Source organism: Ceratotherium simum, chromosome 9 (genome assembly GCF_057802395.1).
Source record: "Ceratotherium simum simum isolate JZ-2026a chromosome 9, ASM5780239v1, whole genome shotgun sequence".
Classification (NCBI taxonomy): domain Eukaryota; kingdom Metazoa; phylum Chordata; class Mammalia; order Perissodactyla; family Rhinocerotidae; genus Ceratotherium; species Ceratotherium simum.
This window is the reverse complement of record NC_141908.1, coordinates 67,109,277-67,236,663: the sequence shown is the minus strand read 5'-3', so window position 1 is coordinate 67,236,663 and position 127,387 is coordinate 67,109,277. Positions and strand designations below refer to the sequence as shown.

General features: G+C 37.3%; 4 protein-coding genes across 6 annotated transcripts; 1 reads left to right on the top strand and 3 right to left on the bottom strand.

Annotated features, from left to right (window-relative positions):
* The first annotated feature begins 7,011 nt into the window (after positions 1 to 7,011).
* Positions 7,012 to 40,400, top strand: OSGEPL1 (O-sialoglycoprotein endopeptidase like 1). Of its 2 annotated transcripts, XM_087435486.1 has the most exons (10): positions 7,012 to 7,176; positions 7,968 to 8,208; positions 12,279 to 12,666; positions 13,452 to 13,656; positions 13,733 to 13,881; positions 14,704 to 14,834; positions 14,954 to 15,025; positions 16,519 to 16,624; positions 38,319 to 38,382; positions 39,914 to 40,400. In XM_087435486.1, exons 2-8 carry the CDS (start codon positions 7,988 to 7,990, stop codon positions 16,595 to 16,597), a joined length of 1,245 nt encoding a protein of 414 aa, XP_087291612.1. In that variant the 5' UTR covers positions 7,012 to 7,176; positions 7,968 to 7,987; the 3' UTR covers positions 16,598 to 16,624; positions 38,319 to 38,382; positions 39,914 to 40,400. The 2 variants fall into 2 exon arrangements, with proteins under 2 accessions (XP_087291612.1, XP_087291611.1); XM_087435485.1 differs by lacking the exon at positions 7,012 to 7,176 and having other exon boundaries at positions 7,712 to 8,208.
* Positions 20,270 to 90,127, bottom strand: ANKAR (ankyrin and armadillo repeat containing). 2 transcript variants are annotated; one of them, XM_014784680.2, is made up of 23 exons: positions 89,496 to 90,127; positions 80,350 to 80,787; positions 78,360 to 78,523; positions 77,616 to 77,719; positions 72,668 to 72,848; positions 71,119 to 71,338; positions 67,994 to 68,029; positions 63,735 to 63,936; positions 60,937 to 61,145; positions 57,938 to 58,042; positions 56,294 to 56,535; positions 51,645 to 51,813; positions 46,521 to 46,762; positions 46,213 to 46,366; positions 45,964 to 46,125; positions 40,554 to 40,660; positions 38,702 to 38,824; positions 35,605 to 35,763; positions 34,788 to 34,905; positions 32,505 to 32,614; positions 24,547 to 24,743; positions 21,830 to 21,876; positions 20,270 to 20,517 (listed from the first exon to the last, which is right to left on the bottom strand). In XM_014784680.2, exons 1-23 carry the CDS (start codon positions 90,094 to 90,096, stop codon positions 20,270 to 20,272), a joined length of 4,338 nt encoding a protein of 1,445 aa, XP_014640166.1. In that variant the 5' UTR covers positions 90,097 to 90,127. The 2 variants fall into 2 exon arrangements, with proteins under 2 accessions (XP_014640166.1, XP_087291603.1); XM_087435477.1 differs by lacking the exon at positions 67,994 to 68,029.
* Positions 90,128 to 95,619: 5,492 nt separating this feature from the next.
* Positions 95,620 to 100,178, bottom strand: ASNSD1 (asparagine synthetase domain containing 1). The gene is made up of 3 exons (XM_014784678.2): positions 98,718 to 100,178; positions 97,978 to 98,159; positions 95,620 to 95,979 (listed from the first exon to the last, which is right to left on the bottom strand). The coding sequence occupies exons 1-3, from the start codon at positions 100,176 to 100,178 to the stop codon at positions 95,694 to 95,696; spliced, it is 1,929 nt and encodes a 642-aa protein (XP_014640164.1). The 3' UTR covers positions 95,620 to 95,693.
* ASDURF (ASNSD1 upstream open reading frame) lies at positions 100,127 to 103,997 on the bottom strand. The gene is made up of 4 exons (XM_004426726.2): positions 103,823 to 103,997; positions 102,212 to 102,265; positions 100,891 to 100,966; positions 100,127 to 100,270 (listed from the first exon to the last, which is right to left on the bottom strand). Exons 1-4 carry the CDS (start codon positions 103,910 to 103,912, stop codon positions 100,200 to 100,202), a joined length of 291 nt encoding a protein of 96 aa, XP_004426783.2. The 5' UTR covers positions 103,913 to 103,997; the 3' UTR covers positions 100,127 to 100,199.
* Positions 103,998 to 127,387: the final 23,390 nt, after the last annotated feature.

The following is a 127,387-nucleotide window of genomic DNA, read 5'->3' as shown; positions in this document are numbered from 1 at the left end:
TAGTTGTATGTCATAGTTGCACATCCTTCTAGTTGCTGTATGTGGGACTCAGCCTCAGCATGGCTGGAGAAGCGGTGCATCGGTGCATGCCCAGAGTCCGAACCCAGGCCGCCAGTAGCGGAGTGCGCGCACTTAACTGCTAAGCCACGGGGCTGGCCCATCTGTTTTTTTTTTTTTAAAGGTTACCAGCTAATGTGGAGAACAAACTGTAAGGAAATAGGAAGCAGGAAGAATAACTGGGAAGCAACTACAGGCAAGAAGTAGCTCAGACTAGGGAAATAGCTGATGAAGTGGTCAGATGTGGGATATACTTTACACATACAGCTCACAAGACACTGATGTTTTGAATGTGGGATGGGAGCAGGGAACTAAAATGACTCCTAGTTTTTTGGCCTTAACATCTAGGTGAATGGTTGTGTTAAATATGGAAACTGTTCCCAGTTTCACAAATTTGTACAGTTTAAATTAAAAAAAAAAAACCTGTGTTTTTTTTAAAACAAATTCTATAATGATTATTATTTGGAACAAAATCAGTTGCTATGCTATAATTGCTCCTAATTTCAAGGCAGGACACATAATGGCAATTTCTAAAATAGGCATGAGCTCAGAAATCTCATTAATTTTAACTTTCATTGGTGAATCTTTCCTGCAGCAGTTATTACTGTGGATTTCCAATGGTCGTTTTCTATTTCCCTCATTCCTTCTACATTTATTTATAGGAATTCTTCTGTAAAGAAGGTTTTTCCCTTTTCCTCAATTTATTTATTCAATCTTTGCATTATTATGGACTAATGGATATTTTATTCTTTGGTTTATAATCCATTATTATTAATATGTTGCTCCAATTGTCCTCCAGCTTTGGCTATTAGAAGCCAAAGTTCCCAATGGAACTTTCCAAGTTGACTCCTGTGTTCTTTGACCTGCCCCATCCTTGGTTTTTTTAAGCATAGAACTGTATCTTTTAGGTTTATGGCACTATTATCTATTAAACTATCAGGATCCTAAGGGGAGTAACAATATGTCCTTAACAAACTTTATCTGTGTAAATCAGCCTTATAGAGCTATATGACACTAAGAGTTGGGAAAGACCATAGAGGCTATGTAATTCAACCCCCTACCTTACCTTGAATTTTTGTTAACCACCATTCCTCCATTCAGTTCTGTGTTAGCTCCAATAAAGGATACAAATACAACTTACAAGGCTGCACTTTTGTAATGGAATTTATAACTTGTTTTACATTGAGCCAAAATCTAATCCTTATTCTATATAACTCTTCAACTATTTAAAGATAAGTTTTAAACTGTTATTAATAGCACTGAATAAACATTACCAGAGGCTTCACCATTTTCCATATGATACGGTTTCAAATTTCTCCCACTATCCTGGTAATTCTGCTCTCAACATAGCATGAGAGCTAACTACAAGAGGTGATGAGATGTAATGTCACTACAACAGTCCTACTTCCCTTGTCCTGAATACTTTTTTTTAATGCAAACTAATATCATTTTAGCTATTTTTGTGTGTGTCAGGAAGATTAGCCCTGAGCTAACATCCGTTGCCAATCCTTCTCTTTTTTGCTGAGGGACATTGGCCCTGGGCTAACATCCATGCCCGTCTTCCTCTACTTTATATGGGATGCTGCCACAGCATGGCTTGACAAGCAGTGCGTCTGTCCATGCCTGGGATCCAAACCTGCGAACCCTGGGCCACCGGAAGCAGAGCGCTTGAACTTAACCGCTACGCCACCAGGCCGGCCCCCATTTTAGCTATTTTTGACAACCACATATCACTGATTCACTTTATGCTCACTAAAACCTCAAGTCTTCATCATGTAGTGCTGTTAAATGATGGCTTTCCCTTCATATACTTATTTAATGAATTTATTAAACCAAAGTCTAAGAATTCTTATTTTTCCTATAGAACCCCATCTTGTTAGATTTTAGCCTATTGATTCATCTTGTCTACCTGAAGTTGAATCTTAATTGTCATGCAATATATTTCTCCTATATTATGTCTCCCATATTAATATATGTCACCAGTAAATATGACCCCAAAATACCCTCATGCTAATCCTGAAGAAGACAAATGCAGCAACCCAGTGTAGACCAATGCAGTTTAATAATCTTTCTAACAGGACAGATAGAAAACAGTAATTCCCAAAACAGTTCCATGGTTATTACATATTGGTGTGGGAAATGTAAACAGGTTCAGGTACTGGGGAGACGGGTCTAGGTAAAATAACTCTAAAAGGAAGTTTGGAGTAGCACTGGGAAGGAAGGTAAGAGAATAGCAAAGATCAACTCTCATTCATTTTGCTTGATGTCAAAAAGAAAAGTAGTGAAATGTCTCAGGTTTTTATTTTACTCCCTAATTTCAGTTCCAATTAAAAATGATTCGGCAGATAGTTTGTTATATGAAGTTTAAAATTTGAACACATGAGAACTATAGACATAAAATTTAGAATACTGAATATCTTGGGTATACAGTACACAAAAGGCTTCAGCTGTACTGGATGATGTTTACCTCTTAAATTGGGTGTTGGGTTCACAGAAGTTGATTATATTATTCTTGATACCTTTTCATAATCTGAAATATTTCATAATTAAAAAATAGTTCAGTAAAAATACATTTAGATTTTTATGTTCAGCGTAGTAGTGTAATTTATTCCATTTCTTGACTCATTCAAGCCCTGTATAAAAAACTAATGGTTATGGAAGTGACTCAACCTGTTGCTCTAAAATTAAGTTTAGCAGATAAGCAAAGTTTATCACTATGTCCTTTCACTCTAACTGCATAATTATGTTGATAAAAATACATTCTTCTCAAATATAAGAACTATAGTAAAGAAATTACATCATTAATACTGTAAAATGAACTCTATTTTTAAAATATAAAATATGAGAGGAATTTTATATAAATTTTCTGACTTTCCAATTATGTAGTTATAAATTTTTATTGACACTTTTTTGAAAAAGTTCGATTTTGCAAAAATTCTATGTTTATGTTGACCATATTGTCAAGAAGATGAGCATGCATTATTTTCTTCATTTTATAATTGTTTAAGTGGGAACAGAGAAGCCAAATGATTTGTTGGCTGTTGCCTGGGAAAATTACAATATACCACCTACTACATGAAGACGTGACACAGTGATCCTGCTTTGAAACTTTTGTCCCTCCTATGAATTATCAAACTGTATGGTTCCATCATGGCACTTAACAGTCATAGGGAGTATATGGGAGCAGTAGAGAGATTCATCTTCTCCCTCCCCTGCCCAAAACACACATAGATCCCATATACTTGAAAAATAAGATCATCTGAGTATGACAATTACTCAAAAAATTAAACAGAATTACCATATGATCCAGCAATTCCACCCATGGGTATATACCCAAAAGAAGTGAAAGCAGGGACTTGAAAAGATATTTGTACAACCCATGTTTACAGCAATATTATTCACAATAGTCAGAAGGTGGAAGCAACCCAAGTGTCCATTGTTGGATGAATGGATAAACAAAATGTGGTATATACACACAATGGAATATTATTCAGCTTTAAAAGGAAGGAAATTCTGACACATGCTACGACATTGGATGAACATTGACATTAATGCTAAGTGAAATAAGCCAGTCACAAGAGGGCAAATATTGTATGATCCCACTTATATGAGGTACCTAGGGTAGTCAAAGTCATCAAGACAGAAAGAATGGTGGTGGCTAGGGGCTAGGGGGAAGGGGAAATGGGGAGTTGGTGTTTAATGGATACAGAGTTTCAGTTGGGGAAGATGAAAAAATTTTGGAGATGGATGGTAGTGATGGTTGCACAACGATGTGAATGTACTTAATGCCAGTGAACTGTATGCCTAAAAATGGTTAAAATGATTATTTTGGTACGTATATTTTACCACAGTAAAAAAAAATCATCTGAGAGTAAATTTGTAAAATAAGTATAATGGCTCAGCAAACAAAATATAAGGCAAAATATCTTCCAAAGATGAGACCTGATCAACAGCATTACCATTGATGAAAGAATGTTCCACATCAAAAGAGATGTTTGTCAGCAAAGAAACTTAAAAAGGAGAAACACAAATCACAGTGTATTTTTACCACAATCCAACCTATGAAGAGCATAAGACAGGTATATGACTCAAGTGGAAAGGAGTGAATCAGGCTTAAAACCTTAGCCATTAAATGCACCAAACTCATTTCTAATGCTTCCATTCCATATATACCAAACAGTCTTCTGATTATAATAATTTGGATCTGGCTTTCATTGTAATTTCGTCAACACAGAGAAGGTGAGGACCAGCAAGCCCAGCTGGCCTAGCTCCTTCATCGTTGCATTTCTCATTTGTATTATGGTTTTTACATAGCCGTTTCTTAGCAAATTGAGTGTGTGACTCAGGACTCACAGAGTCCAGTCACTTCCAGATCTGATAAACCAATTTCAAGCCTAGAAAAGAATCAGATGTTGAAACCCAGAAATCACACCAGGGTCCTGTTAGGCTGTGGATACATCTGTGGCAAGCCTATACCGCCTTCCCCAAGCAACTTCGCTCGCTCAATGCACACTTTCTATAATGCTGTATTGTAATTGCCTATATTAGATTCAGTTCCTTGAAGATAGGGAATGGATGTTACCTTTTATCCTTAACAACTAATAAAGTTCCCAGCACAAAGCAAAGAACCTAATAAATATGTGATAAAATAAAATTCAATTTAGTAAGACATAATTAGGGAATGAGTATTGTAAAGATTCTTCTGTATATAATTTTTCTCTAAAGTTTACAAATAGAAAGTTAGGCAATAGAGATAAAATTAGCGTAGATTCATTTGAAACTCTCAATTCAAGTTGAAGTTACAGTGGTTAGGCCATATTTCGTTAAGAATGCCTGAGTGGCATTCAAACCATACTATGTGATCTCCATGAAAGCCCGGACAGGCCCCAGAGAGCATACATGCCTTTCCCTCAATAACTTCTCCTCTAGTACAATAAAGAACATGGAAGATGTGTACCTTCACTTGCCAAATGTGTAGGACTGGTCTAAGTGTCATTTCTTTCTACTACTCAGAGGCACTCAGTCAGAGGAAGAATAAAATTCCTTCCTAATGTGTCCTAGAGTTCTGCTGTTGCACATAATGCAGCATTCAGATTCAACTCCAGCCAAGAGTGCCTAGATGAGGAATCTACTGATGATACTAACACAACAGGGATAACTCTTGACAGCAAAGGAGAGCATTGGGACACACCTGCTGAACAACTCACATTGCAAGATGACAATGCCAGATGTGGAAGGTTTTATGTCCAGATTAGATTCCAGTGTATAACAGAAAATAACCTCTGACATCTCATGCAATCAGACAGGATGACTAATTTTTCTTAACCTTGAGGTCTTAATTTTTCTCTTTTCCTCTTGTGAGTCAACAACACATCCTAGGGAAAATATGAGTTATTTTATCTTCTGGCAGTTAAAAAAACAGATTCCAGAGCCAGATGGCCTGACTTCTAATCCTAGCTCTGCACTTACTGCATGACTTCCAAATCACCCAAACTCTGTGGCCCAGTTGCCTCATCTGTAAAATGAGGACAGTAACTACCTTATGGGGTTGGTGTGAGAATTAAATAAATTAATCTGCAACAGTGCCTGACACATAGTAAGTGCCACTTGATTATTAATTATGGTAATTATTGTCATGAATGAAATTTTTGAAAAACATAAATTCCACCTAAAAAACTCAATAACATTTTGTTAATTACGAATTTACATATCTGTACCTACCACTAGACTATAACTGACTTCCTAACTGTGATTTATTCATCTTTTATACCAAGAGCTTCACACCTTGCAAGGCACAGATATATACAAACCTTGCATTTGTAAGGTCCTTGCTTGGTAAAGCCTTAAAGCCTAGCACAAAAGAAGAAAGCCTCTTGGGATAAATCTATTCAAACAAATGGTGGCACGTTTACATACCAATAAAAGCAAAAAAAAAAGTGAAGGAGGTGCAAGAAGATGAGTAGATAACTATGCTGAAGGTTGCGTACACAGTAAGCAAAGGCCATATAATGCATTATGAAAATAGGATATTAAAATTTTTTAAGGGAAGTGAATATTCACCACTGCCCCCTCCCTGTATTTTTATCACAAAAAGGAGCCAGCCTCACACCTTTTACTGCAAGTGAAGAAGTGGCAGTAACGGTTTAGACTGTCCGAGCCGAAGCGCTTCTGCTTCCTCGGAACCCTGTACAAGTCCCTGGGAGCGTCCCTAGTTTGCACTCTATGTCTCTGACAGTATTAGATACCTCAGGCCACAACCTTTAGATTTGGTGATAGTTCCTCTAAAATGGAAAAACGAATAATTACCCCATCCTTTTCTCACAGTGCCGTCCAGATTCCAGCCAAAGGCAAAAAATGTGTATTTCTTTTAATGTAGCCTACTGTTTAGAACTTAATGCTGTGTGGTCAGACAAAACTGTGTTCGGCCTCCGCTAGATGAGTCATCACCCGGGTGACCTTGTAGAAGTCTTGTTACCTACAAACCTGGGGGAAATGCATGAGCGCACGCACGGCGTCTCGAGCAAAGACGGCCTTCTTGCTTATATTGACTCTGATTTGAGTGACGCGCGCTAGGGCAATAGCAGCTAGCGCTGGCGACGGGACGCTGGCACCGTGTTGATGACGTCACTTCCAGGGCGCCAGCTTGGGGCTTTCCTGCGCCTCAGGACGCGCAGTGGATCGTCTTTGCTGGGTAAAGGAGACGAGTACTAGATACTGTTGTTCACGAGGAAGGTGGGTGGAATTGCTCGCCTGTCTCCCCGCTGAGGTTTTCGCGCGCCTAGGAAAGCGGTTCCAGTCCGAGCCGTTTGCCTTCTTAGAGCAGTCACAGAGCAGCGCTGGCTAAGTTCCCTGCATTCACTTGGGAACCTTCTTGGCCCAAAAGAGAAGTACTTCGCACAAGCTGCCTTGCCTGGATCTAGTGACTGCAAATCTAATTTCTCAGGGTGTGTCTGTCTGGGCTGCACGCCGCGCAGCTGTCCTCTGCGTCTCTAATCCCTGGATGCCCTCCGCCCCACTGGAACAATAAAAGTTCCAATATATATTCGCTCTTTTTTCTATTTTGTCCATTAGTGTGTTCGGGAAAGGCCCTACTTAAACATCCAGAAAGTTCTAGAACAGGTGAGTTAGGAGCATGAAAATTCTAGAACAGGTGAGTTGGGGCATGAAACTAGATACTTGGCAGAGTGAAAATACCAGGGTGCTTTAATGAGGGCCTGCTATTTTGGGGGAAAAAGGATTTGGGGAGATCCCTGTTATGATAAACCTGCAGCAAAAATGAGACTTAATTGGAAAAATTGTAATTAATGGATAAAATAAGTATTAGGTTGCAGTCATTTTAGTCTAGATGTGATTCTTTTAAGATGAGCTTTATGAGAACACTTGTTACTAAATTAGAAGACTAAATCTTGGGTGTGTTTTATGTGAATTCTTGTTTTTGAACCAGATGACTAAATTTTAGTTTGAAAGATATTTCCAGGAAATAGGAATGCATATATTTTATCTGTTCTGTTTTGCCTTTATCGTTTGATTTTTTAAAACCATATTTTGTCTTAATTTTAGGTATGGAAAAATAAATAGCACTTTCCATGGAACTATTTCTGCAACTATTGTAATATTAGCTGTTTTATAAAGAATAATGAATAGTTTGGTAAGAACAGCATAAAAGTAATAGTCATACTGAAAAATTTTATATTTGACTTCCCTGTTTTCCACTCTAAAGAGCAATATATTCATTCATGCTGTTATTTATATTAACAGGTTGCTACAGCCTTTAAAAATTTTGTTCTTCCTATAATTTTATAAAAATATATATTGAAAAATAAACCAAGGTTTCAGAATTTTGCTTAGCTGAATGGGTTAGTGGCTAATGTCAGTTCCAAATAATGTTTGCTTCTTTAATTCTTCTCCAGGAATTATCTATAGAGTGAGTATGCTAATATTGAATAAGACAGCAGGAGTGTTTTCTAAACCATCAAAAAGGAAAATTTATGAGTTTTTAAGAAGTTTTAATTTTCATCCTGGAAAACAATTTCTTCATAAACTAGTTTTGGGAATTGAAACCAGTTGTGATGATACAGCAGCTGCCGTGGTGGATGAAACTGGAAATGTTTTGGGAGAAGCAATACACTCCCAAACTGAAGTTCATTTAAAGTAAGTAGACATTCTCTTGGTAGTTTTCACTTTTTTGAAAAAAGTAAAATGAAATAATTCTTTTGATTTATCATATATAAAACTTAAATTTTAGGAGTTAACTTCTGCTTTTGTGCAAAAGCTTCTAACAACTGCTATAGAAAACCATAAACCACTCAACCTGGCTTTTAAGGCTCTCAGCAATAAGGTCCCAATCTTAGCTAATCCTGTTGCCAAAAAGAAACTCAGCTCATTCCCAACTCCAATATTTATCCATGATTTCCTCAGTAATGCCTTTTCTTCTTTTGTCCACCTGTATGTTTCGTGGTCTCAACTGAAGTCCTAGGAAAGCATGACTTGACCTCTAGCCTGTGTTAATCACTGAAAAAAAATCCTATTCATATGTTGGTATTTAAACAAATAATAATATACTGTTGTATTAAAGCACAGAATGGTGCAAGGTTTATAAACTCAGATGTTTCCAGAGGACCACCAGGCAGGTTACATAAATAAGTCATCTGGATATGAAGTGGAAAATATCTGGAGGAGGTCACTACTCAGCTCCTGCCCATTGTTGCCATGCAGGGTAGGCCTTGTGTTGTTTGATCATCAGAATTTTCAAGAGAAAATGGAAGTCTAGAATGTTACTGTAATGTCTCCAGATTTTTTAAATTAGTACTAATTCAAAATATATTACTACTGTACAGATCAAATATGCCTTTAAGCCATCACTTTACAACATCTGAATAGTGAAAAAGTTGGTATTTTGAGATCACAGACGTGTATCTGAATCATGAATTAGGCACTTGGTATTGGCTCTGACTTTAAGCAAGTTCCTTATCCTCTCTGATTCTATTTTCACATCTGTAAAATGGGAAAGATAATACCTGCCTTACAGGATTGTGGGGAGGATAACAGAAATAATATATGTGAAGAGGGAAAATAGGCCTCTAATGGTTACATACTGTGTGGAAGGGACTGTGGTAGGTGTTAGTAAGGCACAGTGAAGTACTAGAAAGTCCTTGCCTTCAAGAAGCCTAACCTAATCTCTGGACACGATACATAGACCTGCAGGAAAAGTTAACAGTGCAAGGCAGCATAAAGGGAGCATCAACAAGTGGTGCCAACAATAACTATTATTATTACCATGCCTCAGGTCCACAGTCCTTTCAGTATTTCTGAGTGTATTGGATGTTTGAACATGTAAATGTTAACTGCACAGAAAGGCCTACCCTGACCACTTTATCTAAAGTAGGTACTCCCACCCTGTTTATTCTGTATCACCATACTCTGCATATTTTCTTCATAATCCTTTTCGTAATTTATATGTTTGTTTACCTGTGTATAATCTTTCCCCAATAGACTGTAGGCTCCACGGTGACAGGGACTATGTCCATATTAATCACTGTACTATCCCTACCACCCAGCACAGCATCTGACACGTTGCAGGTGCTCAGTGGCCTTGAAAGATAGTTCAGCCTTCAGTGAATGGAGATGGAAAGGATATTGTAGCCTGAGTGAGCATCATCAGCAAAGGCAAAGAAATGAGAAAGTACTGGACATTCAGTTTAGCTAGCACATAGGTCACTTGAGAGGAATGCACAGGCAAATAGGCTGTGTGGTGCCATCTATGCAGCTCATCTCAGCATTTTCTGAATACCTTCAATTGCCAGGCAACATTTGAGGCACTGTAGGTTCAAATATGACTAGGATATATGATCCTTGCCTCTGAGCAGCTTACTATATAATGTGGTTTAGAGTGTAGGTTTACATTCTGGTTCAGCCACTTACTAGCTTTGAGACCTTGCCCAGTTTTCTGTGCCTCAATTTCCTTATCTGTGAAATGGGGATAAAAATGACAACTAGCTCATAATATTGTTGTGAAGATTAAATGTGAATTCTTTTTTTTAATAATTTTATTTATTTATTTTCCCCCAAAGCCCCAGTAGATAGTTGTATGTCATAGTTGCACATTCTTCTAGTTGCTGTATGTGGGACGCGGCCTCAGCAGGGCCAGAGAAGTGGTGCGTCAGTGCACCCCTGGGATCCGAACCCGGGCTGCCAGCAGCGGAGCGTGAGCACTTAACCGCTAAGCCACGGGGCCGGCCCTAAATGTGAATTCTTTTAAAGCATTTAGTGTGGGTAATGGACAAATTGCAAGGGCTCAATAAAAGCTACCTATTATTGGTAACAATAGTACTTCTTTTACTACTATAAATGAAGATGACAGGTAAACAGGTCATTGTAAAACAATGGAAAGTGCAACAATAGAGGATTGCTTGGGAGGGGGCTCCTTTCTTCCAAGCCAGAAACCTGAAGGGCAATCTTGACATCTCCCTCACCACTCTATCCAAATCAGTCCTCCGGTTATAGTAAATATACCTCCCCAATTTTTCTTGAAACTTTCCTCTCCCTTTCCATTGATTTAGTTCAAGCCCTCATTGTTTCTTGCCTGTACTCTTGGCTCCAGCCTTGAGGCTAAATGGCTTCCCTGCCTCTTTATTAGCCTTGTTCCCTAATCATCCACTCTCTGTACTGTCTACAAAGTAAGTAAGACAAGAGTATATGCTCATTATTAATTCTTTGAGATTAAAGCCATGGTCTTACTCATCATTTTTGTCTCTGGTGCTTAGCATAATCCTTGGAAGGTAACATACATAGAAGAGGCACAGAAAGGAAAGGGGGAGGTAGGCAATTGAGAGAAGGAAAAAATAAGTGGGAGGGAGAGCATTTGGATTTAAAATCTCCCAAATTCCAAGAAAGTAAAGGCTTTTGAGTTGAAGAGTGATGGGGTCAGCAGTGTGTTTTATTTTGTAGCAACACAATGTAGAATGGACTCCACGGATCAGAGGATATGTCTAGGGAAATGCAGTTAGAAGGCTTTGAATAGACTGAGATAATGAGGGCTTTTTGAACTTGCTGGTGGCAGTGGGAATGGTCATAAACATAATTAAATGTGGAAGGTGAGGGAAGGAACGGAGATAAAGATGAATCTTGAAACCCAAGTGATTAGGAGGTTATTGATGCCATTAGCAGAATTGAGGAATATAAGAGAAAAATAGCTTTGAAGAATTAAGGAAAATGGTATTACAAGGTGGATATGTTGAAATATGATGATTTCTTTTAATATCTCCCATTGCCTGACACAATACATATTTTAACTATTAAATAAATATTCATTGAATGCTCCTACCAAGGATTTTCATTTCTGTGTATAGACCTAGCAGATCTTGCAACATCAAATATTTGAAGATTTTTTTTTTGAGATGAGAGGTGCATCTTGCAGACCCTGTATTTTATTACTCTTCTGGCAAATTTTTTGCTAGCAACTTTGCCTCCTAATTCTTGATATTTGGGGTGGTGATCTCCTGCTTGTCCTACATGAACCAAAAATCAAAATTACCAACTCTGAGCACTGGATTCCCAAACTTTATTACAGGACTACAAGCTGTCTACTGTCCTGCCATGACCTCAAGTGCAGTGTGTTTAAAAATAAACTCATCTTCACAAAACTGTCTTCATGTTTCTCTCTATTAGTATTTCTTTTCTTCCAGTCATTCCAGCTCAGTATCTGTGTCATCTTTGATGCCTTGATCTCCCTTCCCCTTGTATCCAATTATTATACTGTTCAAGGCTCTCTGTCCCTTTCTTCCCATTCCCATGATCACCCAGTTTAAGAAGTAATCACCTTACACAAATATTTTTGCAATAACCTCTTAAAAAATCTCCCTGTCTGCAGAAAGATTAATTTTCCTAAAATCCTATTTTATCCTGTCCTAAGGTCAAGACTTCTTCCTTAGAATGCTTCTCAAGATTATTTTGGTGATTTCATTCATCAACAAACAAATCCATGGGACTTTGTTGTGCACAATTTTCAAAAGTTAGAAACATTACCCTTAATCACTGCATATTGAGTTCTTATAGTGTGCTGCATTATGCAGCACACATATTTGCAAATACTTGACTTACTAATGTTTTTAGCTATATAATGATTACTTTGAAAATATGCCTTTTGCTATAATATCTAATTTTTCTTCCTCTATTTTTACGATCTTAAAATTATAAAAAGCTGTTTTTTTTATTTCTTTCAGAACAGGTGGGATTATTCCTCCAGTAGCTCAACAGCTTCACAGAGAAAATATTCAACGAATAGTGCAAGAAGCTCTCTTTGCCAGTAAAGTCTCTCCAAGTGAACTCTCAGCAATTGCAACTACCATAAAACCAGGACTTGCCCTAAGCTTGGGAGTAGGCTTATCATTTAGCTTACAACTGGTAGACCAGTTAAAAAAGCCCTTCATTCCCATTCATCATATGGAGGCTCATGCACTTACCATTAGGTTGACAAATAAAGTAGAATTTCCTTTTTTAGTTCTTTTGATTTCTGGAGGTCATTGTCTATTGGCATTAGTTAGAGGAGTTTCAGATTTTCTGCTTCTTGGAAAGTCTTTGGATATAGCACCAGGTGACATGCTTGACAAGGTAATTATTTAAGAATTAATTTCTCCATTCTTTTTTGTTAAGGCATCTGTTTGAGTTAAATAGTGATAGGTGCACTACTATCATTCATCTAAATATTTCTGAATAATATCATATTAGACTGAAAAAAAATTTTCAGTAAGTAAAATAGAAAGAGAGTAGTACATATTATAAAAGATTCTTTCTTACCCATTCCAAATAAGATGGTAAATGGTTTACATGAGTGCATAAAGGCTCAAATAGTATGCAGATGCAGTTATATTTTTAATCAAAAGAAGGTGCTTTGTAAAGTGTAAAGTACTGTAAAAATGTGAAATAAGAGGATATATAAAGATAACATAAGGACATTAAAGATGTCCAAGTTCTATGATTAAATGTCACAATTGCTGATACCATCGACAAGCAGATTTCTTTTTCCTTTGTTTTAAAATCCTGTAGAGCCTACTGCTATACACAAAAAAACCTGCTGCCAACAGTTGCAATGATTGGAAGAAATAAGACAGGTTCTTATTTTTGAAGTTCATCATTCAGCAGTCATCCACTTCAAACCTAGTCGCCGTCCCCGGTAGGAGAGCAGAAGTAGATAGGGAGGCAGTGACTGGCCAGCTTGTCAGGAGCGAGACTGTCCGTCTTTACTGACCACCAGCTGTAGTCCATGTTTGTAAAAGTATAGCGTGTCTTACTCATCCAGGTTGTTTTTTTTTAGTAAAATTCATTTCTTTTGTATCTTGATTTCAAAATGTGCGATTTTCTGACTCATTACAAAAATTTTTGTTTGTTTTTAATAGGTAGCAAGAAGACTTTCTTTAATAAAACATCCAGAGTGCTGCACCATGAGTGGTGGGAAGGCTATAGAACATTTGGCCAAACAAGGAAATAAATTGCATTTTGATTTAAAACCTCCCATGCAACGTGCTAAAAATTGTGATTTTTCTTTCTCTGGACTTCAACACATTCTTGATAGGATAATAATGCAAAAGGAAAAAGAGGAAGGTATATTTTTAATTAGTGAAGTTGGACAAATAAGTAATCCTGGATTGTGTCTAAAAATACCCACTCATTTCCACAGGTATTGAGAAGGGGCAGATCCTGTCTTCAGCTGCAGACATTGCTGCTGCAGTACAGCACACAACAGCATGCCACATTGCAAAAAGAACACATCGTGCTATTCTGTTTTGCAAGCAGAGAGGCTTGTTATGTCAAAGTAATGCAGTACTGGTAAGTTTTGTCATCTCACCTTAGAATGGTAGTAACACTTTATAGTATGTTACTTTTCTTCCAAGAGCTTAATTGACCCTGTCCGTAGGATGAAAAGGTCTTTAGATGCCATATGCTAGCCCTGACAGTATGAAATTATGGAGATTAAAGACTAACAGCCATTTCTTGTACATATATGGCAGCTTAATGTGACGTGTACAGCCTGTGTGGCATAAATGTCCAAGACTGCATCTTCTCATTGAATTTAAAAGAAAGTTTATAATAAGAAATGAAATGCAGTAATGTCTGTCATTATTTTTAGAAAAATAGGCTGATTTCCTTCAAATTTATGTTCCTTTGATGAAATCCCTTTAAATGTGCTTAAAAGCCTTGATAGACTTCCTGTTTAACTGTATCTTAAAGTTCATTCTTTTGATAATTATGAAGTGAGAAAATATTTAAATGATGGTAGATTCACAAAATGGAATATTACATGAATATCAAAGATAGTTTTTTAAGAATTATATAAAATAAAAAGTGCTTATAAGTAAAAAAACTTCAGGGTCTAAAATATTGTTGTACTATGATTGTAAATTGCAAAAAGATTAGAAGAAAATGTAAAAAAACGATAATAGTGATTGTATGCTGATATTGAAATTGTTGGTGATTTTTTTTTCTTCTCCAGATTTGTATTATACAGACATATTACTTGCTCATTACCCATCTATCAAAATGTGATATTTTCTGATTGTATAACACTGGTATTTTCCCCAGGTTTAGCTCATAGCTTGGCTCATATTTGTATGTGATATTTGTTAATTTTGGTCTTCTCAATTCCTGCAGGTTGTATCTGGAGGCGTTGCAAGTAACTTATATATTCGAAAAGCTCTGGAAATTGTAACAAATGCAACACAATGCACTTTGTTGTGTCCTCCTCCCAAACTGTGTACTGACAACGGCATTATGATTGCATGGTAAGCCATGGGATATGTGTGCTTCACTCAAAAATTTGTAAATATTAGTTGCCATTTCATCATGCTAAATCTTCCTTTAAATTTTGCACTATTTTTTTATTTTTATGATTCTTATTTAGGAATGGTATTGAAAGATTGCGTGCTGGCTTGGGCATTTTACACGACACAGAAGGCATTCGCTATGAACCAAAGTATGTGGTACCATTCCTAATCTTTATGCAAGTTGCACTATAAAAGTCAAAGCCTGGATTTTGTTTTTTATATGAAGTTTTCATTGATATTCTGGTGGTACTTGAAGAAAGGTTACATTAATTTCTTTCATGAACCTAGGAGGTAGATACCTTATAAGGAATATTTTTGCTAAGTATCAAATTATAAAAATTTTGACAAATCATAGGTTAGAAACAGGCAGTGGGTAAGGGTGATGAATTCTCTCATTTGGGACCAGAACAGAAACCATATTCATGGCCTGGACTTTTGCAATGTCAAGACCATCTCAGGACCAGCTGGTATGAAGGGAATTAAGGAAGAAGTACAAAAAGCATTCAGATGTGAGACTGGGTTGTGAGTATACTCCTCCATAGGCAGCTGAGAAATGGCCAAAAGATAAGCTGTTTTCTACTAGCTTTATTTCCTCTCCCAAATCAAAGTTCCAAGGAATAGCACAGTTTTTCAATTTGTTATCAAGTTCTGGTCTAAGTTAATTCTAGAATAGTAAAAATAGTAAAGGATGATTATGTTTCATAATCTGACATAATTCTACTTTTAACATTGTTTCATCTAATGTTTTAAAACTTTACAGCAATTTTAGTCCATAACTATAGCTACATGAACCGTAGACAATTAAGGCTGATCATAAATGAACAGAGTTTAGTTAGTAGTGGCAGAAGGAATCCCCTATGTCGATGGCCTAGCCTCAGGTAAAATATATTGTCTGACCCAGTGGTACCTTCTTGTGGCAGTGTTGAGGCTAGAAATGATGGCTTTTTCAGGTTGGGATCCAGTTGAAGCCTTATATTGGGCAACATTGTAAGAAAGCAGAAATCTGAGGCCAAAGTATTTACTGAGAAGGAACAGAAAAAGGGTAGGATCTAAGGCCTCTCCTGCCAATAATGACACAGGAAGGTAGAAAAAGAGCAAGCCAGTTTTTTAAACCTCAGAAAAGAATCGATAGAAACCTGGGGAATTTCTAAAGTAGGAATGTATGCAGGTTTGACTTTAGCTTTATGGTAAACTGCTTTTACTCTTTTAGCTTTGTAGAGAATTATAAGGCATTTTTTTGTTATTTTTTTATTTCATTTTAAGTTTTTATTTATTTACAGTATTTGAGAGCAATAGAACTATTTCTTTCAAAAACATCTCATCGAGATGTATACATTAAACTCATCGAGCTGTATACATTAAATATGTATAGCTTTTTACATGTCAGTTATACCTCAAAGTGGTTAAAAAAACATCTCCAAATTTGGATTTCTTATTAATGGAACTGGCCTTCCTTCACCCATTATTCTGGTTTGAGGAACCACTGTATTTGTATGTATTCAAGAGCCATCACCACATATGATTAATTATACATTAGACATGTATAGCGTTTGTCAGAATTCTAAGCAAATAGTCTGCAGAACTGGAGACAGATCAGGAAGCAAATATGTGAAATAATGTGATTTGTCTGATTATGACGCAGATGTCCTCTTGGAGTAGATATATCAAAAGAAGTTGGAGAAGCTGCCATCAAAGTACCACGACTAAAAATGAAGATTTGATTTTTGCTTTTCATAAAACCCCTAAAGGTAGTATTTCAACATTAAGTTTTGATTTTTTGTATATCAAATTGTAGAAGATATATATAATAGTAATTGTTTATCAAGACTTCAATATTCTTTTTCTCATGTTTGATATTTAAGCTGCTTTTCTGAGAGACTGTAATAATATGTTATAGTCTTACAAGGGAGTATAGATTTTTTTATTATCAAAAACCAAAGTAAAACACTTGTGGGGAAAAGAATGTACTGATATTGGCGGGTAGAAAGAAAAACCTTGGAAGAAAGTAATTCTGCTAAATCCTGGACCCATATTTTACAGGCCTAGATCTTTCTCCCCCTTTTTCTTATCAAGAGAGTAGAAGCTATTTTTTGGCTCCTGCTGAAACATTAGTCTGACTTTTCTAACGAGAGAGCAGTTTTAGAAAGGTAGCCAGGTCAGTCATGTCAAATCAGAGAATTCTAAATCAAGACAAAAGATGACTTTTTCTAACAGAATGTATGTTATTAATTATAAAAATGTATGTTATTAGGTATCTTCTCTGAAGCAAATGAGATGTCTATACATTTCTTAAAATCTAAGATTTTAAGAAATACGACATGCAAATAATTCCTCAAGTGTGTATTGTACTTGTTAGTTGACCACATATATTCATAAGCTTTATTTTGAAACTGTATTTAATCGATGAAAATATATGAGATGAAAAGGATTTTTTTTGATAATTTCCTTTGTTTCAAATTTCCTACAAATTTGAAACTTTGTACTGCAGGTATAATGGCAGTTTATCACTTTTTTCTGCCTAGATTAAAGTAACTGAATGTACTGTCCTTTGAATATGAGGCCAGTGCTACTGACTGTTTAATGTCGTTGGAGAGATTTTACCAGTAGGAATTTATATTACATCATCCATACTGGACCAACTTGTTAACTTTCTAATCAGTGACTTGCTTTATTGAGAAACTAGGGAGTAAGGATAAAAATACAGAATGAAAAGATTTCTTATTTTAATCCTACTTTAAGGTGACCTCCCTTTTGGGAAATTCCATAAGTAATTCTTTTTTTTAGAATTTTGATCATAGAGTATTGCTTTATCATCATCCATTTTATCCTGGAAATAGAAAATATAATTTATTTGAGGGGCACATATGGAAACAGCCAATATTTATAAAGCTTTGCATTCTTTGATGTCGAAGTATAGGTGTGATAGAATTGGTTTGTAAATATCATTTAAAGAAACTATTTGTGAGCCAGCCCTGATGGCCTAGTGGTTAAAGTTTGGCACACTCTGCTTCGGTGGCCCAGGTTCAGTTCCCAGTCGTGGAACCACACCACTCGTCTGTCAGTAGCCATGCTGTGGCAGAGGCTCACATAGAAGAACTAGAAGGACTTACAACTAGAATATACAACTACGTACTGGGGCTTTGGGGAGAAAAAAAAAGAGAGGAAGGCTGGCAATAGATGTTAGCTCAGGGCAAATCCTTCCCAGGAAAAAAGAAAGATGATGAAGTGTTTATTAAAAAAAAACTTTTTTTTTTTTTATTATATTCATATTTTACATTTGTATCTATGTTCTGTATCATGTGAATCTGAATTCACAGAGAAGTGTAATTATTTCCTGTGGCTATTACCATCAGAGTGCATATAAACTATACGAGAAAATTGACCAAAATTTCTTCTCGCTATCAGAAGTGTTATAAAATAAGGATATCTATAAACTAAGTTCTTAAAGTTTCAGTTTCAAAATTGTTCCAGGTGCTACAAGCACACATGTCAAAATTGAGTTCATGATATAAATAAGGGACCCTACAGATAAAGGAAATGAGCAGATTCTGTAAGCATTCCATATCTTTAGGCCTTTCTGTACTTAACCATAAGGAAAGAAGGAAGGAAGGGAAAAAAGAAAGAGAGAAAGATGGAAAGGAAGAGGAAGGAAGAAATGCTGAACTCTGTGTTAGCAAGCATATGTGCTTACTTTTTGCCAGGTAAGAGGCAGGCAATTTGCTGAAATCCTCTGTATCTTGAGGCCTTTCTCATCTTATATATAATTTTAAAAACAAAAATAAAAATACAATGCAGGGTAATAAAAATAACCTTTACTAGGGGTGCTGTACTTTAGGACAAATACTGTAAGTTTTAGGAGTGGTAGGATGGTCTGGCTAGGCCAAGATACTCAGGAAATGTCTATGTTATTGAATGCCAAGAAACCCTGATCCTCAACCCTGAAAATACTCTTAAAATACAGTCTTTAGCCATTTCAAAGTTTGCTGTCTGAAGGCCTTTTTTTGTGTCTACGAGGCTCAATATTTTCATTGATGTGAATTCTTATCCTTAACGGTACTGAATAAATGACACAGTTTCTTATCATTTGAATTATTTATCCCTTTCTAGTATAAAATATGCCGTTTCCCCCTGCAATTCCTATGTTTTAGTCCTTCCATCAGTTGTGACACAAAGCAATTAAGCTAATTTGGAATTGAATTGGAAAATTAAAGAGGTCTCATTGCACAGAGATTAAGAGCACAGACTTTGGACTCTGGCGCATAGAAAGGCCTAAGAACATGTAGCTACCATCTTCACTGTCATTATTCTTGTGTTAAAGCATGTTGTGGGGGGCCTGCCCGGTGACATAGTGGGTAAGTTCGCACTGCTCTGCTTTGGCAGCCTGGGGTTCGAGGATTTGGATCCCAGGTGTAGACATATGCACCACTCATCAAGCCATGCTGGTGTGGCGTCCCATATGTAAAATAGAGGAAGATGGGCACAGATGTTAGCTCAGGGCTAATCTTCCTCAGCAAAAAAAAAAAGAGGAAGACTGGCAATGGATGTTAGCTCAAGGCTGATCTTCCTCACCAAAAATAAATAAAGCATGTTGGGGAAAATAACTGCCAATTAATATATATGTTCAATGCAGCCCAGGTAGACTGTATGGAGACAATTGAGCAAAGTGGACAGAGAAAAAGGGGGGCTTTAAAGGACACAGTGAAGCCCAGCTTGCTTTTGTATCAAATGTATCTGCTGCTGAAAAATGGAAGAAGCAGACGTACATCAAAACTTGGACCTACTGGAAACAGTACTCTTGGGCAAAGACATCATGTGATTCTACACCACAAACAGTTTCAACCTTCCCAGCTGCAAACCAAAGATACACTCTATGTTTCGAGAATGGTCAACACTGGTGGTCACATTTTTTAGCCATACTTTTGTACTTGAAGGGCAATGATTTCACATTTTTTTAAAATACAGTGTTTTAAAAGTATACGTTTTGGGTTTTAGAAGCCTCATGCATTTGTAGTCTTTATCATTAAATATCTCAAGGTATTACAGTGAGTGTTAACGCATGGGCTACTTTGAGTCAGGCCTCTTTAGCCCAGCCTACCAATTTAAAAATGTTTCTAACACTTGATAAATATACTAATTATGTCCCTCGTATCAGTTGCTATATTTTAATAATTTTAAGTGCCGGCATTCTATTACAGAAAATTCTACTTATTTTTTTAAACCATAACTCTGACCTGATGTTAAATTCCAGTAGTCATGCTAAGGAAAATATGTTAACTATCAATATCAAGAACTTCCATTCAAAAAGATTATTCAGTTATGTGTATTTTATCACAATTAAAAATAAAAAATTTAAGAAGATTGCTTAGGAATCCTTTCATTCTAAAATGCTTTTATTAGCCTTCTGCGGGCTCGGGATTAGCTTTCTGTACATGTTTCCCAAGTTGGCTCAAAAACACTATTCTTGGTCTTGATACTTTTATGAAATCTGATGAAATTGCAGATGAAAAGGAAAAAATATTTTGAGAAACAGTGGTCTTTTCTGTTGTTTTGAAGAGCCCCATGAAGTTAGTTACAGGAGGTATTAAAGTCAAAGAATCTCTTGGTTGAATTTTAGGTTTTAATTTTCTTCGGTGCTCTTTTCCTGGAAATTAGAGAGCCACAATTAAATGTCTCTTTCTTAAGTGTAAGCTCTAGGTATAGTCTCATTGTTTTCAGTTCTGTATAGTTCTATTTTCTTCACATCACTAAAACATACTAAGAGAACAGATTAGTAGCTTCTGGACTTTTAGATGTCAGAGTGCAAAAATTTGTGGGGACTAATACATGGTCTCCAACTTTTTATTATGCCACGTTGGCGTTAATACAAGAACAAATGCCAACTACTTGAAACATCATTTTGTAAAAGAAGAGATATTTTAACGCCAAAAGAAAGTGTCAAAGGCATTATCCCCAAATGACAGACTTTACACGGAATAAAATTAACTTTATCAGAAAGTTGCTACATTGCCCTTATTTTTTCTTAGGTTACCACAAACCTGTGAAAACTTCATCAGACCATTACTGGTACACAGATTGTTGTTTAGAAACCAATATTAAAGTGAAGAAAGAATGGCACTGGCTTTCTTCTTTTGTATGAATTACTCTTACAGTAAAGAAGCTATACCAAAAAACAGACATGCTTCTACCCATGTATTCAGAAATCTAGCCTCCCATACATGCCTGGCTTCCTTCAGATACTCCCTGAATAAAGTTCTTTCCTCTCCTTTTATTCTCTCTCCCTATTTTCTCCCTTTCCATTTGTGAGTCTAGCAAACTGATCTTGACTTCTGAATGGTTCTATCCTTGCTTTTGACTACAGGACAATATACCAAAGTAAGACTGATTTTAGTCCTACACTAACCATACGTGAACAAGCACTAATTATATACATGAAACAAAAAGTAATTTATTTTCCCTATTATATGTCTAATAGGAATTGATGGGTAACATTATAAGATCTAGATTCTGATCTTGCAGGCCTAGGCCACCCAACCATCATCTACCAACCATGTATAAACTGTACAGAGTATCAATGGAAAAAATGTGGTCTCTGCCCTGAGAACTTATAGTAAAGTTGTACATGAAACAGAACAATAGAAAGATCACAATTTAAGTCATACTTACCTGGTGTTTCAATAATGACTTATTTCTATGCATGGCTTGTGAGAAAACACAAAGTTAGAAGGGATTTCTGTCAAGTGATGTTAGTAGGGAAGGCCTTAAAAGAATTGATTAACATGGGCTTGTAAATGAGGATATTTTAGGTATACAGAATTACAAAAGCAAAAGTTCACAGGTAAACTTTTTTTTTGGTAACCTCTATGTTTTGGATTTTTAGAAATGGAACACAGAACTAATAAATGTCAGGGCTAGAAGGTACCTCAGAGTTCAGAGATAAAAGAAAAATTAGTTACCTTTTTTAAAGACAGGAGTTATGGATGGCCCTCCATTTTTCTCTAGACTAAAACGAAAACATTTTTATTACAAAAACTACAAATATATAAGAGACTTAGTATACCCAGGTACCATGTTCAATGCCTAAACTTAATTTGTACATGTTACCTGTACTAACTATGCATGTTACCTGTAGGTATTTTATATTCAGTCACTCATTTACTCACTTATCACTCAGAACATTTGGAACATTAAATCTGCTTGAAGTGATCAGGGAAAGCTTCAGGGAAGAAGAGACACTTCAACTGGGTTTTGAAGAAAATAGGTCTTCAAATGGATGGGGGGAGGGTATTTCACACAGAGGGAATAGGATATGAAAAATTACTCTACTATAAAACAGCATGGCATGTTCAGAGGGCACTAAGTAGTCTGGTGTTAGAATTAAAGGTATCTGGAGACATGACGGAAGATAAGGTTGGAGAATAAAGATCAGGTCATTTTATGTATTAAGAATACGAGAAAATTTAAACTTTATTTTCAAAGCAGTGGGATACCAATGAACTGTTTCAAGCCAAAGAATAACAAGGTGTACCTAAGTTAATATAGTGTGTGTGTCTTTAAAAGACAGTATTTATAAAAGAAGTATTATTTCATCAACATCCTATACACGTAATATATAAATACAGTATTACAAAATTTCCGTGGTAATGAAACATAGGTCTTGATTAAAGTTAATATATTAAAGGTAGTTATCACAAATGTATTCCTGGTTAATTTGATGAGGAACATTTGCTGTTGACAGCTTTAATGTGGCTCAGGCTTCAATCTGTTCATATTGCCAACTTCATGGCTATAGGGTAACATGGATATAGGGTAAACTAGCCTAGTGTTAGGCTCAGATTACTTTTATTTTATGCAGAGTCAGTTAACACCAGTAAAATTATGTCTCTCTACATACTTCAAAATTTGCACATCCAAGGACTCTTCTAATCTGCCATTCTTGGGGCTGAATGGGGGCATGGGAATAGAGAAGTGGTATATACTCCAAAAAAAATGCTGTTATGATCCTAACCACAGTCAATATACTTTCTGTTTCCAGTAATGGTATCAAGGAATATTTTGTGGAAGGATATGGTTATCCATCCCAAAAGTTCCAAACTTGTCTTAATAATCTTTTAGTGCATTTCCCGTGGTTTCATTTAAACCAAACTCCTTCACAAGACTGTTATGACAATTAAAGGGAATAGTCCATATAATGCTCTGAAGAAAGTGCATAGCACTATTAGTTATGGGAGTAATTGTTATTTGCTTACCAGTTCCACCTCACTTGGTAACCATCCTTATAAGTTTACAGACCACTGGTCACTGCTTATAATCCTGAAAGTTGAGTGTTCACAACTCCAGGGGGTGTCATTCACTTCACAGTCATTGTAGGTTTGTATAGTTAACTACAGCCATTTTCCAGCACATGGCAGTAAAGTGTCTTGAGGAACGGGCACCTTTTTCTAATTCCCGAAAAGTTGCCATATGGGCTAGCTATGGGAGTGACTGTGTAAAATAATAGTTCCATTATTTACCCTAAATTAATTTTTTGAACCAGTAAATATTATTTTTTTAACATTGTCAATTATAGCAATTATAATTTAGATTTCCCTGGCTTATTATATAAAATTAGGTAATCTGGGGCTGGCCCAGTTGCATAGTGGTTAAGTTCACACAGTTTGCTTTGGCGGCCCAGGGTTCGCCAGTTCGGATCCTGGGCGCAGACCTACTCACCGCTCATGAAGCCATGCTGAGGTGGTGTCCCACATAGAAGAACTAGAACAACCTACAGCTAGGATATACAACTACATACTGGGGCTTTGGGGAGAAAAAAGTAAAAGAGGAAGATTGGCAACAGATGTTAGCTCAAGGCCAGTCTTCCTCAAAAAAAAAAAAATTAGGTAATCAGTCTTGGGTTTTCAGGTTTTCAAAGAATTAAAATTAAAGTGACTCTGAAGATGTACTCATTTTTCTCTATACTTAAAAGTGATTTATAGAAGCATGATACACTATTGTATCTTATTCTCTTCTGTTATCATAGAGTTAATATATCTTGAGTAGTTCTGTTTTCCTATATATAAATAGCACTATTTGCTGCAAAGACTTGTAATTCAGCTACATCTATGGAAGAAGAGAAAATATGCCCATTGTAAGGAGACTCTCTTCTCTCTTTTTTCAGAAACTTAAGTTCATGATGAAACTACAACACTGAATAAATGCCTGGCAAACTTTGCCATAACTCCAGCCACTGGGTCTGATTTAGCCATTTCCCTCCTGGGAGTTTGGCCTAGCTTTGGATCAAGTCCAAAAGTCCTATTTGATGCCAGAGTTATGGTGGTGTTCCTGGTTGGCTCAGAAATCTCAAATGTACCTCAGTCTACACCAAAATGGCTTCCTGGATCAGACTTGGAGGCAACTGGTCTCCCAAAAACTTTTCTGAAATATGAATAATCCTAGCCAGACAGGATCCCCAAGATCTGGTTGTATTCTTGTCTGCACTCACAATTCTGTTGCTGAGTTGGAATTAAAACAGGCTTTGGCAATGGACATTTAGAATTAAGTTTATCCTTTGGTATAGAAGGCATATATTCATATCATATCAAGGATAGTTCCCCTTGTTTATCTTCCTTAAACTTCCTTAAAAGTTCCTCTATCAATAATTTCACTACTGCAACTTCAAATATAGGCACAATACCTTAAAGAAGGAAGTCCCACTCTTTGTTGCATTTGAAATTCCTTTAAAAATGCTGGGTTAATACTTGCATCTCTGCTGATATTGTTTGTTATACGAAGGAACTGATTAGGCTTATTCCTGCATTCCTTTAATAGGATGCGCAAAGCATTTGCATTGTAAGTTAAGTAGCCAAGAGCACAGGAGCAAGCTGTGCGAACCTAAATGAAGAAGAAACAATTCCTCCTTAACCACTGAGAGTTGTTCTTAAAATATCTAGCCCAGTGCTCTCATTAGATATTTCATAGGAAAGTCTCTGTAGCTATGTATAGCAGATATGTATGTCAACCAATGGCAATCTATAGATGGAAACTAATAGCCATATTTTTAGAGAGGGCTGTCAATTGCCACTGAGTCCTAGTAGTTGTTCTCAGTCCTGACTGCCTTTCAGAATCGCCAGGAGTTTAAAAAAAAAAGCTCACCAACTGAATCAGATTCTCTTGGGGGTAGAATCTGGGCATTTGTATTGTTTTTGAAGTGTCACAGGTGATTTTAATGTTCAGCTAGCATGAACCATTGAGCTTGAACTATGACAGTGGGTCTCAGTCTTGACTGTGCATTGGAATCACCTGGAAAGCTATGAAAATTACTCATGCCTGGGTTCCACCCCTAGAAACTCTATTTTGGGGTGCAGCCTGGACATTGGGATTTTTCAGAATGGCTCAGGTGAGTGTAATAAGAAACTAGGTAAGAGACTATAAGATAAAAGTAAGTTAAAAATAAGCCTCTCAGGAGTGACGTCAGCATCATGGCGGAGTGAGCTTTCCCGTGAACTCTTCCCCCCACAAGATACAACAAAAGGAACAGTCACAGACCAGCAATGGAATCCCAGACGGTGAAAAGCTAGAGCAGAAAGATCCACACTGCCGCACATCTGAGAGCGGAACGTTCTGGGCCCCCGGAGGAAGTGGGGAGAGAGGACTCAAAAGAGCCACAGGGCTACCATCAACATCTGAGCACCCCAGAGAGCGGATAAAGAGGGTCAAAGGAGAAGCCTCCCATGTCAGGGACCCCGAGGGCAAAAGAGAGAGCTCCCCCCTCCCCGCAAACCGGACCCTGCAGCTCAACCGACCAGACCAGACCTAGCGATCTGCGGCAGACCAGACCAAGAGATCCGCGACAGACCAGACCAAGCGATCCGCGGCAGACCTGATCAAACGACAGGACCTGTGGATCGCAGCGGGAAAAAAAAAACAAAAAACAAAACTGCGGATCACAGCAGAAAAACCGGGGCAGAGCGCAGGGGGCTTAGACTACACAGCCCTTTACCACCAGACAGTGGCGGCAGGTGGAAATTGCAACCAGGGATTTCCAGGATGAGGAAAAACAAAACCAACACAGGAACCACAATGCAAAAATATATGAAATCACCAGACCGGAAACAAAATGACAAGCACCCAGAAACCAACCCCGAAGACACAGAAATCCATAATCTAAATGACAGAGATTTCAAAATAGCTATCATAAAAACACTCAACGAAATACGAGATAACACAGACAAACAATTCAATGAGATTAGGAGTTTCTTCACAAAAGAGATTGAAATCATAAAGAAAAACCAATCAGTGCTGATGGAGATGAAGAACACAATGGAGGAGATAAAGGAGAATCTGGAATCTTTAAAGAACAGAGCTGACAATATGGAGGAAAGAATTAGCACTTTAGAGGATAGGAATACAGATATACTCCAGATGGAAGAGGAGAGAGAACTAAGACTAAAAAGAAATGAAGAAAGACTCCGAGAAACATCTGACTCTATTAGAAAATGTAACATAAGAATTATAGGTATTCCTGAGGGAGAAGAGAGGGAAAGAGGAACAGAGAGCCTATTCAAGGAAATAATAGCTGAGAATTTCCCAAGTCTGGGGAAGGAGCAGGAAATACCAGTAAGCGAAGCCAAGAGGACACCTATATATATTAACAGACAAAGGCCTTCACCACGACACCTAGTGGTAAGGCTAGCCAGGGTCAATGACAAAGAAACAATATTAAGGGCAGCTAGACAAAAACAAAAAATAACGTACAAAGGAACTCCCATCAGGCACTCAGCGGATTTCTCAACAGAAACTTTACAGGCTAGAAGAGACTGGAATGATATATTTAAAATACTGAAAGACAAAAACTTTCAGCCAAGAATACTCTATCCAGCAAAAATATCCTTCAAATATGATGGAGAGGGCCGGCTCCGTGGCTTAGCGGTTGAGTGCGCGCGCTCTGATGCTGGCGGCCCGGGTTCGGATCCCGGGCACGCCCCAAGGCACCGCTTCTCCGTCCAACCCGGGGCCGAGTCCCACGTACAGCAACTAGAAGGATGCGAACCTATGGCATGCAGCTATCTACTGGGGCTTTGGGGGGAAAAAAATGAATAAATAAAATCTTTAAAAAAAAACAAATATGATGGAGAAATAGTAACTCTTCCAGATAAACAAAAGCTAAGGGAGTTCATGGCCACGAGACCCCCACTATAAGAAATACTCAAGAAGGCCCTCAGGCCTGAAAAAAAGAAGAGAAAGGGAACACAAAGCTTGGAGCAAGGAGAAAAGTAGGTAGACAAACTCAGAAAAATAGTAGATCTTTACCGGAATAGGTTAGCAACCACTTAAATACTAAATTCAAAGATCAAAGGAAGAAACTCACCAAAAATAAATTTAACCTCATCACTGTAAACACACAGCCACAGCACAAGATAGAATAAGGTATAACAAGAACAACTTAGAAGGGGAAGAGGAAAGTGATTGAATTGACTTAGTATAAGGAAATAGGAGGCCATCGGATAATGGACTATCTCATACACAATATTTTTTGCCCAAACCTCAAGGTAACCACTAAACAAATAATCAAAACAAAACCACATATGATAAACAAAGAGAAAACTAGAAGAGTCATAAGACAGAACAACCAAACTGAATTGGCAGTCTGAAACAAATGGGACAAGAAACAAAGGAAATGCAAAAGAACCAGAAAATAAGTGACAAAACAGCAACATTAAGCCCTCATATATCAATAATTACCCTAAATGTAAATGGATTGAACTCTCCAATCAAAAGATACAGAGTGGCAGGATGGATTAAAAAGCAAGACCCAACAATATGCTGCCTTCAGGAAACACATCTTAGCACTAAAGACAAGCACAGGCTCAGAGTGAAAGGATGGAAGACAATACTCCAAGCTAATGGCAAGTAAAAGAAAGCAGGTGTTGCCATACTCATATCAGACAAAGTAGACTTCAAGATAAAACAGGTTAAGAAAGACAAAGAAGGGAAATATATAATGATAAAAGGGACACTCCATCAAGAAGACATATCACTTATAAATATATATGCACCCAACATAGGAGCACCAATGTACATAAAGCAACTATTAACAAACCTAAAAGGAGACATCAACAACAACACAATAATAGTAGGGGATCTTAATACCCCACTTACAACAATGGATAGATTATCCAGACAAAAAATCAATAAAGAAATAGTAGACTTAAATGAAAAACTGGATGAGATGGACCTGGTAGACATATACAGAGCACGCCATCCAAAAACAGCTGACTACACATTCTTCTCAAGCGTGCATGGAACATTCTCTAGGATAGACCATATGTTGGGAAACAAAGCAAGCCTCAATAAATTTAAGAAGATTGAAATCATAACAAGCATCTTTTCAGACCTTAAGGCTATGAAACTGGAAATGAACCATGAAAAAACAACTGGGAAAGTGACAAAAATGTGGAGATTAAACAACATGCTACTGAACAACCAATGGATCATTGATGAAATTAAAGGAGAAATCAAAAACTATCTGGAAACAAACGAAAATGATAATATGCCATATCAAACCATGTGAGATGCAGCAAAAGCGGTCCTGAGAGGGAAACTCATAGCGATACAAGCCCACCTTAACAAACAAGAAAAAGCCCAAATAGGCAACCTTAAATTACACCTAACAGAACTAGAAAAAGAAGAACAAACAAAGCCCAAAGCCAGCAGAAGGAGAGAAAAAATAAAAATCAGAGCAGAAATAAATGAAATTGAGACCAAAAAAACAGTAGAAAGGATTAATGAAACAAAGAGTTGGTTCTTCGAGAAGATAAACAAAATCGACAAACCCTTAGCCAGGCTTACTAAGAAAAAAAGAGAAAAGGCTCAAGTAAATAAAATTAGAAATGAAAGAGGAGAAATTACAACGGATACCACGGAAATAGAGAGGATTATAAGAGAATACTATGAGAAATTATATGCCAACAAATTGGACAATCTAGAAGAAATGGATAAATTCTTAGACTTATACAACCTCCCAAAATTGAACCAAGAAGTAATGGAGAATCTGAATAGACCAATAACAAGTAAAGAGATTGAAATAGTAATCAAAAACCTCCCAAAAAATAAAAGTCCAGGACCAGATGGCTTCTCCAGTGAATTTTACCAAACATTCAAAGAAGATTTAATACCCATCCTTCTCAAACTATTCCAAAAAATAGAGGAAGATGGAACACTTTCTAAATCATTCTACAAGGCCAACATCACCCTGATACCAAAACCAGACAAAGACAATACAAAGAAAGAAAATTACAGGCCAATATCGCTGATGAACATTGATGCAAAAATCCTCAACAAAATATTGGCAAACCGAATACAACAATACATTAAAAAGATCATACACCATGATCAAGTGGGATTTATACCAGGGACACAGGGATGGTTCAACATCCGCAAATCAATCAACATGATACATCACATCAACAAAACAAAGAATAAAAACCACATGATCATCTCAGTAGACGCAGAGAAGGCATTTGACAAGATACAACATCCATTTATGATAAAAACTCAATAAAATGGGAAGAGAAGGAAAGTACCTCAACATAATAAAGGCCATATATGACAAACCCACAGCCAACATCATACTCAACGGGGAAAGACTGAAAGCCATTCCTCTGAGAACAGGAACGAGGCAGGGCTGCCCACTCTCACCACTCCTGTTCAACATAGTACTGGAGGTTTTGGCCAGAGCAATTAGGCAAGAAAAAGGAATACAAGGAATCCAAATAGGTAACGAAGAAGTGAAACTCTCACTATTTGCAGATGACATGATTGTGTATATAGAAAACCCTAAAGAATCTGTTGGAAAACTATTAGAAACAATCAACAACTACAGCAAAGTTGCAGGGTACAAAATCAATCTACAAAAATCAGTTGCATTTCTGTATGCTAATAATGAACTAACAGAAAGAGAGCTCAAAAAGATAATACCATTTACAATTGCATCAAAAAGAATAAAATACCTAGGAATAAATCTTACCAAGGAGGTGAAGGACCTATACAATGAGAACTACAAGACATTATTGAAAGAAACCCATGATGACATAAAGAAATGGAAAGATATCCCATGCACATGGATTGGAAGAATAAACATAGTTAAAATGTCTATATTACCTAAAGCAATCTACAGATTCAAAGCAATCCCAATCAGAATCCCAATGACATTCTTCACAGAAATAGAAAAAAGAATACTAAAATTTATATGGGGCAACAAAAGACCCCGAGTAGCTAACGAAATCCTAAGAAAAAAGAACAAAGCAGGAGGCATCACAATGCTTGACTTCAAAACATACTACAAAGCAATAGTAATCAAAACAGCATGGTACTGGTACAAAAACAGACACATAGATCAATGGAACAGAATTGAAAGCCCAGAAATAAAACCACACATATATGGACAGCTAATTTTCGACAAAGGTGCTAAGAACATGCAATGGAGAAAGGAAAGTCTCTTCAATAAATGGTGTTGGGAAAACTGGACAGCCACATGCAAAAGAATGAAAGTGGACCATGTGCTATTGCCATTCACAAAAATTAACTCAAAATGGATCAAAGACCTGAAGGTGAGACCTGAAACTATAAAACTCATAGAAGAAAATATAGGCAACACACTAGTTGACATTGGTTTTAAAGGAATCTTTTTGGATGACATGCCTACCCAGACTAGGGAAACTAAAGAAAAAATAAACAAGTGGGACTTTATCAGATTAAAGAGCTTTTATAAGACGAAACCAGAATCAAGATGAACAGACAACCAACCAGCTGGGAGAGAATATTTGCAAAACATACATCTGACAAGGGGTTGATCTCCATAATATATAAAGAACTCACACAACTGAACAACAAAAAAACAAACAACCTGATCAAAAAATGGGCAGAGGAAATAAACAGACACTTCTCCAAGGAAGATATACAGATGGCCAATAGGCACATGAAAAGATGCTCAACGTCATTAATCATCAGGGAAATGCAAATCAAAACAACACTAAGATACCACCTCACGCCCGTTAGAATGGCTATAATCACCAAGACAAAAAACAACAAATGTTGGAGAGGACATGGAGAAACAGGAACCCTCATACACAGCTGGTGGGAATGCAAATTGGTGCAGCCTCTATGGAAAACAGTATGGAGATTCCTCAAAGAATTAAAAATAGAGATGCCCTATGATCCAGCCATCCCACTACTGGGAATCTATCCAACGAACCTGAAATCAACAATCCAAAGAGGCTTATGCACCCCTATGTTCATTGCAGCATTATTCACCATAGCCAAGAAGTGGAAGCAACCTAAGTGTCCCTCAACTGACGATTGGATTAAGAAAATGTGGTATATATATACAATGGAATACTACTCAGCCATAAAAAAAGATAAAATCGTCCCATTTGCAACAACATGGATGGGCCTGGAGCGTATTATGTTAAGTGAAATAAGCCAGAAAGAGAAAGACAAACACTGTATGATCTCACTCATATGTGGAATATAAACCAACACATGGACAGAGAAAACTGGACTGTGGTTACCAGGGGCAGTGGGGGTGGGGGCTGGGCACAAGGGGTGAAGGGAGTCATATATATGGTGATGGACAAACAAAAATGTACAACCCAAAATTTCACAATGTTAGAAACCATTAAAACATCAATTAAAAAAAAAAAGCCTTTCAGACTCAGGAAAGCAACTCAATTTCCCACTGGCAAAAACAAAGAAACATACACAAGTATCAGGCCACAGGACTCCAGAAAAAGTAGTTCTTTCCTTCTCTGAAGGAAATACCCTCTGCTTGTGACCCTGAAGTAATTAGGTTGTTCATATGATTAATTAAAGGATACTCCTGGGCAGTTCTTAGGAAAATCTGTTAGTGGTGGCATAAGAAATGTCATAGAATGAACATAAACCAGGCCCATGCCGGTACCAGAGGGTTAACATATTGGTCTTTATACTGGCATCTGACTGCTGTATATGCCCATATATCTTCCATGCTTGAACAGTGGTTCTCAGTGTCTGGTCCCTGGACCAGCAGCTTTAGTTTCTGGGAACTTGTTAAAAATGCAAGAATTTTGGGCCTACAAAATTTGGGGCCTAACAGATCAGAAACTTGGGGAATGGCGCCCAGCAGTCTATGGTGTAACAGGTACTCCACGTGATTCCGGTGTACCCTAAATTAGAGGAACACTGCCTTAGACCTTGGGGAAAAGCATAGGGGAGCACTGAGAGGCAAACCTCTACTATGGCCAGCCTGGCCTTCACACAGCTGTCCAGTGGATTCCACTTTCATTCATTACAAATAATTATAGAAATGACTTAGTGAGATTACAAAAACTAACCAGTTTATATTTTATAAATATTTTAATTACAAATTTCTGTATCATCAACGTACTTATTTGTAGATTGAATCTTCAATATTGAAGTTAAAACAAATGTGCACATTTTGTGGATACCAGAATTGTGGATGGCAGATGTAGTACAAGAAAAATCATCTAATTTTGAGTTAGTCACATGAACTATTACATAACACAGTTAACCTCTGGAGAAATTAGCCCACAGAAGTGAGAGAAAGGCAAGTTATATTTTTAGAATATTCAATTTTAGAATTACTTTTGTTTTTACCTCTTCTCTTCCTGAGTACAAATGATAGCAGAGCCGTTGGATTGTCCCTAATGTAGTAAATGCTTCTGAAATACCAGCTCTAGAATGAGCCAGGCTAGCTATTAAATTCCCTAAAAATTAAACAAGAAAAAATGCTTGTGTTATTTGATATAAACTGATATACTGTTTTATTTATTTGCACATTAAAAGGTTTAAAAAGGTATTAAAAAGGTTTGAGTCACAAGACATCTCTGTTAATGAAGAAGTGCTGAGAAAAACATATATATGGTAAATGTAGAATAAACTTACCCCAAAATTATGGTTTGGTTTTCTGTCACAAATAATAAAAGTTAAATAGGTTTATTTAAGAGTGGGGAATTGTGAAAATCAGAAGGTTTCTTCCGCCTGGCTTCAGAATATATTTTGTTTTGCAGTTTTAGGGGTTTTATGACTATGAATATAATGATTGAACTACCGTGAGAAAATTTAATGTGTCCTTTTTGCAGTTCAAATGGCTTTCAGTTAAGAAGATCTTAATGGTATTTTTAAATCAAGAAATGTATTGCTTTTTGAAGTTTAAAATTATTGAAGTTCTTGCCATAAAAAGAAATGTTTTGGGATTGAAAATAATAAAGTGATCCAGTAATTAAGTAAATGTGCAGCTGCCAACTTAAAACTGTTTCATTCGCATTCATGTTTTATTTTTAGAGCTTTTATGTGATATTCTTTTACAATATTATTGCTGTATTGGAATAAGTGTAACACAGACTTTAAGATATAAATGTATTTTTATATTTGTGAGTGGATACTTTATTGAGGTATTAACTGGGTTTTTGTTCTCCTTGTATTTTTTTCTGCTCTTCATTATAAGCCCAGAAGGCCTTTGTATTTATTGCCTCAGGTTGGGGAGGTCTGGGTAGTATGACCTAGAGCAAAAATTATCTCAAGATAACCTTTCAGGCTTATATTTTTCAAAAGTCTGAGTTTATAGAAGGCATTATGCTAGGGGGAAGGGACAGAGGTGTCTTTAAAGATGGGGAGTAAGGAATGGGGAACAAATGGAGGAGGGCAGAGAATCTAAGACTAGGAAGGAGATAGTAGGAACAGGTGCTTTGAGTGGGAATGGCTAAGTGGTACACAGGAAAACTGGACACTTGGCAACAGAAATCCTAGTCTCTGCAAAACTTCTGTGTTTTTGGAGCCTCTTCGGGGAACCACGTCAACTTGGACGTTGAGCACATAATTTATTTTACATTATACCTGAGGCCTGAATATCCTGCTTTGCTTGAGATACCCCGGACATGCATAGGACTCCGATGGTGGAGTGCAGAGAAAGTCTAGTAATTTTTGAGATTCAATTCCTACCAGCCTGGGGAAATTAATATTTGAAAGCTAGTATAATATGGCATTTCTTGCACACAAGAGTTTGTGGAATAAAATTTTAACCCACTACAATTGTTTTTCGGAGTCAGAATTACTATGACATTGAATTAAGAATGTTTAGATAAAAATATAGGTAATAACTTCTTTTAAACATGTCTTTTTCCTAGCTAGTTTCCATCAGAAAGTTTTTGTTTGCTTGAATTTTCCTTTAATGCCATTTGCTTCAATTCCTTCCATTCCATTCCTTCAATTTCCTTTGCTGCCTTTAGTGATCCATTTCAGTTAAAAAACAAATACCTTATTTATTTATTTTTTGGTATTAGTCACTCCATGTGGCTGTCATTTTGATACTGTTTTATGTTGCTCTGAGAGTGATATATCAAGTTAGTTAACTTACTGATCATCTGGAGAGTCAGGTCTGGAGTAGATATAGTTACGTAATTAGCATTAAGTGTGTCAAGAACTCTGTTGGGCCATTTTGATTTGCTATATTATGTAGCAACACGGAGAACTCTTAAATATTAGCAAAATGTGCGCAATTGGTCGAAAGGAAACCAGACAGAGCTATATCAGTATAAATCTGCCACTACTATTATAAATCAGTGTGTAAATTTTGTTGTTGGTAGCTCATAGTTGAATTTTCATTATATTCTGGAAAAAATAATTAGAGGTCCAAAAAAAGTAATTAGGAAATCAAAAAGGCCGTGTTCAGAGTTAACTCTGCTCCTATTCAGGGTGCAGAGTAGACTTCCATTGTTCCATGTAGACTTACTGTGGAGTTCCCTGTAGGCTTACATGAGTTCATTCTTCAAACCGTGTGACAGAGTATCAGGCTTACTATTTTATTATTGCTCAGATTACAAAAAAATTATTTTGGAAATAGTTTTATGTGGATACAATTAGCTTCTACTTATTTCTTACCTGTCAAGACAATAGTAGCAGAATTAACTGAATACAGACTGTCAACTAAAATAGTAACGCCTCTTGCAGACAAAGTAATATGGTCCACATCTATAATGACTTTAGCTAATATAATAATCTAAAAACAAAAAAGAAGCATAGAATCATTGAATATTTTCTTAATAGTTTCTCTTATTAAGCTTTTATGTTTTTTGGGGTACGTCTAAGGAAAGTAGGAGGGGTAATGTGGTAAGATTCAACAAAAGAGAAGCCGGTGGCAGGGGAAGAGTGAGTACTTGTCCCTGACTGGTCATTGCAGTGACCGTAGTAGGCCATATTATTCTTTCCACAATGTTTACAACTTGAGGTATGGATTCATAGTAAATACTTCTCCTAAAGGTCATATGCTAGAAAAAGAAGAGAGAGAATAAGACTAAGAAGAACCCAGATACATATAGTTGTCACAGGTTGAATAATCAGTGTGATCAGCTAAAGATTTGCAGTTGGAAAACTTGTCTTGGACACTACCATGTTTCTCTATTTCCTTGTAGATGGGGGGATGAAAATACCACTATTGCCTGTCAACCTGACAGGATTGTTATGAGCATCAGATGAGGTATAAAGGCAAAAGCATCTTGTAACTTGTAAAATTCTATATGAATGAAGAAATCTTCATAGATAATAGAGTTTTTATCAGGTGGAAGGGGCTGGTGTAAAAAATACCATGAATTCTACAAATCAGTAAACATTTTTCCAGATCCAAAAATTTCTCTAATTTTCAAGTTTTCACTAAAAAGACATATTTATTGATTTGAAGTTTTAACCTCCAGTTTTATACCTGAAATGCTGCCACTGCCTTCTCAGTTTCAATTGTTGATTCAAGAAAAGGTTCAAAAATTGATATGGTCATTATTCCACTTTCCAATATTAAGAATTGTTGAAAGCGATTATTGAAGGCAAAAAGGGTTAATGCATAGCCTGCTCTTAAACAGATATCCTAGAAATAGAAGAAACATACATTATCTTTTTGGCCCTGGGCTAACATCTGTGTCCATCTTCCTCTACTTTACATGGGACACTGCCACAGCATGACTTGCCAAGTGGTATGTCGGTGCGTGCCCGGGATCCGAACCAGCGAACCCTGGGCCGCCGCAGTGGAGCGCGCACACTTAACTGCTTGCGCCACCAGGCTGGCCCCAAACATGCATTATCTTTAACTTACTTCATTTATTATGTTACTTAAGGTAATAGGTTTTGAATTCTTGCCCATTAAAATATATTGCATTCTTATCTCTGGGAGTAAAATATGACATTTTCGATGAAAACAGATAATAAAGTTACCCCAGGATGTTACTGAACAGAGAAAATAGATAATTAGGTTGTGGTATCAGGAAGAAGAAAAGAGAAAAAATTGTAATTTTTAAAGGGAATGTTAGATTACTGATTATGCAAATGAATACCTAAATGGTAACAGGAAACTCCATAATTTCATTAACCTTCAACTTTTTTGTTTCAGCATATTTTTATTTTCATTTCAACATTTCAAAGTAGAGTTGATAAATCAAAACTTCCCTTGTATAGCATGCTATCAGTATGTTGCATCTTATGCATTGTGGGATGATCTCTATCATCTCTTAAAAGAAGTTCACATGCAAAATTTTACTGTACTATATTGTAAGGGGGAATGAAAGAAAAATGATTTACTTTTAAAAATCACATTTTAACATTCTGGGACTGGGCAAATAGAGCAAAAGCCAGTTCTCCCTTAGAGTCAGTCACTTGCCAAAGATGGACAAATATGGTAGGTCTTCCAGAAAGATCCAAAAGATAGGATTATATCACTAAATCTTATTTTGAATATTTTATTTGAACAGTATAGTACAGAGTGAGCGAGAATCATTAATCTTAGTGAGTTTTCTTCTGCCACTATTAATCATTATATAAAAATGCTATATGTACATACAGAAATATTTACAGATAAAATTATATGATGCCTGAGATTTGCTTCAAAAATAATATAAGGAGAGTGAGTGGGTATATAGATGAAATAAGGTTGGCCATGAGTTGATAATTGCTGACGCTGGGTGATGGGAATATTTAAATTCATTATGCTACTCTCTAATTCTACATATGTTTGAAATTTTCCATAATAAAATTGTGTACACACAAAGTAGTCACCTGCGCATAGGAAAGAAGAAAGGTATTAGGTACAGTCAAAGGAATAGGGTCCAGAGAGTGAAGCAGATGGTAACAGGATGGGAGGAAAAGGAGAAAGATTGAATGTGGAATGGATAGTGGAAGAAAAGGGAGAAGAAGGGGTGTATCTGAAGACTAGAGTAATGAGAGTCAAGTGTGGAAGGAATGGAGTAGAGAGGGAAGAAGGGTGGCTGGGAGAGTCCGTCAGACATGAATTCAGTCTCCTCACTCTATCATTCCCCATGTTATTACAGCAGCACTTCTCCATCTTTTTGTGTACCACAGTAGAGTAAAATTCCATATTTAAAAAAAAGTAATGCAATGACTTCATTTCTCCTCTTATAACCCTCCTTTCTTCCTCCAAAATCTCCCAGAACTGAGAAAGACATAGTTGGTAATTTTCTTCCCTGATTGCTAAATGCACTGTAGACAACAAAAGCTCCTGAGTTTTTCTAGGGTTAGTGCTATTCAAAGTGTGGCCCGTGGATCAGTGACAGTCCACAAAATGGTTGACAGCACGATTACAGAAACTGAGAATCAGTGTTTAAAAGCAACAGCTCTTCTTTACAGTTAAATACCAATTAATAAATGTAGAAGGAAGAAGAAGGGAAATTTTTTAAAAATCGCCATTAGGCAAATGCCACAGTAATCATTGTTGCATCAGTGGATGCTAAAATTAGTGAGCAAAAGTATGATGCAAAACAGAATATTTGCATAATCTCAAAGTGTCTCACCTTAAGATACTTGTTAATTACAGAGAAGAAGAGTAACTTTACAGTGGAGAAATATGGCAGACACCACTTTAACCAAGTACCCAAAGTTAGCATTGCCAGTTATGAGACATATCAGCATCATGTACCCCTAGAAACGATGCACTGGGAGGGTAATTAAAGAAGACCACATCACTTCTGTGGTATTCTTGCCAAAATGCATGACCTCAATTTAATCATGAGAAAACATCAGATAACTGAAGATGAGGGACATTCTACAAAAAAACTGGCCTGGACTCATCAAAAATGTCAAAATCATGAAAAGACATGAAATCCTGAAAGACTAAGGACTGAGTTTCACAGACTGAAGGAGACTAAAGAGACATGACAACTAGATGCAATATGGGATTCTGGATTGGATTCTGGAACAGAAAAAGGACATCGGTGAGAAAATGGGCAAAATTTAAATAAGGTCTGCAGATTAGTTAATGGTCTTGTATCCATGTTAATTTCCTGGTTGACATCCAAAAACGCTGGATGAATGATATGTCAGAACACTCCGTACTATTTTTACAAATTTTTGGAAAGTCTAAAATGATTTCAAAATTTAAAGTTTGGTTTTTTAAAATTTATCTTCCCATAACAGATTGCTGGGAAAAAGCTATTCCTTCATAACAAAGAGTTTGAGAAGCACCTCTCTAGAATATTGGGTAAGAAGCGGATGACTGAGGGTTGAAAGGTCATAAAATTTGGTTAAAGTTTTGATGCATCCAGGACAGAAGACATTTAGTTTTTGGCTCTTCACCAAGCATTAAAATTGCTACATTTCAAAGATGAAATGTGACAACTATGAAAAATATGGAACAGCATTATTCCATCATTACAAACTAACAACCTACCAAGGAGATTTTACATTTCTTAAGTAATACATTTAAATGTTGCCATGAAAAAGACTTGAAGACAATTTGAGGAAGTGGTTTAAACACCATTTTCTTCTGAATGAGCTCTAACATTTTGTAAAGGTATTACCTTATCTTGTGAGTGAAGAAGATAAAGGACATCAGCATACTTAAAGCCTTCATTTTCTTGTAATTCTTTCTGTAACAGATCATTCCTTAGGACAATGCATGCCAGAGAAAATGCCACTTCAACCTAAATATGTAGTTTTCAGAAATTTAGTTTTCACTCATGGTTTATCAAAGGACATATTTTATTATACAAACATTTATATGGGATATACTAATTCAAAGATAGTAGAAAATCCATTGTTTCCAAGTCTCTGACTAATATTTAGAGAGTGGCATTTACAACTTCTGGAGGAATGTCCCTTATAATTAACATCTGGGAAAATATCCTTCCTCTGTGTACCGGAACAACCACAAAGCTCCATAAGGGCACGGGGGCGGGGGGGGGGGGGCACCCAGGGCCAGCAAGATGTGTGAGGAGGTATTATCTTAAGTGCATAGTTGTATCCCTTCCACATTTAAAGAGATTTTTTTTTTAATTTCTTGTCATGGGTTAAGAAGCTGTTTTAAACAGCTTGTTAGCTAGCCACTGACAATTGAGTTGTAAGGCTTTAATGGGACACCTATCAATTTAAGCAAAGCATTGGGGAGTAGTACTGAAGAAGAGTTTTCCTCCTCTAGGTCTGGAGTCATTGAATGCACATTCAAGCCCTTTTGGAGAATGTACACGAGCCTTGTTTATTATTGGGAGGGACTCAGATAAGTTTTTTAAGTACTATGCTATGCATTTCTATGAAAAAGGTTATGAATTTGAAAAGCATTACTGTTGCAAAAATATTTTGTTTACTATAGAATCTTATTTGAAGAAAAGTATTGAAATACATTTATGTTCTGTTTTAACAAGTTTAAGAACTCAGTGAAAATATACTGAAATATAGATGGATGCAAGTGAAGTAATCTGCTTTGCCATGAAAATGCACGTTTTAAAATAAAAATATATTTTTCTGTGGCATTTTCCATAGTCTTATGAAATTTATTTGTACTTTGGAAGTCAGTGTAGTTTTTACGTATAATTCAAGCCAAAAATTGCTAGCATATGCTTCTTCCTTTTGCTTCCTTAATCAACTGCTATAATAAAATAATCTCTTTCATAGCTAGAAAAGCCACATAACTTATGACATCTTTTATGTAACAAACACATTCCTTAAAAGAAATAATGCTATGTTTACTTACATATTTTCTTCCCATGTTATTTCTATTTTCTCATTTCCAACAGAGCCCATATTAAATTCTGAAGAGAAAATGTATTTCTTGTTGTTATAATTTCCTGCCTGGCCAACTATAGATGTCCTGAATTTCCAAAGCCTTGGTAAGAGGATTTGAATAGATGTGAATGTTGTTTTATTAAAGACATTTCACTAGAAGTAAATGGAAGAGCGAATGACTCTTCAACAACTCACAGCAATTCTTCCTAATGTCCACCCTTGACAAAACTGTTGCTGCCAGCCAGCACAGGCTGCTTGGCAGAAGGGAGGCTGTTGTAATGGTGTAGCACTGACGGATTCACTTACATTTGAGAAATTTTGCTACGTGAATCACATCCTCATTATCCCCACCCAATTTTAGCAACCAATATCTGGAAGAAATTCTGTGAATAATCAAATATCTGAGGAATAAAAGATGTGTGATAAGTAAGAACATAAGACTTTATTACTATATTTGAAGAAATCATATTTTAATAAAATTTACAATCTTTGTAGCAACTTTTTTGCTTAAAACTTCTAAGATTTTGTTAAAAATGTTAAATATTTTTTATACTTGTGAACTTGCATAAAGATACAAATTATTCTTAAAAAGTCATATTTCTGTTAATTTTTACTGTATCAGAAAAAAAACCCTTAAAACCTTACATATACCTTAATGTGAGGAGAAGGGTGATTTCTCAGTAGTTGAATAAGTACTGGAAAGGCATTTTCCTCTACAACAAGTTGTTGACTGATGGGATTGCTTGTATGGGCGACACCTATAAAAATCCACATGTTGATCAGGTAATATTTTTTTCCATCTTGGAAATGGTAAAGTCATTTTTGGTTGGTTTTGGTTGATAAAGTGTCAAGCGTAATATGGTAAATTAGTAAATTACAAAAGGAAATGCTATATCAATATTATTTTACCTGAATTAATTTTTTCAAAGGCAAAGTGAATAAACATGGAAAATTTACTATTAGAAGTGTGGATGGTTTTCTAATAGTCTCAAAACAAAGAAATTAGAAATGCTAGACTATCAAGGAATAACAATATAATAGCTATCATTTATTGAAAAATTATTATGTGCAAGATACTTAAATTTATAGTTGCTGTTGTTTTCCATAAAAAGTTTATTTTTATAAAAGTGACTAGAGTAAATCACCTAGTTAAAATTTCTGGATTCCTTAAATACACATACTAAAAAGATAATCTTACTGTCTCTTTTTATAACATACTACTTTAAATTGCAGGCCTAATCTCAATGAAGAAACGTTAACTCATCTCTTTCTAGTGGACAAGTACGAACAATTTGAATTTTAATGTTTAATTCTGTTCTTTTGCCAATAAATGTCACAACACATGTACAGTGGGTTTATATACTTAAATATAAGTACAAGATTGGGCCTCTCTATGAACAATGAAGAGAAGCCACCTACTTATGATCTGAGGAAGTTTGAAGAAACTGGGAGCAAAGAACACTTTTGTTTCCTTGTCCCCCCTCCCTTGCTGGCCACCTGAGGATGTACACAAACACTGATTACATGAATATTCTTCACTCAGCTGACAGGTATTGAATGCCTAATGCACCAGGCACTGAGGTAGGAAGTAGGGCTAAAAAGAGGAATTAGAATCTCTGCCCTCAAGTTTATATTCTTTAGGGGAAGCAATTATATAAACACACAATTTCAAAACCCTGCAATAAATGCTTTAATAGAGGTATAGAAAAGTACAATTGAAGCACAGAGGAGGGATTGCTTACTTCAGAGTAGGTGGGGAAAAAGGGAGGTAGGGAGATTTCAAAGGGTGAAGGTGCTAGAGGTGGGTGTCAAAAAAATGAGTGTTTTTTTTTTTATAATTTTATTTATTTATTTTTTTTCCCCCAAAGCCCCAGTAGATAGTTGTATGTCATAGTTGCACATCCTTCTAGTTGCTGTATGTGTGACGCGGCCTCAGCATGGCCAGAGAAGCGGTATGTCGGTGTGCGCCCGGGATCCGAACCCAGGCCGCCAGCAGCGGAGTGTGCGCATTTAACCGCTAAGCCATGGGGCCGGCCCAAAATTAGTGTTTCTAATAATAATGATGATGATAATGATGATGGTGGTGTTATAAGGAGAATACCCTCAAATCTTTGACTGAATCTTCACATGTTAATAATGGGATGAAACTCCATTAAGTTGGGAAAAGAACCACGACAAGCAGTAGGCTGAACAACTCTCAGAGCTCACACAGGGCTAGAGATGGTTTGTGTTCCTATTGGCCTTCTAATACAAGGGGCTATACAAGGGATTGAGTCCTGGGAAAGGTATCATCTTTTAGTAGAGATTTAGTGCCAGAGTAAAGGCTGCTCTAGATCTGTCCTACCAAAGCTCAAAAGCTAGCTGCAGAAGGATCAAACTGATCCCAAGTAGCATAACTCCATGTCAGAACAGAGCCTAACTCTCTCTCGAGGGAAATAAGATCCAGCATCTGTAGAATTAAAACTCACAATGTCCAGCATTTCATCAAAACTTCTTATGCATGATTTTAAAATATGAAATACCTAAGACAAAATTGACAAAATATGTGCAAAAATTGCATATTAGAAACTGTAAAACATTGCTGAGAGATATTAAAGAAGACCTAAATAAATGGAGAGATATAACATGTTTATGGATTGGAAGACTTGATATTATTGGGATGTCTGTTCTCCCCAAATTTAGTTATAGATTTCATGCAATTCCAATCAAAATAACAGAAGATCATTTTCAGAAATTGACAGGTTAATTTTAAAAATGATATGGAAAAACAAAGGGCCTGGAATAGCCAAAACAACTTCAAAGAAGAACAGTAAGGTTGAAGGACTTATACTACCTGCTTTCAAGATTTACTGTACATCTATAGTAATTAAGACAGTGAGTATAGCATAAACATAGACAAATAGGTAAATAAAATAGTAAAGAGTCCAAAAAGAGACTCACAAATATCTAGTCAATTGATTTCGACAAAAATGCCTAGGTAATTCAATGGAGGAAAAGATAATCTCTTTAATAAATGGTGCTGAAGTAATTGGATAGCCATATGCAAAAAAAATGAATTTTAGCCATATGCAAAAATTAACTCAAAATGGATCATATATCTAAATATAAAGGAAAACTGAAAACCTTCATGATCTGGGGGTTTGGCAGAGGTTTCTTAAAGAGGACACAAAACCAAAAAACTAAAAAATTTAAAAATCAATAAATTGGACTTCATCAAAATTAAAAACGTTTGCTCTTCAAAAGACCCTGTTACAGAAATGGAAAGACATACCATAGACTAGGAGAAAATATTTGCAAAACATATATCTAACAAAAGACTTGTATCTAAATATATAAAGAATGCTTACAACTCAGTAAGACTAGACAATTTAAAAAATAGGCAAAATATTTGAACGTTTTACCAAAGAAGACATACAAATGACAAAGAAGCACATGAAAAGATGCACTGCATCATTAGTCATTAGGAAAATATAAATTAAAACCACAATGACATTTACTATACAACCACTAGAATGGCTAAAATTCCCGTAGTAAGTGTTGGTGAGGATGTGAAGCCACTGGAACTCTCATACACTGGTGGTAGGAATGCAAAGTGGTACCACTCACTACTTTGAAAAACAGTCTGGCAGTTTCTTTAAAAGTTAAACATACATCTACCACATGACCCAGCAATCCTACTTCTAGGTATTTACCCAAGAGAAATAAAAACGTGTATATACAAGGATTTGTACTCAAATGTTCATAACAGTTTTATTTATAATAGCAAGAAACTGGAAACAATCTAAATGTCCATCAATGGGTGCACGGATAAACAAATCATATATATCCATATGTCTTAGGGTTTTCCAGAGAAACAGAACCAACAGGATACCTATGTATGTATGTATGTATGTATGTATGTATGTATATTATAAGGCATAAAATTAACCATCACACCATACAATGGAATACTATTCAGCATTTAAAAAAGGAGGGAACTTGGGGCTGGCCCAGTGGCGTGGTGGTTAAGTTCGCGCGTTCCACTTCAGCGGCCTGGGGTTTGCAGGTTCCTATCCACCGCTTATCAAGCCATGCTGTGGCAGGCATCCCACATATAAAGTAGAGGAAGATGGGCACGGATGTTAGCCCAGGGCCAATCTTCCTCAGCAAGAAGAGGAGGATTGGCAACAGATATTAGCTCAGGGCTAATGTTCCTCGGCAAAAAACAAAAAGTGAACTATTGATACACACAATAATATGGATGAATATCAAAATAACTATGCTGAGTGACAGAAGAAAAATAGTACATTGGTATAATTCCATTTACTTAAAATTCTAGAAAATGCAGGTAATCTATAGTGATGGAAAACATCAGTGGTTATCTGGGGATGGGGGTGCAAAGAAGGAGGGATTACAAAAGGACACAATGAAACTTTTGGGGGTGATAATTATATTCATTTTTTTATTGTGATTATGGTGTCACAGCTGAATACATATGTCAAAACTCATCAAATTTACACTTTGTATTTTTATATTTTATTCTATTGTATATTTTATTTAAATATTTTATTGTTTGTAAATTATATTTCAATAAAATGAAAAAAAATACCCCACATTTAAAAAATTCTAGGCATGCAAAGAAGCAGAAAATATGGTTAATAATCAGGAAAAGAAACAACCAATAGAAAGAGACCCAGAAATGACAGACGTGGTGGAACTAGCTACAGGAATGGTAAAACAGCTATTTTAAATATGCTCATATGTTCAAGGATGCAGATGAAAACATGAACATGATGGGGAAGAAAAAGGAAGAGGTATGTGTTTGTGCAGCGAGTCTAAGCTGGTGAGTTTGAAAGCAAGAGTTTTCTTCTGTAGCTCTACCAGAGAACCCCTTGTCTGTGGCAAATGTGGACAGCTTTGAGTGAACTAATGAGAAGAAATTGAATACACACACACACATACACACATATATCAGGTATCTTTGTATATATGTTATCATTTACTAGAATTATAGAAATACCTAAAATTTATACCATAATCTCTGGCTTAAAAAAAGAAACATTATCTTGTCTGTCTGATTGCCTTGGAGCAGTTAATGAATTTCTGCAAAGTAGCTTTTTCAAGCAAGGAGGAAAAAAAATTTTTTTGGAACAAATTCCTACATTCTTCATCCAGCTAGACTGTTTTTTGAGAAAATATAATGAGCTAGAAATAAAGATTTTTTTTTTTCTCTTGTCTGTAAGAAGCAGTCCACAATCAGCCCTATACATTCATGAAGGTCAGCAAAGAACACACACTTTTATTTTTGGTAAGTCAATCACTGACAATTCCACATTTTTCAGATATCCCAAAATGTTAATTCCTTTACAATGAAAGGAACAACTAGACCTAGTGGTCACTTTATAAACAAAGAATCATTATGGAAAGAAACTGGAGTGAAAAAAAAGTCCCCCAGCATTAGAAACTCTTCTACATGTTCAACAACATACCATTCTTGAGATTTAAAAGAAATATTTTTTCTCTTAAACTTAAAAAATGAGATTTTAAGTAAAATCCTTTACGTAAAAATAGCCAAGGCTCATTGTCCTTTAAGTAAAAATAGCCAAGGCTCATTTCTCTTTCTAACTAGAGTTCAAGAGGAAGACTGATACAAAATTCTTTTTCTTTTTTGTGAGGAAGATTGACCCTGGGCTAACATCTGTTGCCAATCTCCCTCTTTTTTCTCTTTTCTCCCCAAAGCCCCAGTACATAGTTGTATATCATAGTTGTAGAGTTGTAGCTCTTCTATATGGGACGACGCCTCAGCATGGCTTGATGAGTGGTGAGTGGGTCTGTGCACAAGATCCAAACCAGTGAGCCCTGGGCTGCCAAAGCGGAACGTGCAAACTTAACTGCTACGCTACTGGGCCGGCCCCTGATATAAAATTCTTAATTACACCACTTTTACTCATTAAGGTCTTGGAGAAATAAAAAAAATTATTATCACCTTTATAGATTAAATATGGTTTAGGGCTCTAACAGTACAGATAGGAAGAGAAATATCTTATTGATATTTTAAAAAATTGAGAATAAATTTACAAACCAATACAAATGGATCCCACTGCTCTGATGACACTCAGAAGTGTGCCTTCAGCTATCTTACTCATCCTTAGTAAGCGAACCAATGGTGCAATTCCATTCCCTTCACATATTTGATTTTGATGCATCCTGCTGTCCTTACTTAGAGCTATGACTGCTTCACCCCCTGGTAAAGAAAAGCAAGAAACTAGTCTGATACTCCGATGTCCTGTTCTACATTTCTGTGCAGATTTATGCATAGAAAATAACTTACCAACATACTGCATTTTAGCTGATGGTGACAAAAGCATATTTATTATAAAGTTGTATCCAATCTGTTCTGCCATATACTTTTGTTGTTTCAGTGTTTGTCCTGCCAAGGCCCAAAGTGCTACAGCTCCTTGTTCCTTCACATCTATTTGAAATGCCTATTTAAGAAATATATCCCATTCATTCAATGAGTGTTTATTGAACACTGTGGAATGTATGTTTTATAAAATTTTTAGTTTTCTTTTCACTTAACTAAATTCAATATTGAATACCTTGTGTAAGAAAAATGGCAAGTAACCATAACATTCCTACCTTGAGGAGTTTTAAAAGATATTTACATAATGATTTTTCCAGAAATGCTCTCTGGATAGAAGGGTTGCGACTTGCCAGTGATTCCACAGCCATTGCACCCTTCATTTGGACACTAAGTTGTTTCCCTTTGAAAAGAGCCACCAGAGGAGGAATGGCTCCTTCGGCAGCCATAGCATCCTGCACATCCTTATTGTCACGTGCAACCTCAGCAATTGTAGCAGAAGATACAGCCTTCAGCACATCTTCAAATGAATTCAAGAACCAGTTAAATACATCTTTAAAAAGTAAGACTATAAAAATGCAGCATATCATTAGTTTCCCATATTATAAAATCAAATTTACAGTTTATAGAAAATTTAGAAAATATGGAAAAAAGAAATGAAATTGTCCAGATCTCACCACTCAAACACAATCAAACATTTCATTTAATCTCACCCACTATTTTTTATGAATATAGATAGATTTAGATAATGTTATAGACATATTTAGTATAGTACTATAAACACAATATCCTGCATTTCAATTTACCTGTAAAACACTTTCCCATTTTTTATGAACATCACTGTCTCCTAAGTATTCCATTAAAGGGTGTATCACATTTTCTTAGCCATTCACATTTTTAAAAATATATGTTGTTTCTGAACTTTTCACTGTTTTAAACAATGCTTAGGAGAAATCTTGGCACATAAGGTGATTTCCTTCCTGTCTGTATTTTTTTTTCCCTTAGTATAGAGTCCCAGGAATTACTGGAATAACAATACATCCCAGTAAATTGCATTTCAAAAATGACAATAGCATCTTACCCTTCCATAATCAGAGTATGAGAGGTATCAGTGTTACTGTATCTTTTTAAGTATAAATATTTTCATTAAGAATAAATACATAAATAAATTTTGCTAATTTGATAGGCAAAAAGGGCTGTCTCATTTTATTTTGTATTTTGGGTTACTGGTGAGTCTAAACATTTTCATATATGCTTATTAACGAGTTGCATTTGTTCTCCTTAAAACTTACAGAAAAGTTGCAAAAATAAGTTAGAGAACTTCTCTAAGATTTATCAACAATTGATGATTTTTGCTCTAACCAATCTTTACTATGATGTTTGCAAAATATTAATTTTCCTAATCTACCACTCCCTTCACATTTATCAGTTGGCATTCTACTATAAAGAAGAGCTCTCCCTACTTCCCTATTTATTTATTTTCTTGTTTATCCAATTATCATCAAGATGAGCTCTTGGATTTCTATTTTGTTCAATGAGTTATAATCCATTAATTTCCTTATTTGTGTTGATACTCAAATTGTCCAAGATTTGGCAATTGTCCAAGACTGTCCAACTTGAAGGGCCAGTGGGAGCCCCTTCAAGTTGGCCCCTGTGTCCTTTAGATATACCTCCATAAGGTTTTTTTTTAGCATTTCCTTACTTTCTGTCACAATATGATGTTTCAGACTCACCAGACCTGCTTTGCCCAGCTCTGGAATCAACCATTTCTCCAAGAAGCTCTGGTTCCTTTTAATGAGGAATGGTATTTAGAAATTGTGACTTGGATACTACGTATGTTCAGTGCTACTGGAGTGGAGTATCATTGCTTCTAGACTCTCTTAACAGACAAGACTAGGAAAATATATATATTTCCAATTTTCCAATTCCAGTCCAACCCCACAGGATTCTTGATTGCCTTCCCACATTCTGTGTATTTCTTTTCACAGTGAGAACCCAATAATATCAACACATTGTTTATTTGTTCAGTCCTGTAATACTTATAAAACAGGTTTAGAGCTGTTTCACCCATATCACTATGAAATACAAATCCACTAAGAAGAATTCAAGATATGTTTGCAGTTTTTTTCCTCCCCTAGACCGAGGCTACATAGTAAAGCACTGTGTTCAAAAGATACTTGTATTCATTTTTTTAAAAATCTAGTTAGTAAGGCATTTGAAATACAATTGGGTTTATTTGTTTCTGTTTGTATTTTTTAATATCCCCCTTGTACCTTGCAGATTTAATTAATTTCTTTTTTAATATGTAAGACGGCAATATGTTTCCAAAAGTCAAAACTGTGCAAAAAGGTGTTTTTAGATTCAAGCAGCCAGACTCTCTAAATCTAGCATTTGTTTTTTCATAGACTATCTATCCAGGTTAATTATCTCTCTGTTAAGGCCTTATTGTTCATACCAATCCATATACACTTTATATTAAATATATTAACTTTTTTGTTGTGAATATTATCCTCATTCAATCATTTATTTATTCAGCAAACATTTTATTGAGTAGCTACTACATGCCAGGCACTGTCGTAGGCACTGAGAAAGAGTGATGAACCAACAAAACAAAGTTCTTGACCTTGTGGAACAAGCTCAAAGGCCAGAAGTACGAAATAGCAATAAGTTCAGTGTTACCTGAGAGTAAAATGAGAGAGGAAGGGAGTGATAGGACGTGATAGGAAGGTCATTTCCTTTTGCGGTATGAAGGTTAGCAGCGCTTATAGGCTATGATAGAAATATGAACTTTATCCTAGGGGACAAAGAGCCACTGAATAATTTAAAGGAGGGGAAAGATATGGTCAACTTTGCATTTTAGATTGATCACTCTAGTAATACTGGGAATGCTGTTAAGCACAATAGGTTAACAAAATTAAGAGTGTTGCGGGAGCCGTTCTTTCTTTTACCCCATATTCCTGCATCAGTCCAAAAAGTAGCAATTCCTGCTCTCATCTCCCACTCAGGAATGTTATTCATTCTTCCCATAAAAGGAATAGTGAGTTACATAATTTCTTAGTTTGAAGAGTGAGGCTGCAAATGCATAGTTTAGGTTCTTTTTGGCACTATCTTTTTGCTGTTTTCTTAAACCAAGCTTTCCAGCAATAAAGCTGAAGTTTCAACCTCTATTTGATTTCTGTGTCTATTTATCAATTGGATCTAAATTCTAAAGGGAGAGGGCTGCCTTCACAGTACCTCAATAATCCAAACTAGTGCTAAAGCTCAGAGGAGAGGTCAGGGATTTGGAGAGAGAGCTGGGAAGAATAGATTACAAGCATAACAAAGTTCTCAAGAGTAAATAAGACTGCTTAAGTAGAGCGTGCTGTGTCAAAAACAAGCAGCAGACCGAGAATAGAAGCTCAAGGAGCTCCAACTTGAAGAGTTGGAGAGAATAAGCCTAATGATGGAGGTAGTCTTTAGTCTAAAACTCTTGGGATCAGAATTCCAAAGTTTTCAGATTTTAGAAGGTAATGCGTACATATACTGTATATTACACAACATCCCAGGGAGTCTGGGGAAAACACATTTCTTCAGTGAAATGTGTGAATAATCATTCTAAGAAGGATGACGTGCTTTTTAAGTTTTGCTCAGTTTGGAGCTGAAAAGCATTTTGTATGCTTTCTGTTACATATTTGAATTTCCATAGTGATGTCATATAAACTTTTGTTAATAACACAAACCAGGACAATTGTGTGCCGTAGAAAAAGATGAAATCAGAAGCACTGTAGGAATGAAAACATGCATGCATGGGCATACATTTGTAGAAGAGTATAAAACAGGCAGCTAAAGATGGATGAAGCAAAGGCCTAAAACCAACCAAACACAGCAAAGGTTGAGGAACCCCTGGAGACAGAGGTTAAGACTGAGATGTTAACAAATCTATAGTCTCAAGAAACTACATGTGAATCTACTTTGGGGCCATTTTACCTTAATGTATAAAATCTTATAGAATGGTTAGGAAGATGTTGGAATAAATAAAATTCCTTTGTGATGCTCTACAACTTAAAAGCCCAGCTAACATCCATGAGAATTATTTGTTAAAGCACTAAAATTATAAATGTAGCATTTATAAATTATAAATGGAGAGAAAAAATAATTAAAATTTTTTTGAAAATTAAGTTCTTTATCTTCCTTGGAGTAAGGAGATGATATAGATTACAATATAGGATAAATCACTTTAATGTAGGTTTCAGATAAGGCAAGAGCCCAAAAAAGAAATGATTCCAATAATTTATTTCTGTAGCTTTCTTTCATGAATTCATTTATTGTTTATTTATTCGAATTGCCTCTATAATTTGTGCTCTGTTCAAGCATCTGAGGTTGGGAGGATGACAAATAGACCTAGTCCCTGTCTTTTTAAATTTTAATTAAGAAGATAAAACACAAAGAATAAAGAACAACTGTAAATAAGTAAAAATTCTATGGTTAAAATATGCATACAAGTTGGCTCTCTCTAATGCTGTTCTTAAATGATCAAGGTAGAGCAGAGTTAGTGATGGAGGGAAACTTAGACCAGATGACCTTAGGAATTTGTAATGAAGGGAAAGGACTTTCAAATGATTTCACTACATGATAGAGGTTCTTAGAAAATGCTTAAATTTGAAGTTCTACAGTAAAAGAATGCCCTCTGCAACAATCTCTTATCCATAACCTTGTCTTAGATTTTAACCAACATGTTTATTCTGTATATATTCCTAGAGAATTAGAACAGAAAAACAGATGATAAACTGAGCAGGAAGAAAAACAGACAAGCTTTTCTCCAATTTTTTATCTCCCCCAAATTTGGGGAAAACCATAGATTTGAAGCTTACATTGTTATGTGTACACTCCCTGGAATGAGATAATTCTTACAGAACCTAACAGACCATTTGCAGTGGCTGCAGAAACTACCTCAGAGCTTCTGGTGTGCTTGGTACTGATATGCACTTCAGAGTCTGATAATTACCCTAATGACCTGATGACCTTGAATTTTGGTATCAAATATCTAACAGCAAATCTGAAGTCAATGCTGTAACTTGAAAAATAACTTCCAATGATCAATATGTGTTTTATTCACACAAGGAGACATCTACTTGAGTCCCTGGGCATATTGACTGCGTTATTTTCATTATTCATGCCAATATTTCCATTATAAAAATGTCTAATTAAACATTCTTCAAAAACTAGGGCTTTGAGCGTCGATTCCTTTTATAAACCCAGCAGTTTAAATTTAAGTATTCCAGGTTTTTAGGTTATATTACATGTGTCTAGATCCGTTCTAAGATAAATCCAGGACATCTGTTCATCTAGGATGAGTCCAAACCTGTGTTTGCTTCACTTAATATATCTGGTCACTTTAAACTAATATAGAAACAGAGCCTCACCTGAATCAGAACTGAGAAATGTGATAAGATATTGGATGCCTTTATGGTCTCTCACTGCTCTTTGATTGCTTTCATTTCCCATACATAATACTCGTATACAGTTCATTACATTGACTAGCACATTTTCTATGTTTAACTGTAAGAGATTTATTAGAGCTGGGATTCCATTCTAAAAATAAACAAAAAAATCAATTACAATTGAATTTATTTAAGATGTATGCAATTATTTTTAAAAACACAAGTCTGTAATCTTTCTTACTGTAAATATCTGCTTATTTAGGAGAGAATGATTGCCCACAAACAAATGTGTCTACTGATATGGCACATTAAATGACAGCTAATACAACTTTGAGCATATCTTATGCTTTAATATTAAAGTAAGTATCCTATAAATATATTTTAAAATAGCCTCTTCTATACCAAAATAAATTGAGGCTGCAAGTTCATTGTAACATTTAATAAATACCTAAAAAGGGAAGCAGCTGAGTAAGATCAATTGAACACAGTGCCCACTTGGAAATATTTGCCATTGTAGACATTGCAGTGGTAATTGGTAATTATATTTGTGCAACACAAAATATTATTTTTAAATGTGAATATAATTTCCAGCCAACCCTGGTGGTCTAGAGGTTAAGATTCAGTGCTGTTACTGCCTCGGCCCGGGTTCATTTCCTGGGCAGGAAACCACATCATCAGTCTGTGTGTTGTCACACTGTGGCAGCTGTGTGTTGCTGTGATGCTGAAAGCTGTGCCACCAGTATGTCAAATACCAGCAGGGTCACCCGTGGTGGACAGGTTTCAGCAGAACTTCCAGACTCAGACAGACTAGGAAGAGGGATCTGGTCACCCATTTCTGAAAAAACTGGCCATGAAAACGCTGTGAATAGCAGCAGAGCATTGTCTGATATAGCGCCAGAAGGGGAAAGGATGGCGCAAAAGACAGGGCAGGGTTCCGCTCCATTGTACGCAGGGTCACTAGGAGTCAGAATCCACTCCATGGCACTAACAACAAATAATTTTGTAATTTTAAATAGAGCAAAGATGACATTTCTCCCTACTAACAGAAATAATGCAAGAGTATTAAGGAAGATAAGAAACAGAAACAGAAATGTAACCTTATTTTCAATAAAGCTAGGAGACATCTGTAATGTTGAACCGTAATAAAGGTGTATGAGTTTCAAGCAGAGATGAGAGAGATCTCCCATGGCCACTGGCCACAGGAAATGCTGGCAGAGCACAGTTTTCCAAAATAAGTGGCTCCACCTTGAGGAGCGGAAAAAGAAACACACAATTCCCTGTCTGGAACAATAGAAATGGGTACGCAGGATGGCAGCAGGCTGTTTCCTGGACCAATCTGGCATAAATTTCAAAAGTTAAGGAAGGCAAAGATGAATAAGGAATCATACCAACAAGATATGTTTGGAAGAAGTAGTCTATTCGTGAGGTAAAAAGGAAGACATGGGCTTCACACTGTGGAGGAAATAGAATCTACACTGTGAGGTACTATGCACCAGTCTCTGTTGGCTAGGGAAAAGTAAAGCTGAAAGGACCTATACATACAACCATGTGGCATAAGTCGTATTCTTGCTAGCTCAGAACATGGATCTGGGCCCCTTCCCACATACACTTCCTACAAATAGCTGGACCAGAAAGAACTCCCCTAATTCAAAGATGAATAATGGTCAAAAAGGAACTAAAGTAGGATCTATCCAAATATATTATAAGAAAAAAAATAGGAAAAACTTATGACAAATGACATATGCTCATCAGAAAAACACTGCCACAAAGTAGGTGAAAATTGTAACCAAAAGAGGTATATTATTATCAATGAAAAAAATTAATGAAGTAATCACCTCTATAAAACAAGAGAGCACAGGAGAGACACCAGCGCTCAGGGAATATTTTTTGAGACGAGGGAGGATAAAACAAGTGCGAGAAAAGCTCAGGAAAAATGTGGAGAGATACAAAAGCCAAATTGTAATCCACACAAAAATAAACAATGCTAAAAAATGTAGCAAGGGACAAGGAGGAGGGGATTGAGAAAAAGTGAAATAAAGTGAACCAATGAGTGGAAAAGGACTAGAGAGAAAATGATAGATAGATGAGAAAGGAAAAGGTGATACAATACACAAATAATTGGCATTCCTAAAGAGAAGTGGTCACTGATCACTGAATTCAATGGTCAATAAATTCAGTGGTCAATTTTTGACTTTGATCTTACAATAGCATTTGACACTATTCTCCTCTTTGATCGTTCTCTCCTCTTTGAAACACTTTCTTCATTAGGCTGATAGCACAACAGATTCTTAAGGTTTCCTCCTACCTCACTGGCCATTCCTTCTTAGTCTCCTTTGAGTTCCCTCCAGATCTTTCAACTTTCCCACAGATTCTGGTGGCTCAATTTTCAAAAAGTAATACAGAATATGATCACTTCTCACCACTTCCACTATTGCCACCCTGGTTCAAGACACCACTGTCTGTCACCTGGATTATTGCATTAGCTTCTTTATTGGTCTCGCTGCATCCACCCTTGCCTGCCTATTTCAACATAGAAGGTAGAGTGATGTAAATTTCTTCATGGAACTTCCTAGAACAAAATCATTCACTAGCTTAACATACTCAAAGTAAAAGCCAAGGTGTCTAACAATTGCTCACATGGCTCTACATGATGTGGTCCACCATTACTCAGCTAGAAATGTTTCCTGTTTCTCTCTTCTTAGCTACCTTTGCTTTCTTGCTATTCCTTGAACATGCCAGGCACACTCCCACTACATTTACTTTTTTACTTTCATTTACTTCATTTTGTCTGCCTAGAATGCTCTTTGAAACAGAAGAACATGGCACACTTCCTCATCTACTTTAGGTCTCTACTCAAATGCCAACTTCTTAGTGAAATATTTTTCACCAAGCTCCCCCTCTCCCCTTTCCCTGCTTTATTATCCTCCCTAACACCTATTCGCATCTAACCTACTATATACTTGGCTTATTTGCCTTGTTTATTGTCTTGTTATCCCTAACTAGAATAAAACCTCCATGAAGGCTGGGATTTGGGCTGTTTTGTTCACTGCTATAACCCCAGAATCTAGAATAGTACCTGCCATATGATAAACTCTCAAAAAGTACTGGTATGAATGAACTGAAAGAATACTAGAGAAAAAAATATTTAAAGATATGAATTCAAGAAAACATTCCAAAAATAAAAGAAGATGAATGTGCATGTTGAAAAGTTACACCAGTTCTCAGGAAAAATAGGTAAATAACATTGATGTGTAAGTCCCAGACTTTAAAGATAAAGAAAAAAAGAGAAAGAAAACACTGATCATACAGTAGAAGATCAAGTAAATATTAAATAAATAAATATGACAGAACTAGGATTAAACATGTCACATCAATAAAGGTCAATGAACTATACTCAATGAAAAGTGAATGACAAAGCAAAACCTAAATATACTGCATACAAGGGACACATTTATCCTAACTCAGGGTAATTATCAGAATCATTGGAGATTATAAGGTCTAAATGACTTAGACTAACTAACTCTGGAGGTGGGCCTGGGGGTGTCTATATTTCTAATATAGTTTCCAAATGTTGACCCACCAACAAGAAATAAAATGACTCAGAAAAGTTAAAAAGAAAAGGATGGGCAAAGCCAAATTAAACATGATAGCACAAAGGAAACAGAGATCACAAACATAATTTTGGACAAGCTAGAATTCAGGGCAAACGTATTACACTTGACAAAAACGGTACATTTTATCGGGCTAAATGACTCAATCCATAATGAAGAAGTGTCACCTGAAGAAGACTATAAAAATAATCTTACCTATAAAATATATTAAAAGATCTTAAATATAAAACATTAGCAGACATAATAAGGTGGGTTTTATGTGAGGAAATACAGCATAGCAAAGATTTCTTAGTGTTCACAAAAAATAATTTTCTTCTAATTCTTTCTGCTACACAATTAGACGACATTTCCCAGCCAGAAGGGAAATAGCCAAAATGGTAGGGTTTCTTGTACTTTCTTCTCCTAAATAGCAAGAAGCAACCACATCCTCTAGAGCTAAGTGGGCACTTGGCCTGCCTTCCACGTTATCCCAGGTGACAGTTTTACCAGATATTTTTGTTGAGAAACAGTCCTCCCTGGGTCTCTTGCACTCCTACCTGTACTGTGAGTGCATCAAGATTGTAACAACTCGTTCACCTGAGCCATTCCTCAGGATTTTTATGTAGCTAGCAATCTTGAGAGGTGTGGTTACGTCTCCTTCCAGACAAAGAACAGGCTTGCTTACTGGTTGCTACCAAAGTAATAGGTTTCTTAAGCTCAAGGTTCCTCAGATATGACACAAACCCAGTGTGCAAGTAGCATCCATCTGGGCCCACTGTGTCACTTGTGAGACTTGGGGATGGGGAGCTGGAAACTCTGCTGAAGCTCACGCCTTTGCTGTGCTTGCTCTGTATTGTCTTGCTCTTGTTTACTTTTAGCACTTATGGGATTGTGGCAGGTTTGCTCTTTGCCATCCTCATTGAGATTGGAGTTCTTCTCTGAGAGTTTTGCCACTGCATAATAACATGGGTATGTATCTTTCTAGCTTCTATATAAGGGAATGACTGTCAGTCAAAATGATGTTCTTTGAAAAGAACTTACATATTTGGCAATAACATCCTTGTTTTCAAGTTGAGCAATATCATATAGAATGACAGCACAGCGAGAGTGAAGTTCAGGTTCATCAGAAACCAGTAGGTTGATCAGAACTGGAATGCCTCCTGCCTCTACTACAGCATGCACTACACTCACATGGGTTGAGATATTACTCAATAACCCAACTGTTTTGCACTGTAATTCTATTTCGGAACCTTTTAATAGATTGATTAAAGCAGGAATGGTGCCTGCAGTGAAGAAACCAAGAAAATGCATGAATTATTTGTAACATTTGTAGTCAATTTATCATGATAAAATTTAAATAATGTTCATGGGCAGTGCCATATAAACAATTAGCAAATGATTCTATAAAATATTTATAAAATTATCATTTGAAACTACATGAATGCACTTTTCTGTCTTGTCTACAGTATAGGCAGCTCTCATTGTTCACTCATTTGATTTTCACACAACACACATTCATACATTTCATATTGCTAACACTAAGGCACCTTTGAAAACACTGAATTTTGGCTTAACATCATTGATAAATAAATTCTTTGAGCAACCATATGGTCGAGTTCAGTTTTGGTTATTGCATCAAATTTGTGTGGCAGTGTTTGTGAAATTATTTGAACATTTTCTAATATTTTACCCATATTTTATACAAGCAACTGAAAAACAAAAAGTGCTGATTCTTGTAAAAAGCAATCTTCGCCTCATTAATTACAATTGATTCAAAGATGGAAATCATTGGGCATGGTGAAAATAGAAAATCTGGCTTCAGCTGGATGCTTGTTACACTTACATCAGTTCAATGTGAAAGAAAAGAGCACAATATAGAGCACACACAAAATGCTGGGAAATGTTATGGGTATAATTAGGGAGGGAGGGAGGTATGTATGTATGTATATATGTATGTATGTAGCTACCCGGAATGAAACCTTCCTCATGACTTGTTTGGTTCACTTTTTGGACAAAGAGCTTTCGTACGTGTTTTTAAGAACACCTTAGGGGACTACCTATAATAATTTTTTCATTCATTCATCTATTCATTCAACAAATATTTATGAAGCATCTCATATGTGCCCAATATTCACATTAGAGTAGTGGCTACCATAATGGACAGTGCAGACAGAACATTTCCATCATTTCAGAAAGTTATATTGGACGGTGCTGTTCTCAAAACAACCCTATGAGGTAGGAACCATTTTATTAATGAGAAAGTTAGGCTTACAGAGGGTAAGCAATCAGCCTAAGTTCTAAATACAGAGCTAGTTACAAGCCCAGGCCTGACACTGTAACTGCTATCGTTAATAAATTAAATTGTGCAAATACAGAATAGGGATAATTTCTAAGTAAAAGTAAATATAAGAGGTAGTATGGCAAAGTAATTTAGTATCATCTTTAAGTTTGCAAACTTTTAGAGAAATGGGATTTAGTTTTTTGATGTGTAGCTTTCATATGGAAAATAAAATATAAGGTTGACAGGTAAAGGAAGTGATCTTAGAAAAATGAAAACTAGAAACTTAAAATCAACTAGAAAGTGTCCTTCACAATTAAAAATACATTTTAAAGTGATTGACTGAATATAATATAGCTCTATATAAAACAGTATAAGCAAAAGATAGTTAATAGATTTTACATCACCAGCATCCAAAATATATTTCCAGTATCCATCGTTTGCTAAGCAAATTACTTCTAAGGACATGACAGCCATCATCCTTCGTTTATAGCTTTCGCACTGCAACATTTCTGGTAAGTATTCAACAGAAAAATACATGTAATTTCACAAGAGGAAATGGAATGATTGATTCTCTTTCTGTACAAGCCAAGCGAAGCCATGAGTTGAATCACCACCATCACCACAAACCACATTCATTAAATTCCCCTCTGTGCATGTGAGGGGCTTGAAAAGATTGCATACACCCATGATTTTGAGGTTTATAATCTATATAATGAGTATAAAAAATCCTGAAATTCTTTATCTTTGATCTGAATGACTTAGATTGCCTGGTTACATGGTTCAAATTCTCTTGGAAAATGGTACACCTCTCTCTTGCCTGAAATCAGTTGTTGAACAAAATTTGAATATGAGTTTTCAAGGATGGCAAAGTAAACTACATTATTGTCAATAAAAAGTTAATATCCATTAAATCATATATGAGGCTTTATACGTTTCCTGCGTGTGAAGAGGATACTTTTTAAAAAATCTTGAATGAACTTATACTCCAGACAGGAGACAATACAAATATATCTGCTTCTAAACAATGTCTATGGTGCAAGAAAAACCATGTAGAAGTAGCCTTTCCTCATCTTTTTTCACCCAGCCCCTATAATAACAAATCTGGTTCTAACTCCAACCTTGGCTAGATCACTCCATGGTGCTCTCTCTTAAAATTCAACTTCCACTCCAAGAGCTAATCCTACAGACTTCTAATAAATTCTAATTCTTCTTTTGCTCATGGTGGAAATGGGCAGTGTGAGGAGGGAGAGCTATTCCAGGGCCCAAAGCAAAGAAGCAGTGGCCAGATGCTCACTGGTCATTGCTGTGTTGTGTCGTTATCAGGACTTCCCAACAATGGCTGTAGGAAGGAGTGGCTGTCAGGAATTTTTTGTGCCATTAGGCTATTCCCGTTAGAGGGTGGAGCTTCCTATTATTAAGGTATTTCACATATGTTACTCCATTAAAACTAACAGGATGGTCGTCTTAGTTCCTCCTAAAAAGACTAAGATATAATGATATATATGTACACAAATAAACATTGAAAACACTTTCCAGTATCTCTTAGGGCTGATGTTCTGGGAATGTGTTCCTGGTACCCTGATGTTCTGGGAATCAGTTACTGAGCCAGTTTTGAAACCAGTTATTCAGACTTCTTGAATCAGTAGACCATTCTACTTTGAAAATCTTAAATATATCTTATTCCATCCCAAATGAGTTGTTGGGAAAAATATCAGTTCTCATTCTCCAATTTGTTTCCTTTTTTGCTTTAGTTTTTATTTCATTAAAGTAGTACATGGTCATGATTCAGAGTTAAATGTTACTAAAAGGCCTACAGCAAAATATAGTGATTCTTTGCCCCATCCTCTCCACTTTTCTGATTCCTCTCTCCAGGTATAACCACTTTGGACTCCTTCCCTAGACCTTCTGTGATTTACATATCTCCATATTTCTCAATATTTATATACCGTTACCTTTTGCTATATCGCTTTTAGACATCATCGATTATGACTTCATGTTGTGCTAAATGAGAAAGTAGCTCTTTCAACACTGCTCTGCCATTTTCTCTGCTTCCCCTTCCCCATATTTATAGTTTTTAGTTAACTGAATATTCAATACTTAATTACAATGCCTATACAGATATTATTCACAGCTAAGCACTGTAGTGTACTATAGTTGCATCTCCTTTCTTTGTTTTTCCTGGAGGCAATAATTGCCTCATTTTATTTCATTTGCTTAGTTTTCTTTGTACCTATGGGTAATTCCTCCCATATTTTCCCTTTGGCCTGGGTACACAGTTTCTGTTCTGGGGCTTCCCTTTGCTATCATCTTTGAAATTCCCTTTGCTTTTCTCTTGGGTCAGACTCCCAGTTTGCTGTTTTGTTGGGGAGAATTCTCCCGTTAGCATCTTCAAGTCCTTCCTGGTTAGCCTCTGCAGAGAGTAGGCTTCACTGGCACAGCCAGTTCTTGAGTCTACTGAGGATTTATGGTGTGAGTCGGAGAGGTTCTCAGCTTTCCCACTGTTGGCTTGGAATGATTTCTCCTGTCTGCTAAGTTCTAAGACTTGCCTATCTGTTTCCAACGTTGCATCACTGTTGTATCCTTTCCTGTTTTCTCTTGAATGCTTGTTTGCTGCTGGCGTTGTTATTGTTTAATCTCTATGTAATTCTTGTGGGGTCTTGGGAGGGAGCAAAATGAGATGTGTACGTTCAATTTTCCTAGTAACCCTTACTTTTATCATATTTCTGTCTAGATTGAATACAAATTTGGAAAAAAATCTCGAAGAGAATTTTTCACAAAATATTTATCAAAATATGAGGAAAGATGTTGCTGAATCTGTCTCTAAAATTAGGAGGTGAGGAATAAATTGGAGGGAGTCTTTTCCATTCAAATTTTAATTTCCTTCTGGAGAAAGTTGGAAAATAAAAATAAATATAATTGTGTAAAATATAGTCTGTTTTGGTTATTATTCTTTTATTTTAATTTAGAAATAAAACTGTTTTTGCACACACAAAAATACTTCAGTATGATTTGCATTTCTAGTTTTAACTCAAAAATGTTTATTTCATGATTTTTAAATGTTTAAAATATATGCATGCAGGGGCCGGCCCCGTGGCTTAGCGGTTGAGTGCTCGTGCTCCGCTGCTGGCGGCCCGGGTTCGGATCCCGGGCGCGCACCGACGCACCGCTTCTCCGGCCATGCTGGGGCCGCGTCCCACATACAGCGACTGGAAGGATGTGCAGCTATGACATACAACTATCTACTGGGGCTTTGGGGTAAAAATAAATAAATAAAATTATAAAAATATATATATATATATGCATGCATTATTTTATTTGCTCTGTTTCAGAGTAAGTATCAATAATTAAACTGAATACTAATCAGATCATTTATTTATAATGAGATTATGTGTTCTATACTCACCAACCAAAGTTTTCCAAACTGGGAGTTCAGGAATATTTAACTCTATTATATGCTTGAGGACCTCTGTGTGAAAGGTTAGCACTGATAAATGAATTATATTATTTCCTTTAATGTCTGTTTTTCTCCAGTTAGCACCCAGAGAAAATAGGTACTGGATAGTGTCCAGTGCTCCTGAAGTGGCAGCGAGTAAGAGTGGAGTACACTGATTCCTAAAAATCAAGGAACATGTTATAATAAGAGCACACACATAGTGTCAGAGTTGCTTTTTGTAAAACTACCCAAATTGCTGTTGGAGGAAGTCTGATTTGTACCCTCACCTTCTCCTCCTTACGTGTTATTGTTCTGTACATTCCACATGTCAGCAGATTGGCCTCCCTTGCCTTGGCTGTCCTTACCCTCCCTCCCAACTTAATTATCATGCCTTATAATTTGTTCAGAAGTTGATAATGCACGAAGTTCTTAGAATAAGAACTCCTCTATCTCCTCTACAACTACTCTATGAGTGAAGGAAAAGGCAAGGCAAGTATTATCAGCCCATTTTACAAATGATGAAACTGAGGCTCAGGTAGTGTTCCAATCCATTTCTTTATACTTCATGTTCAGTTCTCAAATCCCAGCTTCCTTATCATGGCAGAAACTAACAGTTTTTCTCAAAAACCCACTATCTGCTTTTTAGATAGTGAAGATCTTTTGGTTGGGCACATGGCTATCCAGCCAAATATTACATTTCCCAGCTTCCCTTATAGATAGGTATGGCCACACGACTAAGTTTGGCCAATGTGATGTTAGTAGAAGTTACCTGGCAACTCCCTAAAGAGAAAAGGTGTATGCCATTACTTTTCCTCTCTCTCTCTTCTCATGGTTGGAAAGCAGGCATAATGACAGCAGGAGTTGCCATTTTGTACCAGGATATGGAAACCACGTGTGAAGAAGCAAGAAAAGGAAGTCTGGGTCCCTGATATTGTCAAGCCATTATGCCAACCCTTGACCACCAACCCAGATTTCATGAAAAATAACATGTTTATCTTCTTTAAACTGCAAATATTTGGGGGTATCTTTGTCACAGCAGCTTCACCTGTATCTTAACTAATAGATCTATTGACTAGCAATGTGACCTTAAGCAAATTGGGTTACTTTCTTCATCTGTAAAAGAATGAGGGTAACAGCAATCAGCTGACAGTGTTGGTGTAAGGGATGAATAAGGTGCTTAGCACAGTCCTGATACATAGTTCCCTCTCCTTCTCTTTTCACCATATCACATTGCCTCAAACATTACTTTTTTATCCTTATACCCACGCCTTCCTGTCTTTGTGAAACTTCTTTCTCTTGCTGCCTGTCCTTGAAGTCTCACCTCTCTCCAGCTGGCCCCAAGCCTCTCCTTTATCCCCTTTTTCCTGGGTCCTGGGGAAACTTGCCCTTTATGAGTAAACATCTCTTCACTTTCTCCCTTTTTTACTTTAACAAGACTGTTCTCCCGTTGCTTGCTTTCTCCTACTCAATGGTAGGAATAAAGATTACTTTTGCTTCTAACACCATCACTCTGATTTTCCTCATTTGAAAAATATGCTGTAAAATAAATTATATTACCCTTCCCAGCTCCATATTGCCATTGCACCCTTCCCAATTGGGTCCTTTTCCACCATCTTGGCTCATGTATCACCTCACCAACATGCCTCCCCCTATTGTCAATGACTTCAGCAGTCATGCTAATTACCGTCTGTGTTCTGATCTCTCAGTTCTTTGTGATACTTTCATTTGTGCTCCATATTCATACACACCAGCATGGTGACACTCCTCATTAGCTCCACATAGATCTCAACCTTCGTAACTGTCTTCTCCACTAATCCTTGGCTTCTTCTTTAAGTCACAGATAGCTTCTTACTTCTACCTCTGATATCTAATTGTTTGACCTTTTATAATCCACCCAGTCTTTTAGCTCCCTTCTGCTCAAAGACACATTGTCAAAATATGACAGAACCAGGAGCTGAACTCAGGTCTCCACATTCCATGACTCTTTCCAGACTCTATTAGTTTGACAATCGAGTAGCCAGAGGCCCTGGATTCCCAGAAGCTTTTTCCACACACATCTCTGCCCCAACCAAGAGGGAGGATTAATTTCTTCACTGAATAAAAAGAGACAGGTTACCTGAAGACTCAGAAATATCTGAATGAAACTATGGATAAATCAGGTTCAGATATTCAAAATAATAACCTGGTCTTTAGATTACTAGCCAAGAATGTGCCCTTGGGAGAAGTTATACCTCCACCATAAAGGTTGGTACTCATCTAAATTGTGAAACAGAAGACTTTTGGAAGTTTTCCTATTGCAAAGTTATTTTCTTCTTTTTAATGTATTTCTCTTCTGGCTACCACTAGATATTTCTCCTGTGTCTAAGGCCTATCTACTTTGGTCTGGAGTCCTTGGACTGCCTCCTGGTTGTGCAGGGTTCAATTTAGAGCAACTTTCTCCTCCCTAGTCTCAGGCTTCTTTTAGAGCACTAAGTAGTTAACCTGATAAACTAATCTGTAGAACCATATCATTGGGGAAAGTTCAGGAAAAACTTCCTAGGGCTTACTCCTTATTCTCCCAGAAAATATGCATAGGTTAATAGAAGTTCCCATTTTTATAAATTCTAAAGGTAAGTGGTAGGAGAAGAAGATAGTGACCAGAAAGGACAGCAGAGTAAGCCTTACATAGCCTTTCAAATCAATCGTCATAACCATTCCTTTTAGTATCAGTGTTTGAGGCAAGCCATAAAAGCAGAAATTTATATTTTTACGACTGCTTAATAACTTACTCAGCTGTCGCTTCAGCTTCTAGTAAACTAGGATCCTTCCTACAGAGAGCAATGATGATGCAGATATTGTCATAGAAAGCCGCAAAGTGAATTGGCATCCAGCCTCTTTTTTCTGAAAGCGTGTAATCAGCTTTGAAACAGAGTAGACAGATGGTTGTTTCCAATGAGCAAGCCTGCGCGGCCAGGTGTAGAGGTGTTGGACCTAGAATGGATGGACAATTACTTCCGTGGTCAAAGATTTAACATTCCTAAAAAACATGCCTTTTTGATATCCAACCATAGAGCTTAGTCTTGTGTGATATAAAAGCTCCAAGATAAGCACTAAAGGAATTAATTTAAGCAGTTGTGTACTACTTTAACTCAGGATGTCTGATCATTAAAAATCAATACTTCTTTATAAGAAGAATAAATAACATTGAAAATATTAAATATTTGAAAAATTAAGTCAATGTGTAAAATAGTCTTGTGATAAAATGAACTATTTCTTGTTTATTTTCCATTTTATTCAGATTTTTTGTAGTAGGAGATAAGATCCTTTGAAAGAGAAAAAAAATATGCTCACAAAAGGCCTCTATGTCTCCAAATCCAGTGGGTGTTTTTCAATTCTCATCTTACTTTTCAACAGTAACGTAACCACTTCTTCCTCTTTAAAATAGTCTCTTCCCTTGGCTTTTGTGGTATGACACCCTCCTATTTTTCTCCTACCTCTCTGGCTACTCCTTTGCAGTGTCCTTTGGGATCTTCTCATTATCCTGATGTCTAAATGAGCCTTAAGTCTCTATCCTGGGCCTTTTTATCTTCTCAATGGCTTCATTTACCATCTGTAAGTTGACGACTCCCAGGATTATGTCTCTAGATCTGATTTCTTCTCCGAGCTCCAGATCTGTATCTCCAGCATCTCACTAGGCACCTCCCCACACCACCTCAAACTTAACATATTCAAAATTGAACTCCTATCTTTCCCTCCAAACCTGGTCCTCTTTCATTGCTCCCTAAATCGGTGAAGGATATCATCATCCAGCCAGTTCTACAAACCAGAAACCTGAAAGACTCCTTGGCAACACCCTCTTATTTCATCTCCATAACCAGTCTATCACCAAGTCTAAATATCTCTAGAACCCATCTCTACTGCCACCACCACCCTACTCCAAGCCATAATCACCTCCCCACTGATATCCCCGCCTTGTTCTTGCCCTTCCCCAATCCATTTTTTCAAAATGTATATCTGATCTTTTCACCTCCTTGCTTAAAACTCTTCAGTGGCTTCTCAAGGCCATATGATCATGAGTACAAGAGAAGGATCTACTGGCTCCAACCTAACTTGAACCACCAGCTACCCACCCCTCCCCCCAAAATACCCACAATATACACACCTTGTTCTCTTCATACAGGCCTTCTTGTAGCTCCTCAAATGTAGGGTGACGACCCTCCCAGGTTGCCCAGGAAAGTACTAGTCTGTGCCTGTCGCCCCAGCATAATTATTAATAGTGCCCCTTCCATTTTCAAAACGCCCTGATTTGGATGATGAATTATCCGGTCACCCTGGGCTATTCCTGCTGTCTGAAAGCTTCCTTCTCCCAAACAATGCTTCCTGACTAGGGTCTAGCTAACTCTTATTTATTCCTCAGCCTAAATGGTATTTCCTCAGTGAAGCATTGTTTTTCTCCCAACTCAGAAACTTCCAATGGCCTCCTGCCTGCCTAAGGAGTCTAAGCTTTACACCATAGCCTTTGATAATCTATAACATCTGACCCACATCTATTTATTTAAAATTACTGCCTCGTCTTCCGGTTTCTGGTCAGGCATGTAAGGAGCTTAAAAGTCACCAATGCATCCAAACAGTAAGTAAAAAGCTGAACAAACTGAAAAATCAACACCTTTTCTCAGATCCGTTAGAGAAGTGAAATGACAGGGCAAAAAAGCTGCCCCCAAAACTGGAGAAAGAAATAGGCAGATGGAGAATCACAACTTACTGCAGCAGAAACCTCCACAGGAACCAGTGGCAGGGTGGAAAAACCTGCACTATAATTGACAAATTGCTGGAGGCTCAGTGTGGGCAAGTCTGCCAGTTAAAACTCCAGGGGGACCCAGTCACAGGAAGCCCCTGTGCTTTAGTGAGTTTTACCTCCAGGAGCTTGACCAGGTCCTCACAGTGAATACCAGAGAAAAATCCCTTTGTGCTTCCAGCAGGGGGCGGGAAAAAGGAACCATTTTGAAATACACCAGAGCATTCTGTTTGTCTTAACAAGACCTGGCCTCAGGAGAAACTATTTGACCAGAGCCTAACTTGCTGGGGTTTTATCAGAACCTAACCTACCCATCTCCAGCTCCCTCTAGCCGTCTTGACCCACCTAAGGGGCAGGGAGGGACTGAGAAGCAAGTTGAAGTTAACATTCCAGGAGCACAGGCTCCCCAAAAGACTGAGACCTAATCACAGGACTAGAGAACATGTTGGTCTATTTCAATCAATGAAAGGCAATTAGCTGCTCTCACCAGGAGAAACATCAAAATGACCTGAAGAGTTTTTTAAACCACACTGGGCTCCCCACTGACCCTCTCCTTCTCCTCTCTACCCTCCTCCAAAAAGAAAAATTTCAGCACAACACAGGGGCAGGAGTACTGTTCTTATATCCACCTCTAACTGCTTTAAAGGGTACTTAATAGAAATGCAGGATCTTGGCTCCTACCTAGGCCCTCTGAATCAGAATCTGCATTTTAACAAGATCTCTGGGTGGTTCCTATGTACTTGAAAGTTTATCCCGGGGTGGTGAGATAAAGTGCCCCCCTCCCCGCCCCTGACATTTGCAATGTCTGATGACATTTTTGGTTGTCACAACTGAAGGTGGGGGTTGCTACTGGCATTTAGTCACTGGTAGAGGCCAGGGATGCTACTAAACCTTCTACAGTGCACAGGACAGCCCCCACAACAAAGAATTGTCTAGTCCACAATGTCAGTAGTGCTGAGGCTGAGAAACACTGCCCTAAGACAGGCTAGAATCAAGGAGGTTCTGGAGGGGTTTATGTAGTCTGAAGAAACTATTCTCTGGTTGAGAACCCTGCTCTATTGGGACCTGAAAGCCATTTTTATCTTTCTTTTCTCTGAATTTCTATAGGACATTATTGCAAATTGATTATGCCAGTGACTGTCAAATGCTCGCCTGCATTCATTATCCATGCATTCATTATCCGTGCATTCATTCACAACTATTTCCTGAGCACCTACTAACACCAGGCTTCCTTCTGGGCACGAGGATACCATGGCAAAGTAAACCAAATCCTTGCCCTTTATGGAGCTTATATTCAAGTGAGGGAGACACAATAAACAAATAAATAATATTCTATAAGATAGCCATCAGTGATACTTAGAAAAAAAGCAGAGAGAGAGCAATAATGTAGGAGGCGCACTGTTGTTACTCAATTGCAAATTCCTACAGGGTAGGTGGGCGGGATAAGCATCCTTTTTCCCCTCCAGGCCCACTCACCTCCCTTCACCACCCTCCCTGCTCTCTTCCCCTGCAGATTTGGCATCCCCTGCCCTTTGGCTTCTTGTCAGTCTCTGCCAGTGGGGAACCCTGGCAGGAGATTGGAGGAGGGAGGAGAATGAGATCAAGCTACTTATCCTCTCTCAGAGGTTCCCACTCTGAGGTCATCTCAGGTGGGCTGCGTTCCTCCACCAGTGGAAGATGGCTGTTGAGTAACTACTGCCCTCCCCTTACAAAATTCAGGCCTTTGTAAATAGTTTCTTTAAAAATAAACTCTTTTTGAATTATCTTATATAGTGTATGAGGGTATAGCCTCTTAGATATATACATAGAAGGTATAGCCTCTTAAAATTTTAAAAAATTTTTCTTTTTTCTCCATATCTAATACTTATGTCAAGTCTCTTACCTCAGTCAAGAATGACTCATTCCTCAGACCTCATAGCTTGTTACTGTCACTAGGTGGCAGCATATCTAAATTATATTAACTGCTTTTTTTTTTAAGGTGTAAAAACCACTTTTGAGCCCGATTTTGTAAAAATAAAGACGACAGCAAATTCCACAGTAAAAAAAAAAAAAAGAAAAGAAAAAACCTCCCAAACTTAAGAGAAATATGACAAAATAACCATGAGTAGAAAAAATTTATACTTCAAAATGTATACAAATCTTCATTATGCAATATTCTCAAACAGAGCATTTTGCAGATTATATACTATAAGAAAGGTTTTAATACATTCAATAACCTTTTAAGATGCACCAAATATTTTATTTATGTCTCACCATTTCTTTCTTTTTTCGTGTCCATTTTGGATGACTCTGTTTTAAAGAGAATACACATAGAAGCATGATTATTAATATATAGCAGTTTCCTAAATTAGTCAAAATAGATTCATGAATAAGAACAAAATGACAATGTTTAGATACAGATGGCAGGACTACATCAAACAGGGTCGAGTGTAACTTTTGGTTAAGCCACCTGGGCATGGTGCACCTGACATTGTGTCCCAGCAGACCTGGAAATGCTGCCTTTCAGGTGGCTGGTCAAAACTCACAGTTGGGGCTGTGATGTTTGTGTCGGGTAAGTAATAACACACAGACATTGCCAATAGAGTTGTACATTTTCCATACTTCAAAATCTACCCAATTCTCAGAGAATGGAAATCCAAGTTGTCACAGTATGAAAGAGAGACTTTAATTTACCAAAGATTTTTTTCACACCAAAAAAGGCTTAAAATATAACACATCTTTAAATAATAGGCTACCCATTGCATTAATTTTTTTTCTTTAATTGTTTTTTTACTGCGGTAACATTGGTTTATAACATTATATAAATTTCAGGTGTACATCATTATACTTCTATTTCGGCATACATTACGTCATGTTCACCACCCAAAGACTAATTACAATCCCTCGCCACACACATGTGCCTAATCATCCCTTTTGCCATCCTCCCTCCCCTCTTCCCCTCTGGTAACCACCAATACAATCTCTGTCCTTATGTGTTTGTTTGTTGTTGTTTTTATTTTCTACTTATGAGTGAGATCATATGGTATTTGACCTTCTCCCTCTGACTTATTTTGCTTAGCATAATACCCTTAGTGTCCATCCATGTTGTAACAAATAGCTGGATTTCATCGTTTCTTATGGCTGAGTAGTATTCCATTGTGTATATATACCACATCTTCTTTATCCATTTGTCCCTTGATGGGCACTTAGGTTGCTTCCAGGTCTTGGCTATTGTGAATAATGCTGCAATGAACACAGGGGTGCGTGTATCTTTATGCACTTGTAACATGTGTTTTCACGTTCTTTGGATAAATACCCAGCAGTGGAATAGCTGGATCGTATGGTAGTTCTATTCTTAAAATTTTGAGGTACCTCCATACTGTTTTCCATAGTGGCTGCACCAGTTTGCACTCCCACCAGCAGTGTATCAGAGTTCCCTTCTCTCCACATCCTCTGCAACACTTGTTTCCTGTCTTGTTAACTATAGCCATTCTGACGGGCGTGAGGTGATATCTCATTGTAGTTTTGATTTGCATTTCCCTGATAGTTAATGATGTTGAACATCTTTTCATGTGCCTATTGGCCATCTGTATATCTTCTTTGGAGAAATGTCTGTTCAGGTCTTTTGCCCATTTTTTAATTGGGTTGTTAGTTTTTTTGTTGTTGAGATGTATGAGTTCTTTATATATTTTGGAGATTAACCCCTTATCAGATATATGGTTTGCAAATATCTTCTCCCAATTGTTAGGTTGTCTTTTCGTTTTGTTGATGGTTTCCTTTGCTGTGCAGAAGCCTTTTAGTTTGAGGTAGTCCCCATTGTTTATTTTTTCTATTGTTTCCCTTACCTGGTCTGACATGGTACTTGAAAATATGTTTGCTAAGACTGATGTCGAAGAGCGTACTGCCTATGTTTTCTTCTAGAAGTTTCATGGTTTCAGGTCTTACATTCAAGTCTTTAATCCATTTTGAGTTAATTTTTGTGTATGGTGTAAGACAATGGTCTACTTTCATTTTTTTGCATGTGGCTGTCTGGTTTTCCCAGCACCATTTATTGAAGAGACTTTCCTTTCTCCATTGTATGTTCTTGGCTCCCCTGTTGAAAATTAGCTGTCTACAGATGTGTGGGTTTATTTCTGGGCTCTCGATTCTGTTCCATTGATCTGTGTGTGTGCTTTTGTGCCAGTGCCATGCTGTTTTGGTTACTATAGCTTTGTAGTATATTTCGAAATCAGAGAGTGTGATACCTCCAGCTTTGTTCTTTTTTCTCAGGATTTCTTTGGCTATTCGGGGTCTTTTGTTGTTCCATATAAATTTTAGGATTCTTTGTTCTATTTCTGTGAAAAATGTTGTTGGAACTTTGATAGGGATTGTGTTGAATCTATAGATTGCTTTAGGAATTATACCCCTTGCATTTAAATTTGGCTGAATTTGTGCTCTATTTTAACAAGGTTCATTCTGTATTGAATATTTTAATTGAGTAATAGAAGTACCTTATATCAAAACACTTTAATCATACTGATACAGTACAGAATTTATTATTAGTCAATAGGATTAAAGCAGAACATTTTGTTTTGGTTTGCACAAATTTAGAACAGCTTATTAAGATAGCTGACCTAGTTAAAATATAAAATCACATTTCTCATTGCCAATATTGTTGCATCAGCCATGACTGATGTTTTATCTCTATTTCCCTCTTCAGTTATGGAGACTCTCCACTTTCATTTTCAACTTTATTATTTTTATACTACTTACATTTATTCCAATGAATATGTAAATATGGATGTCTATCTAATAATCAGAAAAAATGCCTTTTAAAGTTTAAACTAGGTTAGCCTTAAAGGGGTTATTTATCTCAAAAATTATTATTATAGAAGAATTCTTTGTTATTAAAGTTTATGTAGTGTGTAGAAACTATTCCCTGGATGAGAACCCTGGGAAAAAAAAGGGATGTTCTGCTGGGATCTCTATCTATCTCCCTTTTCTCTGAATTTCTGTGGTACCTCACTGTATATTAATTATGCGAGTGATTATCAAATGTTGTTGTGCATTCACCACCCATGCATTCATTCAACAGCTACTTCCTGAGCACCCACTAATGCCAGGCTTCCTTCTGGGCACGAGGATACCATGGTAAAGTCAACCAAATCCTCGCCCTTTATGGAGCATATATTCAAGTGAAGGAGACACAATAAACAAATAAATAACACTACGTAAGGGAGCAATATGTGATTCATAGTAAACTAAAAGAAGCCCCTCTGGGATAAATGAAACAAAAACCTCAACTTTGCTCTAGGCACCAATACCAAATTTTAACCTTGCTCTAAAATCAACATGCATTCTTAATGCTGAATAGGGGTAAGTAAAAGAGAAGCCTTTTAGATTTAAAGACTGTATCGTACCTTGGCTATACATAATAAAGCGTCTCTGGTTGATGTTGAAGTTGGCTTTGCACAGTTGGCATATAATCGCAACTCGGTTGTGTAGAGCGGCGTGATGGAAATTAGCGTAACCTGCCTCATCCGAGACGTTGATTGTCGCGCTGGAGGTTTTACGGCTAAATGTGTGGAAAACAGCAGATAATCCTCTTTCAACAGCAGACTTCAAACCAAACGGGATGCTCTAAAATCATTAAGAAGACCAGAATTAGTTTTTTCAAAATTCACCTAAAGTTTGGTTTAGGAAAAGAAAGGACAATGAAATATATTAATACAATTACATGATTGGTGCTCAATTACAGTAGAATTTTCACAAAATCCATGAGGAAAGTGGTCTCACTAGGCAATGATTAAAGTTGTTAGAGCTATAAAGAAACATTGAGAACTTTAAAAAATACTTTTTGGAAAGTTTTTTTTTTTCTTCTTTTTTTAGGGAGAAGTTGTAGATCCTTCTTTGGAGACCATTAAAACAGGGTAGACAAATATATTTCTGAAATACTTTAAAAGCAAATGGAGATCACTGGTTTCCTTTTCTTTTCTTTTTTTTTTTTTTTAAAGATTTTATTTATTTATTTATTTTTCCCCCAAAGCCCCAGTAGAGAGTTGCATGTCATAGCTGCACATCCTTCTAGTTGCTGTATGTGGGACGCCGCCTCAGTATGGCCGGAGAAGCGGTGCGTCGGTGCGTGCCCGGGATCCAAACCAGGGCCGCCAGCAGCGGAGCGCGCGCACTTAACCACTAAGCCACCGGGCCAGCCCAGTGGTTTCCTTTTCTGATTTAAGAACAATCTCATTTAGAAGTCTAGAAACTTTAAATATATAGCTATGGAAATACAGTTTGTCTCCTTTGCTCTGGGTCTCAAAATGGAGAGGTAAAAATGTCATGCTTTCTTTGCGACATTCTGAATACCTAATATTTTAAAATTCAACTAACAGGTTATTAAATTTTAAAATTTATGGACGTTAAAACAAATAAATGGTAAGTAAATACCAGTGTATCCTTTGAAATTGGTGAGCTCACCACTTAGTTTATCAGTTCCAGAACCTCAAGTCAAGGCTGTTGAAGCAATGTAGAGGTCTGACTCAGGAGGCCAGGTTTGCTCCTTAGGTTTGTTCCCAGGACTGAAGCCTGGCTCTGCTGTTTACCAGCTGTGTGGTTTGGGAAAGATCCTTAACTCACGGCACCTCAAATTTCTCATTGGTAAAACAGGAATAACAATAGTACTAATACCTTGAAAAAGTTTTTGAAAGGATTTATAATAGTGCCTGGCATACAAAATAAGCACTCAATAAATATTAGCCATTATTAAGATTAATCACAATCCAGTTCATTAACAGGTTGTTTTGTAACCCTGCCAGAAATTTATAATCTAGAACTGTATAGCTTTTCAGCTGCTCAAATGTGGGATTTTTATTTCATATTGAAGACTTTATTTAACCTATTTATCCCTAAGAAAAAAATTTGTTTGAGACATATAGTGTACACTACATTATGTGGTAACCACTGATATACCTTGCATTTCATAGCTTTTTTGAAACCAAATTTTTTCTTATATTGTTCATGTAATTGAGCATCTGTCAGTGGAAGCCTCTTCAGCCTCAGATTGTTGACTATTTCATTTATGGCTCCCCACCACTGTGTCTTATATAGTTGCTGATAGAAAGCTTCCAGTTCAAAACAAATCACATAGTAGCTATAAAAAAATAAAGAACAAAAGGTAAGTTTTTGTGACTTGGAAGTGATTTGCTACTCTTTTTCCTATGCTGGCAAAACTTTATTTTTATATAACAATTAAATACAAAAATGTAGTTTAAATTGTACTTTATTTTAAATATTTTAATAACGTGGTTATCAACTGTTATTAATCAAGTAATTGTATGAGAAGTATCTTCTCCATGTAGACCTTTCTAATTGACTCTGTCCTTCCCATGCCAGTGACCAGGGGCACTGTCTAAAAGTCACTGGAAATCCTAACTCTGGCTGAAGGATTCTAGGTTTACCTTCTAGCCATCTGCTTGCCCTCCTCTTACAAATTTATATGTTAACTCTTTTAATCTAGTTATGTCTACATTTGCTGTCTCAAGAATTTACCCTGAGTCTGACCTGGAATGATTCTTTGGGAATGATTCTTGACTTTTACTCACTGCAGCAGTGGACTAGAGAAACCCCCAACCCCCAGGTCCTTGAGACATAGGTAAACCTGACAACAGCCCGTTTCCTATCATACTGGAATGGAAAAGTGACAAAATTCTGAGTGACTCTGTTCCCTGGGATTGCTGATCATCACAGGTAAAAGAAAATGGTGGCCTTCCTCCACTTCTGCCCACGAGGTACCTTTACCCATCCCCAGATTCCAGCAGTTAAGTGCCTCAGCAGCTCACTCTACCTCTGCCAGTGGGAAGCCTCTTAATGTTACCCGGGTTTCTTCTCTAAATGCAACTATTGATTGCTGTAAATACAGTATTCTTGACAGTGGTCATCCCCTCCTACGGCTCTTCACTCTGCTGCTCAGGGACTGAGACGTTTGTTCCACTGTACTCATTTCCAGGACAGTGAGTTGGTGACTCTCTATGCTAAGGAAACTCCATGCCCAGAAGCTGAGGGGGAATCACTGGGCCCCATGGGTCATTAAAGGAAGGGAAACACTGTTATGAACTGGTCAGAGGCTAATACTGTCTCTCCCTTGACCTTTACTTCAAGCTCAGTTTCCTGAATATAATAGACCTCTGCATGGATGGAGGCGAGTTTGAGGACCTGTTCACATTTATTTGAGGTTGTATGCTTCCTATCCACCATTCTCTCCCTCCCAAAGGAAGCTAGATCCCAAGAATATAAAGTAAAGGCTGTCTTCACCCGTACCTGGCAGGTGCAGTGCCAGGCCAGGTGGTGGTTACTTTGTCCATGGGTCCTGACTTGTGGAGGTGCCACCTTCCTTACTGCAGACTTGCCTACCTTACTAGATACCAGCCTCCTAAATCAAGGAGCAGGTATTCTGAATCCTTCTCAGATTCAAAGGCTTTAAATCACAATGGTGATAGGCTCTTGGGCCTTAAGGAGCTGTATAGATCAGACCTGAATGCTTGATTTGTATTGGATAACTAAACTGAATTTCTAGAAGAATATAGCTCACCCTCCCTTGCTATTATGTACACTGATAAGAGTGGACACCACAAACAGATACTTCAAGTCCCACAAGACTCCTCCACGGGGATCACACTGAGAATGTCCTTTGATCTTTGGCTCAGCTCTATATCATCCTGCTCCAAGAGAATCTCAGTGCCAGCAACCTCTGTCTTTTCACATACTTCTCTGGGGAACTGGCCCTGGCTGTGGTAAATGGCTATGAGAACAGGAGCTGCTGACTACCTTTGGGGCCCTGGTACTCAGTGATGTCCTCTTGGATCACTGCTTAAGCAATGAAACAGACATATAAATTCACCAAATACCAAGGGAAGGTGGGCTGATTTCTTCTAAAAATTCAGTTTAGTCATCCAGTACAAATCAAGCATCAGAACCAGCAGGGGGCTGTCCTACCCTAGAAATTGGAGAAAAAAGGAGGTGCTGAAGGTCGCTGCACCCTGAGAAAGTCTCTGACCGCATGATTTTGTGACCCCCTCCTAAGGCTGGATACACAACCTGCGCATTAGGCCAACACTTGCCCACACAGAGATGATTACTGGGCACAGAAAACCCAGATGGCAGCACTACGAGGGAGCCCTCTTCCCAGTACTGCATTGTGACATATCCTGTTCTTACTCAAAACCTTAAGTGTAGTCATCAGCAGGGACTTTAGGGGAGCCCCACTTTTAAAATAACTCCCTCCATATTCTTCTGCCTGGGAATCTGCACCCAGCTTAGGGACTGTGGTGAAGAGCTTCTAACACCACACTTTCCTGACACACCACTGTCACGTTAAGTTGATTCTGGCCTGCCTCCTAACATCCACAATGGTATCATGATGCTGGAATGCTCTCCCCCAAATAGGACATTTTAGTCATGTATTTGCTCCAGTCATTGTCGTCTTAATAATTCATGAGTTCTTCTGCTTCTACCGACTGCCAATTCCTCAGTATCTGAGTGTGGCCCCTATTTTTTGATTCTGATATAGTGGGAGAACCCAACCTGAGCCAAAAATGAATCTAGGGTTTAGATGTTTCTGGGCATGCCTGGGAGGCCAGTGGAACTGGTCCTATTTTCATAAGGAACCAGGAGTCTCCTAGGAAATAAATCATTCTGAGGAAAGAGAACATCAAGATACATGGGTTCGGTCCAATAACAATGCCCTTAAAATCAAACGTGTGACTTTGAGATGGCATGTTCAATCATTCAGATTATTCTCTGGTCTAGCACCAACATGGAATGATCCCTACATTATGGAAGGAACAACTGTAAGCACAATGACTGAAAGAGCTGTTTCTGCACCAAATTTATTAGGGGTTCAAGGCAGCACTTCTTTGAAACCAATAAAATTGGGAAAGAAATTCTCCTAATTTCATTGGATTGGCTTCAATGTGTCTCACAGTTGATGCATGCTGTTTAGCAGGCATCAGGATGAGCCAGCCTCAGAGGTGACACCAGCTCCACAACCAGGAGCAGCAGTGTCAGAGACAACAATGGCGTTAGTATTGAGTTGCCTTCATGGGGCCTGTTGGGCTCCAGGGGCCCAGCTGTGGATCATTACAGGGAGCTCAGGCAGGAAAGGAGGTAACTGAAGGTATCTCATAGGACCTGAGAGTGCTGATCCATGGGCCTATGAGATTCATAGGAATAACTGTATGGGGGTGGATTTTACAGGGAACTGAATGTTCTCTAGTGATTGGTACAAGAGCCAAGAAAATACTTGTCATTATTCCACTTGTGGTTTTTACTGTTACTCTATGCTGGCTGGGTCTGGGAAACAAGCTTATGCTGGTTTTGAAAGCCTGCAAATTCAAATCCATCTATCTACAATTCACCAACACTGATGATCAAATGCTGTGTATTAGACAGAAACTAGAGAAACAATTCCTCTGTGACACCCTATTGCAACAACATGACTGGATCCCTTACAGTGCAATGGCAGTGTGCTTATGCCAGCCATACTCCTTCACCCACAACAACCTCTCACCAAGTACAGCATTCATCCCAGCTGCTTCCCTGCATTCCTAGGATCATAAGTGTCCAGCTAGACACTAGAACCTGGGAGAATAAAGCTTTATTCCAAGGTGCCTCCAGGACACTATTTAGCTTGGCAAGGATCGTACATGGAGTATGTCAACAGGTGCTGGGTCCCTGAGCAAGAGGTTCCTCCTCCAACTGTCCGTTCCAGAGGCATGAGACCTGCTGCTTAATTCTCTTCAAAATCATGGAGGTCATTAGCCACATGGTCTTTGACTTCTGCTCTAGTGTGTGCAACCAGGCAGTAGTCAGTGGAAAGATCCACCTTTCATTCTTTATCCGGCTTCTCCCTCTGCGTTATTTCTCCTATTTCCCTCACTGCTATGCATCTTGAAAGAAATTTATAATCTTTGTCTTTACTTCTTTACATTCCATGAACTCCCCAATTTACCTTTCAACTCACTACACATAGCCTTCTATAGCTGCAACTAAAATACTCTTACCAAGTCATTGCCAAATTTAGAGGGCTCTCTTCCGTCTTAAATTGACTTGGCCTTTTTCTGTAATGAATTTGATGCTTTTAACTATTTCCATATTTTTAAAATTCTCCCCATTTGGCTTCTATGCTATCATACTTTCTTGGTCCCCCTCTACCTGTATCATTCCTTCTCAGTCTCCTTTGCTCTCTCCTCTGCTCTTCCCCACCCCCTTTAAAAGCTGCTTTTCTCTAGAGTTCCAGACTTTGTCCTATCCTCTCAAATATTTACATGCCTTTAAGAAAAAACAAAACAAACACACAAAAAAACAAAAACCCCTCTTATATGCTTTTAAATCTTAAGCCTCTACCTCCAACCCAAATGCTTCCTCTGAGCTCTATTTCCCGTATTTCCAAACTTCAGTGTCCAAGATGTGAAAATCCAAGAACACAATATATAAAAGACCCTAGAAATACTGAGAGAAACATACTGCTCCAAAAGATGTCAGGCATAATGAGACCCAGCAGAGGAAGAGGATTTTAAATCATATTCCTTATGGAAACGAAGCAGTGTATGCTGAGTTCACTGCTTTTCAGTGGGCCCATAGGATTTGATCCCCACCTCCATCCCCATTTAACCACTGTGTTAATTATAAGAGCTAATTCTATCTCTAAGGATTATTATACAGAATGGATCAAAGTTCATGGAGTAATAAATATAACACTGAATACTTGGTTGAGTCCGTACGTCATTCATGGTGAGTGTTATTGTTCTAGGATCTCCATACTGAGGTTTTAAGTTGGCCTTTGCATTTCAACACTTTCCTTGTCTTCTGCTAACTTGCAACAAGTTCAGGTTACTGTGAATAATTACTGAAAGTTCCTTACCTTTTTCCATTAAATTCCATGACTGGTATTGAGTAATATTCTTTGTATCCTGAATCTTCTACAAATGTATTAGCAGCACAATCCCGTATTTTTTCTAAATTGTTCTAAAATATGAGTTATGTTACTAAAAACGTATCTTTAAACAAATCTAAACAATTATGACTTCTTTTAGATAAAATTTTAAACATATAAATGACAAATTTTTAACATAATATCCCACAAGACCCTAATAATAACTGCGTGTATCCAATCCCTACTTTGGGAGTGAGGAAAAAACACAAAAGGAAAGATATAATATAGACAACATGACAATTGAAGTGTATAATGTTTATACTAAATTCCAGATGAAGACTTATGGTTCCCAAACTCTAGAGGATCTCTGTCTAATACTAATCTTTAAGGAAATGGAAGACTACATCATGAAATGTTCGTGGATTTTACTGCACTCTCTGGTTAACTATTCTAGGGCAAATATGGTCCATTAGATGTCTGTAAATTCTGTGAGGATGATAGTTGTATCTAGCTTATTTATCATTTTATTTCTGATATCTAACATAGTACCTTAGAAATAGCTGCACTTAATCCAGGTATGTCATATAATGTATGGAAAAATTAGTGAGTTGGGAAGATAATCATTTGGAGAGCTGCCTAGTGCCTGTACCGACAGAGACACTTTCTGGATGGAGAACAGGATAAGAGAGTTGTGAGATGACAAACCATTTCAGGAACAATAATAATTCAGACCTTAAACTCTTCCAGAGCATTCTCAATTGAAGGCGTGCTGATATCAAATTCAATTCCTCCATGAACATGAAAATACTGATTCTGTTTATAGTGAAAATTCTGGCATTTAAAATCTCGTCCGTAAATGAATGGAGGCAATTCTCGCTCTGTCTTGACCTTGTCATCTCCAAAAATGAAAACAAACTTTTATTTAAAAAGTGAAAAAAGCATATCAACAATCATATTTTGGAGATCTATATTCTCATTCATGTAAACAAAGTGAAAAAATCCACATGAAATGAAAATCTTGGCAATTGCAGTCTATAAAATTATTTATGCTATGTATATTTTAAACATTAAAATATATTTATATCATACATTTTGGGTATTTCCTGTAGTTTCATTGTACAAACATTTCAAAATAGTCAAAACATTATTCTACTTATTGGTTTCTATGTGTCAGCTCAAGAAAAGATTTGAAACTCTTTGCCTTAAAGAATCTTTGGTTAAATAAACAAAAACTCTCCTGGGCTAGGTAAAAAGAGATGTTAAAAAGAAAGAGGTGGGGAGGCTGGCCCCGTGGCTTAGCAGTTAAGTGCGTGTGCTCCGCTACTGGCGGCCCGGGTTCAGATCTGGGCGCGCACCAATGCACCGCTTGTCTGGCCATGCTGAGGTGGCGTCCCACATACAGCAACTAGAAGGATGTGCAACTATGACATACAACTATCTACTGGGGCTTTGGGGAGAAAAAGGGAAAAAAAGGAGGAGGATTGGCAATAGATGTTAGCTCAGGGCCAGTCTTCCTCAGCAAAAAGAGGAGGATTGGCATGGATGTTATCTCAGGGCTGATCTTCCTCACACACACACAAAAAAAGTAGGTGGGTATCTCTCACATGACAAAAATAACCAGCCCACTTTTCTGAAAAGTAATGAAACCACACATATAACATTTATTTTAAAAATAATTTTCTAAAATCCCAGTGAGGATTAGGTTTGTTCAATATTTTGACTTGTTAGCAGAATATGGTTTCATCAATATAAAGTATATAATGTATTTTGAGAAATGTAAAAGGTATAGAAAACTACAAAGAATAATACAACACCCTAATCTCACCATCTGGAATTAACTATTAACATTTAGTCATATGTGCTTCCAATAATTTAAGTAACAAAACATTACAGATATAGCTAACATGTTCTTTAAGGAAGGCCCTCTTAGTTCCATACACGTGCCACCATGGGACAAGCATTGTCATGAGCCCATTTTTAAATAGTTCACAGATATGGATAATAATCTTCACCATCTGAATTCTCATGATACAAAATTTCATTAAACCATTTGCAAAATTTCTACTGAAAATTGCCATCTGAATAGAAAGCCCACTATAATCAGTCTACATTGGGCACCAACGAAAATATATAAATTGTGGGCTAATCTGAGTGGGAGGAATAGTTTGCACCACATTCCTGTCAAATTCCATATAAGCATGGTCCTATTTCAGCTCTCTATTCACTTACATTGGTCTATTTGTTTATTGTAGTGCCAATACATGACTAAAGTTTTAAAATATGTTTTCATCTTTTTCAGAAATGTAAGACCATATATGATCCTTTAGTGCTCTGTATTAATTTCAGAATCAATTTATAAACTTTTACGAAAAACATGACAGATTTTGAGTAGAAGTGCATTGAATTTATAGAGTAATTTGGATAAGATATGATATATTCACAGTGTTGTCCCATCATAAACATGGCATATTTCTCTATTTTCTCAGAACTTGTTTTAAGTCCTTCACAATAGCCCTTATAATGGTATAAATATATACCGAATACTATGTACATATACCAAGTATTTTTAATTACTTTGAAGACATTTAATTTTGTTTTTTTCTTTCTAACAGGCCACAGCTAGGTTACGTGCCTAGACCCACATACTAGAAACAAAATTGAATTTAAATATAAGTTGAAAATACATCTATATTTTATATTTCATTTTTGGTGATACTCTTACCTGAAAAAGGTTGAAGCAGACTACTTAAATATGGGACTTTCATCTTCTTTTTTAAACTCAGTAGAAATGGAATCAGAAAACATATTAACTTTAAGTATCCTATCCCTCTTCTGATTTCTTTTTTCTTCTCAAAATGTTTTTGAATAACCTTTTTGTGAAGATATAATCTTTGCTGTAGTCTCTGGTAGGTACAAATATCAAGATAATCCTGATTATATTTTATAGCATTAGTAAGCCAATAGGCTGTTTCAAATATAAAAACATTTTCATACTGTTGAACTTGTGTGGTACTGAACGTCAACTTTAGCAAAATATTTTCAGCATATTTCATAAACACAGCTTTTTCTTCAGGGCTATTAGGATTATATGTTGGATCTTCATTCATGTCTTCATCATAAATTCCATTAAAGTCTGGATCCTTTGTAATATCAATCAAACCTTCACAGTAAAAAACAAAAATTTTAGATAGTGAAAACTTCATATTTGGCTTCTAGGTAAATACAGCAGGTTGAACACAGGGTTTCATCCTGATATCCTACTAACACGGCAGTAAAGGAATAATGAGACACCAATAACGTTGTCAAGATGAAAAGCAGACGGATGAGTGGTAACTGAGCAGAGTAAAGACAGACGCAAGCTTGTGGAATTAAAACAAACAGATTTCCATTCTTCGGAGGAAAAAAACACAATTCCATACATTCCATCTTTAATCAAGGAAAATATGGAAAAACAAGAAAATGTGATCTTCCTTTAAGCAGAGAATCAGTTTCTTACTTGGCCTAAAAGTATAATTTGCTTTTTCAGGCCGTGTATGACACATTTCTTCTTTTTGCTGATAACAGAAGTTAAACATATACAATAAATAAAGAACTTGCCTGCTCACTAACAATGATGAAACAATAAGAAAGAAAACTTGATTTTACTCTCTTACAAATGACAAATTTCCTATGTTACATTTTCTTCCCATTTACGATAAAATTAAGGACTTTCTTGTTGACAAATTGTCTTTCTAAAGATAGTGACAATCTACAATGTTACTCTTAATCTAGGCTTGAGAAACCTGCTTGGAATCATAAAATATGACTGTAGAAACCGTGGAGTTTGTTTGCAACATATGTGCCTTAAAGTGTAAATAATACATCAATGTGCCCTTTTTCTTTTTCCTTTTTTTCTTCCTTGAATGTATTTCTTTTAAAAAGCCAGAATACTCTTGGATTTTTAAAATGACCTCTATGATTCATCTCCCTTGTGCAAAAGAGTAAGTTAAATTATTAACAGATTATAAAGAAATTAAAGTGTTTCTGACTTAAAAAAAAAAAGTCTAAATATAAGCCAGAGCATTGTTGATACCTCTAAAACTGTGGCTTGGGTGGGTGGGAGCCAATGGGTAGCAAGTCAATTCTCACCACAGAACAGCAGGAGGGCTTAGAAATTGGAAGCAGTGGAACCTCTGAAGGACAGGTCACGGCATTGGAATTCAAAAAGAAAGGATTGGTTCAAAGTCTGATAAAGGTGCAGTGAGACCCCCAGATCGCCTGCCTTCCCCAGATAGCACAGCTCCTTCCCTTCCTCACTAAACGGGCTGCGAAGCACCGCCGAGGGCCAGGAGGAGGGGTGTGCTGGGAGTCTGTGCTGAACGGGGAGACCCGCAGCCCCTTCTCTGGCCTCAGACTCATGGCCTCCTGGAGCGGGGGAGCCTGGAGGAAACAAACCAACCAAAGAGAAAAGACCTACAGATACAGCACGTGGGAGTGGCTCCCCAGAGAAAAGGCAAGGTTTCTTCTGATCACCCTGCAGTGCGGCGCTGGTCAGCAAGCCCTGCCCCCGCCTCTCTCCCCATCGAGCACAAACAGCGAGCACAAACAGCGAGGACCGCCAGGAGGTGAGGAAAGCCTCTCAGCTGAGAGACTGCGCCTGGAGAGAGGAGGGAGGGGGAGGAGGAGCAGGGGGAGGGAGGAGGGGGAGGGAGGACGAGGAGGGAGGGTGGAGAATGGGAGAACGGATTTTGGAGAGCAGTAAAGGAAAGTGCCTCGAGAAGAACCAAGGGGTTCAGACAGACTAGGAGGATGAAGGTGTCCAGACCCTTCTAAGGAAGCACTGCCTGAGAGTTCACTTTACTGAGAGGAGGTGGATATTTCTGTTCAAAAGTTTGGGGCTGAATTAGTAATAAGCACATGGGAAATGAAGCTAACTTAAAGAATGACACAATTGTTCATGTCATGAGAAATAAAAAGTTATTAAAGAAAATGTGATTGGGGCTGGCCCAGTGGTGTAGCGGGTAAGTGCACACGCTCAGCTGCTGGCGGCCAAGGTTCGGATCCGGGGGGTGCACCGACACACGACTCGTCAGGCCATGCTGTGGTGGCATCCCACATAAAGTGGAGGAAGATGGGCACGGATGTTAGCTCAGGGCCAGTCTTCCTTGGCAAAAAAAGACCAGGATTGGCATGGATGTTAGCTCAGGGCTTATCTTCCTCACAAAAAAATAAACAAATAAAAAGAAAATGTGATCATAGCATAGTATGTAAATCAGCTAGGAAGAATATGTATGAAGTCATAATAAAGTAAAAAATGAGAAAAGATTTAACCAAAAATTGGCTATAACTAAATTTGGAGAATGAGGGAAGAGAAGCACAAGATTCCATTGTTTTCACCTCTGTGCTAATTTCTTTTACTCTCATCTCCTGCCTTGCTTTTGCTCCTGAACTCCAGATTCTTTCTCCATGCCTAATAAATACCTTTACCTGAATGCCACAGAATCACTTCCAATCGAAATTCATCTTTCCTTTCCTGAAAATCTGCTTTTCTTTCATTCCCTATCACAGTTAATGGTGCTATTTATCTATCAGTTCTTCAAACCAGAAACCAGAGTCTCCTGTGATTCCCTGTCTCTTACATTTTATCTGTTATTAACCATTTACTTTCTACATGTATTGGAAGTTTACTGTGTACCAAGCACTGTACAAGGCGCTGAGAATTTAAAGACAAAAAAGACACACTTTACTGTGCTCTCCAGGAGGAGCTTAGGGTCTGACAAGGAAGACAGAGGTGAAGCCAACAATTTCAATACAGAACACAGTGTGCACAGAATAGAGGAGGCTGTGTTGAATCAAGTTTCAAAAAATGAGTATCAATAACCTGGGGAGGAATGTGAAAGAGTGGGTGAATGGCAGGGAGAAGGGCATCCAGATAAAAAATAAAAATTAAAAAATAGGGGCTGGCCTGCTGGTACAGTAGTTAAGTTTGGCACGCTCCGCTTTGGTGGCCTGGGGTTCACAGGTTCAGATCCCGGGTGTGGACCTGTACCACTCATCAAACCATGCTGTGGCGGCATCCTACATACAAAATAGAGGAAGATGGGAACAGATGTTAGCTCAGGGCCACTCTTCCTCATCAATCAATCAATCAATAAATAAAAATAACCATTTCACATTACCAGCTTGTGGTATTAAATAAGGTCATATCTTTTTTTAGTATTTCCACTAAAAGTTCCCCTCCCCCATTTTGCTATCATGAAAATATCTTTTTCTTCTTTCCTCTCATCCCCTAAACCTCATGTAATAAATCCAAGAACCCAGGAATTACTTAGATCAAGGGACTTGCCCTAATTAAAATCCCCTCTCAGAAAACTGGATATAGACAGATTTTGGTGTGCTCTATTCTGTACTGCTTTTGCTCCAGTTTTTTAAGAGTTGTGTTTGCTTTTAGCTTTGTACAGTGCAAGACTATCAGAGAGGTCAAGTGTAACTTGGCCAGACTGATTCCCAGCAGTTGGCCCTCCCAGAAAAAAGAACTGGGCTCCTGCAAATTCCTTGGAAATCCACTGTGGCACAATGTTTAAGGCAATCGCGTGGTCAGTTGCAAGACTTGAACCCAGCCTCCCAGTTCTGCCAAGAGAGTAGGTGCTGTTTCCCCAGACATGAGTAATTATATAGCGATTCTTGCTGCTAGCTTGCCACCATACAGCTGCAACTACAAGGACTACACTGGGAGGACAGGGCTGGAGGCAAGTTTCCGTGAGTCACACTGTCTATCAGATGCCTTTTGTTCCCTACCTCACTCACCCATAGACCATATTTTTCATGCTAGCTGTTGTTGCATCGGCCAGCTCCACGCAGATTAAACCTAACTGGACCTGGCCTCACATGCCCCACAGGGCTCTTATTTCGCCCTGGGGCTTCTCCGCTGCTGCTGTGCTGGACTCCTGATGCAACCCATCCAGCCTGATGCATGAACAAATCTTGAAGTGCCAGGGAGTCAACCCCCATGCAAGCTTTGACCAATTGGGGAGAGAAGCCAGTGGATACATGCTCCCTTCTTCCATCCCTCTGGCTGACAATTCTGAAGTGTATTCTGTGTGACTCCTCAGAGAGTCCCAGCAAAGCGGACCCCAACTGCCCAGCTGGTGAAAGCTCAACAGCACATCCTTGGATTGATGTTCCCTCCTTGTCTATTCACTTTTCCTGTCCCTCACTCCTGTTCCTTGGAGTCATTTCCCATAAACTACCCTGACTTAAGTCTTCAGCTCAGGCTCTAATTTGGGGCCTAATACATAGGCTAATACACATTGCTCTTGCATTGTGGCCTTGGACCCTGTGTTTCCTTAATCACGCGGCATAAAAGCTCCATGGCCTGAGTCCCTTTCCCCGGGTCTGGTGCTTGGCCCTGCAGGATTTCACAGTGATGCTCCAGGCGTGGTGCAGGATGGGGAAACTCTATCTATTCCTGCTGCTGTCTCTGTGAGTTTTCCCCCATAAACTCTGCTCTAACAGGTCTAGCATGTGTGCTGCTTGGTCATTGACCAGTGTTTGCACTACACCATTGTTACAGCACCTGAAGCATGCCGATGCTGCCGGTTCTTCAGCAGACTCCCAAAGTGCAGTGGAGGGAGAAGAAAATCTCTGCTCCCGGTATGATGCTCATCTTTGATGGCCCAGCAGGAATATTACAAAGTGTTTTAGTGTAAACTCACACAGCACTTTTCCCAAGGCACATGGTGGTAGAGTGACTGGATTTGGAAAGGTTTCCAGCTTCATTAATATACAGTGAAAAAGGGATTAGAGGCAGAGAGAGCAGTCAGAGGCAGTTGTAGCATGTAAGGCTAGAGACAAGAGTGTTCTGTATCAGTGTTGCAGTGAACATAAACCAAAATGGATGATTTTGAGATATTTTAGAGGTAGAATCACAATAGTCGAGACATGGGTTCCCAGCCGGGAAAGAATTGAGTAGAAATGTCCAGGATTGATATTTAGGTGATATGTATCAATATGGCTACATTGGTTGTTAAAATATTGAACCCTTCTATATTGTTTCATAATTTGAATTGCTAGAGCCCCAAGCTCTTTGAATGCCTCCGTCCCCTGGGATAGCCTGGAAAGCTCCATGATCCAGCAAAGGGTACATATAACAAGCAGGAGGTCTCTGAGACTGTTCCAGCATTATGGCTGATGTCTGTTCTGACTGGTCAATTGCCATGCTGTACTCGTGGTTAAGTATTTTGAGTATCACCCCTGAAAATGTAGGCAGTGGAAGACAGACAGCACTAGTTTCTGGATGCTCCCCCACTCCTCCTACATCTTGATTAGAATATTCCTATGTGTCTCTGATCCCCTCAACCAGGAGCACCACTGTGAGGGAATTCTCATAGAGGGTGGCCTCAGATATGACAGACAGCTGAGCTCAATAGACCAGAGGCTGGGCCATGAAGTTGCTTGATGTAACCGACTTTGTCATCAACTAAGCAGGAGCCCTCTATCCTTAGTTACACACCAGGACATGTGCTTCCCCCTGCCATGGCCATGTCTCTTCTTTTTATTGATGCTCTCACTGGATGATCCAAAGGCTTTTGTGACTTTAATATGTGAAAGTGTACCTCTAACCCTGATCACTCTCCAGAATTTGATTTCTATAATGGAAATTTCCACCTGGATATCTGAATCTAAAAGAGCTCATTGTTTCTTTACCAGTCAAATCTGTGCCTTGCTTGACACATGCCAGATCGAAATGATGGTTCATCAGTCCCACCTCCTCTCCAATGAGAGTCCCAAGTAAACTTTGTAAAAAGGGAAGAAAAGCAAATCCAATTTTTGTCAGGATTGTCAAGGTTTTAACATTGTTGGAAACCACTATCCACTCCTGCTGATCCTTAACCTCCATGGAGCTCAGACCTTCACAAAGCTCCTGACATCATCTCAATTAGGAAGGGCAAACCATGTAACTTAGTTTTCCAGAAACATCTTGGCCAATTCAAGTATACAGAGACATCACCTGGTTTGTGCAATGTTCCCTTCTGTCTTCCAAGGATAAGCGAATGGATTACTGCACAACTTCCAGGATAGAAGGGTCATCAACCACGCAAATGACAACTTAATTTAGTTACATTTTATTTACATGACCTGAGCTAGCCTTGGAGGTCCTAAACTACTAGCAATGATAGGACTTCTGAGCAAACTCTAACAAATGTTTTAAGACTTTGACCATGCCATATTCTCTTCAACGATGCATCTACAATGATGCCAAAGTGTCAGTGGGCTCTCAGAGGGAACATCCAGACCATTCAAGGGAATGTAGAAATTGACGGAATTCGCTAGATATTACTGGCAATATTTTGCATTTCTTCACCCTAATCACCCCCAAAGAACTGAACAACAAAAAAGGATTTATTAGGTTCCAGTTACAGCTATAATCTCTTAGAAGCCAGTGACCCTCCAATCCTATGGTACTCTGCACCCAGCCAGATGGCATTAGTGCTGATTCCACCACCACCACAGATGGAGTAATTCTCTCCCAGAGGAGGAGAGTTTCTGCCTTAAACTCACCACTCTTAGATCCTGTTCTCAACAGAAGTTGATTACTCTGCATGAGAATGAGAGCTATTAGCCATCTAAATTTTCTTTGAGACACAAAGGTACCATCTTCAAGAGACTGTACTGCTTGCTGCTACACTAAGGCTACAGAGCCTGAAACAACACATCTGGAAACCCAACCCATAGCAGGTGAGTCAGGCTGCCTTACTGTCACCAAGCAAATCTTATTCTCAGGCATTCGAACTTCATAGCAGTCCAGCCACAGGTAGAACCACAGGACCTGTGGTTCAGGTCCTAACCAAGACTCAGAAGTGTTCAGTGGTGTGTAGTGCTGAAGGTGGTGGTGGGGGAGGGACTACCCAATTGTAGCCATTGTACCTAGACACCTTTCTGATTGGACACTTGAGGACGGTCAAAACTTTGAGCATGATCTAGTCGTGACACCCTTGCTGAGGGGCTGCTCCCTCAGTTTACAATTATTAAATCCCTCTGGGACACCCATGCTAGACTTGATCTCCAACCGGATCCACTGGTAATGGTAGAAACGCTCTCAAGATGTGTGACACCCCTGCCCCATGTAATTATTCATTGATTCAATTCAATTCATTTAATACAATTTAATAAATGATGCCTACGGTGTGTCAGGCACTGTTTTAGGCACTAAACGTACCAGACAGACAAGACAGATGAGGGCCTTTTTTTCATGGAACTTACACTTAAGCTTACTGTTTACTTGTTCTTGATGTCAGATTTATTTCTGTGTCTCAGCAAGAAATAAATCTCAATGAATATATGTAAAATGAGTAAATTGATCTAGAGTCTTTTATAAACATATATTATGTGCCTGTGTGTATATAATTTTTGATTTAGCTATCAATGACAGAGAAGGAAAAAAGATAAGGAAAGAAAACTATTAAACAACTCCATGAAACTAACTTACCATATTAATGGCATTAAATATTCAAATGATCATAATCCTTCCACATTTTATTGAGAAGCTAAGAAACAACTAATTTGGTTTTCAAGGTATTTTCTTTAGTAACCAGATTTACACTGACAAACTAAAGTCTTTTTCAGAGAATTTTCTCCTCAATTACATGTCCAGTTCAGATAAACGTGGTTCATTTCCACCTGATTTACCATTAAAAGCTTCTGTTAGTAGCTCTGTTTAGCCAAGGGAAATCTGGCTAATTAGGGGAGAATATTAATCCTCTTCTGCCTTAGTAAGATTATGCAAAAGCTTCTTGCCATATTAAGATTATATATAAAATAAACTGCATAAAGATCGAAAATATTATATTTTTGAATACCGACCCCATAATGTGCAGCCAAATTCACATGCACTACATAAATCAATAGATTTGTTCTCAAAATGGCCAAGAAAGGAACCACTGGATGACATTTTATACCTGAAGGATGAGCTGTCATCCCTTTTCAGTTTCAGATACAATAAAATCTGTATAAAATCTATTATCATGCTCTCTCCTCCAGTCAAGTGAAATTCCAATATATTTTTATCAGAATTGAGGCTTATTTTTAAGCCTGTGCTCACATACTCTGGAAATCTATTTAGAAAGTGATTAGATATATTTAGTCAATGAAAGCAGTTGGAAACACTGTTTGGGGCACACATTTCCCATTTCACTCCCCATTCCACTTGGCCCGCTGCAAAGGAACTATAGGAATTTTTTTTTTTTTTAAACTCCAATAAAAAATCTACATATGCTGAAGGAGATGCACCAGGACTTAGCGGTATCTATTGTTTATATACAGGCTTTAGAGAAGTGTGGCCCTGAGGAGGGAAGAATTAAAGTTAGGTGAATCAAGAATAAGGACTTATGAAACCAAATGGTACTAAAATACCAAATCTTAGATTGCTGATGCACATCTATCCTTAACTTCAATTTTTATATCTTTCACTTCAGAGGTTTATAAAAACGGCATGTGGATGGCTAATCAATCTGGCAATCATCTGGTTTTCAAGTTTGGAGATTTTCCTCATTGCACTCCAATTCTACTCTTGGCTTTACTACTGATTTTCCTACTTAGGCCCCATACGACAAAAAGTATAAACTGAAAACTCTCCATCAGGTATCTGGAATCTTATATGTTCTGCATAAATTGGAGATTAAGATGAAAGAGGTAAGATGTTTGACTTAAAACATAATTTTTGGTGACATTGAAAAAAATTAAAGTTTTATTGAAAAGATTCTTTGGAGTTTAAAAGATCTCTTTTAAGAAATGTGGCTAAATAAATACATAAAACTGAGCCATATATAAATAACTTTTAAATGTAAAAAATGGCTTCTAGTAAAAATAAAATGTGTTAAATTCTCTTACCTGCTGAACTAAACTCTGCAAAAATATCTTTATTTGTTTGAGGCTTCCCATCTGGATCAATGTCCATGATGGTACGCCACAATTCAGAGAATCTGGCTCGTTTTTCTTTGGGCATATATATTCCATGCCATAGTGCTTTCAGCATGTAGTCAATATTGATCAGAATTTGCCCAATTCTGGTATCATAATAAGCTGGAGGTAATTGACAAGAAGAACTCTGATCATAATTAGCTTCTAAACTGATGGAAGGAATTTGATTTAAGCAATAAATTCCAACAGCCAACTCCCTGATGATCTGATGGACTTCTCTATAGTCTAAGAGGGCAGTTGGGTCCACAGGAGTCAGCAGGATTGCAGTGGAGAAGCCCACATTATTCATTTGATTCATAATTCCACATGGCACGTCAAACTGAGAGTGGACGTCGTCTTTGACAGACAACCAGCTAACTAGTACAGTAGTTAGCAACTCTTGTACTTCACTCCGATCATATTTTTCAAAAAAAGCAGAAGCATTTCTCTGTACTGTCAAATTTTCCAGGTACGTTTCTTCATCTTGAATTTGATCAAATCTAGGTAATCCTTTTTTGGGCAATCTTGACATTTCTAATTAATTCTATTGTGTACTTTTTGGAGTTTCTGCAATGAATATAAAGGAAAAGACAAGCAATAAAATTTGCCATGGTAATGAAGCTAGATTTCTCAAAAAATAAATATGTACCTTCATCTTTATTAGGTTAATTGTTTCGTGGTCAACCATTACATTTTTCAATCTTTTTTTTTAAACATTTTCTTAAATAGAGGTATAATTGACATACAACATTAGTTTCAGGTGTACAACATAATGATGAAATATTTGTATATATTTCGAAATGATCACTACAATAAGTCTAGTTAACATCTGTCACCATACATACAGAATTTTTTTCTTGTGATGGGAACTTTTAAGATGTATTCTCTTAGCAACTTGCAAATATGCATTACAGTATTATTAACTATAGTTGCCATGCTGTACGTTACATTCCCATGACTTATTTATTTTATAACTGGAAGTTTGTGCCTTTTGACTTCCTTCATCTATTTTGCCCAACCCCTACCCACTGTCTCTGGCAACCACCAATCTGTTCTCTGTATCTATGAGCTTGTTTTTTTTTTTTTTTGAGATTCCAATGTGAGATCATACAGTATTTGTCTTTCTCTGTCTGACTTATTTCACTTAGCAAAATGCCCTCAAGGTCCTTGCAATGTCAAGGTCCAATCTATGTCATTGCAAATGGCAAGATTTCATTCTTTTTTATGGCTGAATAATATTCCATTGTAAATATATACTACATTTTCTTTATTCATTCATCCATCGATGGACACTTAGGTTGTTTCCATATCTTGGCTATTGTACATAATGCTGCAGTGAACATGGGGGTGCATATATCTTTTCAAGTTAGTGTTTTTGTTTTTTAGGATAAATATTCAGAATGGGAATTGCTGAATCATATGGAAGTTCTATTACATCTTTCAATCTTAAACTAACTGCAGCATAAGAAAGTTGAAATTTGAATTAAACCAATTAAAATGGTAAAGCCTTTAACATTAATCATGTTCTGCTTTTCAAAAGTAGTCAGAAGATACTAAGAAGTATGTCAAAAAGAAATGTAAGTTTATTATGTGAGAAGCTACTGTTGCATACCTATTCTTTTTTGTAGAAGAGGCTTTCTTGCATATGTTTTTGTTTTTAGTTTTTTTAAAGCAAGAAAATAAAGACTTGCTTAAAAGAAAAGGAAAGACAAGAAGTGCCTGCTTAACTTTCCATTTCTGTGCAACTAAAATGCCTCTTTGTTCCTGGAATAATAGTAACTAGAACCACTATTTATTGAATATCTACTATTTACCTGACTCTTTATACACAATATTTTATTTATTTCATTTGGCCCCTCCTATACAGTGGTTCTCAAATTTAACCTGCATGGAAATCATCTGGGGCTTGTTAAAACAGATTGCAGAACCCTACCCTCGAGTTTCTGATTCAGTCGGTTGGAGGAAGGTCAGAGAATCTGCATTTCTGAAAAGTGAGAGGTGACGCTGATGCTGCTCGTTCTGGCTCGGCACTTTGAGAACCCAGCTCAGCGACATAGGCTTTGGTATCCGCACTTTATAGACGCAGAAATGGCGACTAGGAAGGTTACCGAACGTGCCTAAGGTTTCACACCTTCAGAATCAGAACCAACCCAAGTCTGTCCACACGCAAGTGCAAGACCTATGCCCACACGGGCATGGGAAAGGGGAAAGGACAAGGAAAGGGAAGAAACTTACTATGAAATGATAGTTTTCTTGTCCAGGAGAGGGAAGCTGCGTCCGCGCTGCTCTCCGGAGTATTCCTGGGGGCCGGGGCAGTGAGAGTGGCCAGTGGCTTCTCCCTGGGCCCGAATCCACCTGAATCCACCGTGAGGAGCCCCGCGTGGGCGAGGGGTGAGGGGAGCCGCTGTGGGGAGGGTCTGAGAGGGAGTTTCCTGAGGCGAGGGCCTGGGGCGCCTGCCCGCCCCGCGGGGCCGCCAGTCTTCCCTGCCGTCCGCGGGTCACGGGTGGGCCGGACCGCCGCCGCCCTGGCGCGGGCCGAAGCCGTTGGTCCTGGAGCCGCGGGGCGCAGGCCGCGCCACAAGGGGGCCCCTGTGCTCCCGCGGACGGTGCCTCGGATTCTTCCCGGACGGATGCCCCGCTCCTCCCCTCCCCGCGGAACTCCGGCCCGCCCCGTGCTCTGGGCGCTGTGCTCTCTCCACGTTCACTACGGGGCTCTGCGAAAACACCAAACGGAGTGGCTGAGGCGAAAGCGCCAGGCTGGGAGGCAGTCCTGAGTTGGAATCCCACCTCCATCGTCATTCTTTCATTCAACAAATACGTATGGAACGCTTATTATGATCCGGGCACTGTGCTAGGAGTTGGAGACCCTGGACAGCAGGGCAGACACAAACCCCCAAGGAGCTTATAGTTAGACAGATGATCACACAGCTACATGTAAACACTGTGGTGGATGTCAGATGTAATGGCAGCACATGAAGGAAAGCTAACCAAGACCAGGGGCTGGGAAAGGCTGCCCCGAGGAAGTGGTCTTTTAAGTTGAACCTGGAAGATGAACAAGAGCATCCAAGCAGAGTTGGAGAAGTAGCTTTCCAGGGACAGGGAACACCAGGTGATGATGAACTGAGCTGAGAAGAAAGTTGAAATTTTTGAGAAACTGAACAAAACCTTGCGTAGAGAACATGAGAGATGTGGGCACAAAATTAGGCTGTAGAGGTGGGTGAAGGCCAGATCATGCAGCCTGCTGAATTCATGATTTTGAACTTTCTTGTAAAAGTTTAGGCTGGGTCCGTGGCAGTAGAGGCTAGGTGCAGGCTGAGTGGTGGCAGTGGAGATGGAGGGCTGGGGATGGACTTGAGAAATAATGAAGTGCCCTACTGGTAAGACATTGGATGGGGGTGGAGTGTGGAAAAAGAAGGTGGTTGTCTAGGTGACACCCAAATTTCTGTCGGGAGCAAGAAGGGATCAGGGCAAGATTAAGAGTTCAGTTGTGGACCTACTGAGCCTGATGTACCTGTGAGAGAACCAAGTAGGGACGTCAGAGATGCCTTAGATACACAGGTCTGGGCAAGAATGGCAGCTTGGGTTAGATGTATAGGTTTGGGCAGGCTTAGGGTACTGAAGCCAGGGGAGTGGCTGAATCACCAAGGGAGAGAGCAGAGAAGAAGAGTTGAGAACCCAGGATGGAGACCTGAGGAATTTAATATTTAAAGGTCAAGTGGAGAGGGTGGGGTCAGTAAAGACAGAGTGAGCAGTCAGGAAGGCAGGAGGAAAACCAACATTGGTCACAGAAGCCAAGACAAGTGTCTTATGAATAAGGGAATGGCCTCCTTCACTGGATGCTGCTGCTATGTCAAGGGAGCTGAGAACTGAAACTTTCCCACTGAATTTAGCAGCCTAGAGTTGAATATAACAATAATTTTTATAATAATTGTTAAAATTAATAATTTTATTATAATAAATAGTTTAATACTAAAAACAGCTATCATTTAATACTAAAAACAGCCAGGCATTATCTGGCTAGGTAATATTAGGTTTTTGGTGATTGTTTGGGGCAGAATTTCTCTTACTCCAACCATGTCATTATTTTAGCTGCCATAGAGGTAGTGAATATTAGTAAATTAATGATCGCTGTTCCACGGCAAGGGATGTCCAAAAGTGACTGCTTTCTTTAAGAGATCTGCACGTTTGCACTTATAAAGTATGAACAATATGTGTAAATTCCTCTATTCAAAAGGTTTTTGCTCAGGTACCCAGATGGTTCTAAGTGTCTCAAATCTTGGGAAAGATTATTCCTTTGTTTAAGGATTAATGTAGAACTTTATCCCAGAGTTTATGGGATTAAGTAGCAAGAAGGTTGTAAACAGTCAGGCCCTCTGAGGACTGAAAAAAACAAAAGACCCACAAACCATGCACACACAGTATCCTGCTGGAGCAGATACCCTACAGAGGTCCAACTGATTAAATTAATACATGCAAAGCTCATAGAATGATGCCTAGCTGTTTTTAGTATCAAATGATAGCTGTTTTTAGTATTAAACTATTTATTATTATAATAAAATTATTAATTTTAACAATTATTATAAAAATTATTGTTATATTCAACTCTAGGCTGCTCAGCAAACCTTAGTTTATGTACTCCTGATATGAGCAATTCAATTTAGTGCTCAGGACCACATAGACACTTGAAGTTGTCTGCCTTCAGGTAGAGGGACGCAAGTTATTCAGGTAATATCTGAATCTGGTTTGAACATTGCATTTACCAGGGAATAAATTCAGGGCACGTGAAAGTTTTTGACAGGCTTCTGATTGTCAGTATTCTAAAATTTCTTTCCCACTATGATTAAAAGAATCAACGTATGTCCAGATCCAGAAAGGGTGTCAGCCCTAATTGGGGATAGATCCCAGAGAACTTGGTATGGTGGACACAATTGAATAATGTGGGTGGATGTCAAGTTGGAGTGGAGTAGGGTGAAAAGGTGGAGAGGAGAGTATGGATGGGAGGCAAGACGTAAGCAGAGGAAGATATAGAACCAGGGATGTGCATTTTAAATTGGTATAGACAGGAACATTTTAAATGATGATAGGAAGGATCCTACAGAGAAGAGCCCGAAGATACTGGCGAGAGGAGTATAAGGTTCCTGCAAGGCAGGAAGGGTTGGGATAGAGAACAGGTGGAGGCACAGCCGTTTGTTGGGTAGATGGACGCATTTCTCTTTCTAGTGGCGAGAAGGGAGAAAAGAATGGGTGTACCTACAGGTCTATTACAGGTTCTGGTGTTGGAAAGTGGGGGCAGTTCTTGGCCTGATGATTGTGATCCCTCCATGAAAAGCCCAGGTCATGAGCTGAGAATGGGGCAAGGAGAAGGAGGTGAGAGATTTGTGGGACAGGAGAAATGTTTAAAATAGTCTTCAGAAGTTCTCAGAGGGGCCGGCCCCATGGCTTAGTGGTTAAGTGCGCACGCTCCGCTGCTGGCGGCCAGGGTTCGGATCCCGGGCGCGCACCAACCACCGCTTCTCCGGCCACGCTGAGGCCGCGTCCCACACACAGCAACTAGAAGGATGTGCAACTATGACATACAACTATCTACTGGGGCTTTGGGGGAAAAATAAACAAATAAATAAAATTAAAAAAAAAAAAAGAAGTTCTCAGAATGGACAAATGAGCTGCCTAATGAGATGTAATAGAAGTACCAGGTATTATCGCTCAGGAGCGTGAATCTCAACTAAATCGTTTAGTTTCTCTACACCTTAGTTCTCTTATCTGTTAAAGACGGCCCTGTCTAAACCAGGCCTCTGACAACAACAAAAACAAATTGAGTTATTTCTGGATGTAGCTACCATGAAGAGCCAGTAAAAGCTGCCTTCTTTTAGTATTGCTGGTGGGACATTACCATCTAAGAGTTCAAAACAATGTTAATATTACAGTTTAAAATATCCAAGTTGTTCTTTCCAGTATAATCTCTCTTTCTCCAGAGTGTCAATTTGACTAAACTGGTTATATTAAGCTACATACTTAAGTAAAAAGTCATGTAATGAACTTTAAAACCACTACATCATACAATAATAAAGCAGCAGAGTGTTTTATTTTTATATAATCACCATTCAGTACATACTGGTACATTGTGAAATATTACATTTTAATCTCCTTTTCAATAGAAAGGTTTTCTAAGGAAATGACTTGGAGCCGTTCACATTTATCAGATGCCTTTTCATTATTCTTTTCCATTTTTGCAATTCTGGATCCAAACTGCATGGCCCGTTTTGGCAGAAGAGCAGAGGCCGTTAAACCAAGTTCTACTGCTGCAAGACGCAAAATTAATTTGTCACCAATTCCACGGGGTAAAGTCAAGTTTGCCTTTTCCCAAACTGGTAGGGAATTTAGAAAGGAGACAACATTTTCATCCAGGAAAGGAAATCTAAAATATATAGATAAATATAATCACTATAAAAAAATAAAATCAATCTGTTACGATTATTTTGCACTTTATTCAATATGTTAAAATTTATAGTATAAAATTAATTTGGGGAGCACTATTTTTCTCAATTAAAATATTCTGGGTATTTACACAATTTTACAGCTAAAGTTTAATCACATTAAAAAAGTATTTCACAAGTGACTTTTTTAATACATATGCTACAAAATAAACTTTGCCTCAATAAATAAATAAATTGGTGTCAAGAAATAATTTCAAATTGTTTCACAAGATATCTTTGGGGATGCCTTGAAAATAAGCATGGTCTTAAGTCAATTATTCAATCTCTGTCTCTTCTTTATAATGTCTAAAGAAATAGAACTTTAGGGATATGAAACCAATATAGAAGGGCTCTACAATCCTGACCTTGTGAAATATTTTCTAATGGTATCAAAATTGTTTAATTATACTTAAACATTTAAATAATGACAAATCGGTGTAACAGAACAAAGTATTAGATTAAAAAAATAACTTTCTGCCCTTTTGGCTTCCCTAATTTCTTATAAAATTCTGTTCTTTTTTCGTTTAAAATACTTTCACGCTCCCCCCCACTCCCATTCCTCAAAATGCAATACAGTTACACTAGTGTTTCTATTTTATTACATCTTCTAGCTCAAGTAGAGAGACTGGAAAGGGTAAGGGCATTTGTTAAATAGAATATTTTATAAAAATGAATTAATTGTAAAAGCAAATTAATTTACATATAAAAGAATCTAATCAATAGATTACTGTTAATATGTATGCCAAAATACATGATAAATTGATTCTTTAGATCTAGCCACTATAATGGTATTTGTTAAATCACAATTCTGTATTAGCTGTTTTAAACATTCTTCATATGCACTTTAACCTGAGGGTATCACATAGGGCCTTTAGAATTAACTGCTTTGACTAAATAAAATAAATTCCCTTTTCTCTGACCTAGCTGAAGAAACGGACTGAATTTCTCTCTCTCACACACACTCACCCTTCAAAGGGAAAGCATTTTATAGATTTTGTATTCCGGCATTATTTATCTCTTTATAATGAAATTTTGAAAATTATCATAGAATAACATAGTAGACAAAATTTTCCATGTGTCAGAACTGGTGACATGAGAATGACGACAATGTAAAGGCAGCCACGGTTCAGTGGAGAGACGGAGACAGAGACAGAGGCAGAGATGAGCAGCAGTGACGTCTCAGAGCAGGCGTAGCCTTGTAATAAACTACCACTTGCTAAATTCACCCATTTGAACAAATTTCTGCTCTTCATAAGTAAATGACACATCTTCCTTTACCCTTAATGCTGTAAAAAGTTGTATTCAGGCACTTGTTTACTACCATCAGAAATATGTTGTAGGTAAAAATAAACCTCTGAGATTCAAAAAGAATACATGTAATGAAAATGCCTTGATCTCTTTGAAGGTTAGGTAATCTGTACATATGACTAAATTGTGTTCAAAAAACACTGAACAGAGGGGAAGCCAGTACTGGAACCACCATTTAAGTCAGTATGGATCTATATATACAGAAATGTCTCTAGAGACAAAACCAGGTTTATAACACTGGAGGAGAAAGCTTGGGAGTAGGGCCTATGCCCATATTGGGAGAAAAGCAAACATTTCAAACAAAACAAAACCCTTTAAATACCCTCTCTCAGTATTTCACCTCAGTTTTATAGTCTTTTTCATGTAGTCTTAAAAGCAATCATGTCATTGTATCATCTTTGGAAATGACTGGCAAGACAGTTTTTGGAGAATGAGTTCTAGAAAACTGTTCCTCTGGCTCCTTCCCAGCTTTGCTTCTGACTGCTGTTTGTAATAAAAAGCCAAGATGTTATTGTTGCTACTGTTATTCATTTGAACAGTCTCCAAAAAAAAAGGAACCTAAAAATCTAATTTCAGAGTCTATTGTTTTTACAAAATTACCCAGCAACACTCAGATAGATACTTAGAATTACCTTGCTTCTTTTCCATGATCACCAATAACTCTGTCATCACGACCAAGATTTCTAGAAGAAATTCGACCCAGTTCCATCTCGATTTCCTTATTCAATCCTTCCAGCCCATGTGCCTGAAAGCGAACGCGATGACGAGAATAACCTGCAAGTTGCTCATCTGCACCAATTCCAGTAAGAACTACCTGTAAGGTTCAAAGAAATCCATATAAAAAACATTATCTATTACACAGTAAGGACAATAACTAAGATAAAAGCAAAGCTTAAAAAATCATAATCTCGGGGCTGGCCTGGTGGAACAGTGGTTAAGGGCGTGTGCTCTGCTTTGGGGGCCCGGGGTTCGCAGGTTCGGATTCCGGGTGTGCACGGATGCACCGCTTGTCAAGCCATGCTGTGGCGGCGTCCCATATAAAGTAGAGGAAGATGGGCACAAATGTTAGCCCAGGGCTGATCTTCCTCAGCAAAAAGAGGAGGATTGGCATCGGATGTTAGCTCAGGGCTGACCTTCCTCACCAAAAAAAAAAAAAAAAAAAAAATCATAATCTCAAAGATAATATTTTCAGAGAAAAACTACAAGGCAAAGTCATAAAATAGTAAAATATGCCCAATTTTTAAAGTCATATATATTGTTATAGTTTAAATGCAACTAAAATATGCTATATTCTTATAACTTAAATGCTAAAAGCTTTAAAGGTTAAAATTAGGTCTCAGAAATTCTTCCAAGCAGAAATACTGTGCCATACCTTTGCATTGCTCTGATATGATTTCACTTCATCCTGGGTCACTAACCAACCAACTCCTCTAGAAGCGAACCAGACTGCACAGCCAATACTATCATCCAACACCGTATCCAAGGGCTGAACTAAGTGGCATATTTGAGTTGTTCTGAGTTTTTGCAGTTCTTCCAGAGAAACGTTAATTTCAACAAAATTCCAAACCCGGGAAGGGTTAGCAGCTTGCAGTTCCTTTAGTCCCGCTCTTCCTGTGATTCGATCCGGTACACTGAATTGTCTATCAGGACTATCAGCAGCAGCAGCAACACTTTTAGAGGATTCTTCAGAAGGTATTTCACAGTGATTTTTCTTCTTTCCACTTTTCTTGTTAAAACTATTTAGTGTGGGCTTTTCTTTAGTCATGAAAGCCACATTGAGAAGATCAATTGGTTCATCTAAAGGAATATGACGGTCAGCAAGGGTTGCAATAACCATGGAATCAATACCCCCAGAAAACAGGATGGCCACATTTGCTTTTCTATCACAAGTTTTTGAAACCTCACTTGGTGTCAGGCTTCCATCTCTAGGTAAACACAACACACGTCTCTTGACTGCCATACTCAGGACATTAATGAACTGCTGAACTACTTCCTTCATGTGTCCATCGGTAAGAAAGACCTGAAGTGTCTCTCTTGTAGGTGGGACGCTGGAAATGTTACTGCAATGAATCTCAAATGGAGCTTGTGGCAACATCATATTTAAAGGAACGACAGGTTCTTTAAGATAGAGTTTGGCTTCATTTGCTACCACTGACACGAATGTTGGCAAGTTTGCTGCAATTTGAGTCAGGCTATCAACACATTCTTTGGTAACATTCTCTCTAGAAAAATATTTCCAAGGATACACTTTTAAAACCACAGATTTGGAAATGGCAGTAGACTTGAGATCAATTCTGAAAATTCCAGATGCTGGAACTTCTTGCCACTGATTGGCCACTCCAGATGTTTGGGCACCAACTGAAGAGAGGCAGAAATTCTTGCCCAAATTACTAAAATGCCAAAGCAAGCTACGGCGACCAAAAAAATCCCTACCAAACCATAAACAATGACTAGATGCTTGATAATATATAAAAGACCAAGGACCTTGGACTTCTGAGAAGAGTGACAAAATATCAGATTCATTCTTACAAGAGGTAAGATAATCAAACATTATTTGAGTATCGTTTTCCTCAGCTTCAACCTTTATTCCACTAAACACTTCTCCATTCCACAGCAACACGTTGCCTCTTTCATCTTCCACAGGCTGGGCAGTCAACACACCTCTTAAGTGAAGGACATGACCAGAAAATAAACACTGGTAGTTAATATTAGACTTTAACAACTGTTTACTACTATTGGGTCCCCGTCGTTTAAGATTATACAGCAAATCCTCTTTCCAATCTTGGCTGAAATGCTCAACAGAAAAGCATACAGAACAACAAATGCCACACATTGTTCTGTGAAAACAAGTTGACTATTTCTTGATTTTGGTCTTCTCTGAGTTTTCTATTTCTTGGTATTCTTTTTTCAGCTCATCTAATATATCTGTGAGGGGAGGGGAGAAGAAATATTAAGTAAAATAAAAATTCTTGGACCTGTACCAAGTAATTCATAGGGCAACATAGGCTATTTACCAAGAGCAAACCATTTGAGCACATGCACTGTGTTAGAGTAAATAATAATTTACAACAGGCTTCTAACGACGGATGTTTATCTTTTAGGAAAATAGTTTCCGTTTATTAAATGCTTATGTTGGCCCTGGCGCAGGGCTATGCACTTTATATATACCATCTTATTTAAATGCCACAAGACTCTGGAAGCTCAAAGTAATTCACTCAAAGTCACAAAGGTAGAAAGTGGTAGAACAGTTTTTCATAACTAGATCTGTCTAAAACTCTAAAGCACATGTTAATAATTATTGCTTTCTAATGCATCTTATGTATTTTTAATTGATTTTTACTGTAGACTCATCTTTGGAAGGCTAATTTGAAGAAAACCAAATCACCGCATTAATTTTATTAACAGGTATACCACCGTCCAATCTTTAGCTATATAGTTAAACATTCAGATATAGATAGTATAATTCATGCACTACCATAAATTTCTACAGAAAGCCTACAAAAGACTTTCTGTGTGTTTCCAAATAGCATCCCAAAGAAACTTACTTTTGCTTTCAGAAAGCATTTCTGTTCGGTCTGCAAGAAAGAATATGTTGCTGTTCTGTTGCTGCCTATATACTTTCTGCAAAACATAATTTAGGCTAATATCATGATTTGATCTAAAAAGTAGATGTCAAATCTCTGAACCCTATTATTGCTTATTCTTGAACTTTAGTAACATATACCTTAGCAAATACAAATAAACAAAAGTCACCCATTATCCTACCATCTAGAAACTGCTACCATTCACACTGAGGTGACACTTTTTTCTCTGCATATACCACAATACCATTTCTCTTTAACAAAAAAGGCTACTGTAACTACAGACTTATAATTTGCTTTTATCATGAACAATATATTGAGAACACTTTTTCTCAGTAGTAAGTGTTCTTTTACATTACTATATGAGTATAACATACTACAGTTTATTTGGTCGTCCTCAAGTTTTAGACATTTAAGTTGTCACCAACTTTTCACTATTATAAACCAATGTTGTGATGAACGTCTTTGTAACTAAATCTTTGTGCACTCCCATGATTCTTTCCTAAGTATTAATTCCTATAAATGGAACTGCTGGGTCAAAGTGTTACACAGTTTTAAGCTTCAATAAAGCAGTCTGCCAACTTGCCCTCTAGAAAGTTTGTATTAATTGTGCCTTAACTTCTAATATTCCACAAGTGACAGTATGAGAAATGTCTAACCTGTCAGTTATCAAATTATCTTTAAAATGCTGTAAAGGGCTCAAAATCATTTCTTCCTGAACTTTAAAATGTAATTTTTGATAGTATAACTACACATGAAGTAGTAGCTTGCTTGTTATGAATACATTAATGGAAATAGCATTAAATAACCATGTTAAATATTTGGAAGATCTGTGTAAAAAATTTTTGGCAGGGAGGGGAAGCATTTATCTTTTTTGTTTTTCCAACAATTATCCACATTCACTTAGAAATAGTCTCCACTCTTCTCAACATAAAATTCACTTATTTCAAAAGAAAATACCACATTCAAGTATAAAATAAATAACATTACTGATTATAGCTCCAAGATACCACACTACAATTTGTATCATTTGGTTCAAAGGTAATGTGAATTGCACATGATGGGGAAAAGATATCATCAACTATGATTAATCCATAGATATCTATATATGATATATATATAAAATCTTGGATGCTTTTCACTGTTGCAATTTAAAAAGATGCTGAAATCTTGTAAATTTTAATATAAATATAAGTCATATATGATTCTTTTAACTTCTGTATATAGTTAATAAGATACAATCAAACCCTCCCACATACTATTCAGAATTACTCCAATAACTCACCCTGTTCTTCTTCAGGTTAGAAAGTTCATCCACAACAATTTTTTGTTCTTTAATCTATTGAAATAAAGAAAAACATCTTAAATCAGAGGTTCTCAAAGTATGCTCAATGAGGGTGCTTTAAAATTAGAGAGATGGGATAGGGGCCATAACGGGCAGTCTGTGACTATGCGGACTCTTGTCAACAGCAGTCTGGGGCGAGGAGCGGGAGACAGAGTTGGAGGAGGAAACAATGATTAGACTTGCCAAGTGTTAGCCCATTGAGCCCAGCCACGGAGTTTGGTGTTGGTAACCAGCATCCAGGCAAGGGCGGTAGTTACTAAACAAGGTTTATACCTTTTAGTTACACAATATGCACACAAAGTAATACCAGTTTTTCAATGATTTATGTTTTAGCTTTAAAAAAAGAAAAAAACCCAGCAAATGGAATGAGGGGTGAGTTACTCGCCCCCCCCCAATACCAATGGTTTTCATGATTTATGTATAAATGGTGCAGCCAGACATTCAGAACAAGCAAGTGGTACTAAATGCCCTACCTGGGGCAGTAAGACCTATCACTTTCCATCTTTGCTTTATTCCTCTTTATATCTCAAAGACTAACACAATGCTGGCACTGTTGAACTAGGCCTCGAAATAGGAGAGGGCTCCACTAAGTGGAAACAAAGTTTTTTTTCTAACTCTTTTCAGTAAAAGTAGTTATTCTGTGAACATGACTGATTACATAGTATCACTATTGCCTCTAAAAGCAGGTTTTATAAAATCTTTGTCCTACCTCAGGAACCTCAGGCATCTGTCATACATCAGTATAAGTGGCTTGCTCTGGTAGTAATCAGAGTGGGCTGTATGATGTTTGAAAATTCACCCTTGGCCCGGGGGGGGGGGGGGGGGGGGGGGGTTATTAGAGACTTGCCCAAGATGTCACTGTTAGTTTGGGACAGAACCAAAGTAGAATCTAGGACATCTAACACCTGAAAAGCTATAACCATCCCCATCTCCTATATATTTTTTAAAGGTTTTGTCTGTTTATGGCAGTTAAGATATATATTATATTGCCCCCACCTCCTGCCCCCTTTTTGGATGGAGGAGTGACAATCAAATCCGTGTTTTAGGATCATTGCTCTGGCTGATGTGGAGAAGAGAATGGAAGGTAATGATGGACGAGGAGAGACCAGTTAGGAAGCCTTTGCAGGGTAGATGAAGGCGGCTGGTGATAAACGGACATATTTGAAATGAGCTTCAGAAGTAGAACTGATAGGACTTCGCGATGGACGTCAAGGATGGTTCCCGGGTTACTGGTACGGACAACTGGATGGTTGGTGGTGACATTTTCTGAGATAGAGAACAGAGGCGGCAGATCTGGGGTGGGCAGTATTTCTAAAAGTTTAAATAAAGAGAAAAAACCCCAACCAAATCTCCGCCTCACTGCCTCCTGGGTCTAATTTCGGTGCAAACTTCAGGGTCTGCCTTAACTGTAGCTGTCGAGCGCTAAGAATACAAAGAGCGAAGCAGCTGGGCTAAGCCGAGAGCGGGCCACGCGGCCGCGGCAGACCTCCCCCGGGGCTGAGCGGCGCTCCGTCCCGAGCCTGCGGGCCGCTCGCCTCGTCCCACACTCACCTTGTTGCTAAGATCCTCTTTGTGAGGGGCTGAGTCGTCGGTAGGGACCAGCCCGGCGCCGTCCTCCGGGCGTGTGCCCCGGCTAGGCATCTCCACCGAGGGAACGGTACGCGGGACGCGCAGCGCAGCTGACGCCCCAGGTGCCTCCCCAGGTGCCTCCCGCCTCCCGCCTCCAGCCCTCAGCCCCCAGCCTCCGCGCGTGCGCGCTCCCAGCGGCTCCACCCCCTCGTTTCCTTCCCCATGAGTCCTACCAATAGCTTCTGCGCACTCACTGGAACGCCTGCGCAGTCCGGGTTTGGCGTGGGAGCAGTTCCGCGCGTGCGCACAGATGCTTAGGAAGCGCGTGAGCTGAGCCTGGTTGTGAAATCGGAGAGGTTCCTGAACTGTCCGCTAGCGGATCGGCTGTGGAAACGGCCTTGTGGTCTCCACTCCCTCGCGTTCTGTAGACTGTGTTATATGCGCCCCCCAGTGGTCAATATAAAGAATAGAAGCGCAGTAGAACTAGACAATATTTATTATCTAGGCAAGGATATGAAGCTAGGCACAGATTTAAGAGACACGTTTTTGGCAACAGAACTGTACAGACTTGGTGAAGTTTTTGTTAACTTGTTATTGGAGTTAAAAGATAAATACAGAATGCCCGGTTAAATATGAATTTCAGATAAATGAATGATTTTTTAGTATAAGTATGTCCCTTGCAATATTTTCAGAATCTCGCTCCAATGAGAAAAATTATCCAAGACTTGGAAATAGGCGAGACATTACTGGGTGTTCTTTCACAGCTTTTCTGGGCTTGACCTTCTATTGACTGGGGTATTTTAACAATTCTGGAGAGGCAGAGGTAAACGTGCAGATTTTTGTCTGGCAGAGATGCAAATAATTTCTATCTGGTGGGCCAGATAACCCCACAGATTATGATTTATTGTTCTGTAATATATTAAGCAGTTTTGTATCTAACTCTGCAATCCTATCCTAACGTTTCTTTATTATATATGCCTAGCTTCTCATAAACTCTCTGAATTGGTTTTAACATCTTACCTGTTCCCTCATTAATTAACGAGCTGAATAAAACTTTGACCTATGTTCATTTTACATGTGTATGAGAGACGTGGTTTTATATTTTTGAAAATTATACTTTAACATAAGAAATCTTAAGTTTCCATGGAGATGCCCAAGTGAGCTCATGTGATGGAGCCAAACTGTATGGCTAAGGAAGTGTATGTCGTGGGTTGTTTCAGTCCAGGCATTTCTTTTATTGCCTCTTACAGTAAATCCGAAGTGGTTATAGAACTGTTTACTGTATATTTTTAATTTTTACTGATTTTTAGAAATTTTGGTTTTGTTTCTGATTTACGCATGGCTGATAAGTTATTATACATGGGTAGCAGCAGTGATTGGGAATTTGGTTTTATGGTCTAATGATTTGGTGATATCTGTTGGATGATGGAGATCTAGTCTCTATTAGAAGAGAGATGACAGTGAATCCAGTTTTTCAGTCTTTTTGTTTGTCCTTTGTGAGCTCAAGTTAATTAAGAATTTCATGCTCACTGGAAAGGAGAACAGGTTTTTGAGATCTGGGCTAGTGAGTTTTTGTGTTTACTTTCACCCTGGGATTGAGGTTGTAAAACTGAAGCTATAAGCTCTCTCTGTGTCTATAATTTAGAATAGCCTTTATATCTTGTTGTGTGAATGTAAAATGTTTTCATACTCCTGGAGGGTATTAATAAATTCCATTGTAATGTCTCTTAAATTAGAGGAACTCTGTTCTGATTGGTCTACAGACACAAATATGCATTTGTGTAAATCTCCCAATTTAAAAAAAGCCCAGAATTTCTTTTTCTTTTTCTTATTTTTTGAGGAAGATCAGCCCTGAGCTAACATCCATGCCAATCCTCCTCTTTTTGCTGAGGAAGACCAGCCCTGAGCTAACATCTATTGCCAATCTTCCTCCTTTGTTTTCCCTTTTTCTCCCCAAAGCCCCAGTAGATAGTTGTATGTCATAGTTGCACGTCCTTCTAGTTGCTGTATGTGGGGCATGGTCTCAGCATGGCCAGAGAAGCGGTGCGACAGTGCGCGCCCGGATCCAAACCCAGGCTGCCAGTAGCGGAGCACGTGCACTTAACTGCTAAGCCACCGGGCCGGCCCCCAGAATTTCTAATACTTTGAGAGCTAGACTTATAAGAAAAAAAGTCTTTCTTACAAAAGCTGCTAGCTTAGAAATATTTGAAGAATCCAAATTTATAAAATTAAGGTGAGTCTTTGGAGAAATCAGGCTAGATTAATAATTTTGGTTTAAGAAAGAAAAGGCAATTATATATCTTTTCTATATTTATCAATGTTAAGTAAAATACAGGTACTTTTTAAATGACACTTAGATTTGTTTTCTCATGAAGAGATTAGCTAATCTGAATTTCCTATGCTCTTTATGTTGGTTTACTGATTAAATAAGCTAGCATTACTGCTATGGAATATTTAAGTTTATGAAAAATGTAAATTTGTGTTCACTAAAATGAGTAATTATTCAGACAGACTTTTAAGATCAACAGTAATTATGTTTTATACCATATAAGTTTAAACATAATTCCAAAATATTTAGGTAATTAAAACTCTGAGGTAATATTAAATTGAGTTAATTAATGATTAATCATTAGATAACTAGATAATTTACTTTTAAAAGTTGAATCCTGAAACATTGATTAATAGAAGCATAATTTTAAGTTTATATACTTTTGCTTCTTGTTTTTATTTGCCATAGAATAGCTATCCTTTTGGGCCATGTTAATGGACATGTTCATTTTTCCCACTTTCAGAAGGTTTAAAGGGAGTGTGTGTGGCTGTAGACAGTTGTGTTATGTGTACTTATGAGCTTTATTTGCTAAAATGCTTGCATATGACTGTTCTCAATTATCTACCTCCAGTTCTTTCTATGAAATAGAAGTTATTAAATTGGTTAAAAGTTATAACTAATGTGAGTGGCTAAGATCACATTAGGGGCAAGAGTAACAGAGAATGCAAGGTAATGGGATGAGCCTTGTTTGCAAGGAAAAAGATAGTTCTAAAGTAAAGTATCCTTTTGTTCCAGAATATGAAAGAGCACAGTGAAAGATGAAACTTGAGGAAGTATAGCAAGTTGGAGAAGGTTTGATGAAAGCGGATTTTATTTGCCTTGATTTGTAATACCTGATCCTGAAAAGAAACTATGAAATATGTTAAAACTTTGGCAAAACGCAGTTTTGAAGCTTTATTCACAAGATAATTATTTTTTTTAAACTTTACTTCCAAATATTATATTAATTAAAAACTAAAATTTGGCATTCTTTTAACCCATCTTCTGGCTCCATTCACCAACACCTTTAGAGTTCACCACAGTTGAGCTGGTGGGAACCTATGAACACACCTCCCCTGACACATGGGAGGTCATTTTATTAGTGCTTGGAGGTAAAGGTGAGGCTTATCTGTAAAGCTGAAGAGACTGAGCTTCAAATTAGTCTCTAATATGTATGGCATATTAGTCTTCTTTGTACCCCACCTTCTATGGCAGTGGCTGGCAGAGTGGGAGCTCTGGGTAATGTTCGAATTGACTCTTTGACCCACAATCATTTCCATTTTCAGTGGCCGGAAACACTGCTGATGGGTCTACAGCTGTTCACCTTGTTCTGGGGGTGAGTTGTTGCTTATGGCTCTGCCTGGTTCTAATGTTTCTGTTTATTTACAGGGGCCACCCAAGATGACATAATACTAAACCAAGTGGTGATGGTCATATTAGTATGGTGCTAAACTGTTTTCAAAGTTCTTTGACATTTTATCTTATTTTTTCATGTTTATCCAATTGCTTCTCTTTTCCCCTTCAGCTGCTGTAATTCCTGCATTGGTTGAAGTCACGCTTTAGGGATACCTGGTATCGTTTGTCTTTTCTGGTTCAGGACTGCCCATCTGCAGCCCACTGCACAACTAACTAGGCTGTTTCCTTCTTTCATTTAAGTCCATTGTTGTCATGTATCCTACTTAATAGGATAATTTTGTGTTTATCAATGCTATTTATGCCCTTCCTCTGATGCTACATTCTTAATATATTTCATTGTGTTTAACAATACATAGTTCACTGTTGAACATTTTGTGGAAGTGATGTGTATTATTAACCTGGATTCCAAGGTTGAATGAATAGTTTCCTCAACCACTGTGTTTTTCCTTGCCTTCTCAGTATACTCTAACAGATTTATTTCTAGCCACATAAGTCTCCTTCCTGTCTCTCCCAATGAGGTGTGAAATAGTGCTGTGGTTCCCAAGTATCAGTTAGTCTGTGGGTGCCCTTCTCAGTATATCAAAGCCCCTGAAAATCTTGTTCAGATACCTATAGATTTCTCAGTCTTTTCCCCAGATTTACTGAATCAAATCTTTGGGAATGGGATGCAACTGTCTGCTGCATAACATAGTTATGCATTTAACCTATAACCAAAATGACTGGGCTTGAATTTTGGCTTCTACATTTATTACAAGTGTGACTTTGGTATCTCATTAGCCTCTCAAGCCCCAGTTTCCTAATCTGTAAAATGGGAGTAATAATAGTGCCTACCTCAAAGGGTTGTTATGGGGATTAAATGAGTTAATATTTGTAGAGTGGTTCTAACAGCTTTAGGCACATAGTAAACACAATCTGTGTGTGTTTAATAGATAAATCAGAAGCTCTGCCAGACAAATTTGACACAAGTAAGGTTTATGAACCAATGCAGTGGACAGAACCAGGCTGTGAAATGCTTGGCCCATTTCTTATTGAAGATATGTCCTCTCTTCTAGTGCTTTCAACAGGACTAGGGCTGGAGGCACTTTTGGTTGTCACAGTAATTGGATGGTTCTGTTATTTCTGATGGGGTAGGACTAACTGGGAGCCAACTGAAAGGAGACAGACTGAGCGACAGACTCTTTTAAGAATCCTAGATGAGCAGGTCAAAGGGTGGTCTCAGCAAGCAGACAGAACTGGAAATTGCATGGGGTGGGAGTTGGGATGGGCTCTAGGACCAAATAACCAGAAAGTAAAATCAAAGAGGTATTATTGTAATCTATGTAGGTGATTTGCATCATGAATTCTGTCAGAGGTGACAGGCCCGAGATATTGGACTGATGTTTATAAGCAGGGGTACTACTGAGTTCTTATCACATGGGCATTGCAGAGAGGAGGCAGAGTCTAGTAAGGAGGCACACCAGGCTGGTCTTGGTCCCTTAAGGGAAATAGCTATCCAAGCACTGGGCTGGAGATGGGTCAACTCTTTCTACCTGAGGTAAGATTGATTCTGAAGCTTAGCTTCAGCTATGGAATGTGGAGATCAGGCACCCCTGGCTCCTGCAGCCAACATCGCTTTGGAGCTCTTGTGCAGGATAGGAACTAGGGTGAGGCAAATGAGGTGCCTGGAGTGCATGATTTAAGGATGCACTCTTAGGGTCCTGTGAGTGCCTTTTTAAATTTTCCACCCTGGGTACTCATACGTCTCACTCTTGTCCCAGCCCTGCTCTTGTACCAACTGCATTTGAAGACTTCATTGTTCGTATTTCTGTCTTACAATTTAGTGGTCAGTGTGGCTTGTGAATGACACCAGTGAAAGATGATTCATATGTTGCCCATGTATCTTTACATATCTGACAGTTATGAAAATGGTTGAGTAAAATGATCTTTTCTTCTTCTATAACTTCTGTCATATTGGTGCCATAGTCCATCTCTTTCCCAAAGACTAAGGACGTGCTTAAAAAGTTTTAATCTACATTATTAACAAAGCAAAATTAAATATAGCCGTCTCTGTGAGCTAGATCACAGTGAATGGCTGAGTCAGTTAAATAACGTTATGAAATGTTTAATATCTGAAGGGTTGCAAGTAGGGATTAGGCATTTACTGTTACCAAATTTGCATGTAGATACTTTTAAAACATGTGGAAATGTGTCCATCAGAGTGAATCGACAGAGACAAAGTCCAAATGATGTATTAGTGATAAATATTTATATATTCAGATAATGTTTTTGTTTATAGAATGTCTTCATTATAATGCAGAGCTCTTCATCGCTGGGTATTTTTATCGCAGTTCTGATTGTTAGCTATTAAAATTTTAAAAAACTATTAATCAAAATCTGTTTATGGCAACAATGTAACTCTATGTTGGTGTTTTAATTTTTTTTCTTTGTGAAGCAACGAGCCAGGAAAATACTATTTGTATTATCACAGTGTAAGCAAGCAAGTTAGTTCAGTTTACCTGGGTTTGCTTGTAGGTTCTGTTGTTTTAGTGTTAAAAGCATTGCTGTGCTGTGATTATTGGCTTGCCCTAGTAAAACAAAACAAAACAACACATGGATATGTGTCTGTGGTTCCCAGGGATTTTATAGTGGAAGCTGGGTGTGCAAGACTGAGATTAAATTCTGGATGACCAAAGCCATACTTATTGCTGGTTTAATGTCTTCATCATAGGTGACATAGATGTGGCTGCCGCTACAGTTGATCCTGTGTGGTTGAGGCCTCTTGGCAGAAGGGGCACAGGATAACTTTTGCAGAAGAAAGAAGGTATATGGGGGCAGAGGAAGAGGGAGGAGGTGAAAGAGTATGAAGTTGGGCAGTCAGAACTTGGGAGACTGTTTCGTTTCAAGAACCGGGAATTATGATCATACCACTGGTACTAATATTTGAACTAATTGTGATTTTACTTAGAGTCAAGTAAATGAAGACAAAATACAACTAGGTAGAGTTCCCCGTGAATATAACTAGGCTTTCTTCTACAAGATACATGGTTTAATTCAAGTGTTTGGTTGAACTAAAGAAACTTTTATCCAAGTGTGAAAATTTCTGTCACGAGACTCACAAGACCCTGAACCATTTTTTCATTTCTTCAGTTCAGGAATTCTTTTATTAATAAATTTTGTTTCCTTGAAAAACATAAACTATTTCATGAACTTCCTAAGCATAGTAACTTAAGTATTATATCCCTTGTGATACACGAGGAAGGTTACATATTAAGGGAAGAACTAGAAAGGATCTGGTGAGAAAGGGGTATTAAATGCACCTGAAACCAGCTATCTGAAGCTGGTGTAATATTTTATAGCCCTTTATTAGAGTGATAAGCTCTGTTTCTGAACTCTACAGTATCTCAATTTTTCTTCTTTACTCTTTGTGCCTAGCTGTTTTTGATTCTAAAATTATAATTTCTGATTAAAAGGCCTCGTCATAAGAGTTTATCTGATCCCTACTGATAAACAAAATGCATCAACAAAGATCCTATGGAATTCATTGTTTCCTCTTCCATATAGATGGGAAATTATTCAACACCCCAGGATATGTAAATTCTAGTCTAAAAATGTGGAATCCTAGCTTCTAAATCTGAGATAGTTCTGATTCACTATCTAATTCACTATATAGTTCTAATTTATTGAGCAAGTTTCAAGAGCTCTGTGCCTCAGTTTCCTCATCTACAAAATAAGGATAATAGTAAGCACCTGCATTATAAGAGTGTTATGAAGCTCCCTAAAGGATTACTTAAACACAGCTAGGATAAAAAGAAGAGACATAAACTAACGTTGAAAATCCCATGGATCTGGAATACTCAAATAGAAGTTATTAATAAAGTTTATAGGAATTAGAATTTTAAAAGCTCTTTTATATTTGAAGACCTAGTTCATCTGTAAGGACACAGTCTTATGTGCCGCCCAGAAAGACATTTTTTTATAATATGTGTATCTCAAGCATCAAGCGTCACAGAAGCAAAGAACCTAAAAGTTAAAACATATGGCCCCCAATTCAATTCATGACTATAGGGTTTTAACTTAACCTCATTAATCTTATAGTCTCAGAATAAAAATACCAGCGTTGCTACCAACAGTATGATTTCTTTTTGCTTTTGGAGACTATCTCACTAAATGTGTACAGTTAAATTATTGTGCTTTAAAGTAATTTCAGATAGTTTCTCTTGATGGATTTTAGGTAATGCTTTATAAAACATAATTTTGTTTTATACTTAGGCAAAAATTTACATGGTTCCAAAGTAAGTATACAAAACAGGGTATTTTCAGGGAAGTTTAGCTTCTATTTTTGCTCATTCCACCCTTCCCACCCTCCCTCTATAGAGAGTCATTAAATTTTTTTGCATTTTAAAAAATTAAAGTACAATTTCATACTTTTTAGTGTCCTGTCCTGTGAGTTTAGCAAATGCATACAGTCGTACACGCATTTCAATCAGGATATACAAAAGCTCCTGTACCCTGGTAAGTTCCCTGTGCTCCACCCCACAGCTTCTGGCCACCACTTGTCTGTTTTCTCTCCCAATAGTTTTGCCTTTTCCAGAATGTCATATAAATGAAATTGTACATATAAAGTCTTTTGAGTCTGGCTTTTTTAACTTAGAAAAATATATTTAAGGTTCACTCATGATGTTGTGTGTATCATTTTTTAAATTCCTGAGTATTATTCTATTGTATGAATGTAACATAGCTTGTTTATGTATTCCCTAGTTGAGGGTTATTTGGGTTATTTCCAGTTTTAGGTGATTACGAATAAAGGTTTTGTAAACATTGGTGAAAAGATTTTTGTGTGAATATAAGTTTCATTTCACTTGGGTAAATATTGAGTTGTGAGATTGCTAGGTTATATGGTAACTATATGTTTAATTTTATAAGAAAGTGTTTTCCAAAGAGGCTGTAATATTTTTTGTTCCTACCAGCAATGTATGAGGGTCCCAATTGCTCAGCATCTTTACCAGCAATTGGTATTATTCTTTATTTTAGCCATTTATTATTTATTTATAGCCATTTATTATTCTTTATTTTAGCCATTATAATAGGTGTGTAGTGGTATCCCATTGTGGTTTAATTTGCATTTCTCTAATGATGAGTGATGTCCAATATTTTTTTTCCATATGTATGTTTGTCATCTGTATATCTTCTTTGGCGATGTGCCTGTTCAAATCTTTTGCCTATTTTATGTTGGGCTGTATGTTTTCTTATTATTGAGTTTTGAATGTTCTTTATATATTTTGAATACAAGTCCTATGTCAAATATGCAATTTGCAAATATTTTCTCCCTATCTATGACTTGTCGTTTTATTCTTAACAATGACTTCTAAAGAGCAGAAGTTTTTAATTTTAATGAAGTCTGATTTATTGATTTTTTTTCTAGAATTGTAATAGTTTGAGATTTTACATTTAGTCCTGTAATCCCTTTTGAGTTAATATTTGTAATGGGCATGAGGTATGGATCAAGGTTCATTTTTTTGCGAATGGATATCCAAATGTTCCAATACCATTCGTTGAAAACTATCCGTATTTCACTGAATTGCCTTTAAACCCTTGTGAAAAATCAGTTGTTCATATACATGTGAGTCTGTTCCTGGACTCTTAATTCTGTTCCATTGATCTAAATATCTGTACTTTCTCCAGTACCACACTCTCTTTATTACTGTAGATCTATAGAAAGACTTGAAATCAGGCAGGATGAATCCTCCAATTTTTTTCTCCTTTATCAAAATTGTCTTGGCTATTCTAGTTTCTTTGCTTTTCCATATAAATGTTTGATTGTTGATCTCTACCAAAAATTCTACTGAGATTTTGATTAGAATTATGTTGACTCGATAGATCATGTTCAAGATTAAGAACTGACATTATTGTATATGAGAATTAACAACATTGAGTCTTCAAATCCATGAACACAGTATATCTTTCCATTTATTTAGGTCTTTTTTATTTATGTCATTAGTGTTTTCTACTTTTCCACATACATATCTTGCACTTGTTTGGCAATACATGTCTTTGCACCTATTTATACCTGAACATTTTATGGGTTTCAGTGCTATTGTAAATGGTAGTTTTTTGGTTGGTATTTTACTTTACAATTGATCACTTCTAATATATAGAAAAGGTATATATTTCTAGTATATAGGATATGACTGATTTTTTAGATTGATCTTGTGTTTTGGGAGCTTATTAAACACACTTATTAGTTCTGGTAACTTTTTGGTAGATACTTCAGGATTTTTTGTGTAGAAAATTATGTTGACTGTGAATAGACAGTTTTATTTTTTATTTTTTTGTCTTATTGCACTGACTAGAACCTCCATTATGGTGCTGACTAGGAGTGGTGAGAACACACAGCTTTGCCTTGTTCCTAATCTTAGGGGGAAAGCGATCAGTAATTACGTGTGATATTAACTGTAGGAATTTTTGTAGATGTTGATTATTCGATGGCGAAAGCTGATAGTTTGTTGAATAGATATTGAATTTTATCAGGTGATTTCTGTGAGGTCATCATATGGTGTTTCTTCCTTAGTCTGTTGATATGATGGATTAACTTGATTGCTTTCTGAATGTTGAACCAGACTTATATTCCTGGCATAAACTCCACTTGGATATGATGTATTACCTTTTAATATTTTTTTGGATTCAATTTGCTAGTATTTCGTTGAGAATTTTTACATCTTGAGAGCTACGAGTCTGCAGCTTTATTTTCTTGCAATGTATGTTTTCTGATTTTGATATTAGAGTAATGCTAGCCTCATAATATCAGTTGAGAAGTGTTCCTTCCTTTCTATATTTTGGGAGAGTTTGTGAATTAAGTAGAATTTGCCAGTGAAGTCACCTGGGCCTGGAGTTTTCTTTGTTGCATGGTCTTTAAAAAAACATTATTTCAATTTCTGTAATAGATATAGGACTGTTCAAGTTGTGTATTTCTTCTCGAACTTTGTCTGTGTCTTTCAAGGAGTTTGTCCCTCTCCCAGGCCTGTACCATAAGGCAGCCTTGCTCAGATCTCTTGCCTTGCCTCATTGTGAGTATCAGTGGTTACAAATTCTCCTTGAACTTATGGCTTCCAGAGGTTCTATACTGTCACATTAGTACACGTTTGACTTTTAGCAATTCATTGAAAAATTTAGCTGAGTTCTTCCTCCTAGCTTATATGGTGTCTGGTGGGCTCTGTCCCAGACAAGAAGTGCTGTGTGCTGACTCTCACTGAAGGCTCCTGACTTTTCTTATATTTTGGTTTAGTTGGTTGCCCTGTGAACTCAATTCTCTAATACATTCAAGAAAAGTTGTGATTTTGCAGATCATCCATTTTTTGTTGTTGTTGTAAGTGGGAGAGTGACTTTCTGTTGGGCTTTCTACAACCTAAATGGAAGTTTGAAGTTTAATAATCATTTTTTTTTTTTTAAAGATTTTATTTATTTATTTTTTTTCCCCCCAAAGCCCCAGTAGACAGCTGTATGTCATAGCTGCACATCCTTCCAGTCACTGCATGTGGGACGCGGCCCCAGCATGGCCGTGGAAGCAGTGCGTAGGTGCACGCCCGGGATCCGAACCCGGGCCGCCAGCAGCGGAGCGCGCGCCCTCAACCGCTAAGCCACGGGGCCGGCCCTAATAATCATTTTTTAAAAATCATCTTTAATTTTTTCTTATAAGCTAATGTTTATGTATATTTTCATATCCTCTTTCTGTTAGATAAATGATGACATACTATACATACTCTCTTTCACTTTGATTTTCTTATCTGATGTTTGTATCCTGGAGATCATTCCACAGTCACGTATAGTAATATTCTTCTTTTCTTTTTATAGCTGCCCAGTACTCCATCATGTGTTGTACCATAGTTGATTCAGTCATCCTTCTATTTTGGGACATTTGGGCTGTTTCCATTCTTTTGCTTTTACAAGTAGTGCTGCATACATCATTACTTATTTTGTTTTTTTTTAATTTTTATTTTTTTATCATTACTTATTATTCTTTGTCCTACACTTTACTTCTAACCTTTAATCCCTCTTCATATGTTTAATGCAACATTTATTTTTTGCAATCAATATGGATATATTTTGTGGCGCTCTGCATCTAGAATCCCACTCGTTTCTTCTTGTTGAATTCGATGCCTAAGCCAGAGGTTCCTGTTCTTTTTCAGTTCACAGCATCCTTAGCATCTCCATAATTTTCTCATTTGTCCTCGAAGCCAAAAAAACCCCAAAACTAACAAACAAAAAACCCAACAGTTCTTTTTAGTAAGTAGTTAGGTCCTGACAACTTAATAAGTATTTGTGTTTTAACCACTTAGTAGCTGCTTGAAAAAAATAATATATGTAAATTGAAATAGAAAATAATATTTTAATTTTATTCTTAAATAACCACAATTACTAATGGGTTGTGTATGCCTGGTGGGCACTGCATAACTTCTCAAACCTTGGGATCAGATTGGACACCACCACCTTCATTTCCTGTTGCTCATTAATTTTCACGAGGTACTTGTTCTTTATCCCAGCAACCACCAAAAACACAGCTTTGCAAAGAGGTGACATCATCAGAATAAATATAATATGATCTAATGTTGAAACTGTGAATACCTCGAGCAACTAGTTCAAGCCATGTCCAACAGATGTCATGTATCACTATGTTTCCCTTGAAAATTTAAAATAGCCCATGGTGCCCCTGTGAGTTCACTCTGACACCCCAGGGCACCTTAGTGCACAGTTTGGGAATCCATGGCCTTGCCGTCTTGCTGCTGTAATCATTAGAGACAATTAAAAAACCTGTGACCTAGCAATACCTTCACTTCCAGGTGAGCCTTGTTTGAATTTAAGAACCACATTCTGCTTTCTGAGCACATCAATATAGTCACATTTTCCCCATTTCCTATTACCATTCTTCTACCATTTTGTTCCCAAAAGACCCAACTCTGAGTCTGCTCTATTAGCCTAGAAAATCGCTTACCACCTTCTTACTTCCTTATCTATATGATCACTGTCTCAGTCCACTGGAATACAGTAATTTCCTCATCTCTATTGACAATTCTCTAAACTTCTAAACTCAACACTTAAAAAACTAAAAATAAATCTTGTTAATACCTTGTTCCTTATGACCAGCGTGATATCACTGAGTGCAGAATTGGGAAGACATGTGTAGTCACACACTATAGATGTAAAAACCTAGAGAGCATAGATAATAGTAAAATATAGTTAAAAAATTAGCATGTGATGAGTTTTTAGTATTTAATAACTTCATTTTGAATATAATTTATTTAATTGTAAATTTATATAAGTTAATTTAAAATAATGGTCGTGTTTAACAGCCAGCTTATAAAATTGCTGAAAATTGAACAGGCAGTTTTAGCTGGCTCCAGCCACCATGCTTCCTAAGGCTAAATTTTCAGTTGCTATAGAATTAAAAGGCCAAAGAGCATGGGAGATTTTTGGCTCATGTTCATTTTGTCAGCTTGTTGCTACATCTTAGACTTTACTTTGTGATTATTATTGCACTTGCCTTGATTTCTGTTTCAATCTTGGATTGCCCACTGGAGCTTGAAATCGGCCATGGCTGGAGTATGTACACCACAAAAATTGGCAAATCTTCCACACCACGTTGCCCCAGCCCACAGAGGGCAGTTGTTAAACATTATTAGCACACCACTGTTCTGTTTGGGATATAATTTAAAAGTGAAATAAAAAGCTATGTGTAAAGAAATGTTCATATCAGAATTATTATTAATTGCAAAAAACTGAAAGTACTTTAAATGTTAAATTACAGATCAGGGCTGGTTAATAATTTATGGTTTATCTCTGTGAAACACTATTCAGTCATTACAATAAACATAAGATATCTAGACACATGGAATAGTGTGGCAATATAAAATAATGTTGAGTGAAACTATTATGATTATGTGAAAGTTATATATATAAAGGGGTAAAAATGGGAAAATGTCACAGAAAATTTTAAAAAGTTGTTTAGATGGGAGCACATTACATCCAGAAATTATTTTAGTTTCAATAATTACTCATTTAGTTTTATATATTTTACACAACGTAACTTCTTTAACTCTATGGAAAGTCTTTTGTATTTTTATCTTGTTACAATGTTATTTTGAAGAGATGAATTGTGGGAATAAGAAAACTTTAGCGATCTTGGCAAAAACAGTACATAATGACCCTGGAAACTAAAATGCTAATACTAATAATAGTATATTCATAAATAGTCAAGTAGAATTAAAAAAATCAATGTGATTCTGAGCATGTATAGAAGACTTTATCGGGAAGATAGGCATTGATTTGGGCTTTGAAGAATTGGGGAAATTTCAGAAAGGTGGAATGAGAAAATATAAGAAGTAAAATGCTGTTTTAAAACTATCAGCTCTAAGATAAATTAAAAAATCATTATTAATGTTCATGGTATTGAAGTGAAGACAAGGGAAACAAAGAAACAGTAATAAATGGATATAGAATACTTTATTTTGAACTTATATCAATTCCATATGAAGTTGCTATTTGAAGGCATCATAATTTATTTCTGCATGATGGAACTGGTAACTGTCACACTGATAGATCTATTAGAAGGAAATATGTTTTTTGGTTCAGTTAATTCAATTCCACAAGCATTTATTAAGCAGTTATCTGAGCAAAGCACTATAGAATCATCCATTTACAGGCAATTAAAATTTAACTGATTCAGAGAATATTTGCCACATCATTTCACCTTAAAAAGAACTGTTAACCATATCCCTTCTTGATCTTCTTATAGAAGTGCCTCAGTTTGGAGGTTTAAGATCAGAATAAAGATAATATCACTCATGGTGGGTTTCTGAGGTTTCATTTTCAAGCTGGGTTTAGAGAAATGGCATTATTAAAAAATAATAGCTTGTCCTTCTAGAATGTTTTACCGTTTATACTATACTTTCACATCTATTAATTTATTGTATTCTTAATTGACTATTAAAGTTGACTGGAGAGATCTTTAGAAGAAAAATCAAATGTTTTTTCAACTGTACAATACTTAAATAGAAGTAGCCATGCTGCCGTTTATCCAGTGAGGAATTTAGTTCACAGAAGCTTTTCCACTGTTTCTGAATAGGTTAAAGAAAAAAGAATAGTGTATTCTTAAGACACTTTCCAGTTTATAAGCATTTTAGCATATGTCATTTCATTTAATCTTCAGCAGTCCTGTGAAGTAGGTATTATTTTGCTTGTTTTATAGCTGAGGAATCTGTAGCTCAAAGAGATTCAGTGACTCACTGAAGGCCATACTGCAAGAGAGTAAGAGGGTCAAGTCTTATTTTCCTCGGGAAGAATTATTTATTTTTAGTTGCCAATGTCCACAATCATGGCGTACACTTATGCATTCTAATGGTGTGTTCTTATTAGCAAGACTCAAGTCATAATGTAAACATAATGTTTTAGGGGAGGGAGAATATACACATTGGTAGAAGAGGATGTTAATACAGCCCTAAGTTAGATGGGAAAGCAGTTAACTTAAGGAGTAGCAGCATTTCTGGCAACGTGGCATAGGAAGTGAATGGAGCTGTGGTACCCAGAAGACCTAGATTTGTGTCTAGCATCGCTATTGACTTTCTTGCTGTGTGAACTGGGACAAATTATTGAGCCTCTTTTAGCCTAGGTTTTCTCCTCTGGAAATGGGCATAATAGCCCTTACTTAATAGTGTTTTTGTAAGCATGAAAAATATCCTGAAAAACCCAGCATTGAATAGTCCCTCAATTATTGTCAACATGTTGTTAGAATTATGCTTCTATTAATTTTTTGTGTAAAATTTTAAGAAATAATTATATATTTAATTAACACAGAACATTTAATTAACATTTTAATTAACTGTTCTACATATATATGCATGTATATACACACACAATTATATCATATATAAATTAAACAGCTGTAGTTTGCACACATTTTTTAATATTCAGCCTTTTTAAAAATTAAATGATTTCAATATAGACTTTTCACATACCAACAATGTCCACTTACATATGTAGTTTGTATAATTATTATTTTTCTTGCTTATATGCCTGCCACCAGATTGGCATATCAAAGTTTCCTTAATCATTTTATACATGTTTTGCTTTTATGAACAATACTGCTTTATCATTTATGGGATCGTTGACTACTGTACACCCACATATGGTACATAGTGTGGCAATATACCCTATGAGACATTTTAGACTTGGGCTCGAATTCCAGCCCACTTATTTACTCACTTTGGGATCTCGGACAATTTTTTATTAATTTCTCTAGAATCAGTTTCCTCATATATAAAATGGGAATAATAACGTCTATTTCAGTCTCAAAACAATAAAGTTCTATACCCCTACTGAAGGATACTAGATGTTAAAGAGAAATACAAGTAGTAAGAGACTGAAGCTTAAGCATTGAGTGAAAAAGTTGAACTGCCAGGCAGGGAACAGTGCAACATAGTCCAGGCTCTGGGACGATGAAGTTTAGAGGGAAGAGAAATGGAAAATATATCTTTTAAGGCCCAAACACTGCTCCATATCTCTGTCCCATGCAAATAAAGCTAACTCTCTGAGTGTTGCTGTTGGCTGTGGTTCTGGGCTCTGCGGCTTAGGTAAGCACTAGGCTGGCTGGAGGTGGTCTGCTACCCTTGTGGGGCACCCACCTGGTGGTTATGTTATTCAGCAGCCTCTGTGCTCTCCATTAGGTGCCTGCCTTGGGGTACTCCTGCTGTGTACCTGACATGCCTCAATAAGGATTGTGCTCCCCAGGCAGCTCTAAACCAGAGCAAACAGGTTGGGTGGGGAGCCAGACCAAGGTTTGTCAGAGGTAAAAACTGAGTAATTGCTATTGTTTTTAGAATTATTAAAGAGAGACATCACCTGATAGGTTAGGTTAATCCTTATCTTATTTAATTTCTTAGCCAAATTAGACACTTTTGACTATCTGTGTCCAGTCTCTAAATGTTGGAATTAATCAGGGCTTAGTTATAGACCTTCTTTTCCTAACTTACACCCTGGTCTTGGGCGACCTCATCCATTCCTGTGACTTTTAATCTATCTAAATGCCAACAGCTCAGCTTGATCCTGACCACACTCTCCTCTGAGACTTAAACCTGTGTATCCAAATGCTCATTTTATATCCTGACATACATGTCTTATACGTATCTCGTAGTTAACATATCCCATATGCTCATCTATCTATCTATCTGTCTATCTATCAAACAAAATCTGATAATGGGAGAGAGTATACTATAGTGTTTAAGAGCGTGGTCTCTGGAGTTATATCCTATTACTAGCTGAGTGAGTTTGGGCAAATCACCAAATTATTTGAAACTTCAGTTTTCTCAACTGTAAAATGGATATTAAACTAGTCCTACCTCAAAGAGTTGGGTGAGTTCCGAAGGAGAGAATTCATTTAAAGCACTTAGTAGAAAATGGTTGTCATTGCTAACTATCATGATTCTTATTGTTGTTGTTTTTTGCTCAAAACCATTTAATGGCTTCTGATAAAATAAGAAATCCTTTAAATGACCTACAAAGTCGACCTACAGCTGTAGACTCATTTCCACCACTCATTTCCTTCCTTATACTCGTGTTTCACTGGTGTTTTTCCTACGAGAAATCAAGCCGCACAGTACCCCAGGGCCTTCGTGCATCTGGCTCAAGATACTCTTTCATTCTTTTCAGTGGTAACTCCCATTCTTTCTTCGGGTTTTGGTTTAAATGTTAGATCCAGAGAGGTTTTCTCTGATCTTCTGATTTCATTTAGGCCCCCTTTCTTCTTTCTCATCTATAGCGGTTGGTAACTGTGCATTTATTTGTAGGATTACTTGCTTAGCTGACTCGTATGAGGGCAGAGACTCTGACTGTTTGTCAGGAACCTACATCACTATTAAATATTTACCAAAAGTATGGGTGAATAGTTTTATTTCCTGACCAACCAAAATGTTATACTTGTAGCTCTGGGGATTTGGAAAAAAGACAGGTTGATAGAGAAAGAAGGCATATATTAAAAAAAAAAAAGCCTCTAAAACAAATTATTAGGATGTGTTTTTAAATAATCAACCCAAACATTTTCAGGTACAGTTAAATAGATTTGATACATCAAGATGATTTCCAGGAAAATATAACCCAGATTTTAAAAGCAGTTTACAGCTTTCTTAAAAAAATTCTGTGTTGCTATAATTAATGTATTTGAATAAAACAATAAGTAGAAGGGATGAAAAAATCAGAAGGAGTAGAATATTCCACATAGATGCAAACATATTTGTCATTTTTGTTGTGCAACCTGCAAGCAGTTGAATTCTGGTGTTTCTGTACTTAATAGCAAAGGACCACGTGTGTGTCTAAGATTTCAGGGTCTTTTGGATCACATGTGTGTCTAAGATTTCAGGGTCTTTTCTTAGTGCAGAGAGAGTAAGATAATATAATTTTGCCCGATATTTCTATTATTCTTTGGAATTATTGGTTTTTCTAATTTAAATTAAGTTGTGTGGTAGATTGAAGGGTAATGGGGATGATGTTGTTGGAATAGAAAAAGATTTATTTATAATCTTTATTTTCAAGATCAGTTGTCTGTTATAATCTATTGTTATTACCAAATGAAATAATTGGAAGTATATGTAGTGTTAATTTTTCTGCTTGGTAACCAAAATATGGTTAAGCAATGATGTAATGAAGTCTCTTTTATCTACTCTAATGAAACAAAAGCAATCAAGGATGATTAATTCAACTGCACAGTTAAAGGAATGTGCTTTTATACCTGACGTTTGAACATATGTATATGAATAATAGCTAAATTTATTGGGAACTCATCACTGTAGACACTATTTTAAGGCACTGATTTAAGAACTTTTCATGTTTTAACTCATTTAATCTTTATAACAACACTATGAGTGGTAAGTGCAATTAGTATCCCCCCATTTTCCAGATGAGGACACGGCGGGTGGTTAACTTGCCGACACTATGCAGTCAGTAAGTAGCAAAGGTAAGACGTGAACAGAAGCAGCCTGGCTCCAGGACCTGTACTCCTGATATACTGTCCCACGGTTACTGCCTATTGACTTGGGAATTCAACTAAAAATAAGTAATAAAACTTCACGATAAAGGCCTGGTTGGGAGGAACTTGGAAGCAGTTAAATTATTTCTGGATGTTTTCTCTCTTTATTCTTTTTTACTTCTTGCTCCACCATATGAAGAAGGAAACAGTTTTTCACATGGTTTCTGGGAAGGTTGCTAAATATTCAAATGGAATAATTGGTATAGAAAAGTTTACTTAAAAGTGAATATATTTAAAATGAAAACAGAAGTTTTATAGTAAATATTTAAAGAAACAGCTTTGGATCATATCATTTTGAAAAATGAAACTAAGTTATGAAAATAAATTCATATTATTTTATATTTAACAAAATTTAGGTTATGTGACAACTATACCTTAATTTTTAGAGTGAACAAAGAATGAATCAGAGCCGGTCTTCCTCAGCAAAAAGAGGAGGATTAGCATGGATGTTAGCTCAGGGCTGATCTTCCTCACAAAAAAAAAAAAAAAAGAATGAATTGTGTTGGTTTTATAGGCAGAAGAAAAAAAACAATATATGAGAGCAATCGAGACATCTTTCATTTCACATTTGATTTACCTGAAACGATCAAAGAGGGCGGGTTTTGCAAAAATATTTGAAAACTTCAGACTTCGTCAATTTTCCCAAAGTTGACTCTATTTTGATATTCAAAACATTTTCTTTTGAATTTCCTATTATATGTAAGACTTGCTGATTTTCTCTGTAGTCAAAAGCTTTTCTAGTGTCCATGAAACATCACTTTGCAGCTTTGCAACTTTAGTAATATCATTTTGCAATTGATTTTCTTTTCTTTCTTTTTTTTTGTGAGGAAGATCAGCCCTGAGCTAACATCCGTGCCAATCCTCCTCTTTTTGCTGAGGAAGACTGGCTCTGAGCTAACATCTATTGCCAGTCCTCCTCCTTTTTTTTTTTTTTTCCCCCAAAGCCCCAGTAGATAGTTGCATGTCATAGTTGCACATCCTTCTAGTTGCTGTATGTGGGACGCGGACTCAGCATGGCCAGAGAAGCGGTGCGTCGGTGCGTGCCAGGGATCCGAACCCGGGCCGCCAGTAGCGGAGCGTGCGCACTTAACCGCTAAGCCACGGGGCCGGCCCTGATTTTCATTTTATATATTTATACTGGATGCTTCTAACATCCCACCATTAGCCAGAGACTAACCTTTCATAATTGAGGACAAATAGTGCTCATGGGGGCAAGGAGAGACCAAGATGTTTGCATGGAGACAGATTTTATAGTGTTTAGGTCGTTATTGAATGATTGTGTGATATGAAGATTTTTCTGTGCCTTTTCAACACAATTTCTGTGGGATGTCAGATAATAAGTTATGAATACCAAATATGCCTTATTGTTTTGTTTTTCTGTCAAACTACGGAAGCAAAATTATACTTTGGCAAGAAGTCAGAGGACATGGAAGAATATGAAGGAAAAAAAAAAGTTATTCATCCTCTTTTCCTTCCTCTACCTAAGCATTTAAAACATTGTTTACTGATTTTCAAAATAGGAACACTGAAATGGTATGACTTAAAAATTCAGATAAATTAAGAGACTAAACAAGTGAGCAACAAAACAACTGAAAGCAAGTAGGAACAGATTTGATGAAGGTAAAATTTTAAATTGTGAAACAGATTTTTAAAAATTAGTAAAAAAGTAAGTAAAATAAGAATGTGAGTTCTTGGAAAAGATTAATAAGCCTGATTAAGGAAAGAAGAAAAAAATTAAAAGATATAAATTTAAGAATGAGAAGGGGATATGAACATACATATGAGAAAATCAAAAGAAAACCTTTTAAGAGAATATTATTTGTAATTCAATGGGGATGAATTTGAGAATCTAGGGAAAACTATTTCTGGCAAAATATAAATAAACAAAAGTGACCCAAGAGAAGGAAGAAAACAGAAAAAGATGAATAAATATAGAAGAAATGGAAATAATTGTTGAAGAATATATTTTAAAAGGCACCAGGCCTGAGTAACTTTTACTGTTGACTTCTTTCTAACCTACAAAGAATGGACAATTTTGAACTAGTCTGATTCAAAATTGAACCAGTCTGATGGTATTTGAACTAGTTTCATTCATAGAAAATTATGGGAACACTCCTAATTTATGGAGTTAGCATAGTTTAAATACCAAAACCTGATTTTTAAAAAATAGCCCCCAAATACTTATAAATATAGATGCAAATATTTAACTAAACTATTAACAAATTGAATCCATCACCAAACTGGAAGAAGACCATAATAAAGTAGAATTTATTCCAAGGTTACATGGGTGGATTTCCTGGTCGATGAGCTAAATGCCAAATAGATAAAGCCAAGAAGTTAATAGAAAAAGGGAATTAAGCATCAATGTCCAGAGGTTTAAAGCAAGCAATTAAAGTAATTCCTTTAAGTAAGATTTTTGTGTGTGTGTGTGTGAGGAAGATCAGCCCTGAGCAATCATCCATGCCAATCCTCCTCTTTTTGCTGAGGAAGACCGGCCCTGAGCTAACATCTATTGCCAATCCTCCTCCTTTTTTTTTCCCTTTTTCTCCCCAAAGCCCCAGTAGATAGTTGTATGTCATAGTTGCACATCCTTCTAGTTGCTGTATGTGGGACGCGGCCTCAGCATGGCTGGAGAAGCAGGGCATCGGTGCGCGCCTGGGATCCCAACCTGGGCCGCCAGTAGCGGAGGGAGTGCGCTTAACTGGTAGGCCATGGGGCTGGCCCCTAAAGTAATTCCTTTAATATACTCACAACCAAGAATTACTGTGGATAAAGTGCAATTACTGTAATTTCACCAAGGATATTTATAAGAATTGCCTATAGTAAAAACCTAAAATTTACTATTTAGTAACAGATGACTATTTATAAGCCACGTGACCATATAATGATACCAATAGATGTCAAAATCTGGCCCTTTAAGGAAAGAATAATAGTACATTTCAGTTTTAAGCTTTAAATTATAATCAAAAGAAATAAGACTATTTGGGTAAAAAATTTGTTAATGCCTTTAATGTATAGTTCTTAAAGTAAAAATGTTTTTATTAACATATAATTGCATTTTAGGGAGTTTTTAACAGCTTCCTTTTTACATTGATGAAATATTCAGTTTAGAATTTGAAAATTAAGAAAACATGCCCACACAGTTGTCGTCATATTTAAGTTATGAATATGAGAAAAGCATGATGAAAGTAATTTTGTTTTTCGTTTAGAACTGAAGGGAAGTTCCTCAGACATTAAAGAGATAAAACTTGAGCCCTCCAATCACTACTGCCTAGCGTGATGCCTGGCACCTATGAGGCATTCAAATATTTGTTGAATTCAACTGAAAACAGTTTGCAGCCATTGAAAACCGTTTCACAATTTTGTTCATTGAACTGTCCTATGATAAAAGATCCATGAGCAGATAGTCCTGGGTCCTGCTGTTATCTCTGTACTAATAAGCTATGTGACCTTAGACAAATCATTAAATTCTTTGGCTTTATTGAGTTATGACTAGTAAATTCTCAGCATGGGCCCTCTAGGATGTGTGATCCACTTTTTTGTGTGTGTGTGAGGAAGATTAGCCCTGAGCTAACATCTGTTGCCAATCCTCCTCTTTTTGCTGAGGAAGATTGGCCCTGGGCTAACATCCGTGCCCATCTTCCTGTACTTTATATGGGACGCCGCCACAGCATGGCTTGACAAGTGGTGTGTCAGTCTGCATCTGGGATCCAAACCTGTGAACCCCAGGCCACCAAAGCGGAGTGCACGAACTTAACCACTACGCCACCAGGCCGGCCCTCTTTTTATTTTTTTCTTTGGTATGTGAATGAATTTTTTTAATCAATGTTGGGTGAGTTTAGAAACTTAAACTATAAAGGCCTGAAATGTTAGCTAACCAACAAACAACTTTATATGATACTGTCTTTAAAATCCATTGTGTATTTTACAGCCCATCTCAATTAAGACTTGGTATATTTCAAGGGCTCAATTGCCACATGTGTATAGTGGCTAACTGTATTGGTCAGTGCAGTCCTAGGCCTGCTGAGTTAATAAAACAATACAAAATAGTGTCTGCCGTTATTGTGTGAAGTCTGACATGATGGCCAAATAAACCTTAAGATGATTTTCAAGCACATCAGAGGAACAGAAGTTTTCCCTTTCTTGATTTGTAGAATGGGTGAATTGGATGAGATGATGTATGAGGTCTCTTCTGTTTCTGATATTAATGCTGTGGTTCTGTCAAAGTGCCTTGCATAGAGGAGCCACTTAACGTTGTTGTATGTGGACTGTGGATTATGTATGTATGCCTTGTCTCGTTCCATAAAAGCTTTGAGGCAGAAACCATTTGCGGAAAGAAGGGAAAATGAAAAAAAAAAGAGAAAAAGAAGGGAGGGAGGATTAAAGGAATAAAGAGAGAGAGGGAAGGGAGGAGGGAAGAAGTGGGGGATAAGAGAGAAAGGAAGGGAGGAAGGAAAAAAGAATAACTGGAGAAGGGTCAGATCTCAGAAATGTCACTCTCCATTAGGTTTATTGGTAATTATTTCTGGTATCAAGTGAACTTTCAAACAGAAGGCTTAGCTGTTGGGTGCAGTGCTCTTTTAAGCTACAAAGTACATTTTAAAAGCAGACCATGTCCCAAGAACCCCTTAGACTGTGGACTTATTTACATGTGGCACAGGCCTAACAGACCTTGGGCTTTGTGATTGTAGCCCTGTAAACTGTAAAGTTCACATCACAATGAGAATGACCAAGCACAAAATCTGCAGTTCACTCCCTGGATTTTCACGTTCAATGA

Coding starts and splice junctions, on each gene's coding strand:
- OSGEPL1 (XM_087435485.1), top strand. CDS start 7,925: ATGTCAGTTCCAAATAATGTTTGCTTCTTTAATTCTTCTCCAGGAATT. Junction 12,667..13,451: donor CAGGTGACATGCTTGACAAG/GTAATTATTTAA, acceptor TGTTTTTAATAG/GTAGCAAGAAGACTTTCTTT. Junction 15,026..16,518: donor GGCATTCGCTATGAACCAAA/GTATGTGGTACC, acceptor ATTATGACGCAG/ATGTCCTCTTGGAGTAGATA.
- ASDURF (XM_004426726.2), bottom strand. CDS start 103,912: ATGCCTAGCCGGGGCACACGCCCGGAGGACGGCGCCGGGCTGGTCCCT. Junction 102,266..103,822: donor AAGAGGATCTTAGCAACAAG/GTGAGTGTGGGA, acceptor TTATTTCAATAG/ATTAAAGAACAAAAAATTGT. Junction 100,271..100,890: donor AATGCTTTCTGAAAGCAAAA/GTAAGTTTCTTT, acceptor CTCCCCTCACAG/ATATATTAGATGAGCTGAAA.
- ANKAR (XM_014784680.2), bottom strand. CDS start 90,096: ATGTCAAGATTGCCCAAAAAAGGATTACCTAGATTTGATCAAATTCAA. Junction 68,030..71,118: donor CTTTATTATGTATAGCCAAG/GTACGATACAGT, acceptor TCTTTAAAACAG/AGTCATCCAAAATGGACACG. Junction 58,043..60,936: donor AGTTTGGAAAACTTTGGTTG/GTGAGTATAGAA, acceptor AATACTTACCAG/AAATGTTGCAGTGCGAAAGC.
- ASNSD1 (XM_014784678.2), bottom strand. CDS start 100,178: ATGTGTGGCATTTGTTGTTCTGTATGCTTTTCTGTTGAGCATTTCAGC. Junction 98,160..98,717: donor CATATCAGAGCAATGCAAAG/GTATGGCACAGT, acceptor TGAACCTTACAG/GTAGTTCTTACTGGAATTGG. Junction 95,980..97,977: donor GATCATGGAAAAGAAGCAAG/GTAATTCTAAGT, acceptor TATATATTTTAG/ATTTCCTTTCCTGGATGAAA.